Raw genomic sequence first — 135,431 nt, forward strand, 5'->3', positions numbered from 1 at the left:
CCCACAAGAACCAGCGAGGCGATATAACCTCGCTCGACCTAATTCACTGACAATAATTCCCCAGGGCACATAATTCCCCAGGGCACTCCGAGTGCGTGAGGCTGCGGGAGGGAGGGAGAGAGAGATGAGGGAGTGAGTCCGGGGGAGGGAGTGAGTCCGGGGGAGGGAGTGAGTCCGGGGGAGGGAGTGAGTCCGGGGGAGGGAGTGAGTCCGGGGGAGGGAGTGAGTCCGGGGGAGGGAGTGAGTCCGGGGGAGGGAGTGAGTCCGGGGGAGGGAGTGAGTCCGGGGGAGGGAGTGAGTCCGGGGGAGGGAGTGAGTCCGGGGGAGGGAGTGAGTCCGGGGGAGGGAGTGAGTCCGGGGGAGGGAGTGAGTCCGGGGGAGGGAGTGAGTCCGGGGGAGGGAGTGAGTCCGGGGGAGGAGTGAGTCCGGGGGAGGGAGTGAGTCCGGGGGAGGGAGTGAGTCCGGGGGAGGGAGTGAGTCCGGGGGAGGGAGTGAGTCCGGGGGAGGGAGTGAGTCCGGGGGAGGGAATGAGGGTGTCTGGGGGAGGGGGAGAGCAGGTGCCTGGGGAGGAAGGGAGTGAGGGTGTCTGGGGGAATGAGGGGGTGAGTCTGGGGGAGGGAGAGAGAGAGGGGGAGGCAGTGAGTCTGTTACTGTGTTTGGAGTGTGGCTTTGCCATCAGACAGGGGGAACGAGGGGAGAGGGTGAGCAGCGGAGGGAGTAGGAAGGGGGAGAACCAGGGGAGGAGGAGCTGGGAGGAGGATGGTGTGGATGGATGGGTGAGGGGGAGGGAGACAGGCGGAGGATGTGTGTGGGGGGGGGAGGAGAGTGGAGGGAGGCAGTGGGGCAAGAGGGGGGCAAGGGGAGAAAGGGGAGGATGAGGAGGTATCTATAGAGGGGGGAGGATGGGGGCCGGGGGAGGGGAAAGGGGGAGATGGTGGAGGCGGGGAGGGAGGGGAGAAGGATGGGCCCAGTGCTGAGGTTCTTGCCTCGGGCAATTTGATCTGGACAGACACTGGGCAGACGCGGTGCAGACGCTGGGCAGACGTGGTGCAGACGCTGGGCAGACATTGCTCGGACACTGTGCAGACGCTGTGCAGACGCTGGGCAGACGCACTGACTGCGTTGTGTTTAATTTCAGCCAGAAGAAGTCACAGTCCTGGGATGAGATGAATATAATCGCCACGTACAAACCACCCGGAAAGAACTATGGACAGATGGCTATCAATGAACCAAAAACTCCTTACAGGTAATCCACTCCAAGACAGGTGATCCATTACAGGACAGGTAATCCACTCCAAGACAGGTGATCCATTACAGGACAGGTAATCCACTCCAAGACAGGTGATCCATTACAGGACTGGTGATCCACTCCAAGACAGGTGATCCATTACAGGACAGGTAATCCACTTCAAGACAGGTGATCCATTACAGGACAGGTGATCCATTACAGGACAGGTGATCCATTACAGGACAGGTGATCCACTCCAAGACAGGTGATCCATTACAGGACTGATCCCATTACAGGACAGGTGATCCATTACAGGACAGGTGATCCATGATAGGGCAGATGATCCACCGCAGGGCGGGTGATCCACCGCAGGGCGGGTGATCCACCGCAGGGCGGGTGATCCACCGCAGGGCGGGTGATCCACCGCAGGGCGGGTGATCCACCGCAGGGCGGGTGATCCACCGCAGGGCAGGTGATCCACCGCAGGGCAGGTGATCCACTACAGGACAGGTGATCCACTACCAGACAGGTGATCCACTACAGGACAGGTGATTCCATCACAGGAACTGTAAATCCACTACAGAACTGTAAATCCACTACAGAACTGTAAATCAAGTACAGGACAGGTAATCCACTATATGACAGGCGATCCACTACGGGACAGGTGATCCACTACAGGACAGGTGATCCATCACAGGACTGTAAATCCACTACAGGACTGTAAATCAAGTACAGGACAGGTAATCCACTACATGACAGGCGATCCACTACAGGACAGGCGATCCCACTCCAGGACAGGCGATCCACTCCAGGACAGGCGATCCACTCCAGGACAGGCGATCCTCTACAGGACAGGCGATCCTCTACAGGACAGGCGATCCACTACAGGGCAGGCGATATTCTCGCTTGGATAGTTAGTCCAAACCTGGGGCTGTCAGATAATCACACGGTGGCACAGTGGGTTATCGCTGCTGCCTCACAGCATCGGGGACCTGGGTTCGACTCCCGGCCTCGGGTCACTGTCTGTGCGGAGTCTGCACGTTCTCCCCGTGTCTGCGTGGGTTTCCTCTGGGTGCTCCGGTTTCCTCCCACAGTCCGAAAGACGTGCGGGTTAGGGTGCATTGGGCCGTGCTAAATTCTCCCTCAGTGTTACCCGAACAGGCGCCGGAGTGTGGAGACTAGGGGGATTTTCACAGTAACTTCATTGCGGTGTTAATGTTGGTGTCAAGCTTCTTGAGTGCTGTTGGAGCCGCACTTATCCAGGCAAGTGGGGAGCATTCCGTCTCAGCTCCTGTTGATGGATCTTCAGGAGTTACGATGCTTCCCTAGTCTTTGTGATTAGCTTCCAACCCCCCGGCTCCGGACATTGGGAATCAGGACTGCCTGACTCCTTATTATTCCAGTGAGTGAGTTTTCCAGATCGGAGCTGCTGGATATATTTCTGAAATACGCTTTTCCTGGGCCGGTAGAGAGGGCAGTTACATTCACCCACAGGTGTGGCACTTAATGCTCTTTAAGATCCCATGTCGGGGTAGGATTCCCATTTTAACTTCACACCAGAACCTGTTGCGTCATAGAAACATAGAAGATAGAAGCAGGAGGAGGCCATTCGGCCCTCCGAGCCTGCTCCGCCATTCATCATGACCATAGCTGATCATCCAACTCAATCCTGCTTTCTCCTCATAACCTTTGATTCAGCTATGAATTCTTGGTCTGTCGTGTGTTAATGGATCACTGTGCAGGGTGGCACAGTGGGTTAGCACTGCCGCTTCACAGCTCCAGGGACCCAGGTTCGATTCCCGGCTCGGGTCACTGTCTGTTTGGAGTCTGCACGTTCTCCCCGTGTCTGCGTGGGTTTCCTCCGGGTGCTCCGGTTTCCTCCCACAGTCCAAAGATGTGCGGGTTAGGTGGATTGGCCATGCTAAATTGCCCCTTGTCAGGGAGACTAGCTAGGGTAAATGCATGGGGTTCTGGGGATAGGGTCTGGGTGGGATTGTTGTCAGTGCAGACTCGATGGGCTGAATAGCCTCCTTCTGCACTGGAGGGATTTTATGAACCTATCTTTGAACACTAAGGGGCAATTTAGCATGGCCAATCCACCTAACCTGCACATCTTTGGACACTAAGGGGCAATTTAGCATGGCCAATCCACCTAACCTGCACATCCTTGGACACTAAGGGACAATTTAGCATGGCCAATCCACCTAACCTGCACATCTTTGGACACTAAGGGGCAATTTAGCATGGCCAATCCACCTAACCTGTATATGTTTTGACACTAAGGGGCAATTTAGCATGGCCAATCCACCTAACCTGCACATCCTTGGACACTAAGGGCAATTTAGCATGGCCAATCCACCTAACCTGCACATCCTTGGACACTAAGGGGCAATTTAGCATGGCCAATCCACCTAACCTGTATATCTTTTGACACTAAGGGGCAATTTAGCATGGCCAATCCACCTAACCTGCACATCCTTGGACACTAAGGGGCAATTTAGCATGGCCAATCCATCTAACCTGCACATCTTTGGACACTAAGGGGCAATTTAGCATGGCCAATCCACCTAACCTGCACATCCTTGGACATTAAGGGGCAATTTAGCATGGCCAATCCACCTAACCTGCACATCCTTGGACACTAAGGGGCAATTTAGCATGGCCAATCCACCTAACCTGTATATGTTTTGACACTAAGGGGCAATTTAGCATGGCCAATCCACCTAACCTGCACATCTTTGGACACTAAGGGGCAATTTAGCATGACCAATCCACCTAACCTGTATATCTTTGGACACTAAGGGGCAATTTAGCATGACCAATCCACCTAACCTGTATATCTTTGGACACTAAGGGGCAATTTAGCATGACCAATCCACCTAACCTGTATATCTTTGAACACTAAGGGGCAATTTAGCATGGCCAATCCCCCTAACCTACACATCTTTGGACACTAAGGGGCAATTTAGCATGGCCAATCCCCCTAACCTACACATCTTTGGACACTAAGGGACAATTTAGCATGGCCAATCCACCTAACCTACACATCTTTGGACACTAAGGGGCAATTTAGCATGGCCAATCCACCTAACCTACACATCTTTGGACACTAAGGGGCAATTTAGCATGGCCAATCCATCTAACCTACACATCTTTGGAGTGTGGGAGGAAACCAACCCAGACACGGAGCAGGGAGAATGTCCAAACTCCGCATAGACAAGCTGGGAATCAAACCCGGGTCCCTGGCTCTGTGAGACAGCGGTGCTAACCCGCTGTGCCACCGTGCTGCCGGGAATCGAACCCGGGTCCCTGGCTCTGTGAGGCAGCGGTGCTAACCCGCTGTGCCACCGTGCTGCCGGGAATCGAACCCGGGTCCCTGGCTCTGTGAGGCAGCGGTGCTAACCCGCTGTGCCACCGTGCTGCTCCCTATTATTGTCTACTGGAAATCAAACTTCACCACCTGCCGTGGTGGGATTCGAAGCCGGGATGCCAGAGCATTACCTGGGCTGCCTGGATTACTAGCCCAGCGACGATGGGCTGCCTTGAGACGCCCAGGAATAACCGCCAAAAGCTAACGGCCATTTTCCTTTCCCTCAGCTACAGTATCGAGGAACAGCCGGGAAGCAGCACGAATCACAGGGTGTCCATGGAAGACCTGTCATCAAGGTGCAGTACCAACACTTAGCCACTCACCCCATTCCCTGCTCACAGAGGGAGGCAATGGCCGAGTCGTATTGTCACTCGGCTATTAATCCAAAAACTCAGCTGGGGGACCCGGTTCGAATCCCGCAGGTGGTGGAATTTGAATTCAATTTAAAGTACCTAGAATTAAGAATCTCCTGATGACCCATTGTCGGAAAAACCCATCTGGTTCCTTTAGGGAAGGAAATCTGCCGTCCTTACCCGGTCTGGCCTACATGTGACTCCAGAGCCACAGCCAATGTGGTTGACTCTCAACAGCCCTCCAAGGGGCAACTAGGGATGGGCAATAATTGGAGAGAGAGACCTTGAGTATATTTAAGTCTGAGATAGATTGTTGATCTGTATGGGAGTGAAAGGTGATGGGACAAGGGCAGGAAAGTGGTCGTGACGACTGTCGGATCAGCCATGATCCTATTGAATGGTGGGACAGGCTTGACGGGCTGAAAGGCCTCCTCATGTTCCTATTTCTAATGGCCTGATAGAAGATGTTCTCCCGAGCCTCACTAACATGAATAGTCTAAATATCGGCGAGTTAAGTTGAGGGTTTGGGGTCTATCAGCGTGTGTGGAGTTGGGGGCCTGCGGGAGAGGGTATTTTTTATTCATTCCTGGGACACGGGCGTCGCTGGCTGGGCCCAGCATTTATTGCCCATCCCTAGTTGCCCTTTGGAGGGCGGTTGAGAGTCAACCACATTGGCTGTGGCTCTGGAGTCACATGTAGGCCAGACCGGGGTAAGGACGGCAGATTTCCTTCCCTAAAGGGAACCAGATGGGTTTTTCCAACAATGGGTCATCAGTAGATTCTTAATTCCAGATATTTTTTATTGAATTCAGATTCCACCATCTGCCGTGGCGGGATTCGAACCTCTCGATCTTTCTCAGCTCCAGGTACACGCACTGGAGCCAGCAGCAAAGGAGGGACAACATTACCAATGGCATACATTTCCCCCTCTGAGCGGAACTGTCCCGTGGCCACAACACTGCCTCCTGAGAGAGGGACTGAGAGACGCAGGGAGCGAGAGAGACGCAGGGAGCGAGAGAGAGGCAGAGAGCGAGAGAGAGGCAGAGAGCGAGAGAGAGGCAGAGAGCGAGAGAGAGGCAGAGAGCGAGAGAGAGGCAGAGAGCGAGAGAGAGGCAGAGAGCGAGAGAGAGGCAGAGAGCGAGAGAGAGGCAGAGAGCGAGAAGAGGCAGAGAGCGAGAGAGAGGCAGAGAGCGAGAGAGAGCAGAGAGCGAGAGAGAGGCAGAGAGCGAGAGAGAGGCAGAGAGCGAGAGAGAGGCAGAGAGCGAGAGAGAGGCAGAGAGCGAGAGAGAGGCAGAGAGCGAGAGAGAGGCAGAGAGCGAGAGAGAGGCAGAGAGCGAGAGAGAGGCAGAGAGCGAGAGAGAGGCAGAGAGCGAGAGAGAGAGCAGAGAGCGAGAGAGAGGCAGAGAGCGAGAGAGAGGCAGAGAGCGAGAGAGAGGCAGAGAGCGAGAGAGAGGCAGAGAGCGAGAGAGAGGCAGAGAGCGAGAGAGAGGCAGAGAGCGAGAGAGAGGCAGAGAGCGAGAGAGAGGCAGAGAGCGAGAGAGAGGCAGAGAGCGAGAGAGAGGCAGAGAGCGAGAGAGAGGCAGAGAGCGAGAGAGAGGCAGAGAGCGAGAGAGAGGCAGAGAGCGAGAGAGGGGCAGAGAGCGAGAGAGGGGCAGAGAGCGAGAGAGGGGCAGAGAGCGAGAGAGGGGCAGAGAGCGAGAGAGGGGCAGAGAGCGAGAGAGAGGCAGAGAGCGAGAGAGGGGCAGAGAGCGAGAGAGGAGGCAGAGAGCGAGAGAGGGGCAGAGAGCGAGAGAGGGCAGAGAGCGAGAGAGGGGCAGAGAGCGAGAGAGGGGCAGAGAGCGAGAGAGGGGCAGAGAGCGAGAGAGGGGCAGAGAGCGAGAGAGGGGCAGAGAGCGAGAGAGGGCAGAGAGCGAGAGAGGGGCAGAGAGCGAGAGAGGGCAGAGAGCGAGAGAGGCAGAGAGCGAGAGAGGGGCAGAGAGCGAGAGAGGGGCAGAGAGCGAGAGAGGGGCAGAGAGCGAGAGAGGGGCAGAGAGCGAGAGAGGGGCAGAGAGCGAGAGAGGGGCAGAGAGCGAGAGAGGGGCAGAGAGCGAGAGAGGGGCAGAGAGCGAGAGAGGGGCAGAGAGCGAGAGAGGGGCAGAGAGCGAGAGAGGGGCAGAGAGCGAGAGAGGGGCAGAGAGCGAGAGAGGGGCAGAGAGCGAGAGAGGGGCAGAGACTAAGGCGCGCAGAGAGAGGGGCAGAGAGCCGCAGAGAGAGGGGCAGAGAGCCGAGAGAGGGGCAGAGAGCCGCAGAGAGAGGGGCAGAGAGCCGCAGAGAGAGGGGCAGAGAGCCGCAGAGAGAGGGGCAGAGAGCCGCAGAGAGAGGGGCAGAGAGCGCAGAGAGAGGGGCAGAGAGCCCAGAGAGAGGGGCAGAGAGCCGCAGAGAGGGGCAGAGAGCCGCAGAGAGAGGGCAGAGAGCCGCAGAGAGAGGGGCAGAGAGCGGCAGAGAGAGGGGCAGAGAGCGCAGAGAGAGGGCAGAGAGCCGCAGAGAGGGGCAGAGAGCCGCAGAGAGAGGGGCAGAGAGCCGCAGAGAAGGGCAGAGAGCCGCAGAGAGAGGGGCAGAGAGCCGCAGAGAGAGGGGCAGAGAGCCGCAGAGAGAGGGGCAGAGAGCCGCAGAGAGAGGGGCAGAGAGCCGCAGAGAGAGGGGCAGAGAGCCGCAGAGAGAGGGGCAGAGAGCCGCAGAGAGAGGGGCAGAGAGCCGCAGAGAGAGGGGCAGAGAGCCGCAGAGAGAGGGGCAGAGAGCCGCAGAGAGAGGGGCAGAGAGCCGCAGAGAGAGGGGCAGAGAGCCGCAGAGAGAGGGGCAGAGAGCCGCAGAGAGAGGGGCAGAGAGCCGCAGAGAGAGGGGCAGAGAGCCGCAGAGAGAGGGCAGAGAGCCGCAGAGAGAGGGGCAGAGAGCCGCAGAGAGAGGGGCAGAGAGCCGCAGAGAGAGGGGCAGAGAGCCGCAGAGAGAGGGGCAGAGAGCCGCAGAGAGAGGGGCAGAGAGCCGCAGAGAGAGGGGCAGAGAGCCGCAGAGAGAGGGGCAGAGAGCCGCAGAGAGAGGGGCAGAGAGCCGCAGAGAGAGGGGCAGAGAGCCGCAGAGAGAGGGGCAGAGAGACGCAGAGAGAGGGGCAGAGAGACGCAGAGAGAGGGGCAGAGAGACGCAGAGAGAGGGGCAGAGACGCAGAGAGAGGGGCAGAGAGACGCAGAGAGAGGGGCAGAGAGACGCAGAGAGAGGGGCAGAGAGACGCAGAGAGAGGGGCAGAGAGACGCAGAGAGAGGGGCAGAGAGACGCAGAGAGGGGCAGAGAGACGCAGAGAGAGGGGCAGAGAGACGCAGAGAGAGGGGCAGAGAGACGCAGAGAGAGGGGCAGAGAGACGCAGAGAGAGGGGCAGAGAGACGCAGAGAGAGGGGCAGAGAGACGCAGAGAGAGGGGCAGAGAGACGCAGAGAGAGGGGCAGAGAGACGCAGAGAGAGGGGCAGAGAGACGCAGAGAGAGGGGCAGAGAGACGCAGAGAGAGGGGCAGAGAGACGCAGAGAGAGTGGGGCAGAGAGACGCAGAGAGAGTGGGGCAGAGAGACGCAGAGAGAGTGGGGCAGAGAGACGCAGAGAGAGTGGGGCAGAGAGACGCAGAGAGAGGGGCAGAGAGACGCAGAGAGAGTGGGGCAGAGAGACGCAGAGAGAGTGGGGCAGAGAGACGCAGAGAGAGTGGGGCAGAGAGACGCAGAGAGAGTGGGGCAGAGAGACGCAGAGAGAGTGGGGCAGAGAGACGCAGAGAGAGTGGGGCAGAGAGACGCAGAGAGAGTGGGGCAGAGAGACGCAGAGAGAGTGGGGCAGAGAGACGCAGAGAGAGTGGGGCAGAGAGACGCAGAGAGAGTGGGGCAGAGAGACGCAGAGAGAGTGGGGCAGAGAGACGCAGAGAGAGTGGGGCAGAGAGACGCAGAGAGAGTGGGGCAGAGAGACGCAGAGAGAGTGGGGCAGAGAGACGCAGAGAGAGAGGGGCAGAGAGACGCAGAGAGAGAGGGGCAGAGAGACGCAGAGAGAGAGGGGCAGAGAGACGCAGAGAGAGAGGGGCAGAGAGGGCAGAGAGAGAGGGGCAGAGAGACGCAGAGAGAGTGGGGCAGAGAGACGCAGAGAGAGAGGGGCAGAGAGACGCAGAGAGAGAGGGGCAGAGAGACGCAGAGAGAGAGGGGCAGAGAGACGCAGAGAGAGAGGGGCAGAGAGACGCAGAGAGAGAGGGCAGAGAGACGCAGAGAGAGAGGGGGCAGAGAGACGCAGAGAGAGAGGGGCAGAGAGACGCAGAGAGAGAGGGGCAGAAGAGAGGGAGAGAGACGCAGAGAGAGAGGGGCAGAGAGACGCAGAGAGAGAGGGGCAGAGAGACGCAGAGAGAGAGGGGCAGAGAGACGCAGAGAGAGAGGGGCAGAGAGACGCAGAGAGAGAGGGGCAGAGAGACGCAGAGAGAGAGGGGCAGAGAGACGCAGAGAGAGAGGGGCAGAGAGACGCAGAGAGAGAGGGGCAGAGAGACGCAGAGAGAGAGGGGCAGAGAGACGCAGAGAGAGAGGGGCAGAGAGACGCAGAGAGAGAGGGGCAGAGAGACGCAGAGAGAGAGGGGCAGAGAGACGCAGAGAGAGAGGGGCAGAGAGACGCAGAGAGAGAGGGGCAGAGAGACGCAGAGAGAGAGGGGCAGAGAGACGCAGAGAGAGAGGGGCAGAGAGACGCAGAGAGAGAGGGGCAGAGAGACGCAGAGAGAGAGGGGCAGAGAGACGCAGAGAGAGAGGGGCAGAGAGACGCAGAGAGAGAGGGGCAGAGAGACGCAGAGAGAGAGGGGCAGAGAGACGCAGAGAGAGAGGGGCAGAGAGACGCAGAGAGAGAGGGGCAGAGAGACGCAGAGAGAGAGGGGCAGAGAGACGCAGAGAGAGAGGGGCAGAGAGACGCAGAGAGAGAGGGGCAGAGAGACGCAGAGAGAGAGGGGCAGAGAGACGCAGAGAGAGAGGGGCAGAGAGACGCAGAGAGAGAGGGGCAGAGAGACGCAGAGAGAGAGGGGCAGAGAGACGCAGAGAGAGAGGGGCAGAGAGACGCAGAGAGAGAGGGGCAGAGAGACGCAGAGAGAGAGGGGCAGAGAGACGCAGAGAGAGAGGGGCAGAGAGACGCAGAGAGAGAGGGGCAGAGAGACGCAGAGAGAGAGGGGCAGAGAGACGCAGAGAGAGAGGGGCAGAGAGACGCAGAGAGAGAGGGGCAGAGAGACGCAGAGAGAGAGGGGCAGAGAGACGCAGAGAGAGAGGGGCAGAGAGACGCAGAGAGAGAGGGGCAGAGAGACGCAGAGAGAGAGGGGCAGAGAGACGCAGAGAGAGAGGGGCAGAGAGACGCAGAGAGAGAGGGGCAGAGAGACGCAGAGAGAGAGGGGCAGAGAGACGCAGAGAGAGAGGGGCAGAGAGACGCAGAGAGAGAGGGGCAGAGAGACGCAGAGAGAGAGGGGCAGAGAGACGCAGAGAGAGAGGGGCAGAGAGACGCAGAGAGAGAGGGGCAGAGAGACGCAGAGAGAGAGGGGCAGAGAGACGCAGAGAGAGAGGGGCAGAGAGGGAGAGGGCAGAGAGAGAGGGGCAGAGAGAGAGGGGCAGAGAGAAGGCAGAGAGAGAGGGGCAGAGAGAGCGCAGAGAGAGAGGGGCAGAGAGACGCAGAGAGAGAGGGGCAGAGAGACGCAGAGAGAGAGGGGCAGAGAGACGCAGAGAGAGAGGGGCAGAGAGACGCAGAGAGAGAGGGGCAGAGAGACGCAGAGAGAGAGGGGCAGAGAGACGCAGAGAGAGAGGGGCAGAGAGACGCAGAGAGAGAGGGGCAGAGAGACGCAGAGAGAGAGGGGCAGAGAGACGCAGAGAGAGAGGGGCAGAGAGACGCAGAGAGAGAGGGGCAGAGAGACGCAGAGAGAGAGGGGCAGAGAGACGCAGAGAGAGAGGGGCAGAGAGACGCAGAGAGAGAGGGGCAGAGAGACGCAGAGAGAGAGGGGCAGAGAGACGCAGAGAGAGAGGGGCAGAGAGACGCAGAGAGAGAGGGGCAGAGAGACGCAGAGAGAGAGGGGCAGAGAGACGCAGAGAGAGAGGGGCAGAGAGACGCAGAGAGAGAGGGGCAGAGAGACGCAGAGAGAGAGGGGCAGAGAGACGCAGAGAGAGAGGGGCAGAGAGACGCAGAGAGAGAGGGAGGGAGACGCAGAGAGACGCAGAGAGGGGCAGAGAGAGCGCAGAGAGAGAGGGGCAGAGAGACGCAGAGAGAGAGGGGCAGAGAGACGCAGAGAGAGAGGGGCAGAGAGACGCAGAGAGAGAGGGGCAGAGAGACGCAGAGAGAGAGGGGCAGAGAGACGCAGAGAGAGAGGGGCAGAGAGACGCAGAGAGAGAGGGGCAGAGAGACGCAGAGAGAGAGGGGCAGAGAGACGCAGAGAGAGAGGGGCAGAGAGACGCAGAGAGAGAGGGGCAGAGAGACGCAGAGAGAGAGGGGCAGAGAGACGCAGAGAGAGAGGGGCAGAGAGACGCAGAGAGAGAGGGGCAGAGAGACGCAGAGAGAGAGGGGCAGAGAGACGCAGAGAGAGAGGGGCAGAGAGACGCAGAGAGAGAGGGGCAGAGAGACGCAGAGAGAGAGGGGCAGAGAGACGCAGAGAGAGAGGGGCAGAGAGACGCAGAGAGAGAGGGGCAGAGAGACGCAGAGAGAGAGGGGCAGAGAGACGCAGAGAGAGAGGGGCAGAGAGACGCAGAGAGAGAGGGGCAGAGAGACGCAGAGAGAGAGGGGCAGAGAGACGCAGAGAGAGAGGGGCAGAGAGACGCAGAGAGAGAGGGGCAGAGAGACGCAGAGAGAGAGGGGCAGAGAGACGCAGAGAGAGAGGGGCAGAGAGACGCAGAGAGAGAGGGGCAGAGAGACGCAGAGAGAGAGGGGCAGAGAGACGCAGAGAGAGAGGGGCAGAGAGACGCAGAGAGAGAGGGGCAGAGAGACGCAGAGAGAGAGGGGCAGAGAGACGCAGAGAGAGAGGGGCAGAGAGACGCAGAGAGAGAGGGGCAGAGAGACGCAGAGAGAGAGGGGCAGAGAGACGCAGAGAGAGAGGGGCAGAGAGACGCAGAGAGAGAGGGGCAGAGAGACGCAGAGAGAGAGGGGCAGAGAGACGCAGAGAGAGAGGGGCAGAGAGACGCAGAGAGAGAGGGGCAGAGAGACGCAGAGAGAGAGAGAGAGGGGCAGAGAGACGCAGAGAGAGAGGGGCAGAGAGACGCAGAGAGAGAGGGGCAGAGAGACGCAGAGAGAGAGGGGCAGAGAGACGCAGAGAGAGAGGGGCAGAGAGACGCAGAGAGAGAGGGGCAGAGAGACGCAGAGAGAGAGGGGCAGAGAGACGCAGAGAGAGAGGGGCAGAGAGACGCAGAGAGAGAGGGGCAGAGAGACGCAGAGAGAGAGGGGCAGAGAGACGCAGAGAGAGAGGGGCAGAGAGACGCAGAGAGAGAGGGGCAGAGAGACGCAGAGAGAGAGGGGCAGAGAGACGCAGAGAGAGAGGGGCAGAGAGACGCAGAGAGAGAGGGGCAGAGAGACGCAGAGAGAGAGGGGCAGAGAGACGCAGAGAGAGAGGGGCAGAGAGACGCAGAGAGAGAGGGGCAGAGAGACGCAGAGAGAGAGGGGCAGAGAGACGCAGAGAGAGAGGGGCAGAGAGACGCAGAGAGAGAGGGGCAGAGAGACGCAGAGAGAGAGGGGCAGAGAGACGCAGAGAGAGAGGGGCAGAGAGACGCAGAGAGAGGGGCAGAGAGACGCAGAGAGAGGGGCAGAGAGACGGCAGAGAGAGGGGCAGAGAGAGGGGCAGAGAGAGGGGCAGAGAGAGGGGCAGAGAGAGGGGCAGAGAGAGGGGCAGAGAGACGCAGAGAGAGAGGGGCAGAGAGACGCAGAGAGAGTGGGGCAGAGAGACGCAGAGAGAGAGAGGGGCAGAGAGACGCAGAGAGAGGGGCAGAGAGAGGCAGAGAGAGTGGGGCAGAGAGACGCAGAGAGAGTGGGGCAGAGAGACGCAGAGAGAGTGGGGCAGAGAGACGCAGAGAGAGTGGGGCAGAGAGACGCAGAGAGAGTGGGGCAGAGAGACGCAGAGAGAGTGGGGCAGAGAGACGCAGAGAGAGTGGGGCAGAGAGACGCAGAGAGAGTGGGGCAGAGAGACGCAGAGAGAGTGGGGCAGAGAGACGCAGAGAGAGTGGGGCAGAGAGACGCAGAGAGAGTGGGGCAGAGAGACGCAGAGAGAGTGGGGCAGAGAGACGCAGAGAGAGTGGGGCAGAGAGACGCAGAGAGAGTGGGGCAGAGAGACGCAGAGAGAGTGGGGCAGAGAGACGCAGAGAGAGTGGGGCAGAGAGACGCAGAGAGAGTGGGGCAGAGAGACGCAGAGAGAGTGGGGCAGAGAGACGCAGAGAGAGTGGGGCAGAGAGACGCAGAGAGAGAGGGGCAGAGAGACGCAGAGAGAGAGGGGCAGAGAGACGCAGAGAGAGAGGGGCAGAGAGACGCAGAGAGAGAGGGGCAGAGAGACGCAGAGAGAGAGGGGCAGAGAGACGCAGAGAGAGAGGGGCAGAGAGACGCAGAGAGAGAGGGGCAGAGAGACGCAGAGAGAGAGGGGCAGAGAGACGCAGAGAGAGAGGGGCAGAGAGACGCAGAGAGAGAGGGGCAGAGAGACGCAGAGAGAGAGGGGCAGAGAGACGCAGAGAGAGAGGGGCAGAGAGACGCAGAGAGAGAGGGGCAGAGAGACGCAGAGAGAGAGGGGCAGAGAGACGCAGAGAGAGAGGGGCAGAGAGACGCAGAGAGAGAGGGGCAGAGAGACGCAGAGAGAGAGGGGCAGAGAGACGCAGAGAGAGAGGGGCAGAGAGACGCAGAGAGAGAGGGGCAGAGAGACGCAGAGAGAGAGGGGCAGAGAGACGCAGAGAGAGAGGGGCAGAGAGACGCAGAGAGAGAGGGGCAGAGAGACGCAGAGAGAGAGGGGCAGAGAGACGCAGAGAGAGAGGGGCAGAGAGACGCAGAGAGAGAGGGGCAGAGAGACGCAGAGAGAGAGGGGCAGAGAGACGCAGAGAGAGAGGGGCAGAGAGACGCAGAGAGAGAGGGGCAGAGAGACGCAGAGAGAGAGGGGCAGAGAGACGCAGAGAGAGAGGGGCAGAGAGACGCAGAGAGAGAGGGGCAGAGAGACGCAGAGAGAGAGGGGCAGAGAGACGCAGAGAGAGAGGGGCAGAGAGACGCAGAGAGAGAGGGGCAGAGAGACGCAGAGAGAGAGGGGCAGAGAGACGCAGAGAGAGAGGGGCAGAGGGGGACAGAGAGAGAGGGGCAGAGGGGGACAGAGAGAGAGGGGCAGAGGGGGACAGAGAGAGAGGGGCAGAGGGGGACAGAGAGAGAGGGGCAGAGGGGGACAGAGAGAGAGGGGCAGAGGGGGACAGAGAGAGAGGGGCAGAGGGGGACAGAAAGAGAGGGGGACAGTGAGGGAGAGCGACAGACAGAGAGAGGCAGTGATAGACGGACAGACAGAGAGAGGCAGTGATAGACGGACAGATAGACAGAGAGCGACAGACAGAAAGTGACAGACTGACAGAGAGAGAGAGATGGAGAGAAAGAGAGAGATGAACAAAGACAGAGAGAGAGAGAAAGAGGGAGGAAAATCCCCATGAACCCTTGGTGAGCAGGCCCAGTTGGGGAATGGTGGGACTCCGGGTCCAGGGCCTTTGGGATGGGAGCCAGTGACTGACCCCGGAGTGACCCTGCCCTCATTCCCATGGTTCCTGGGGAGGGGGTTGGGGCGCGAGGAGGGTGGTGGGTCTGGCGCAGCGTGGGGAGGGTGCGGGTGTGGCGGGCGGGTGCGGGGGAGCGGGGAGTAGCAGGCAGGATGGTGTTGCTTGGATATAACTGTGTGTTCACCCTTTAGGATGAGCAACCTGAATCAAGCAAGAAAAGGCAAAGTAAAGAAACCAAAGATTAAGAAGCAGGAATCTGATGAGGAAGATATTCCAATTGTTGATCGTGGTGAGTGCAACGCTGTCCCTGCACGAGGGAGAGGCCATTCAGCCCCTCCAGGCTGGCCCACCATTCATGGCTGCTCTGTATCTGAGCTCCATGGGGAGGCGACGGCCTGGTGGTATTATCGCTGGACTATTTATTAATCCAGAAACTCAGCTAACGTTCTGGGGGACCCGGGTTCGAATCCCGCCACGGCAGATGGTGGAATTTGAATTCACTAAAAAATATCTGGGATTAAGAATCTACTGATGACCCATTGTCGGAAAAACCCATCTGGTTCCTTTAGGGGAGGAAATCTGCCGTCCTTACCGGGAATCGAACCCGGGTCCCTGGCGCTGTGAGGCAGCAGTGCTAACCACTGTGTCACCGCGCCACCTCTAGTGCACTGGAGGGAGTGCAGAGGAGATTCACCAGGATGCTGCCTGGGATGATGGAACGTTTAAGTTATGAAGAGAGGTTGGGTAGACTTGGGTTGTTTTCTCTGGAGCAGAGAAGACTGAGGGGCGACCTGATCGAGGTGTTCAAGATTATGAGGGACACGGACAGAGTGGATAAGGAGCAGCTGTTCCCCTTAGTTGGAGGGTCAGTCATGAGGGGACACAGGTTCAAGGTGAGGGGTGAGAGGTTTAGGGGAGATGTGAGGAAAATCCTTTTTACCCAGAGGGTGGTGAGGGTCTGGAATGCGCTGCCTGGGAGGGTGGTGGAGGCGGGATGCCTCACATCCTTTAAAAAGTACCTGGATGAACACTTGGCACATCATAACATTCCAGGCTCTGGGCCAAGTGATGGCAAGATGGGATTAGGCGGGAGTTCAGGTGTTTCTAATGTCTTAGTGTGGCCTCAATGGGCTAAAGGGCCTCTACTGCACTGTGTGATTCTATAATTCTATCATTCTATGAGGTTAGGGGGATTGGCCATGCGAAATTGCTCCTTAGTGTCCAAAGATGTGTAGTTAAGTGGATTGGCCATGCTAAATTGTCCCTTAGTGTCCAAAGATGTGCAGGTTAGGTGGATTGGCCATGGTAAATTGTCCCTTAGTGTCCAAAGATGTGCTGGTTAGGTGGATTGGACATGCTAAATTGTTCTTTAGTGTCCAAAGTCGTGTAGGTTAGATGGATTGGCCATGCTAAATTGCCCCTTAGTGTCCAAAGACGTGTAGGTTAGATGGATTGGCCATGCTAAATTGCCCCTTAGTGTCCAAAGATGTGCAGGTTCGATGGATTGGCCATGCTAAATTGTCCCTTAGTGTCCAAAGATGTGTAGGTTAGGTGGATTGGCCATGCTAAATTGCCCCTTAGTGTCCAAAGATGTGCAGGTTAGGTGAATTGGCCATGCTAAATTGCCCCTTAGTGTCCAAAGATGTGCAGGTTGGGTGGATTGGCCATGCTAAATTGCTCCTTAGTGTCAGGGGGATTAGTGGGGTAAATATGTGGGGTTCCGGGGACATGGCCTGTGTGGGATTGTTGTCAGTGCAGGCTCGATGGGCTGAAGAGCCTCCTCTGCGCTGTATGATTCAGGTGCTTTCTCTCGAGATATTGTGATTGTATTCATTTCCTCTCTGATTTTTGCCCCTTGATTATTTAGTATTTTTGGAATATTAGTGACTTCCAGCGTGAAGAGTGATGCAAAGAGTTTCCTTCACTCCTCTGCCATTTCCTGGTTCCCCATTATTATTTCCCCAGTCTCATCCTCGAAGGGTCCGATGTTCACATTGGCCCCTCTCTTCTGTAACGACGTTAACCAGACCCACGAAGCGGAACTCTTTGAATACGAGCTCCCTGATTAAGGTTGTAATGGCTGATCCAACCAGGGAGCTCTACCTGTCCACATCATGTGGTGTTTTGATTTTTTGATTCGATCTGATTTGATTTATTATTGTCACATGTATTGGGATACAGTGAAAAGTATTGTTTCTTGCGCACTATACAAAGCATACCGTTCATAGAGTACATAGGGGAGAAGGATTTTATTTATTATTGTCACATGTATTGGGATAGAGTGAAAAGTATTGTTTCTTGCGCGCTATACAGACAAAGCATACCGTTCATAGAGTACATAGGGGAGAAGGATTTGATTTATTATTGTCACATGTATTGGGAGACAGTGAAAAGTATTGTTTCTTGCGCGCTATACAGACAAAGCATATCTTTAGGATAGTGATGGAAAAGGATGAGTGGTGTCCCAAGGGTCAGGTGTTGGATTGGGGGAAGGCTAACTTTATTGGGATCAGGCAGAAATTGGCAGCTCTTGATTGGGAGAGGCTGTTTGAGGGTAAATCCACATCTGGTATGTGGCAGTCTTTTAAGGAACGGTTGTTAGGGCTACAGGACAAGCATGTGCCTGTAAAAAAGAAGGATAGGAAGGGTAGGATTAGAGAACCGTGGATAACCAGGGAAATTGAGGGACTGGTCAAAAGGAAAAGAGAGGCGTATGTTAGGTCCAAGCAGCTAAAAACGGAGGGAGCTCTGGAGGAGTATAATGAAAGTAGGAAAATACTCAAACGGGGAATTAGAAGAGCAAAAAGGGGTCACGAAATGTTCTTGGCAGACAGGATTAAGGAGAATCCCAAGGCATTTTATTCATACGTTAGGAACAAAAGGGTTGTAAGGGAAAAAATCGGACCTCTCAGGGACAAAAGTGGGGACTTATGCTTGGAGCCCAAAGAGGTAGGGGAGATCCTAAATGAATACTTTGCGTCGGTATTCACTAAGGAGAGGGATGTGTTGACTGGGAGTGTCTCGGAGGGGAGTGTTGAACCGTTGGAGAAAATCTCCATTACAAAGGAGGAAGTGTTAGGTTTGTTAGAGAATATAAAGACTGACAAATCCCCAGGGCCTGATGGAATCTATCCAAGGCTGCTCAGGGAGACGAGAGGTGAAATCGTTGGGCCTCTGACGCAAATCTTTGTCTCGTCACTGGACACAGGTGAGGTCCCAGAGGATTGGAGGATAGCCAATGTGGTCCCGTTATTTAAGAAGGGTAGGAAGGATAACCCGGGTAATTATAGGCCGGTGAGCTTGACGTCCGTGGTGGGGAAGTTGTTGGAGAAGATTCTTAAAGATAGGATGTATGCGCATTTAGAAAGGAATAAACTCATTAACGATAGTCAACATGGTTTTGTGAGAGGGAGGTCATGCCTCACGAACCTGGTGGTGTTTTTTGAAGAAGTGACCAAAATGGTTGACGAAGGAAGGGCCGTGGATGTTGTCTATATGGACTTTAGTAAAGCGTTTGACAAAGTCCCTCATGGTAGGCTAGTGAAAAAGGTTGGATCCCATGGGATAAAGGGGGAGGTGGCTAGATGGGTGGAGAACTGGCTTGGTCATAGAAGACAGAGGGTGGTAGTGGAAGGGTCTTTTTCCGGCTGGAGGCCTGTGACTAGTGGTGTACCGCAGGGCTCTGTATTGGGACCTCTGCTGTTTGTGATTTATATAAATGATCTGGAAGAAGGAGTAACTGGGGTGATCAGTAAGTTTGCGGACGACACAAAACTGGCAGGACTTGCAGATAGTGAGGAACATTGTCAGAGGCTACAGAAGGATATAGATAGGCTGGAAATTTGGGCAAGGAAATGGCAGATGGAGTTCAATCCTGATAAATGCGAAGTGATGCATTTTGGTGGGAATAATGTAGGGAGGAGCTACACGATAAATGGAAGAACCATAAAGGGTGTAGAGACGCAGAGGGACCTGGGTGTGCAAGTCCACAGATCTTTGAAGGTGACGTCACAGGTGGAGAAGGTGGTGAAGAAGGCATATGGCATGCTTGCCTTTATAGGACGGGGCATAGAGTATAAAAGTTGGGGTCTGATGTTGCAGATGTATAGAACGTTGGTTCGGCCGCATTTGGAATACTGCGTCCAGTTCTGGTCGCCACACTACCAGAAGGACGTGGAGGCTTTGGAGAGAGTACAGAGGAGGTTTACCAGGATGTTGCCTGGTATGGAGAGGCTTGGTTATGAGGAGAGATTGGGGAAACTGGGGTTGTTCTCCTTGGAAAGACGGAGGATGAGGGGAGACTTAATAGAGGTGTATAAAATTATGAAAGGCATAGATAGGGTGAACGGTGGGAAGCTTTTCCCCGGGTCGGTGGTGACGTTCACGAGGGGTCATAGGTTCAAGGTGAAGGGGGGGAGGTTTAACACAGATATCAGAAGGACATATTTCACACAGAGGGTCGTGGGGGCCTGGAATGTGTTGCCGGGCAAGGTGGTGGAGGCGGACACACTGGGAACGTTTAAGACTTATCTAGACAGCTATATGAACGGAGTGGGAATGGAGGGATACAAAAGAGTGATCTAGTTTGGACCAGGGAGCGGCGCGGGCTAATTGTTCCTGGTTTCTCGTTTCAAGGCTTCATTCTACGATCATCTTACTGGTGCCAGTACAGAGTGAGACTGCGGATAGTTGGGAACCTGTCTCGGGGGCAGGGGATTCATATGGTGTTCGTGGAAGTGGAAATGACTAGGGTTGGGAAGCATTTTCCGATCGGGGCCATTGTGATCTCCAGGACTCGTTTCGATCGCCTCAGGGGGTCGGAGAGGAATTTCCCAGATTTTTTTTTCCCCATATTGGCCCTGGGGTTTTTCACTCTGGGTTTTCGCCTCTCCCTGGAGATCACATGGTCTGGAATGGGGGGGTGGGGGTAAGTTAATAGGTTGTAATGAACAAAGCATCGTAGCTGTGAGGGACAGCTCGGTGGATAGGATATTGGTATGTAGATAGGCTGGAAAATTGGGCGGGGATCCTGGATTCAGGATTCAATCCTGGACCGGGGAGCGGCGCGGGCTTGGAGGGCCGAAGGGCCGGTTCCTGTGCTGTATTGTTCTTTGTTCTTTGTTCTTTGTTCATAGAGAAGGAAAGGAGAGAGTGCAGAATGTGGTGTTACAGTCATAGCTAGGGTGTAGAGAAAGATCAACTTAATGCAAGGTAGGTCCATTCAAAAGTCTGACAGCAGCAGGGAAGAAGCTGTTTCTGAGTTGGTTGGTGGATCTTTTTCCCGACGGAAGAAGGTGGAAGAGAGAATGTCGGGGGTGCATGGGGGGGGTCCTTCATTATGCTGGTTGCTTTTCCCCGAGGCAGCGGGAAGTGTAGACAGAGTCAATGGATGGGAGGCTGGGTTTGCGTGATGGATTGGGCTACATTCACGACCCTTTTGTAGTTCCTTGTGGTCTTGGGCAGAGCAGGAGCCCCAGACCAAGCTGTGATACAACCAGAAAGAATGCTTTCTATGGAGCATCTGTAAAAGTTGGTGAGAGTCGTAGCAGACATGCCAAATTTCCTTAGTCTTCTGAGAAAGTAGAGGCGTTGGTGGGGCTTTCTTAACTATAGTGTCGGCGCGATGTGTCAGGGTTACTGGCACTCGGGGTTAAAACTGTCGAGGGAGCTTCACTCTGCATCTAACACCGTGCTGTACCTGTCCTGGGAGTGTTTGATGGGGGACAGTGTAGAGGGAGCTTTACTCTGTATCTAACCCCGTGCTGTACCTGTCCTGGGAGTGTTTGATGGGGACAGTGTAGAGGGAGCTTTACTCTGTATCTAACCCTGTGCTGTACCTGTCCTGGGAGTGTTTGTTGGGGGATAGTGTAGAGGGAGCTTTACTCTGTATCTAACCCCGTGCTGTACCTGTCCTGGGAGTGTTTGATGGGGACAGTGTAGAGGGAGCATTATTCTGTATCTATCCCCATGCTGTACCTATCCTGGGAATGTTTGAAGGGGGATAGTGTAGAGGGAGCTTTACTCTGTCTCTAACCCCGTGCTGTACCTGTCCTGGGAGTGTTTGATTGGGGGATGGTATAGAGGGAGCTTTACTCTGTATCTAACCCCGTGCTGTATCTGTCCTGGGAGTGTTTGATGGGGACAGTGTAGAGGGAGCTTTACTATGTATCTAACCCCGGGCTGTACCTGTCCTGGGAGTGTTTGATGGGGACAGTGTAGAGGGAGCTTTACTGTGTATCTAACCCCGGGCTGTATCTGTCCTGGGAGTGTTTGATGGGAACAGTGTAGAGGGAGCTTTACTCTGTATCTAACCCCGGGCTGTATCTGTCCTGGGAGTGTTTGATGGGGGACAGTGTAGAGGGAGCTTTACTCTGTATCTAACCCCGGGCTGTATCTGTCCTGGGAGTGTGTGATGGGGAGATTAAGAGTATGACTGCTCCCTGGACAGTGTGATGCTGAAAATTGATTGTATTGTTACCTGGGTGGTTAAGTGTTCACAGTAAGAAGTCTCACAACACCAGGTTAAAGTCCAACAGGTTTATTTGGTAGCAAAAGCCACTAACTTTCAGAGCGCCGCTCCTTACTCAGGTAAGTGGGAGTTCTGTTCACAAACAGGGCATATAGAGACACAAACTCAATTTAGAAAATAATGGTTGGAATGCGAGTCTTTACAGGTAATCAAGTCTTAAAGGTACAGACAATGTGAGTGGAGAGAGGGTTAAGCACAGGTTAAAGAGATGTGTATTGTCTCCAGACAGGACAGTTCGTGAGATTTTGCAAGCCCAGGCAAGTCGTGGGGGGTTACAGATAGTGTGACATGAACCCAAGATCCCGGTTGAGGCCGTCCTCATGTGTGCGGAACTTGGCTATCAGTCTCTGCTCAGCGACTCTGCGTTATCGTGTGTCGTGAAGGCCGCCTTGGAGAACGCTTACCCGAAGATCAGAGGCCGAATGCCCGTGACTGATGAAGTGTTCCCCAACAGGAAGAGAACAGTCTTGCCTGGTGATTGTCGAGTGGTGTTCATTCATCCGTTGTCGTAGCGTCTGCATGGTTTCCCCAATGTACCATGCCTCGGGACATCCTTTCCTGCAGCGTATCAGGTAGACAACGTTGGCCGAGTTGCAAGAGTATGTACCGTGTACCTGGTAGATGGTGTTCCCACGCGAGATGATGGCATCCGTGTCGATGATCCGGCACGTCTTGCAGAGGTTGCTGTGGCAGGGTTGTGTGGTGTCGTGATCACTGTTCTCCTGAAGGCTGGGTAGTTTGCTGCGGACAATGGTCTGTTTGAGTTTGCGCGGTTGTTTGAAGGCAAGAAGTGGGGGTGTGGGGATGGCCTTGGCGAGATGTTCGTCTTCATCAATGACATGTTGAAAGGCTCCGGAGGAGATGCCGTAGCTTCTCCGCTCCGGGGAAGTACTGGACGACGAAGGGTACTCTGTCCGCCGTGTCCCGTGTTTGTCTTCTGAGGAGGTCGGTGCGGTTTTTCGCCGTGGCGCGTCGGAACTGTCGATCGAAGAGTCGAGCGCCATATCCTGTTCTTATGAGGACATCTTTCAGCGTCTGGAGGTGTCTGTTGCGATCCTCCTCATCCGAGCAGATCCTGTGTATTCGGAGGGCTTGTCCGTAGGGGATGGCTTCTTTAACGTGTTTAGGGTGGAAGCTGGAGAAGTGGAGCATCGTGAGGTTATCCGTGGGCTTGCGGTACAGTGAGGTGCTGAGGTGACCGTCCTTGATGGCGATGCGTGTGTCCAAGAATGCAACCGATTCCGGAGTTAGCCTGGTGTTGTGAGACTTCTTACTGTGTTTACCCCAGTCCAACGCCGGCATCTCCACATCATGGTTAAGTGGTTCCACAGATTGTAGTTGCTGTGTGCCCTGGTTTTCCCCTCAGGGATTCATGTACAATTTTTCCTCTCTTCTCCAAAGAAAAAAGAAGGCAGTTTGAGCTGAGGAGAAAACAGATTTACAATGAAGGGAAGAATATCCAACACGCCCGCGATCTGATGGCTCACGAAGATATGGATGACCATGACGATTCAGATTGTGAGTTACCCCAACCTCATTAGCAAGGCGGGGGAGGGGGGGAGGCGCTGGCCTAGTGGTATTATCGCCAGACTGTTAATCCAGGGGACCCGGGTTCGAATCCCCGCCACGGCAGATGGTGGAATTTGAATTCCATCAAAATAATATCTGGGATTAAGAATCCACTGATGACCCATTGTCGGAAAAACCCATCTGGTTCCTTTAGGGAAGGAAATCTGCCGCCCTTACCCCGGTCTGGCCTACATGTGACTCCAGAGCCACAGCCAATGTGGTTGACTCTCAACTGCCCTCCAAGGGGCAACTAGGGATGGGCAATAAATGCTGGGCCCAGCCGGCGACGCCCGTGTCCCACGAATGATTAAAGATAAAGTCACAGTCCAAACTTTCACGAGATCTTCTCTCCCAGTCAAGAAGGTTCCAGTGCCAGGATAGGAATGAGGGCCGGTGAGAGACATTGCAGGATTCCCAATTAAAACAGAACATCTCTGGGAGATTGATAATCAGTTGAGATAATACACTCCGAGAGAGAGGGGACAGAGAGATACCAGTCAGTGTACAGATATCTCCCTGAGAGAGAGGGGACTGAGAGACACCAGTCAGTGTACAGATATCTCCCTGAGAGAGAGAGGAGACGGAGAGACACCAGTCAGTGTACAGATATCTCCCTGAGAGAGAGAGAGGGGACTGAGAGACACCAGTCAGTGTACAGATATCTCCCTGAGAGAGAGAGAGGGGACTGAGAGACACAAGTCAGTAGACAGATATCTCCCTGAGAGAGAGAGAGGGGACTGAGAGACACAAGTCAGTAGACAGATATCTCCCTGAGAGAGAGAGAGAGGGAACTGAGAGTCACCAGTCAGTGTACAGATATCTCCCTGAGAGAGAGAGAGGGAACTGAGAGACACCAGTCAGTGTACAGATATCTCCCTGAGAGAGAGAGAGGGGACTGAGAGACACCCGTCAGTGTACAGATATCTCCCTGAGAGAGAGAGAGGGGACTGAGAGACACCAGTCAGTGTACAGATATCTCTTTGAGAGAGAGAGGGCACTGAGAGACACCAGTCAGTGTACATATATCCCCCTGAGAGAGAGAGAGGGGACTGAGAGACACAAGTCAGTAGACAGATATCTCCCTGAGAGAGAGAGAGGGAACTGAGAGTCACCAGTCAGTGTACAGATATCTCCCTGAGAGAGAGAGAGGGAACTGAGAGACACCAGTCAGTGTACAGATATCTCCCTGAGAGAGAGGGGGGGGGACTGAGAGACACCAGTCAGTGTACAGATATCTCCCTGAGAGAGAGAGAGGAGACGGAGAGACACCAGTCAGTCTACAGATATCTCCCTGAGAGAGAGGGAGGGGACTGAGAGACACCAGTCAGTGTACAGATATCTCACTGAGAGAGAGAGGGGGGACAGAGAGACACCAATCAGTGCACAGATATCTCCCTGAGAGAGAGAGGGGTCTGAGAGACACCAGTCAGTGTACAGATATCTCCCTGAGAGAGAGAGGGGTCTGAGAGACACCAGTCAGTGTACAGATATCTCCCTGAGGGAGAGAGAGGGGACAGAGAGACACCAGTCAGTGTACAGATATCTCCCTGAGAGAGAGGAGACTGAGAGACACCAGTCAGTGTACAGATATCTCCCTGAGAGAGAGAGAGAGAGAGAGGACTGAGAGACACCAGTCAGTGTACAGATATCTCCCTGAGAGAGAGGGAGGGGACTGAGAGACAGCAGTCAGTGTACAGATATCTCCCTGAGAGAGAGAGAGGGGACTGAGAGACAGCAGTCAGTGTAGATATCTCCCTGAGAGAGAGGAGACTGAGAGACACCAGTCAGTGTACAGATATCTCCCTGAGAGAGAGGGGACTGAGAGACACCAGTCAGTGTACAGATATCTCCCTGAGAGAGAGAGAGGGGACTGAGAGACACCAGTCAGTGTACAGATATCTCCCTGAGAGAGAGAGGTGGGACTGAGAGACACCAGTCAGTGTACAGATATCTCCCTGAGAGAGAGAGGGGACTGAGAGACACCAGTCAGTATACAGATATCTCCCTGAGAGGGAGAGGGGACTGGGAGACACCAGTCAGTGTACAGATATCTCCCCGAGAGAGAGAGTGGGGACTGAGAGACACCAGTCAGTGTACAGATATCTCCCTGAGAGAGAGAGAGGGGACTGAGAGACACCAGTCAGTGTACAGATATCTCCCTGAGAGAGAGAGAGGGGACTGAGAGACACCAGTCAGTGTACAGATATCTCCCTCCGAGAGAGAGAGGGGACTGAGAGGCACCAGTCAGTGTACAGATATCTCCCTGAGAGAGAGGCGGGACTGGGAGACACCAGTCAGTGTACAGATATCTCCCTGAGGGAGAGAGAGGGGACTGAGAGACACCAGTCAGTGTACAGATATCTCCCTGAGAGAGAGAGGGGACTGCGAGACACCAGTCAGTGTACAGATATCTCCCTGAGAGAGAGAGGACTGAGAGGCACCAGTCAGTGTACAGATATCTCCCTGAGAGAGAGAGGGGACTGAGAGACACCAGTCAGTGTACAGATATCTCCCTGAGAGAGAGAGGGGACTGCGAGACACCAGTCAGTGTACAGATATCTCCCTGAGAGAGAGAGGGGACTGAGAGACACCAGTCAGTGTACAGATATCTCCCTGAGAGAGAGAGGGGGGACTGAGAGACACCAGTCAGTGTACAGATATCTCCCTGAGAGAGAGAGGGGACTGCGAGACACCAGTCAGTGTACAGATATTTCCCTGAGAGAGAGAGAGGTGACTGAGAGACTCCAGTCAGTGTACAGATTTCTCCCTGAGAGAGAGGGGACTGAGAGACACCAGTCAGTGTACAGATATCTCCCTGAGAGAGAGGACGGGACTGAGACACCAGTCAGTGTACAGATATCTCCCTGAGAGAGAGGACTGAGAGACACCAGTCAGTGTACAGATATCTCCCTGAGAGATAGAGGACTGAGAGGCACCAGTCAGTGTACAGATATCTGCATGAGAGAGAGAGGGGACCGAGAGATACCAGCCAGTGTAGAAATCTCCCTGTGAGAGAGGGGACTGAGAGACACCAGTCAGTGTGCAAATATCTCCCTGAGAGAGAGGGGGGCGGGACTGAGAGGCAGTAGTCAGTGTACAGATATCTCCCTGATAGAGAGAGGGGACTGAGAGACACCAGTCAGTGCACAGATATCTCCCTGAGAGAGAGAGAGGGGACTGAGAGACACCAGTCAGTGTACAGATATCTACCTGAGAGAGAGGCGGGACTGAGAGGCACCAGTCAGTGCACAGATATCTCCCTGAGAGAGAGAGGACTGAGAGACACCAGTCAGTGTAGATATCTCCCTGAGAGAGAGGGGGGACTGAGAGACAGCAGCCAGTGTAGATATCTCCCTGTGAGAGAGGGGACTGAGAGTCACCAGTCAGTGTACAGACATCTCCCTGAGAGAGAGAGAGGGTACTGAGAGACACCAGTTAGTGTACAGATATCTCCCAGAGAGAGAGAGAGGGGACTGAGAGACACCAGTCAGTGTACAGATATCTCCTTGAGAGGGAGAGGGGACTGAGAGACACCAGTCAGTGTACAGATATCTCCCTGAGAGAGAGAGAGAAAGGGGATTGAGAGACACCAGTCAGTGTATAGATATCTCCCTGAGAGAGAGAGAGGGGACTGAGAGACACTAGTCAGAGCACAGATATCTCGCTGTGAGAGGGAGGGGACTGAGAAACACCAGTCAGTGTACAGACATCTCCCTGAGAGAGAGAGAGGGTACTGAGAGACACCAGTTAGTGTACAGATATCTCCCTGAGAGAGAGAGGGGACTGAGAGACACCAGTCAGTGTACAGATATCTCCCTGAGAGAGAGAGAGAGGACTGAGAGACACCAGTCGTGGTACAGATATCTCCCTGAGAGAGAGAGAGAGGGGACTGAGAGACACCAGTCAGTGTACAGATATCTCCCTGAGAGAGAGAGGTGGGACTGAGAGACACCAGTCAGTGTACAGATATCTCCCTGAGAGAGAGAGGTGGGACTGAGAGACACCAGTCAGTGTACAGATATCACCCTGAGAGAGAGAGGGGGGACTGAGAGACACCAGTCAGTGTACAGATATCTCCCTGAGAGAGAGAGAGAGGACTGAGAGACACCAGTCAGCGTACAGATATCTCCCTGAGAGAGAGAGAGGGGACTGAGAGACACTAGTCAGCGTACAGTTATCTCCCTGAGAGAGAGAGAGGGGACTGAGAGACGCCAGTCAGTGTACAGATATCTCCCTGAGAGAGAGAGAGAGAGAGAGGACTGAGAGACACCAGTCAGTGTACAGATATCTCCCTGAGAGAGAGAGAGGGGACTGAGAGACACCAGTCAGTGTACAGATATTTCCCTGAGAGAGAGGGAGGGGACTGAGAGACACAAGTCAGTGTACAGATATCTCCCTGAGAGAGAGAGAGAGGACTGAGAGACACCAGTCAGTGTCCAGATATCTCCCTGAGAGAGAGAGGACTGAGAGACACCAGTCAGTGTACAGATATCTCCCTGAGAGAGAGAGAGAGAGAGGGGACTGAGAGACACCAGTCAGTGTACAGATATCTCCTTGAGAGGGAGAGGGGACTGAGAGACACCAGTCAGTGTACAGATATCTCCCTGAGAGAGAGAGGGGACTGCGAGACACCAGTCAGTGTACAGATATCTCCCTGAGAGAGAGAGGACTGAGAGGCACCAGTCAGTGTACAGATATCTCCCTGAGAGAGAGAGGGGACTGAGAGACACCAGTCAGTGTACAGATATCTCCCTGAGAGAGAGAGGGGACTGCGAGACACCAGTCAGTGTACAGATATCTCCCTGAGAGAGAGGGGGGACTGAGAGACACCAGTCAGTGTACAGATATCTCCCTGAGAGAGAGAGGGGGGACTGAGAGACACCAGTCAGTGTACAGATATCTCCCTGAGAGAGAGAGGGGACTGCAAGACACCAGTCAGTGTACAGATATTTCCCTGAGAGAGAGAGAGAGGTGACTGAGAGACTCCAGTCAGTGTACAGATTTCTCCCTGAGAGAGAGGGGACTGAGAGACACCAGTCAGTGTACAGATATCTCCCTGAGAGAGAGGGAGGGGACTGAGACACCAGTCAGTGTACAGATATCTCCCTGAGAGAGAGGACTGAGAGACACCAGTCAGTGTACAGATATCTCCCTGAGAGAGAGAGGGGACTGAGAGACACCAGTCAGTGTACAGATATCTCCCTGAGAGAGAGAGGACTGAGAGGCACCAGTCAGTGTACAGATATCTGCATGAGCGAGAGAGGGGACCGAGAGATACCAGCCAGTGTAGAAATCTCCCTGTGAGAGAGGGGACTGAGAGACACCAGTCAGTGTACAGATATCTCCCTGAGAGAGAGAGAGAGGACTGAGAGACACCAGTCAGTGTGCAAATATCTCCCTGAGAGAGAGAGAGAGGACTGAGAGACACCAGTCAGTGTACAGATATCTACCTGAGAGATAGGCGGGACTGAGAGGCACCAGTCAGTGCACAGATATCTCCCTGAGAGAGAGAGGACTGAGAGACACCAGTCAGTGTGCAGATATCTCCCTGTGAGAGAGGGGACTGAGAGTCACCAGTCAGTGTACAGACATCTCCCTGAGAGAGAGAGAGGGTACTGAGAGACACCAGTTAGTGTACAGATATCTCCCTGAGAGAGAGAGGGGACTGAGAGACACCAGTCAGTGTACAGATATCTCCCTGAGAGAGAGAGGGGGGACTGAGAGACACCAGTCAGTGTACAGATATCTCCCTGAGAGAGAGAGGGGACTGAGAGACACTAGCCAGTGTTCAGATATCTCCCTGAGAGAGAGAGAGGTGACTGAGAGACACCAGCCAGTGTACAGATATCTCCCTGAGAGAGAGGGGACTGAGAGACACCAGTCAGTGTACAGATATCTCCCTGAGAGAGAGAGGGGACTGAGAGACACCAGTCAGTGTACAGATATCTCCCTGAGAGAGGGAGAGGGTACTGAGAGACACCAGTCAGTGTACAGATATCTCCCTGAGAGAGAGAGAGAAAGGGGATTGAGAGACACCAGTCAGTGTATAGATATCTCCCTGAGAGAGAGAGAGGGGACTGAGAGACACTAGTCAGAGCACAGATATCTCGCTGTGAGAGGGAGGGGACTGAGAAACACCAGTCAGTGTACAGACATCTCCCTGAGAGAGAGAGAGGGTACTGAGGGATACCAGTTAGTGTACAGATATCTCCCTGAGAGAGAGAGGGGACTGAGAGACACCAGTCAGTGTACAGATATCTCCCTGAGAGAGAGAGAGAGGACTGAGAGACACCAGTCGTGGTACAGATATCTCCCTGAGAGAGAGAGAGAGAGGGGACTGAGAGACACCAGTCAGTGTACAGATATCTCCCTGAGAGAGAGGTGGGACTGAGAGACACCAGTCAGTGTACAGTTATCTCCCTGAGAGAGAGAGAGGGGACTGAGAGACACCAGTCAGTGTACAGATATCTCCCTGAGAGAGAGAGGGGACTGAGAGACACCAGTCAGTGTACAGATATCTCCCTGAGAGAGAGAGAAAGGGGATTGAGAGACACCAGTCAGTGTACAGATATCTCCCTGAGAGAGAGAGGGGACTGAGAGACACCAGTCAGTGTATAGATATCTCCCTGAGAGAGAGAGGGGACTGAGAGACACCAGTCAGTGTACAGATATCTCCCTGAGAGAGAGAGGGGACTGAGAGACACCAGTCAGTGTATAGATATCTCCCTGAGAGAGAGAGGGGACTGAGAGACACCAGTCAGTGTACAGATATCTCCCTGAGAGAGAGAGGGGGGACTGAGAGACACTAGTCAGAGCACAGATATCTCGCTGAGAGAGAGAGGGGACTGAGAGACACCAGTCAGTGCACAGATATCTCCCTGGGAGAGAGAGGACTGAGAGACACCAGTCAGTGTACAGATACCTCCCTGAGAGAGAGAGAGAGGACTGAGAGACACCAGTCAGTGTACAGATATGTCCCTGAGAGAGAGAGGGGACTGAGAGACACCAGTCAGTGTACAGATATCTCCCTGAGAGAGACGCGGGATTGAGAGACACCAGCCAGTGTAGATATCTCCCTGTGAGAGAGAGAGAGGACTGAGAGACACCAGTCGGTGTACAGATATCTCCCTGAGAGAGAGAGAGAGGACTGAGAGACACCAGTCAGTGTACAGATATCTCCCTGAGAGAGAGGGGACTGAGTGACACCAGTCAGTGTACAGATATCTCCCTGAGAGAGAGAGGACTGAGAGACACCAGTCAGTCTACAGATATCTCCCTGAGAGAGAGAGAGAGGACTGAGAGACACCAGTCAGTGTACAGATATCTCCCTGAGAGAGAGGGGACTGAGAGACACCAGTCAGTCTACAGATATCTCCCTGAGAGAGAGAGGACTGAGAGACACCAGTCAGTCTACAGATATCTCCCTGAGAGAGAGAGAGAGAGAGGACTGAGAGACACCAGTCAGTGTACAGATATCTCCCTGAGAGAGAGGGGACTGAGTGACACCAGTCAGTGTACAGATATCTCCCTGAGAGAGAGAGGACTGAGAGACACCAGTCGGTGTACAGATATCTCCCTGAGAGAGAGAGAGAGGACTGAGAGACACCAGTCAGTGTACAGATATCTCCCTGAGAGAGAGAGGGGACTGAGAGACACCAGTCAGTGTACAGATATCTCCCTGAGAGAGAGAGAGAGGACTGAGAGACACCAGTCAGTCTACAGATATCTCCCTGAGAGAGAGAGAGGACTGAGAGACACCAGTCAGTGTACAGATATCTCCCTGAGAGAGAGGGGACTGAGTGACACCAGTCAGTGTACAGATATCTCCCTGAGAGAGAGAGGACTGAGAGACACCAGTCGGTGTACAGATATCTCCCTGAGAGAGAGAGAGAGGACTGAGAGACACCAGTCAGTGTACAGATATCTCCCTGAGAGAGAGGGGACTGAGAGACACCAGTCAGTCTACAGATATCTCCCTGAGAGAGAGAGGACTGAGAGACACCAGTCAGTCTACAGATATCTCCCTGAGAGAGAGAGAGAGAGAGGACTGAGAGACACCAGTCAGTGTACAGATATCTCCCTGAGAGAGAGAGAGGGGACTGAGAGACACCAGTCAGTGTACAGATATTTCCCTGAGAGAGAGGGAGGGGACTGAGAGACACAAGTCAGTGTACAGATATCTCCCTGAGAGAGAGAGAGAGGACTGAGAGACACCAGTCAGTGTCCAGATATCTCCCTGAGAGAGAGAGGACTGAGAGACACCAGTCAGTGTACAGATATCTCCCTGAGAGAGAGAGAGAGAGAGGGGACTGAGAGACACCAGTCAGTGTACAGATATCTCCTTGAGAGGGAGAGGGGACTGAGAGACACCAGTCAGTGTACAGATATCTCCCTGAGAGAGAGAGGGGACTGCGAGACACCAGTCAGTGTACAGATATCTCCCTGAGAGAGAGAGGACTGAGAGGCACCAGTCAGTGTACAGATATCTCCCTGAGAGAGAGAGGGGACTGAGAGACACCAGTCAGTGTACAGATATCTCCCTGAGAGAGAGAGGGGACTGCGAGACACCAGTCAGTGTACAGATATCTCCCTGAGAGAGAGGGGGGACTGAGAGACACCAGTCAGTGTACAGATATCTCCCTGAGAGAGAGAGGGGGGACTGAGAGACACCAGTCAGTGTACAGATATCTCCCTGAGAGAGAGAGGGGACTGCAAGACACCAGTCAGTGTACAGATATTTCCCTGAGAGAGAGAGAGAGGTGACTGAGAGACTCCAGTCAGTGTACAGATTTCTCCCTGAGAGAGAGGGGACTGAGAGACACCAGTCAGTGTACAGATATCTCCCTGAGAGAGAGGGAGGGGACTGAGACACCAGTCAGTGTACAGATATCTCCCTGAGAGAGAGGACTGAGAGACACCAGTCAGTGTACAGATATCTCCCTGAGAGAGAGAGGGGACTGAGAGACCCCAGTCAGTGTACAGATATCTCCCTGAGAGAGAGAGGACTGAGAGGCACCAGTCAGTGTACAGATATCTGCATGAGCGAGAGAGGGGACCGAGAGATACCAGCCAGTGTAGAAATCTCCCTGTGAGAGAGGGGACTGAGAGACACCAGTCAGTGTACAGATATCTCCCTGAGAGAGAGAGAGAGGACTGAGAGACACCAGTCAGTGTGCAAATATCTCCCTGAGAGAGAGAGAGAGGACTGAGAGACACCAGTCAGTGTACAGATATCTACCTGAGAGATAGGCGGGACTGAGAGGCACCAGTCAGTGCACAGATATCTCCCTGAGAGAGAGAGGACTGAGAGACACCAGTCAGTGTGCAGATATCTCCCTGTGACAGAGGGGACTGAGAGTCACCAGTCAGTGTACAGACATCTCCCTGAGAGAGAGAGAGGGTACTGAGAGACACCAGTTAGTGTACAGATATCTCCCTGAGAGAGAGAGGGGACTGAGAGACACCAGTCAGTGTACAGATATCTCCCTGAGAGAGAGAGGGGGGACTGAGAGACACCAGTCAGTGTACAGATATCTCCCTGAGAGAGAGAGGGGACTGAGAGACACTAGCCAGTGTTCAGATATCTCCCTGAGAGAGAGAGAGGTGACTGAGAGACACCAGCCAGTGTACAGATATCTCCCTGAGAGAGAGGGGACTGAGAGACACCAGTCAGTGTACAGATATCTCCCTGAGAGAGAGAGGGGACTGAGAGACACCAGTCAGTGTACAGATATCTCCCTGAGAGAGGGAGAGGGTACTGAGAGACACCAGTCAGTGTACAGATATCTCCCTGAGAGAGAGAGAGAAAGGGGATTGAGAGACACCAGTCAGTGTATAGATATCTCCCTGAGAGAGAGAGAGGGGACTGAGAGACACTAGTCAGAGCACAGATATCTCGCTGTGAGAGGGAGGGGACTGAGAAACACCAGTCAGTGTACAGACATCTCTCTGAGAGAGAGAGAGGGTACTGAGGGATACCAGTTAGTGTACAGATATCTCCCTGAGAGAGAGAGGGGACTGAGAGACACCAGTCAGTGTACAGATATCTCCCTGAGAGAGAGAGAGAGGACTGAGAGACACCAGTCGTGGTACAGATATCTCCCTGAGAGAGAGAGAGAGAGGGGACTGAGAGACACCAGTCAGTGTACAGATATCTCCCTGAGAGAGAGGTGGGACTGAGAGACACCAGTCAGTGTACAGTTATCTCCCTGAGAGAGAGAGAGGGGACTGAGAGACACCAGTCAGTGTACAGATATCTCCCTGAGAGAGAGAGGGGACTGAGAGACACCAGTCAGTGTACAGATATCTCCCTGAGAGAGAGAGAAAGGGGATTGAGAGACACCAGTCAGTGTACAGATATCTCCCTGAGAGAGAGAGGGGACTGAGAGACACCAGTCAGTGTATAGATATCTCCCTGAGAGAGAGAGGGGACTGAGAGACACCAGTCAGTGTACAGATATCTCCCTGAGAGAGAGAGGGGACTGAGAGACACCAGTCAGTGTATAGATATCTCCCTGAGAGAGAGAGGGGACTGAGAGACACCAGTCAGTGTACAGATATCTCCCTGAGAGAGAGAGGGGGGACTGAGAGACACTAGTCAGAGCACAGATATCTCGCTGAGAGAGAGAGGGGACTGAGAGACACCAGTCAGTGCACAGATATCTCCCTGGGAGAGAGAGGACTGAGAGACACCAGTCAGTGTACAGATACCTCCCTGAGAGAGAGAGAGAGGACTGAGAGACACCAGTCAGTGTACAGATATGTCCCTGAGAGAGAGAGGGGACTGAGAGACACCAGTCAGTGTACAGATATCTCCCTGAGAGAGACGCGGGATTGAGAGACACCAGCCAGTGTAGATATCTCCCTGTGAGAGAGAGAGAGGACTGAGAGACACCAGTCGGTGTACAGATATCTCCCTGAGAGAGAGAGAGAGGACTGAGAGACACCAGTCAGTGTACAGATATCTCCCTGAGAGAGAGGGGACTGAGTGACACCAGTCAGTGTACAGATATCTCCCTGAGAGAGAGAGGACTGAGAGACACCAGTCAGTCTACAGATATCTCCCTGAGAGAGAGAGAGAGGACTGAGAGACACCAGTCAGTGTACAGATATCTCCCTGAGAGAGAGGGGACTGAGAGACACCAGTCAGTCTACAGATATCTCCCTGAGAGAGAGAGGACTGAGAGACACCAGTCAGTCTACAGATATCTCCCTGAGAGAGAGAGAGAGAGAGGACTGAGAGACACCAGTCAGTGTACAGATATCTCCCTGAGAGAGAGGGGACTGAGTGACACCAGTCAGTGTACAGATATCTCCCTGAGAGAGAGAGGACTGAGAGACACCAGTCGGTGTACAGATATCTCCCTGAGAGAGAGAGAGAGGACTGAGAGACACCAGTCAGTGTACAGATATCTCCCTGAGAGAGAGAGGGGACTGAGAGACACCAGTCAGTGTACAGATATCTCCCTGAGAGAGAGAGAGAGGACTGAGAGACACCAGTCAGTCTACAGATATCTCCCTGAGAGAGAGAGAGGACTGAGAGACACCAGTCAGTGTACAGATATCTCCCTGAGAGAGAGGGGACTGAGTGACACCAGTCAGTGTACAGATATCTCCCTGAGAGAGAGAGGACTGAGAGACACCAGTCGGTGTACAGATATCTCCCTGAGAGAGAGAGAGAGGACTGAGAGACACCAGTCAGTGTACAGATATCTCCCTGAGAGAGAGGGGACTGAGAGACACCAGTCAGTCTACAGATATCTCCCTGAGAGAGAGAGGACTGAGAGACACCAGTCAGTCTACAGATATCTCCCTGAGAGAGAGAGAGAGAGAGGACTGAGAGACACCAGTCAGTGTACAGATATCTCCCTGAGAGAGAGGGGACTGAGTGACACCAGTCAGTGTACAGATATCTCCCTGAGAGAGAGAGGACTGAGAGACACCAGTCGGTGTACAGATATCTCCCTGAGAGAGAGAGAGAGGACTGAGAGACACCAGTCAGTGTACAGATATCTCCCTGAGAGAGAGAGGGGACTGAGAGACACCAGTCGGTGTACAGATATCTCCCTGAGAGAGAGGGGACTGAGAGACACCAGTCAGTGTACAGATATCTCCCTGAGAGAGAGAGGGGACTGAGAGACACCAGTCAGTGTACAGAGATCTCCCTGAGAGAGAGAGGGGACTGAGAGACACCAGTCAGTGTACAGAGATCTCCCTGAGAGAGAGAGTGGGTGAGTGTTAGATAACAATCAATAAGATATGATAGAGAAGCCCCCGATCTTGTTGAAGGACTCAGTAATTTATTCTATTGGGGGGTTGTCTGAGTGAGTGGGAATGTAATCTGCTGAGACTGTGTATATGAATATCCCTGGTGTGGAGTAAGGTGCTGATGTTGTGTGTGAATGCTCGAAGCTGGCAATTAGATCCTTAGTATCTCTGGAATCTTGGATCATTCTTCCCGGTGTTGGACGCATGGGTCCATGGGTCACACACTGCCCCAGTGTGTGCCCTGCATGCCAGTATTGCGTTAGGGTATGCCAAGCTCCTACCAGCTCCTGCCACCCTCCCCCCCCCCCCCCCCCCCCGGCCCCCGAATCCTTTACAGAACCTCACGCGTCGGTGAACCTTGGCCTGGGATGTCGCCAGAATTCCCGCTTTGGCGTTTCCTTTTCCCCCTCCGCTCCGGAGCTCCCTTCCAATCGAGAGTCACCAGGTCAGGAGGGAAACAAAGGAAATGAAGGTGGGGCGAGTGCCAGTGGGGGGGCACAGCCGTTCTGGGCCAGGTGGGAGTGCCAAGGGGGCGGGCACACACGCCAAAGCAATTGCGCGCCCGTCTGTAATTGGGTGTGTCCAGAGCTGGCCTGGCAGACGGTGCCCGATACCACCGACTGTCCGGCACGGAGTGGGGGTCGGGGGTGGGGGGGGGCATTGTAATTTAATCCAAACACATCGGACTGGAGTCACAGAGTGACCAGGACTGCGGAAGGCGCTCTCTCTCTCCCCACCGCAGGTCTTGTTTTTCGCCTTGGTCAAACAGTCATCAGGGAGGGAGGCGATGGCCTAGTGGTATCATCGCTAGACTATGAATCCAGAAACTCAGCCAATGTTCTGGGGGAACCCCGGTTCGAATCCCCGCCACGGCAGACGGCGGAATTTGAATTCAATAATAAAAATACCTGGAATTAAGAATCTACTGATGACCCAATTGTCAGGAAATCCCATCTGGTTCGCGAATGTCCCCTTTTTCGGGAAGGAAATCTGCCGTCCTTACCCCGGTCTGGCCTACATGTGACTCCAGAGCCACAGCCAATGTGGTTGACTCTCAACTGCCCTCCAAGGGGCAACTAGGGATGGGCAATAAATGCTGGGCCCAGCCAGCGACGCCCGTGTCCCACGAATGAATGAAAGCAAAACTTCCTGGATTTCAGCTCCAATCCCCCCCAACAGCTGTTACAGAGTTCCAATTCACACCCTGGGACACACTGCTGGGACTTTTACTCCCGACCCCCCAGGGGGAAACCAGAACAAAGACATTCTGTTGCCCCCACCCCCCCGCAACACCCCAGCACCCAATCGCACAGGCCTGGTGAAAGAAATTGGCAGGTGTATTCACTCTGAAAGTACGAAGCCTCAGATGTTCCTCAGACAATACAACACAGACCCCAGTTTAGTTTCAGATACATTGCCCAGTGGTTAGAGTGAGTCACCTTGTTCAGAATTCATCCCAGCCGGATACAGAGCGTGTGAAATTTTATTTCTAATTTGTGCCTTTGGTATCATCCCTTTCTCCAGCTTCTCACGATGAGGGTAATAAACACTTGGGCCAACAAGAGCAGCAGAGAAATTCAGGTCAGGTACAGCACGGGGTTAGATACAGAGTAAAGCTCCCTCTACACTGTCCCCCATCAAACACTCCCAGGACAGGTACAGCACGGGGTTAGATACAGAGTAAAGCTCCCTCTACACTGTCTCCCATCAAACACTCCCAGGACAGGTACAGCACGGGGTTAGATACAGAGTAAAGCTCCCTCTACACTGTCCCCCATCAAACACTCCCAGGACAGGTACAGCACGGGGTTAGATACAGAGTAAAGCTCCCTCTACACTGTCCCCCATCAAACACTCACAGGACAGGTACAGCACGGGGTTAGAAACAGAGTAAAGCTCCCTCTACACTGTCCCCCATCAAACACTCCCAGGACAGGTACAGCACGGGGTTAGATACAGAGTAAAGCTCCCTCTACACTGTCCCCATCAAACACTCCCAGGACAGGTACAGCACGGGGTTAGATACAGAGTAAAGCTCCCTCTACACTGTCCCCATCAAACACTCCCAGGACAGGTACAGCACGGGGTTAGATACAGAGTAAAGCTCCCTCTACACTGTCCCCCATCAAACACTCCCAGGACAGATACAGCACGGGGTTAGATACAGAGTAAAGCTCCCTCTACACTGTCCCCCATCAAACACTCCCAGGACAGGTACAGCACGGGGTTAGATACAGAGTAAAGCTCCCTCTACACTGTCCCCCATCAAACACTCCCAGGACAGGTACAGCACGGGGTTAGATACAGAGTAAAGCTCCCTCTACACTGTCCCCATCAAACACTCCCAGGACAGGTACAGCACGGGGTTAGATACAGAGTAAAGCTCCCTCTACACTGTCCCCATCAAACACTCCCAGGACAGGTACAGCACGGGGTTAGATACAGAGTAAAGCTCCCTCTACACTGTCCCCATCAAACATTCCCAGGACAGGTACAGCACGGGGTTAGATACAGAATAAAGCTCCCTCTACACTGTCCCCCATCAAACACTCCCAGGACAGGTACAGCACGGGGTTAGATACAGAGTAAAGCTCCCTCTACACTGTCCCCATCAAACACTCCCAGGACAGGTACAGCACGGGGTTAGATACAGAGTAAAGCTCCCTCTACACTGTCCCCATCAAACACTCCCAGGACAGGTACAGCACGGGGTTAGATACAGAGTAAAGCTCCCTCTGCACTGTCCCCCATCAAACACTCCCAGGACAGGTACAGCACGGGGTTAGATACAGAGTAAAGCTCCCTCTACACTGTCCCCATCAAACACTCCCAGGACAGGTACAGCACGGGGTTAGATACAGAGTAAAGCTCCCTCTACACTGTCCCCATCAAACACTCCCGGGACAGGTACAGCACGGGGTTAGATACAGAGTAAAGCTCCCTCAACACTGTCCCCCATCAAACACTCCCGGGACAGGTACAGCACGGGGTTAGATACAGAGTAAAGCTCCCTCTACACTGTCCCCATCAAACACTCCCGGGACAGGTACAGCACGGGGTTAGATACAGAGTAAAGCTCCCTCTACACTGTCCCCATCAAACACTCCCAGGACAGGTACAGCACGGGGTTAGATACAGAGTAAAGCTCCCTCTACACTGTCCCCATCAAACACTCCCAGGACAGGTACAGCACGGGGTTAGATACAGAGTAAAGCTCCCTCTACACTGTCCCCATCAAACACTCCCAGGACAGGTACAGCACGGGGTTAGATACAGAGTAAAGCTCCCTCTACACTGTCCCCCATCAAACACTCACAGGACAGGTACAGCACGGGGTTAGATACAGAGTAAAGCTCCCTCTACACTGTCCCCCATCAAACACTCCCAGGACAGGTGCAGCACGGGGTTAGATACAGAGTAAAGCTCCCTCTACACTGTCCCCCATCAAACACTCACAGGACAGGTACAGCACGGGGTTAGATACAGAGTAAAGCTCCCTCTACACTGTCCCCCATCAAACACACCCAGGACAGGTGCAGCACGGGGTTAGATACAGAGTAAAGCTCCCTCTACACTGTCCCCATCAAACACTCCCAGGACAGGTACAGCACGGGGTTAGATACAGAGTAAAGCTCCCTCTACACTGTCCCCATCAAACACTCCCAGGACAGGTACAGCACGGGGTTAGATACAGAGTAAAGCTCCCTCTACACTGTCCCCCATCAAACACTCACAGGACAGGTACAGCACGGGGTTAGATACAGAGTAAAGCTCCCTCTACACTGTCCCCCATCAAACACACCCAGGACAGGTGCAGCACGGGGTTAGATACAGAGTAAAGCTCCCTCTACACTGTCCCCCATCAAACACTCCCAGGACAGGTACAGCACGGGGTTAGATACAGAGTAAAGCTCCCTCTACACTGTCCCCCATCAAACACTCCCAGGACAGGTACAGCACAGGGTTAGATACAGAGTAAAGCTCCCTCTACACTGTCCCCCATCAAACACTCCCAGGACAGGTACAGCACGGGGTTAGATACAGAGTAAAGCTCCCTCTACACTGTCCCCCATCAAACACTCCCAGGACAGGTACAGCACGGGGTTAGATACAGAGTAAAGCTCCCTCTACACTGTCCCCCCATCAAACACACCCAGGACAGGTACAGCACGGGGTTAGATACAGAGTAAAGCTCCCTCTACACTGTCCCCATCAAACACTCCCAGGACAGATACAGCACGGGGTTAGATACAGAGTAAAGCTCCCTCTACACTGTCCCCCATCAAACACTCCCAGGACAGGTACAGCACGGGGTTAGATACAGAGTAAAGCTCCCTCTACACTGTCCCCCATCAAACACTCCCAGGACAGGTACAGCACGGGGTTAGATACAGAGTAAAGCTCCCTCTACACTGTCCCCCATCAAACACCCCCAGGACAGGTACAGCACGGGGTTAGATACAGAGTAAAGCTCCCTCTATACTGTCCCCCATCAAACACTCCCAGGACAGGTACAGCACGGGGTTAGATACAGAGTAAAGCTCCCTCTACACTGTCCCCATCAAACACTCCCAGGACAGGTACAGCACGGGGTTAGATACAGAGTAAAGCTCCCTCTACACTGTCCCCCATCAAACACTCCCAGGACAGGTCCAGCACGGGGTTAGATACAGAGTAAAGCTCCCTCTACACTGTCCCCATCAAACACTCCCAGGACAGGTACAGCACGGGGTTAGATACAGAGTAACGCTCCCTCTCCACTGTCCCCCATCAAACACTCCCAGGACAGGTACAGCACGGTGTTAGATACAGAGTAAAGCTCCCTCTACACTGTCCCCATCAAACACTCCCAGGACAGGTACAGCACGGGGTTAGATACAGAGTAAAGCTCCCTCTACACTGTCCCCATCAAACACTCCCAGGACAGGTACAGCACGGGGTTAGATACAGAGTAAAGCTCCCTCTACACTGTCCCCATCAAACACTCCCAGGACAGGTACAGCACAGGGTTAGATACAGAGTAAAGCTCCCTCTACACTGTCCCCCATCAAACACTCCCAGGACAGGTACAGCACGGGGTTAGATACAGAGTAAAGCTCCCTCTACACTATCCCCATCAAACACTCCCAGGACAGGTACAGCACAGGGTTAGATACAGAATAAAGCTCCCTCTACACTGTCCTCCATCAAACACTCCCAGGACAGGTACAGCACGGGGTTAGATACAGAGTAAAGCTCCCTCTACACTGTCCCCCATCAAACACTCCCAGGACAGGCACAGCACGGGGTTAGATACAGAGTAAAGCTCCCTCTACACTGTCCCCCATCAAACACTCCCAGGACAGGCACAGCACGGGGTTAGATACAGAGTAAAGCTCCCTCTACACTGTCCCCCATCAAACACTCCCAGGACAGGTACAGCACGGGGTTAGATACAGAGTAAAGCTCCCTCTACACTGTCCCCCATCAAACACTCCCATGATAGGTACAGCACAGGGTTAGATACTGAATAAAGCTCCCTCTACACTGTCCCCATCAAACACTCCCAGGACAGGTACAGTATGGGGTTAGATAAAGAATAAAGCTACCTCGACACTGTCCCCAACACTCCCAGGACAGGTACAGCACGGGGTTAGATACAGAGTAAAGCTCCCTCTACACTGTATCCCATCAAACACTCCCAGGACAGGTCCAGCACGGGGTTAGATACAGAGTAAAGTTCCCTCTACGCTGACCCCCATCAAACACTCCCAGGACAGGTACAGCACGGGATTAGATACAGAGTAAAGCTCCCTCTACACTGTCCCCATCAAACACTCCCAGGACAGGTACAGCACGGGGTTAGATACAGAGTAAAGCTCCCTCGACACTGTCCCATCAAACACTCCCAGGACAGGTACAGCACGGGGTTAGATACATAGTAAAGCTCCCTCTACACTGTCCCCCAGCAAACACTCCCAGGACAGGTACAGCACAGGGTTAGATACAGAGTAAAGCTCCCTCTACACTGTCCCCATCAAACACTCCCAGGACAGGGACAGCACGGGGTTAGATACAGAGTAAAGCTCCCTCGACACTGTCCCATCAAACACTCCCAGGACAGGTACAGCACGTGGTTAGATACAGAGTAAAGCTCCCTCTACACTATCCCCATCAAACACTCCCAGGACAGGTACAGCACAGGGTTAGATACAGAATAAAGCTCCCTCTACACTGTCCCCCATCAAACACTCCCAGGACAGGTACAGCATGGGGTTAGATACAGAGTAAAGCTCCCTCTACACTGTCCCCCATCAAACACTCCCAGGACAGGCACAGCACGGGGTTAGATACAGAGTAAAGCTCCCTCTGCACTGTCCCCCATCAAACACTCCCAGGACAGGCACAGCACGGGGTTAGATACAGAGTAAAGCTCCCTCTACACTGTCCCCCATCAAACAGTCCCAGGACAGGTACAGCACGGGGTTAGATACAGAGTAAAGCTCCCTCTACACTGTCCCCCATCAAACACTCCCAGGATAGGTACAGCACAGGGTTAGATATTGAATAAAGCTCCCTCTACACTGTCCCCATCAAACACTCCCAGGACAGGTACAGTATGGGGTTAGATAAAGAATAAAGCTACCTCGACACTGTCCCCAACACTCCCAGGACAGGTACAGCACGGGGTTAGATACAGAGTAAAGCTCCCTCTACACTGTATCCCATCAAACACTCCCAGGACAGGTCCAGCACGGGGTTAGATACAGAGTAAAGTTCCCTCTACACTGACCCCCATCAAACACTCCCAGGACAGGTACAGCACGGAATTAGATACAGAGTAAAGCTCCCTCTACACTGTCCCCATCAAACACTCCCAGGACAGGTACAGCACGGGCTTAGATACAGAGTAAAGCTCCCTCGACACTGCCCCCATCAAACACTCCCAGGACAGGTACAGCACGGGCTTAGATACAGAGTAAACCTCCCTCTACACTGTCCCCATCAAACACTCCAAGGACAGCTACTGCACGGGGATAGATACAGAGTAAAGCTCCCTCTACACTGTCCCCCATCAAACACACCCAGGACAGGTACAGCACGGAGTTAGATATAGAGTAAAGCCTCCTCTACACTGTATCCCATCAAACACTCCCAGGACAGGTACAGCACGGGGTTAGGTACAGAGTAAAGCTCCCTCTCCACTGTCCCCATCAAACACTCCCAGGACAGGTACAGCATGCGGTTCGATACAGAGTAAAGCTCCCTCTACACTATCCCAATCAAACACTCCCAGGACAGCTACAGCACAGGGTTAGATACAGAGTAAAGCTCCCTCCACACTGTCCCCCATCAAACACACCCAGGACAGGTACAGCACGGGGTTAGATACAGAGTAAAGCTCCCTCTACACTGTCTCCCATCAAACACTCCCAGGACAGGTACAGCACGGGGTTAGATACAGAGTAAAGCTCCCTCTACACTGTCCCCATCAAACACTCCCAGGACAGGTACAGCACGGGGTTAGATACAGAGTAAAGCCTCCTCTGCACTGTTCCCATCAAACACTCCCATGACATGTCCAGCACGGGGTTAGATACAGAGTAAAGCTCCCTCTACACTGGCCCCCATCAAACACTCCCAGGACAGGTACAGCACGGGGTTGGATACAGAGTAAATCTCACTCTGCACTGTCCCCCATCAAACACTCCCAGGACAGGTACAGCACGGGGTTTGATACAGAGTAAAGCTCCCTTTACACTGTCCCCCACCAAATACTCCCAGGACAGGTACAGCACGGGGTTAGATACAGAGTAAAGCTCCCTCTACACTGTATCCCATCAAACACTCCCAGGACAGGTACAGCACGGGGTTAGATACAGAGTAAAGCTCCCTCTACACTGTCCCCCATCAAACACTCCCAGGACAGGCACAGCACGGGGTTAGATACAGAGTAAAGCTCCCTCTACACTGTCCCCCATCAAACACTCCCAGGACAGGCACAGCACGGGGTTAGATACAGAGTAAAGCTCCCTCTACACTGTCCCCCATCAAACACTCCCAGGACAGGTACAGCACGGGGTTAGATACAGAGTAAAGCTCCCTCTACACTGTCCCCCATCAAACACTCCCAGGATAGGTACAGCACAGGGTTAGATACTGAATAAAGCTCCCTCTACACTGTCCCCATCAAACACTCCCAGGACAGGTACAGTATGGGGTTAGATAAAGAATAAAGCTACCTCGACACTGTCCCCAACACTCCCAGGACAGGTACAGCACGGGGTTAGATACAGAGTAAAGCTCCCTCTACACTGTATCCCATCAAACACTCCCAGGACAGGTCCAGCACGGGGTTAGATACAGAGTAAAGTTCCCTCTACGCTGACCCCCATCAAACACTCCCAGGACAGGTACAGCACGGGATTAGATACAGAGTAAAGCTCCCTCTACACTGTCCCCATCAAACAGTCCCAGGACAGGTACAGCACGGGGTTTGATACAGAGTAAAGCTCCCTCTACACTGTCCCATCAAACACTCCCAGGACAGGTACAGCACGGGGTTAGATACATAGTAAAGCTCCCTCTACACTGTCCCCCAGCAAACACTCCCAGGACAGGTACAGCACAGGGTTAGATACAGAGTAAAGCTCCCTCTACACTGTCCCCATCAAACACTCCCAGGACAGGGACAGCACGGGGTTAGATACAGAGTAAAGCTCCCTCGACACTGTCCCATCAAACACTCCCAGGACAGGTACAGCACGGGGTTAGATACAGAGTAAAGCTCCCTCTACACTATCCCCATCAAACACTCCCAGGACAGGTACAGCACAGGGTTAGATACAGAATAAAGCTCCCTCTACACTGTCCCCCATCAAACACTCCCAGGACAGGTACAGCATGGGGTTAGATACAGAGTAAAGCTCCCTCTACACTGTATCCCATCAAACACTCCCAGGACAGGTACAGCACGGGGTTAGATACAGAGTAAAGCTCCCTCTACACTGTCCCCCATCAAACACTCCCAGGACAGGCACAGCACGGGGTTAGATACAGAGTAAAGCTCCCTCTACACTGTCCCCCATCAAACACTCCCAGGACAGGCACAGCACGGGGTTAGATACAGAGTAAAGCTCCCTCTACACTGTCCCCCATCAAACACTCCCAGGACAGGTACAGCACGGGGTTAGATACAGAGTAAAGCTCCCTCTACACTGTCCCCCATCAAACACTCCCAGGATAGGTACAGCACAGGGTTAGATACTGAATAAAGCTCCCTCTACACTGTCCCCATCAAACACTCCCAGGACAGGTACAGTATGGGGTTAGATAAAGAATAAAGCTACCTCGACACTGTCCCCAACACTCCCAGGACAGGTACAGCACGGGGTTAGATACAGAGTAAAGCTCCCTCTACACTGTATCCCATCAAACACTCCCAGGACAGGTCCAGCACGGGGTTAGATACAGAGTAAAGTTCCCTCTACGCTGACCCCCATCAAACACTCCCAGGACAGGTACAGCACGGGATTAGATACAGAGTAAAGCTCCCTCTACACTGTCCCCATCAAACAGTCCCAGGACAGGTACAGCACGGGGTTTGATACAGAGTAAAGCTCCCTCGACACTGTCCCATCAAACACTCCCAGGACAGGTACAGCACGGGGTTAGATACATAGTAAAGCTCCCTCTACACTGTCCCCCAGCAAACACTCCCAGGACAGGTACAGCACAGGGTTAGATACAGAGTAAAGCTCCCTCTACACTGTCCCCATCAAACACTCCCAGGACAGGGACAGCACGGGGTTAGATACAGAGTAAAGCTCCCTCGACACTGTCCCATCAAACACTCCCAGGACAGGTACAGCACGGGGTTAGATACAGAGTAAAGCTCCCTCTACACTATCCCCATCAAACACTCCCAGGACAGGTACAGCACAGGGTTAGATACAGAATAAAGCTCCCTCTACACTGTCCCCCATCAAACACTCCCAGGACAGGTACAGCATGGGGTTAGATACAGAGTAAAGCTCCCTCTACACTGTCCCCCATCAAACACTCCCAGGACAGGCACAGCACGGGGTTAGATACAGAGTAAAGCTCCCTCTGCACTGTCCCCCATCAAACACTCCCAGGACAGGCACAGCACGGGGTTAGATACAGAGTAAAGCTCCCTCTACACTGTCCCCCATCAAACAGTCCCAGGACAGGTACAGCACGGGGTTAGATACAGAGTAAAGCTCCCTCTACACTGTCCCCCATCAAACACTCCCAGGATAGGTACAGCACAGGGTTAGATACTGAATAAAGCTCCCTCTACACTGTCCCCATCAAACACTCCCAGGACAGGTACAGTATGGGGTTAGATAAAGAATAAAGCTACCTCGACACTGTCCCCAACACTCCCAGGACAGGTACAGCACGGGGTTAGATACAGAGTAAAGCTCCCTCTACACTGTATCCCATCAAACACTCCCAGGACAGGTCCAGCACGGGGTTAGATACAGAGTAAAGTTCCCTCTACACTGACCCCCATCAAACACTCCCAGGACAGGTACAGCACGGAATTAGATACAGAGTAAAGCTCCCTCTACACTGTCCCCATCAAACACTCCCAGGACAGGTACAGCACGGGCTTCGATACAGAGTAAAGCTCCCTCGACACTGCCCCCATCAAACACTCCCAGGACAGGTACAGCACGGGCTTAGATACAGAGTAAACCTCCCTCTACACTGTCCCCATCAAACACTCCAAGGACAGCTACTGCACGGGGATAGATACAGAGTAAAGCTCCCTCTACACTGTCCCCCATCAAACACACCCAGGACAGGTACAGCACGGAGTTAGATATAGAGTAAAGCCTCCTCTACACTGTATCCCATCAAACACTCCCAGGACAGGTACAGCACGGGGTTAGGTACAGAGTAAAGCTCCCTCTCCACTGTCCCCATCAAACACTCCCAGGACAGGTACAGCATGCGGTTCGATACAGAGTAAAGCTCCCTCTACACTATCCCAATCAAACACTCCCAGGACAGCTACAGCACAGGGTTAGATACAGAGTAAAGCTCCCTCCACACTGTCCCCCATCAAACACACCCAGGACAGGTACAGCACGGGGTTAGATACAGAGTAAAGCTCCCTCTACACTGTCTCCCATCAAACACTCCCAGGACAGGTACAGCACGGGGTTAGATACAGAGTAAAGCTCCCTCTACACTGTCCCCATCAAACACTCCCAGGACAGGTACAGCACGGGGTTAGATACAGAGTAAAGCCTCCTCTGCACTGTTCCCATCAAACACTCCCATGACATGTCCAGCACGGGGTTAGATACAGAGTAAAGCTCCCTCTACACTGGCCCCCATCAAACACTCCCAGGACAGGTACAGCACGGGGTTGGATACAGAGTAAATCTCACTCTGCACTGTCCCCCATCAAACACTCCCAGGACAGGTACAGCACGGGGTTTGATACAGAGTAAAGCTCCCTTTACACTGTCCCCCACCAAATACTCCCAGGACAGGTACAGCACGGGGTTAGATACAGAGTAAAGCTCCCTCTACACTGTATCCCATCAAACACTCCCAGGACAGGTACAGCACGGGGTTAGATACAGAGTAAAGCTCCCTCTACACTGTCCCCCATCAAACACTCCCAGGACAGGCACAGCACGGGGTTAGATACAGAGTAAAGCTCCCTCTACACTGTCCCCCATCAAACACTCCCAGGACAGGCACAGCACGGGGTTAGATACAGAGTAAAGCTCCCTCTACACTGTCCCCCATCAAACACTCCCAGGACAGGTACAGCACGGGGTTAGATACAGAGTAAAGCTCCCTCTACACTGTCCCCCATCAAACACTCCCAGGATAGGTACAGCACAGGGTTAGATACTGAATAAAGCTCCCTCTACACTGTCCCCATCAAACACTCCCAGGACAGGTACAGTATGGGGTTAGATAAAGAATAAAGCTACCTCGACACTGTCCCCAACACTCCCAGGACAGGTACAGCACGGGGTTAGATACAGAGTAAAGCTCCCTCTACACTGTATCCCATCAAACACTCCCAGGACAGGTCCAGCACGGGGTTAGATACAGAGTAAAGTTCCCTCTACGCTGACCCCCATCAAACACTCCCAGGACAGGTACAGCACGGGATTAGATACAGAGTAAAGCTCCCTCTACACTGTCCCCATCAAACAGTCCCAGGACAGGTACAGCACGGGGTTTGATACAGAGTAAAGCTCCCTCGACACTGTCCCATCAAACACTCCCAGGACAGGTACAGCACGGGGTTAGATACATAGTAAAGCTCCCTCTACACTGTCCCCCAGCAAACACTCCCAGGACAGGTACAGCACAGGGTTAGATACAGAGTAAAGCTCCCTCTACACTGTCCCCATCAAACACTCCCAGGACAGGGACAGCACGGGGTTAGATACAGAGTAAAGCTCCCTCGACACTGTCCCATCAAACACTCCCAGGACAGGTACAGCACGGGGTTAGATACAGAGTAAAGCTCCCTCTACACTATCCCCATCAAACACTCCCAGGACAGGTACAGCACAGGGTTAGATACAGAATAAAGCTCCCTCTACACTGTCCCCCATCAAACACTCCCAGGACAGGTACAGCATGGGGTTAGATACAGAGTAAAGCTCCCTCTACACTGTCCCCCATCAAACACTCCCAGGACAGGCACAGCACGGGGTTAGATACAGAGTAAAGCTCCCTCTGCACTGTCCCCCATCAAACACTCCCAGGACAGGCACAGCACGGGGTTAGATACAGAGTAAAGCTCCCTCTACACTGTCCCCCATCAAACAGTCCCAGGACAGGTACAGCACGGGGTTAGATACAGAGTAAAGCTCCCTCTACACTGTCCCCCATCAAGCACTCCCAGGATAGGTACAGCACAGGGTTAGATACTGAATAAAGCTCCCTCTACACTGTCCCCATCAAACACTCCCAGGACAGGTACAGTATGGGGTTAGATAAAGAATAAAGCTACCTCGACACTGTCCCCAACACTCCCAGGACAGGTACAGCACGGGGTTAGATACAGAGTAAAGCTCCCTCTACACTGTATCCCATCAAACACTCCCAGGACAGGTCCAGCACGGGGTTAGATACAGAGTAAAGTTCCCTCTACACTGACCCCCATCAAACACTCCCAGGACAGGTACAGCACGGAATTAGATACAGAGTAAAGCTCCCTCTACACTGTCCCCATCAAACACTCCCAGGACAGGTACAGCACGGGCTTAGATACAGAGTAAAGCTCCCTCGACACTGCCCCCATCAAACACTCCCAGGACAGGTACAGCACGGGCTTAGATACAGAGTAAACCTCCCTCTACACTGTCCCCATCAAACACTCCAAGGACAGCTACTGCACGGGGATAGATACAGAGTAAAGCTCCCTCTACACTGTCCCCCATCAAACACACCCAGGACAGGTACAGCACGGAGTTAGATATAGAGTAAAGCCTCCTCTACACTGTATCCCATCAAACACTCCCAGGACAGGTACAGCACGGGGTTAGGTACAGAGTAAAGCTCCCTCTCCACTGTCCCCATCAAACACTCCCAGGACAGGTACAGCATGCGGTTCGATACAGAGTAAAGCTCCCTCTACACTATCCCAATCAAACACTCCCAGGACAGCTACAGCACAGGGTTAGATACAGAGTAAAGCTCCCTCCACACTGTCCCCCATCAAACACACCCAGGACAGGTACAGCACGGGGTTAGATACAGAGTAAAGCTCCCTCTACACTGTCTCCCATCAAACACTCCCAGGACAGGTACAGCACGGGGTTAGATACAGAGTAAAGCTCCCTCTACACTGTCCCCATCAAACACTCCCAGGACAGGTACAGCACGGGGTTAGATACAGAGTAAAGCTCCCTCTACACTGTATCCCATCAAACACTCCCAGGACAGGTACAGCACGGGGTTAGATACAGAGTAAAGCTCCCTCTACACTGTCCCCCATCAAACACTCCCAGGACAGGCACAGCACGGGGTTAGATACAGAGTAAAGCTCCCTCTACACTGTCCCCCATCAAACACTCCCAGGACAGGCACAGCACGGGGTTAGATACAGAGTAAAGCTCCCTCTACACTGTCCCCCATCAAACACTCCCAGGACAGGTACAGCACGGGGTTAGATACAGAGTAAAGCTCCCTCTACACTGTCCCCCATCAAACACTCCCAGGATAGGTACAGCACAGGGTTAGATACTGAATAAAGCTCCCTCTACACTGTCCCCATCAAACACTCCCAGGACAGGTACAGTATGGGGTTAGATAAAGAATAAAGCTACCTCGACACTGTCCCCAACACTCCCAGGACAGGTACAGCACGGGGTTAGATACAGAGTAAAGCTCCCTCTACACTGTATCCCATCAAACACTCCCAGGACAGGTCCAGCACGGGGTTAGATACAGAGTAAAGTTCCCTCTACGCTGACCCCCATCAAACACTCCCAGGACAGGTACAGCACGGGATTAGATACAGAGTAAAGCTCCCTCTACACTGTCCCCATCAAACAGTCCCAGGACAGGTACAGCACGGGGTTTGATACAGAGTAAAGCTCCCTCGACACTGTCCCATCAAACACTCCCAGGACAGGTACAGCACGGGGTTAGATACATAGTAAAGCTCCCTCTACACTGTCCCCCAGCAAACACTCCCAGGACAGGTACAGCACAGGGTTAGATACAGAGTAAAGCTCCCTCTACACTGTCCCCATCAAACACTCCCAGGACAGGGACAGCACGGGGTTAGATACAGAGTAAAGCTCCCTCGACACTGTCCCATCAAACACTCCCAGGACAGGTACAGCACGGGGTTAGATACAGAGTAAAGCTCCCTCTACACTATCCCCATCAAACACTCCCAGGACAGGTACAGCACAGGGTTAGATACAGAATAAAGCTCCCTCTACACTGTCCCCCATCAAACACTCCCAGGACAGGTACAGCATGGGGTTAGATACAGAGTAAAGCTCCCTCTACACTGTCCCCCATCAAACACTCCCAGGACAGGCACAGCACGGGGTTAGATACAGAGTAAAGCTCCCTCTGCACTGTCCCCCATCAAACACTCCCAGGACAGGCACAGCACGGGGTTAGATACAGAGTAAAGCTCCCTCTACACTGTCCCCCATCAAACAGTCCCAGGACAGGTACAGCACGGGGTTAGATACAGAGTAAAGCTCCCTCTACACTGTCCCCCATCAAACACTCCCAGGATAGGTACAGCACAGGGTTAGATACTGAATAAAGCTCCCTCTACACTGTCCCCATCAAACACTCCCAGGACAGGTACAGTATGGGGTTAGATAAAGAATAAAGCTACCTCGACACTGTCCCCAACACTCCCAGGACAGGTACAGCACGGGGTTAGATACAGAGTAAAGCTCCCTCTACACTGTATCCCATCAAACACTCCCAGGACAGGTCCAGCACGGGGTTAGATACAGAGTAAAGTTCCCTCTACACTGACCCCCATCAAACACTCCCAGGACAGGTACAGCACGGAATTAGATACAGAGTAAAGCTCCCTCTACACTGTCCCCATCAAACACTCCCAGGACAGGTACAGCACGGGCTTCGATACAGAGTAAAGCTCCCTCGACACTGCCCCCATCAAACACTCCCAGGACAGGTACAGCACGGGCTTAGATACAGAGTAAACCTCCCTCTACACTGTCCCCATCAAACACTCCAAGGACAGCTACTGCACGGGGATAGATACAGAGTAAAGCTCCCTCTACACTGTCCCCCATCAAACACACCCAGGACAGGTACAGCACGGAGTTAGATATAGAGTAAAGCCTCCTCTACACTGTATCCCATCAAACACTCCCAGGACAGGTACAGCACGGGGTTAGGTACAGAGTAAAGCTCCCTCTCCACTGTCCCCATCAAACACTCCCAGGACAGGTACAGCATGCGGTTCGATACAGAGTAAAGCTCCCTCTACACTATCCCAATCAAACACTCCCAGGACAGCTACAGCACAGGGTTAGATACAGAGTAAAGCTCCCTCCACACTGTCCCCCATCAAACACACCCAGGACAGGTACAGCACGGGGTTAGATACAGAGTAAAGCTCCCTCTACACTGTCTCCCATCAAACACTCCCAGGACAGGTACAGCACGGGGTTAGATACAGAGTAAAGCTCCCTCTACACTGTCCCCATCAAACACTCCCAGGACAGGTACAGCACGGGGTTAGATACAGAGTAAAGCCTCCTCTGCACTGTTCCCATCAAACACTCCCATGACATGTCCAGCACGGGGTTAGATACAGAGTAAAGCTCCCTCTACACTGGCCCCCATCAAACACTCCCAGGACAGGTACAGCACGGGGTTGGATACAGAGTAAACCTCACTCTGCACTGTCCCCCATCAAACACTCCCAGGACAGGTACAGCACGGGGTTTGATACAGAGTAAAGCTCCCTTTACACTGTCCCCCACCAAATACTCCCAGGACAGGTACAGCACGGGGTTAGATACAGAGTAAAGCTCCCTCTACACTGTATCCCATCAAACACTCCCAGGACAGGTACAGCACGGGGTTAGATACAGAGTAAAGCTCCCTCTACACTGTCCCCCCTCAGACACTCCCAGGACAGGTACAGCACGGGGTTAGAAACAGAGTAAAGCTCCCTCTACACTGTATCCCATCAAACACTCCCAGGGCAGGTACAGCACGGGGTTAGATACAGAGTAAAGCTCCCTCTACACTGTCCCCCATCAAACACTCCCAGGACAGGTACAGCACGGGGTTAGATAGAGAATGATATTTTTCTCTGAACAGGTTTGGAAATTACTCAGCCAGTTTTAGTCCGTGGCAACTCACACCCTGTTAAATTTGCAATGAAAATGGAAAGTGCTGGAAAAACGCAGCTGTTCTGGGGGTGTCTGTGCTGAGGGAAACAGCGGTATGAATCTTTTTCAGAACAGATTTGAAATGCTAACTCTGTTCCTCTCCACCGATGCTGCCAGACCGGCTGGGTTTTTCTAGAATATTCTGTTTTTATTCCAGATTTCCAGCATCCACAGTATTGTATTCCTGTCTAATTCGTTCCTTCTCTGTCCCGGAATCCCTATTTCTCCATCGTTGTGGAGACTGACAGTTCGAAACTTCATCCTTTTTACAGCAACACATTGGGCCTGAACCTGTCTATCCCCATGTCTATCGATTGATCAGCCTGAATTGTCTATCCCAATCTCTATCGATTGTTTCGCCTGAATTGTCTATCCCCATCTCTATCGATTGATCAGCCTGAATTGTCTATCCCCATCTCTATCGATTGTTTCGCCTGAATTGTCTATCCTCATCTCTATCGATTGATCAGCCTGAATTGTCTATCCCCACCTCTATCGATTGTTTCTCCTGAATTGTCTATCCCTATCTCTATCAATTGTTTCACCTGAATTGTCTATCCCCATCTCTATTGATTGGTTCGCCTGAACGTGCCTATCCCCATCTCTATCGATTGATCAGCCTGAATTGTCTGTCCCCATCTCTATCGATTGATTCGCCTGAATTGTCTATCCCCATCTATTGATTGGTTCGCCTGAACGTGCCTATCCCCATCTCTATCGATTGATCAGCCTGAATTGTCTGTCCCCATCTCTATCGATTGATTAGCCTGAATTGTCTATCCCCATCTCTATTGATTGGTTCGCCTGAACGTGCCTATCCCCATCTCTATTGATTAGTTCGCCTGAGCCTGCATATCCCCATCACTATCGATTGATTAGCCTGAATTGTCTATCACTATCTCTATCGATTGGTTCACCTGAACCTGCCTATCCCCATCTCTATCGATTGATCAGCCTGAATTGTCTATCCCCATCCCTATCGATTAATTAGCCTGAACCTGCCTATCCCCATCTCTATCGATTGATCAGCCTGAATTGTCTATCCCCATCTCTATCGATTATTCAGCCTGAATTGTCTATCCCCATCTCTATCGATTATTCAGCCTGAATTGTCTATCCCCATCTCTATCGATTATTCAGCCTGAATTGACTATCCCCATCTCTATCGATTATTCAGCCTGAATTGTCTATCCCCATCTCTATCGATTATTCAGCCTGAATTGTCTATCCCCATCGCTATCGATTATTCAGCCTGAATTGTCTATCCCCATCTCTATCGATTATTCAGCCTGAATTGTCTATCCCCATCTCTATCAATTGATCAGCCTGAATTGTCAATCCCAATCTCTATCGATCGGTATTCGGGAGCAGTCGTACCGTTGACCTCTCCAATTCCACAACTCTCGCTTATCCAGCACTCTGGAAAACAAAATTCCGGACCCTTTCGCCTGACCCACCTCAACCTGCCCTCGTCTACCCGTTACCGTGGTTACCCGGCCCACTTTTAGCCCCGCTCATCGCTATTCCGATAAAGCCCAGAGAGTGCGGACCAATATTCCCCGAAGCATCGATGGATGAATGTTCTCCGCTCCTTCCCACGATTCTTCGTTGCTGCCTTACGCTTGGTTTCCCGAAGTTTCCTGCTGACCCCCACTCCCCTCCCCCCCTTCCCCACCCCCCCCCCCCCCCCGAGAGCCCAGGAGTTTGCGGTAGATGGGTGGGGGGTGGTGGGCAATGTGGAACCACCCTCCCAAATGGCCATCCAGCCCTGAACTCTGCCCCGACCACTGAGGTTCAGAGTTACTTCTTCAATGGCCCAGTTCCCTGCCCAGCATTAATTCCAGGACTCGGGGCAGTCAGGTGAATGTTGGGGTGGGGGAGTGGGGGAGGGGACGGATTTGGAGGAAGGAACTGAAGGCGCTGTTGCTAAGTTTGCAGATGATACAAAGATATGTAGAGGGACAGGTAGTATTGAGGAAGCGGGGGGCTGCAGAAGGACTTGGACAGGTTCGGAGAGTGGGCAAAGAAGTGGCAGATGGAATACAATGTGGGAAAGTGTGAGGTTCTGCATTTTGGACGGAGGAATGGAGGCAGGGACTATTTTCCAACTGGGGAAATGCTTCGGAAATCAGAAATACAAAGGGACTTGGGATTCAAGATTCTCCTAAGGTTAACGTGCAGGTTCAGTTGGCAGTTAGGAAGGCAAATGCAATGTTAGCGTTCATGTCGAGAGGGCTAGAATACAAGGAGAGGGCTAGAATACAAGAGCAGGGATGTACTTCTGAGGCTGTATAAGGCTTTGGTCAGACCCCATTTGGAGTATTGTGAGCAGTTTTGGGCCCCATATCTAAGGAAGGATGTGCTGGTCTTGGAAAGGGTCCAGAGGAGGTTCACAAGAATGATCCCTGGAATGAAGAGCTTGTCGTATGAGGAACGGTTGAGGACTCTGGGTCTGTACTCGTTGGAGTTTAGAAGGTTGAGGGGGGATCTTATTGAAACTTACAGGATACTGCGAGGCCTGGATAGAGTGGACGTGGAGAGGATGTTTCCACTAGTAGGAAAAACTAGAACCAGAGGGCACAACCTCAGGCTAAAGGGACGATCCTTTAAAACAGAGATGAGGAGGAATTTCTTCAGCCAGAGAGTGGTGAATCTGTGGAACTCTTTGCCGCAGAAGGCTGTGGAGGCCGGGTCATTGAGTGTCTTTAAGACAGAGATAAATCGGTTCTTGATTAATAAGGGGATCAGGGGTTAGAGGGAAAAGGCAGGAGAATGGGGGTGAGAAAAATATCAGCCATGATCGAATGGCGGAGCAGACTCGATGGGCCGAGTGGCCTCATTCTGCTCCTATGTCTTATGGTGTTATGGAGGCAGTGAGGAGGGGGGACCGGGGGCAGTGGGGGGCAGTGGGAGGGGAGGGGGGCGATGGGGGGGGTGGGCAGTGGGGGGAGAGAGGGGGGGCAGTGCGGGAGGGGGGGCAGTGGGGGGGGGGGGAGGAGGGTGGCAGTGGGGGAGGGAGGCAGTGGGGGAAGGAGGTATTAGGGGGGCAGTCGGGGGGAAGGAGGGCAGTGGGGGGGAGCGGGGCATTGGGGGGAGGGGGGCATTGGGGGATGAGGGGGGCAGTGGGGGTGAGGTGATTCCACCACTTGGCCCCTTCTCCCCCACCCCCCCCCAGATTAATGCCACCCTCAACTAATGGCCCCTTCCCCCCCCCCCGATCATTGCTTTATTTTCCGCCCTCCCACAATTGGCCCCTTGTGGCCAATTGGCCCCTTCCCGACAATTAATGCTGCCCCCCCCTCCCCCCGTTTAGTGCCCCCCCAACTCATGGCCCCTTCACCCTGATTATTGGCTTATTCCTCCCTCCCAATCCTCGGCCCCTTCCCCCGATTAATGCCGTCTACCCCCCGCTCAATGACAACCCCTTCCCCCCTGATCATTAGCCCCTCCCCTGACCATTAGCCCCTCCCCTGATCATTAGCCCCTCCCCTGACCATTAGCCCCTCCCCTGACCATTAGCCCCTCCCCTGACCATTAGCCCCTCCCCTGACCATTGGCCCCTCCCCTGACCATTAGCCCCTCCCCTGACCATTAGCCCCTCCCCTGACCATTAGCCCCTCCCCTGACCATTGGCCCCTCCCCTGACCATTAGCCCCTCCCCTGACCATTGGCCCCTCCCCTGACCATTGGCCCCTCCCCTGACCATTGGCCCCTCCCCTGACCATTGGCCCCTCCCCTGACCATTGGCCCCTCCCCTGACCATTGGCCCCGCCCCTGTCCATTGGCCCCGCCCCTGTCCATTGGCCCCGCCCCTGTCCATTGGCCCCGCCCCTGTCCATTGGCCCCGCCCCTGTCCATTGGCCCCGCCCCTGTCCATTGGCCCCGCCCCTGTCCATTGGCCCCGCCCCTGTCCATTGGCCCCGCCCCTGACCATTGGCCCCGCCCCTGACCATTGGCCCCGCCCCTGACCATTGGCCCCGCCCCTGACCATTGGCCCCGCCCCTGACCATTGGCCCCGCCCCTGACCATTGGCCCCGCCCCTGACCATTGGCCCCGCCCCTGACCATTGGCCCCGCCCCTGACCATTGGCCCCGCCCCTGACCATTGGCCCCGCCCCTGACCATTGGCCCCGCCCCTGACCATTGGCCCCGCCCCTGACCATTGGCCCCGCCCCTGACCATTGGCCCCGCCCCTGACCATTGGCCCCGCCCCTGACCATTGGCCCCGCCCCTGACCATTGGCCCCGCCCCTGACCATTGGCCCCGCCCCTGACCATTGGCCCCGCCCCTGACCATTGGCCCCGCCCCTGACCATTGGCCCCGCCCCTGACCATTGGCCCCGCCCCTGACCATTGGCCCCGCCCCTGACCATTGGCCCCGCCCCTGACCATTGGCCCCGCCCCTGACCATTGGCCCCGCCCCTGACCATTGGCCCCGCCCCTGACCATTGGCCCCGCCCCTGACCATTGGCCCCGCCCCTGACCATTGGCCCCGCCCCTGACCATTGGCCCCGCCCCTGACCATTGGCCCCGCCCCTGACCATTGGCCCCGCCCCTGACCATTGGCCCCGCCCCTGACCATTGGCCCCGCCCCTGACCATTGGCCCCGCCCCTGACCATTGGCCCCGCCCCTGACCATTGGCCCCGCCCCTGACCATTGGCCCCGCCCCTGACCATTGGCCCCGCCCCTGACCATTGGCCCCGCCCCTGACCATTGGCCCCGCCCCTGACCATTGGCCCCGCCCCTGACCATTGGCCCCGCCCCTGACCATTGGCCCCGCCCCTGACCATTGGCCCCGCCCCTGACCATTGGCCCCGCCCCTGACCATTGGCCCCGCCCCTGACCATTGGCCCCGCCCCTGACCATTGGCCCCGCCCCTGACCATTGGCCCCGCCCCTGACCATTGGCCCCGCCCCTGACCATTGGCCCCGCCCCTGACCATTGGCCCCGCCCCTGACCATTGGCCCCGCCCCTGACCATTGGCCCCGCCCCTGACCATTGGCCCCGCCCCTGACCATTGGCCCCGCCCCTGACCATTGGCCCCGCCCCTGACCATTGGCCCCGCCCCTGACCATTGGCCCCGCCCCTGACCATTGGCCCCGCCCCTGACCATTGGCCCCGCCCCTGACCATTGGCCCCGCCCCTGACCATTGGCCCCGCCCCTGACCATTGGCCCCGCCCCTGACCATTGGCCCCGCCCCTGACCATTGGCCCCGCCCCTGACCATTGGCCCCGCCCCTGACCATTGGCCCCGCCCCTGACCATTGGCCCCGCCCCTGACCATTGGCCCCGCCCCTGACCATTGGCCCCGCCCCTGACCATTGGCCCCGCCCCTGACCATTGGCCCCGCCCCTGACCATTGGCCCCGCCCCTGACCATTGGCCCCGCCCCTGACCATTGGCCCCGCCCCTGACCATTGGCCCCGCCCCTGACCATTGGCCCCGCCCCTGACCATTGGCCCCGCCCCTGACCATTGGCCCCGCCCCTGACCATTGGCCCCGCCCCTGACCATTGGCCCCGCCCCTGACCATTGGCCCCGCCCCTGACCATTGGCCCCGCCCCTGACCATTGGCCCCGCCCCTGACCATTGGCCCCGCCCCTGACCATTGGCCCCGCCCCTGACCATTGGCCCCGCCCCTGACCATTGGCCCCGCCCCTGACCATTGGCCCCGCCCCTGACCATTGGCCCCGCCCCTGACCATTGGCCCCGCCCCTGACCATTGGCCCCGCCCCTGACCATTGGCCCCGCCCCTGACCATTGGCCCCGCCCCTGACCATTGGCCCCGCCCCTGACCATTGGCCCCGCCCCTGACCATTGGCCCCGCCCCTGACCATTGGCCCCGCCCCTGACCATTGGCCCCGCCCCTGACCATTGGCCCCGCCCCTGACCATTGGCCCCGCCCCTGACCATTGGCCCCGCCCCTGACCATTGGCCCCGCCCCTGACCATTGGCCCCGCCCCTGACCATTGGCCCCGCCCCTGACCATTGGCCCCGCCCCTGACCATTGGCCCCGCCCCTGACCATTGGCCCCGCCCCTGACCATTGGCCCCGCCCCTGACCATTGGCCCCGCCCCTGACCATTGGCCCCGCCCCTGACCATTGGCCCCGCCCCTGACCATTGGCCCCGCCCCTGACCATTGGCCCCGCCCCTGACCATTGGCCCCGCCCCTGACCATTGGCCCCGCCCCTGACCATTGGCCCCGCCCCTGACCATTGGCCCCGCCCCTGACCATTGGCCCCGCCCCTGACCATTGGCCCCGCCCCTGACCATTGGCCCCGCCCCTGACCATTGGCCCCGCCCCTGACCATTGGCCCCGCCCCTGACCATTGGCCCCGCCCCTGACCATTGGCCCCGCCCCTGGACCATTGGCCCCGCCCCTGACCATTGGCCCCGCCCCTGACCATTGGCCCCGCCCCTGACCATTGGCCCCGCCCCTGACCATTGGCCCCGCCCCTGACCATTGGCCCCGCCCCTGACCATTGGCCCCGCCCCTGACCATTGGCCCCGCCCCTGACCATTGGCCCCGCCCCTGACCATTGGCCCCGCCCCTGACCATTGGCCCCGCCCCTGACCATTGGCCCCGCCCCTGACCATTGGCCCCGCCCCTGACCATTGGCCCCGCCCCTGACCATTGGCCCCGCCCCTGACCATTGGCCCCGCCCCTGACCATTGGCCCCGCCCCTGACCATTGGCCCCGCCCCTGACCATTGGCCCCCCCCCTGACCATTGGCCCCGCCCCTGACCATTGGCCCCGCCCCTGACCATTGGCCCCGCCCCTGACCATTGGCCCCTCCCCTGACCATTGGCCCCTCCCCTGACCATTGGCCCCTCCCCTGACCATTGGCCCCTCCCCTGACCATTGGCCCCTCCCCTGACCATTGGCCCCTCCCCTGACCATTGGCCCCTCCCCTGACCATTGGCCCCTCCCCTGACCATTGGCCCCTCCCCTGACCATTGGCCCCTCCCCTGACCATTGGCCCCTCCCCTGACCATTGGCCCCTCCCCTGACCATTGGCCCCTCCCCTGACCATTGGCCCCTCCCCTGACCATTGGCCCCTCCCCTGACCATCGGCCCCTCCCCTGACCATCGGCCCCTCCCCTGACCATCGGCCCCTCCCCGATTAATGCCCCCTCGAACTAACAGCCCCTTCCCCCGATCATTGGCCCCCCCTTCCCCGATTAAAGCCCCACTCCCCCCTCAATTATCAGTCCTTACCCCACCCCTCCCACTGCCTGATTAATGGCTCCTACTTCCCCTTACCCCCCCACCCACCACCCCCCCCCCCCCCAACCGATCATTAGCCCCTTCCAATGGATCTACTATTTCCAGGGCCATGTCCTTCAGTCCTCTGGGATGAAGATTATCAGGACCTGGAGATTTATCCACCTTTAATCCCATCAACTTTCCCAAAACCATTTCTCCCCTAACGCTGATTCCCTCCAGCCCCTCACTAAGACTTGTTTCCCTCAGCACCTCTGACACATTATTCATCTCGTCCTTTGTGAAGGCTGAAGCAACGTACAAATTCAATTCCTCGGCCATTTCTTGATTCCCCGTTTCTGACTCTAAGGGGCCTACGTTTATTTTGTCAATCCCTTTCTCTTTACATACCGATCGAAACTTTTACAGCCAGTTTTTATGTTCCCCGCTAGGTTACTTTCATACTCTCCTTTCCCCTCCTTAATCAATCCCTTGGCCCTCCTTTGCTGAATTTTATCTGCTCCCAATCCTCAGGCCTATTGCTTTTTCTGCCAAAACCCTCCCGCAATCCTCTCCACTCACAATTAACTACCTTGTCTCTTCCCTCGCCTGCCCCGAAGCCATCTTCCTGGAGTGCTTTGACAGATTTTCCCATATTGTGGGGAACAGGAGGAGGCCATTCAGCCCCTCGAGCCTGTTACACAGGAACAGGAGGAGGCCATTCAGCCCCTCAAGCCTGTTACACAGGAACAGGAGGAGGCCATTCAGCCCCTCGAGCCTGTTACACAGGAACAGGAGGAGGCCATTCAGCCCCTCGAGCCTGTTACACAGGAACAGGAGGAGGCCATTCAGCCCCTCGAGCCTGTTGCACAGGAACAGGAGGCCATTCAGCCCCTCAAGCCTGTTACACAGGAACAGGAGGCCATTCAGCCCCTCGAGTTTGTTACACAGGTATAGGAGGAGGCCATTCCGCCCCTCTCGAGCCCGTTACACAGGAACAGGAGGCCATTCAGCCCCTCGAGTCTATTACACAGGAACTCCTCCTGTTACACAGGTCTCCTCCTGTTCCTGTGTAACAGGCTCGAGGGGCTGAATGGCCTCCTCCTGTTCCTGTGTAACAGGCTGGAGGGGCTGAATGGCCTCCTCCTGTTCCTGTGTAACAGGCTCGAGGGGCTGAATGGCCTCCTCCTGTTCCTGTGTAACTAACTTGAGGGGCTGAATGGCCTCCTCCTGTTCCTGTGTAACAGGCTCGAGGGGCTGAATGGCCTCCTCCTGTTTCTGTGTAACAGGCTCGAGGGGCTGAATGGCCTCCTCCTGTTCCTGTGTAACAGGCACTAGAGGGGCTGAATGGCCTCCTCCAATTCCCAGGACGGAATCTTTCAGTTTGTGCGTGCAGTTGCCTCGTTCCGTTCTCCCCCCCCCTCGGCCGCTGTCCGTTCTGGGTGCCCGGTGCTGGGGGCGGGGGGGTGGTATGCCGGAGCAACCAGGCTGGAGCTGAGGCTCTGCCAGGGGGCTATTCGACTGCAGAAGGCGGCACAGCTCTTTTTTCTGGCTGGCTGCAGGTTTGGGTGGGGGGTTTGGTTGGCGTTATACAACCTCCGCTTACACTCCCAAGCCTGTGGCAATTGACGGAGGGGAGGTGTTGGCCTAGTGGTATTATCGCTAGTCTATTAATCCAGAAACTCAGCTAATGTTCTGGGGGAGCTGGGGTTCGAATCCCACCCACGGCAGATGGTGGAATCTGAATCCAATATTAAAAAAATCTGGGATTAAGAGTCTACTGATGACCCATTGTTGGAAAAACCCATCTGGTTCCCTTTAGGGAAGGAAATCTGCCGTCCTTACCCCGGTCTGGCCTACATGTGACTCCAGAGCCACAGCCAATGTGGTTGACTCTCAACTGTCCCTCCAAGGGGCGACGAGGGACGGGGAATAAATGCTGGGCCCGGCCGGCGACGCCCGTGTCCCAGAAATGAATGGGGAAAAAAAGATCCCCCGGCTGAGGGCAGATTGTCCTCAGCACCCCGGGGTGAAAGGTGAGCCAGCCGGAGAGGATATCTTGTAGTTGGCGGGAGGGGCCATCTTAGGCCGGAGCGGCGCTGGGGCCTAAGCCACGGTGCTCCCTAATCTGACTGCCCCGTAATTTCCAAGAAAATGCCTGGTTCTGATGGTGTCACTACCCCTCTGTCACTACCGCAGACCCTGGTACCCAAGCGTCGGAAGGCCTCAGGAGCTGGCTGCATTCCTTGATCGGGAGGATGGTAAAATGCTGCTGTTCGCATTAACCTGAGGTGAAAAAGCCTACAGAGAGAGAGAGAGAGAGACAGAGGCAGAGAGACACACACAGAGTGGAAGGCCCACTCAGCTCTAACAGGGCAGCCAAAGTAAGGAAGGCAAGACGGGGCATTAAAAGGCTATTTCGGATGTCCAGAAGAGTGTGCATTGCAATGATTGGGGATTGGGGGTTGAGGGAGACCCAAAATGGGCCAATAATTTACCACCAGCCAGTGTTCAAGTCACAAGTAAGGCTTACCATAAGACATAGGAGCAGAGTTAGGCCACTCGGCCCATCGAGTCTGCTCCGCCATTCAATCATGGCTGATATTTTTCCCATCCCCATTCTCCTGTCTTTTCCCCTGACCCCCTTATTAATCAAGAACCTATCTATCCCCGTCTTAAAGACACTCAATGACCCGGCCTCCACAGCCTTCTGCGGCAAAGAGTTCCGCGCATTCACCACTCTCTGGCTGAAGGAATTCCTCCTCATCTCAGTTATAAAGGAGCGTCCCTTCAGCCCGGAGTTGTACATTAACACTGCAATGAAGTTGCTGTGAAAATCCCCCGAGTGGCCACACTCCGGCGCCTGTTGGGGTAACACTGAGGGAGGATTTAGCACGGTCCAATGCACCCCTAACCAGCACGTCTTTCGGACTGTGGGAGGAAACCAGATCGCCAGTGGGGTGGCACAGTGGGTTAGCACTGCTGCCTCACAGCGCCAGGGACCCCAGTTCGATTCCCGGCTTGGGTCACTGTCTGTGTGGAGTCTGCATCTTCTCCCCCGTGTCTGCGTGGGTTTCCTCCGGGTGCTCCGGTTTCCTCCCACAGTCCAAAGATGTGCGGGTTAGGTGGATTGGCCATGCTAAAAAAAAAATTGCCCCTTAGTGTCCTGAGATGCGTAGGTTAGAGGGATTAGCGGGTAAATATGTAGGGATATGGGGGTAGGGCCTGGATGGGGTTGTGGTTGGTGCAGACTCGATGGGCCGAATGGCCTCCTTCTGTACAGTAGGGTTTCTATGATTCTATGATATTTACCCTGTTAATCCCTCTGACACTAAGGGGCAATTTAGCGTGGCCAACCCACCTAAACTGCACATCTTTGGACTGTGGGAGGAAACCGGGGCACCCGGAGGAAACCCACGCAGACACGGGGAGAGTGTACAAACTCCACATGGACAGTGACCCGAGGCTGGAATTGAACCTGGGTCCCTGGCGCTGTGAGGCAGCAGTGCTAACCCACTGTGCCATCTGAACATCGGGAACATTTTTTCTGAATCTATTTATCTCCGATAAAAGAATTTACAAATGTGTCAATGCTCATTACCAAAATAGCAAACCTTTATTGCCTCTTGTTCCAGCAGCACTATCTCCACCAGGCCTTGCAGGTTGGCAACTTGAAGATTCAATAGAATACTCAGACTCACTCAAAGATATGCAGGTTAGGTGGATTGGCCATGCTAAATTGTCCCTTAGTGTCCAAAGATGTGCAGGTTAGGTGGATTGGCCATGCTAAATTGCCCCTTAGTGTCCAAAGATATGCAGGTTAGGTGGATTGGCCATGCTAAATTGTCCCTTAGTGTCCAAAGATGTGCAGGTTAGGTGGACTGGCCATGCTAAATTGCCCCTTAGTGTCCAAAGATATGCAGGTTAGGTGGATTGGCCATGCTAAGTTGCCCCTTAGTGTCCAAAGATATGCAGGTTAGGTGGATTGGCCATGCTAAATTGCCCCTTAGTGTCCAAAGATGTGCAGGTTAGGTGGACTGGCCATGCTAAATTGCCCCTTAGTGTCCAAAGATATGCAGGTTAGGTGGATTGGCCATGCTAAATTGCCCCTTAGTGTCCAAAGATATGCAGGTTAGGTGGATTGGCCATGCTAAATTGCCCCTTAGTGTCCAAAGATGTGCAGGTTAGGTGGACTGGCCATGCTAAATTGCCCCTTAGTGTCCAAAGATATGCAGGTTAGGTGGATTGGCCATGCTAAATTGCCCCTTAGTGTTCAAAGATGTGCAGGTTAGGTGGATTGGCCATGCTAAATTGCCCCTTAGTATCCAAAGATGTGTAGGTTAGGTGGATTGGCCATGCTAAATTGCTCCTTAGTATCCAAAGATGTGTAGGTTAGGTGGACTGGCCATGCTAAATTGCCCCTTAGTATCCAAAGATGTGTAGGTTAGGTGGATTGGCCGTGCTAAATTGCCCCTTAGAGTTCAAAGATGTGTAGGTTAGGTGGATTGGACATGCTAAATTGTCCCTTAGTGTCCAAAGATGTGTAGGTTAGGTGGCTTGGCCATGCTAAATTGTCCCTTAGTGTCCAAAGATGTGTGGGTTAGGTGGATTGGCCATGCTAAATTGTCCCTTAGTGTCCAAAGATGTGTGGGTTAGGTGGATTGGCCATGCTAAATTGTCCCTTAGTGTCCAAAGATGTGTGGGTTAGGTGGATTGGCCATGCTAAATTGTCCCTTAGTGTCCAAAGTTGTGCGGGTTAGGTGGATTGGCCATGCTAAATTGTCCCTTAGTGTCCAAAGATGTGTAGGTTAGGTGGACTGGCCATGCTAAATTGCCCCTTAGTGTCCAAAGATGTGCAGGTTAGGTGGATTGGCCATGCTAAATTGCTCCTTAGTATCCAAAGATGTGTAGGTTAGGTGGACTGGCCATGCTAAATTGCCCCTTAGTATCCAAAGATGTGTAGGTTAGGGGGATTGGCCGTGCTAAATTGCCCCTTAGTATCCAAAGATGTGTAGGTTAGGGGGATTGGCCATGCTAAATTGCCCCTTAGTATCCAAAGATGTGCAGGTTAGGTGGATTGGCCATGCTAAATTGTCCCTTAGTGTCCAAAGATGTGTAGGTTAGGTGGATTGGCCGTGCTAAATTGCCCCTTAGTGTCAGGTCAAGATGGCGCCCGGGGAGAGGTGATTTCTTGCAAGCTGTACCCAACATACCTTCCAATTCTATCTTTTACTCTCGCTCTATGCTTCTAAAACTTTATTCTAACTCTTTTAAACTCTCTAACACTGTTTTAATGCAATTTCCTACACCCTAGCAACACTACATTCTGCACTCTCTTATTTCCTTCTCTATGAACGGTATGCTTTGTCTGTATAGCGCGCAAGAAACAATACTTTTCACTGTATCCCAATACATGTGACAATAATAAATCAAATCAAAGGGAGATTAGCAGGGTAAATATGTGGGGTTACGGGGATAGCACCTGGGTGGGATTGCTGTTGGTGCAGACTCGATGGGCCAAATGGCCTCCTTCTGCACTGTAGGAATTCTATGATTCACCCAGAGGAAACCCACGCAGACACGGGGAGAACGTGCAGACTCTGCAGAGACAGTGACCCGAGCTGGGAATCGAACCCGGGTCCCTGGCGCTGTGAGGCAGCAGCGCTAACCCACAGTGCCGCCCCATATTCAACAATCAACTTACTTGACAGGCGACCGCCCCCACCCCTCCTTCTCTGGCTATCATTCATAGAATCCCTCCAGTGCAGAAGGAGGCCATTTGGCCCATCGAGTCTCTGTCAGAGCATCTCATCCAGGCCCTCCCTACTAGCACCTTACTCGACCGAAGACAGTCGTAAGTAATTTTGCCTCCAGCCCCTCACGCAGGCGTGCAGCTCACCCCGACTCCCACCATCGGCCCCTCTGCAGCAGGCAAGGCGATGGCCTAGTGGTATCATCGCTAGACTATTCATCCAGAAACTCAGCTCACGTTCTGGGGGACGCGGGGTTCGAATCCCCGCCACGGCAGATGTTGGACTTTGAATTCAATACAAAAAAAATATCTGGAATTAAGAATCTACTGATGACCCATTGTCGGAAAAACCCATCTGGTTCCTTTAGGGAAGGAAATCTGCCGTCCTTACCCCGGTCTGGCCTACATGTGACTCCAGAGCCACAGCAATGTGGTTGACTCTCAACTGCCCTCCAAGGGCAACTAGGGATGGGCAATAAATGCTGGGCCCAGCCGGCGACGCCCATGTCCCATGAATATGAGTAAAAGAGACACGCCTGTTCACATACCTCCTTGACAGCGTGGGCCGCTTGTTTGTGGCCAGTCAGTCTGTGAATCGAATCTATCTGCAAGTATGTGTAAGAATGTGTCTGCTGTGAATCGGAATCATAGAACCCCTACAGTACAGAAAGAGGCCATTCGGCCCATCGAGTCTGCACCGACCACAATCCCACCCAGGCCCTACCCCCATATCCCTACATATTTTACCCACTAATCCCTCTACGCATCCCAGGACACTAAGGGGCAAGTTTAGCACGGCCAATCAACCTAACCCGCACATCTTTGGACTGTGGGAGGAAACCGGAGCACCCGGAGGAAACCCACAAAATAATGAGGAGTAGCTCGGTGCGTTAGAGGGGGAAAGCAGGAGGCGGAAGAACTCCACGGCTCGAAGGCAAAATGCTGGAAAACCTCAGCAGGCCTGACAGCGTCTGCGGAGCGGGAATTCGAGCCAATGCTTTGGGTCTGGACGACCCTTCGTCAGAGCTAAAGAGAAGGAAAATCGGACAAGATTTATCCGAGGTAAGTAGTCTCACAGCACCAGGTTAAAGTCTAAACAGGGTTTATTTGGTAGCACGAGCTTTCGGAGCGCTGCTCCTTCATCAGGTGATGAAGGGGCAGCGCTCCGAAAGCTCGTGCTACCAAGTAAACCTGTTGGACTTTAACCTGGTGCTGTGAGACTACTTACTGTGCCCACCCCAGTCCAACGCCGGCAACTCCACATCAAGGTTTATACTAGTGAGGCTGTAACTGATCGGACTGGCATTGATAAAGGGAATATAAATGGTAAAGGCTAGAAGTGGTGCTAATAGCGTCCACTAAGAGATCGGAAGGTGCAGAATGTCCACTCCTCCTGACACCTCGCCCTCCTGGCAGATGGAGTACAATGTTGGTAAATGTGAGGTCATCCATTCTGGTCGGAGTAACAGCAAAATGGACTATTATTTAAATGGTAAAAAATTGCAGCATGCTGCTGTGCAGAGGGACCTGGGTGTCCTTGTGCAGGAATCTCAAGGAGTTGGCTTGCAGGTGCAGCAGGTAATTAAGGCGGCAAATGGAATTTTGTCCTTCATTGCTAGAGGGATGGAGTTTAAAAACAGCGAGGCTATGTTGCAGCTGTATAAGGTGCTGGTGAGGCCACACCTGGAGTACTGTGTGCAGTTTTGGTCTCCTTACTTGAGAAAGGATATACTGGCACTGGAGGGGGTGCAGAGGAGATTCACGAGGTTGATTCCGGAGTTGAGAGGGTTGGCTTATGAGGAGAGACTGAGTAGACTGGGGTTATACTCATTGGAATTCAGAAGAATGAGGGGAGATCTTATAGAAACATAGAAGATTATGAAGGGAATAGATAAGATAGAAGCAGGGAGGTTGTTTCCACTGGCGGGTGAAACTAGAACTAGGGGGCATAGCCTCAAAATAAGGGGGAGCAGATTTAGGACCGAGTTGAGGAGGACCTTCTTCATACAAAGGGTTGTGAATCTGTGGAATTCCCTGCCCAGTGAGGCTCCCTCATTGAATGTTTTTGAGGCAAGGATAGATAGATTTTTGAACAGTAAAGGAATGAAGGGTTATGGTGAGCGGGCGGGTAAGTGGAGCTGAGTCCACGAGAAGATCAGCCATGATCTTATTGAAGGTTGGAGGGGCCAGATGTCCCACTCCTGCTCCTAGTTCTTATGTCCTCCTGCCCACTGCACCTTCCCACGCAATCGTAGAAGGTGCAACACCTTGCCTCCTCCCTGCTCACCGTCCCAGGGCCCAAACACCCTTCTCAGGTGAAGCAGCGCTTCACAGATACACCCTTCTCCGATCTGGTGCATTGCATTCACTGCTCCCACTGCTCTACGTCAGAGAGGCCAAACGCAGATTGGGGTTGACCCCTTTGCCGAACACCTTCGGTCCGTCCGTAAGCCGGACTCTGGCCTTCCTGTCGCTTGCCATTTCAATCCACCACCCGGCTCCCTTGTCCGCCTATCCGTTTTTTGACCTTTGTTCCAGCGAACCCCAACGCAAACTGGAGGGGAACAGCATCTCATCCTCCGAGTGGGCACTTCACAACCTTCCGGACTGAACACTGAGTTCAACAACTTCAGAGCGCGAACTCTCTCCTCCACCTTCGCCCCATTCCCATTTATTTTATTTGTTTCTCTTCTTATTCATCGATTTTTATCACTTTACGTGCTCATTTTTATTTTTCCCACTTCTAAAATCTCGCTTTCCATCTTGTCCCCCCCCACACCCACCAACCTTGCTGGGGCCCATTCCTGCACCCGACATCTTTGTTCGGCCTTTCACACATTCCGATCACTCAGCGGACGCTATCAGCACCATTCCTAGCCTTTATCTATTTCTCTAAGCCAGTCCTACCAATTACAGCCGCCCCCCCCTCGCCCTCGCTAGTATAAATCTTGTCCGATTTTCCTTCTCTGACGAAGGGTCATCCAGACTCGAAACATTGGCTCGATTCTCTCTCTCCACAGAGGCCGTCAGACCTGCTGAGATTTTTCGAGCATCTGCTTCATAATCCAGAGTTTCCCCTGATTAGATTTGATCTATTATTGTCACATGTATTGGGATACAGTGAAAAGTATTGTTTCTTGCGCACTATACAGACAAAGCATACCATTCATAGAGTACATAGGGGAGAAGGATTTGATTTATTATTGTCACATGTATTGGGATACAGTGAAAAGTATTGTTTCTTGCGCACTATACAGACAAAGCATACCGTTCATAGAGTACATAGGGGAGAAGGATTTGATTTATTATTGTCACATGTATTGGGATACAGTGAAAAGTATTGTTTCTTGCGCGCTATACAGACAAAGCATACCATTCATAGAGTACATAGGGGAGAAGGATTTGATTTATTATTGTCACATGTATTGGGATAGAGTGAAAAGTATTGTTTCTTGCGCGCTATACAGACAAAGCATACCGTTCATAGAGTACATAGGGGAGAAGGATTTGATTTATTATTGTCACATGTATTGGGATACAGTATTGTTTCTTGCATGCTATACAGACAAAGCATACCGTTCATAGAGAAGGAAAGGAGAGAGTGCAGGATGTAGTGTTACAGTCATAACTCGGGTGTAGAGAAAGATCAACTTAATGCGAGGTCGGTCCATTCAAAAGTCTGACGGCAGCAGGGAAGAAGCTGTTCTTGAGTCGGTTGGTGCGTGGCCTCAGACTTTTGTATCTTTTTCCCGACAGAAGAAGGTGGAAGAGAGAATGTCCGGGGTGCGTGGGGTCCTTGATTATGCAGGCTGCTTTTCCCCGAGGCAGCGGGTAGTGGAGACAGAGCGACAAAGGAGATAAAGGGGCGGCACGGTAGCACAGTGGTTAGCACTGCTGCTTCACAGCTCCAGGGTCCTGGGTTCGATTCCCGGCTCGGGTCACTGTCTGTGTGGAGTATGCACATTCTCCTCGTGTCTGCGTGGGTTTCCTCCGGGTGCTCCGGTTTCCTCCCACAGTCCAAAGATGTGCGGGTTAGGTTGATTGGCCAGGTTAAAAAAAAAAAATTGCCCCTTAGAGTCCTGGGATGTGTAGGTTAGAGGGATTAGCAGGTAAAATATGTGGGGATAGGGCCTGGGTGGGATAGTGGTCGGTGCAGACTCGATGGGCCGAATGGCCTCCTTCTGCACTGTAGGGTTTCTATGATTCTATGAGACAGACGGTGGGGGAATTTACGACCTCTGTCATCCCGAAACTGTAAAAACCCGCCCGAGGTCGACAGACCTTTCCATGAGCCACCCCCTCCCGCCCCCCCCCCCCCCCCCTCGCCCGCTCCGATTCCCGTAGCTGGGAGGAAAATGGGAAAATTTCAGCCAGAGTTGAAGATGCCACCCAAAGATAGGCTTCAAGCTGAGAGTGCAAGTGAGAGCCAGGCTGGCCATGGAGGGAAAGTGAGGAAAGGAAATTCAAGAGGCAAAGTGAGAGTGTCAGGAGAGACTGGCAGCGAACATAAAGGGAGGGGGGGGAGGGGTCCAAAAGCCTTCCATAGGTGGAATAATAGTAAAAGGTGGAATGGTGCTCATAATGGACCAAAAAAAGGGACATGGTTGGGGTAAAAGAAATGAAGACTTTGGAGTTGTCTTCACTAAGGAAGAGGCTTTGGCGAGAGATGATATACTGGATGGGTGAAGCATTGAGAAAGTGGATGTACTCAAAAGGTTGGCATTGTTAAGTCACAAGGAGTAGATGGGAAATCTTCACGGATGTTGAGGGGAGTAAGTGTGGAAATTACCAAGGTCCTGGCAATATTCTTCTCATCCTTCTTAAACCCTGAGGTCTGTGGAATGGCAAATGTTGCCCCCTTATGGAATCAGAGAATCCTACAGTGCAGAAGGAGGCCATTTGGCCCATCGAGCATCTACTGACCACAATCCCACCCAGCTCTTATTTCCCGTAGCCCCACGTATTTACCCTGCTAGTCCCCCTGACATGAAGGGGCAATTTAGCATGGCCAATTCACCTAGCCTACACATCTTTGGACACTAAGGGGCAATTTAGCATGGCCAATCCACTCAACCTGCACATCTTTGGACACTAAGGGGCAACTTAGCATGGCCAATTCACCTAGCCTACACATCTTTGGTCACTAAGGGGCAATTTAGCATGGCCAATCCACCTAAACTACACATTTGTGGACACTAAGGGGCAATTTAGCACGGCCAATCCACCTAACCTGCGCATCTTTGGACACTAAGGGGCAATTTAGCATGGCCAATCCACCTAACCTGCACATCTTTGGACACTAAGGGGCAATTTAGCATGGCCAATCCACCTAACCTGCACATCTTTGGACACTAAGGGGCAATTTAGCATGGCCAATCCACCTAACCTGCACATCTTTGGACACTAAGGGGCAATTTAGCATGGCCAATCCCCCTAACCTGCACATCTTTGGGGCACTAAGGGAGAATTTAGCATGGCCAATCCACCTAACCCGCACATCTTTGGGCACTAAGCGGCAATTTAGCATGGCCAATCCCCCTAACTTACAAATCTTTGGACACTAAGGGGCAATTTAGCATGGCCAATCCCCCAACCCTCACATCTTTGGAGTGTGGGAGGAAACCGGAGCACCCGGAGGAAACCCACGCTGTCATGGGGGGGAGAACGTGCAGACTCCGCACAGACAGTGACCCGAGAACGGAATCGAACCCGGGTCCCTGCCGCTGTGAGGCAGCAGTGCTAACCACTGTGCCACCGTGCCATCCTCAAAACCCGCTGATGGTAGTGTGCCTCCCCCTCTTCTGTCCCAGTTTGTGCTGGCGCAGTGTGCCAGGGGACGCCCCCATTTCTCTGCACACCCACGGGGGGCACACAGGGCCTGGCTTTAACGTCTCACCCAGAAGGTGGCAGTGCCGCACTCCCTCAGGACCGCACGATCTGAGGTGTGTCGGCCCGAATGTTGCGCTTGGGGCCTCTGGAGTTGGACTCCGAAGCCACAGCCTCAGTGGCGAGTGGGTCAGTCTTTGGAAACGGCACCGATACTCTGTGAGATCTTAGATCACGGTTACGTTCGAGTCTTGGATTCTGCTGAAGAGTTGAAAGTGTATCAGATCTGTGATGTGATTTCTTGTTTGAAACTCTGTGCGTAAAATGGTTAACCACTTCAATCCTTTCAATAAAAATGTGGCTTCGTTCATTTCCAAACTGCAAGTGACATTAACAGTTGGGATTGATTTTGCAACCGTCGCCCCCCCACAGAGCCCCAATATCCCCTCCTCACTGCCCGCCCCACCCTCAGATAGATCTATCATGTTTCCCCCATGAGTCAAAGGTACATAGCGGGGAAAAAAATACTTGATTCCCCCTTGCCCACCAAGCCCTCTACGTAGCAACCAAGCTCACAACGTGTTTGAAGGTTTAATCTATTCTTGTTTTATTCATCCGTGGGACACGGGCGTTGCTGGCTGGGTCCAGCATTTATTGCCCATCCCTAGTTTCCCCTTGAGAAGGTGGTGGTGAGCCACCATCTTGAATCACTGCAGTCTGCCTGTGACCCACAATGCCGAGAGGGAGGGAATTCCAGCATTTTGACCCCAGCGAAGGAACGGCCGATTATATTTCCAAGTCGGGATGGTGGAGTGGCTCGGAGGGGAACCTCCAGGTGGGGGTGTTCCCCAGGTATCTGCTGCCTTTGTCCTTCTAGATGGAAGAGGTAGTGGGATTGGAAGGCGCTGTCTAAGGAGCCTTGGTGAGCCGCTGCAGTGCATCTTGTAGATGGTACACACGGCTGCTACTGAGCGTCGGTGGTGGAGGGAGTGGGTGTTTGTGGATGGGGGGCCAATCAAGCGGGGGCTGCTTTGTCCTGGATGGTGTCGAGCTTCTTGAGTGTTGTTGGAGCCGCTCCATCCAGGCAAGTGGGGAGTATTCCATCACACACTTCCTTAATGTCACAAGTAGGTCACATTAATGTCACAAGTCGGCTCACATCAACATAGAGAGGGTGGGACAAAAATCTTAAGTTCTATTCATTAGAGTCACAAGAAAGCTTACATTAACACTGCAATGAAGTTACTGTGAAAATCCCCCTAGTCGCCACACTCCGGCGCCTGTCCGGGTAACACTGAGGGAGAATTTAGTACCTAACCATAGAAATCATAGAAACCCTACAGTACAGAAAGAGGCCATTCGGCCCATCGAGTCTGCACCGACCACAATCCCACCCAGGCCCTACACCCATATCCCTCCATATTTTACCCACTAATCCCTCTAATCTACGCATCCCAGGACACTAAAGGGCAATTTTAGCATGGCCAATCAACCTAACCCGCACATCTTTGGACTGTGGGAGGAAACCGGAGTACCCGGAGGAAACCCACGCAGACACGAGGAGAATGTGCAAACTCCACACAGACAGTGACCCGAGCCGGGAATCGAACCCAGGACCCTGGAGCTGTGAAGCAGCAGTGCTAACCCACTGTGCTACCGTGCTGCCCACAGCTTCGTGCCTTTCTTTGAATTTCTTGGGAACTTTGAGGGGGTTGGGGTTGGGGTTGGGGGGGGGGGGGCTGGAATTCCCCACCGCTTTATCCATGGCAACCAGCCAATCAGAGTGAACTTGCCTTTGTTCCTTGGCACGTGAATTGTTTGAAATTTGGTATTCTGGCAATTGTCCTGATGAGTGCCAGGTAAAAAACTTCCACAACCTGTCTCATTTTGTAGCTCATTATTTAACTCATTTAACGTGGGGAGGCCTAGTGGTATTATCGCTCGACTATTAATCCAGAAACTCAGCTAATGTTCTGGGGGACCCGGGTTCGAATCCCCGCCACGGCAGATGGTGGAATTTGAATTCAATAAAAAATATCTGGGATTAAGAATCTACTGATGACCCATTGTCGGAAAAACCCATCTGGTTCCCTTTCGGGAAGGAAATCTGCCGTCCTTGCCCCGGTCTGGCCTACATGTGACTCCAGAGCCACAGCCAATGTGGTTGACTCTCAACTGTCCCTCCAAGGGGCAACTAGGGATGGGCAATAAATGCTGGGCCCAGCCAGGGACGCCCCGTGTCCCAATAAAAAGAGTAACCGCACACAACCTGAATCTTTCCGAGGCTTGACTGACACCCCTTATCGAAGGAGGCATTTCTCACCTCCCCTTGGCCCCAGGGAGGAATGCAATGTTCTGCATTTATGTAGCGCCTATTGCTGTCCCGAGGTGTTTCCCGGAGTGACAAACCAACCTTTGCCACCGAGGCACACGTGGAGATACGGAGACGAGCGAACCATTGCTTGAACGAATGGGGGTGTGCTTTAAGGAGCGTCTTAAAGGAGCAGAGAGGTTTAAGGAGAGAATTCCAGAGTTTAGGCTCCCCCCCCTCCCCCCCCCCACCCCTCCCCCACCCCTCCCCAAGGCAGTTGAAGGCACGGTCGCCAGTGGCGGAGCGATGGGAATTGGGGGGATGCTCAAGAGGCTGGAATCGGAGGAGCGCAGAGATCTCGGAGGGTTGTGGGGGCTGGAGAAGGTTACAGAGATAGGGAGGGTTGTAGGGGCTGGTGGAGGTGACAGAGATAGGGAGAGGTGTGGGGGGCTGGAGGAGATAGGGAGGGAGTGTAGGGGCTGGAGGAGGTTACAGAGATAGAGAGGGGGTGTTGGGGCTGGAGGAGGTTACAAAGATAAGGAGGGGGTGTAGGGGCTGGTGGAGGTGACAGAGATAGGGAGGGGTGTAGGGGCTGGTGGAGGTGACAGAGATAGGGAAGGGTGTAGGGGCTGGAGGAGATTACAGAGATAGGGAGGGTTGTGGAGGCTGGAGGAGGTGACGGAGATAGGGAGGGGTGTGGGGGGCTGGAGGAGGTTACAGAGATAGGGAGGGGTGTAGGGGGCTGGAGGAGGTTCCAGAGATAGGGAGGGGTGTGGGGGGCTGGAGGAGGTTACAGAGATAGGGAGGGGGTGTAGGGGGCTGGAGGAGGTTACAGAGATAGGGAGGGGTGTGGGGGGCTGGAGGAGGTTACAGAGATAGGGAGAGGTGTAGGGGCTGGAGGAGGTGACGGAGATAGGGAGGGGTGTAGGGAGCTGGAGGAGGTTACAGAGATAGGGAGGGGTGTAGGGGCTGGAGGAGGTGACGGAGATAGGGAGGGGTGTGGGGGGCTGGAGGAGGTTACAGAGATAGGGAGAGGTGTAGGGGCTGGAGGAGGTTACAGAGATAGGGAGGGGTGTAGGGGCTGGTGGAGGTGACAGAGATAGGGAGGGGTGTGGGGGGCTGGAGGAGATAGGGAGGGAGTGTAGGGGCTTGAGGAGGTTACAGAGATAGGGAGGGATGTAGGGGGCTGGAGGAGGTTACAGAGATAGGGAGGGGTGTAGGGAGCTGGAGGAGGTTACAGAGATAGGGAGGGGTGTGGGGGGCTGGAGGAGGTGACGGAGATAGGGAGGGGTGTGGGGGCTGGAGGTGGTTACAGAGATAGGGAGAGGTGTAGGGGACAGGTGGAGGTTACAGAGATAGGGAGGGGTGTAGGGGGCTGGAGGAGGTTACAGAGATAGGGAGGGGTGTAGGGGACTGGAGGAGGTTACAGAGATAGGGAGGGGGTGAAGGGGCTGGAGGAGGTTACAGAGATAGGGAGGGTTGTAGGGGCTGGAGGAGGTTACAGAGATAGGGAGGGGTGTGGGGGGCTGGAGGAGGTGACGGAGATAGGGAGGGGTGTGGGAGCTGGAGGAGGTTATAGAGATAGGTAGGGGTGTGGGGGGCTGGAGGAGGTGACGGAGATAGGGAGGGGTGTGGGGGGCTGGAGGAGGTTACAGAGATAGGGAGGGGTGTAGGGAGCTGGAGAAGGTTACAGAGATAGGGAGGGATGTGGGGGGCTGGAGGAGGTGACGGAGATAGGGAGGGGTGTGGGGGCTGGAGGAGGTTATAGAGATAGGTAGGGTTGTGGGGGCTGGAGGGGGTTACAGAGATAGGGAGAGGTGTGGGGGGCTGGAGGAGGTTATAGTGATAGGGAGGGGTGTGGGGGCTGGAGGAGGTTATAGAGATAGGGAGGGGTGTGGGGGGCTGGAGGAGGTGACGGAGATAGGGAGGGGTGTGGGGGGCTGGAGGAGGTGACGGAGATAGGGAGGGGTGTGGGGGCTGGAGGGGGTTATAGAGATAGGGAGGGGTGTGGGGGCTGGAGGGGGTTATAGAGATAGGGAGGGGTGTGGGGGACTGGAGGAGGTTACAGAGATAGGGAGGGGGTGAAGGGGCTGGAGGAGGTTACAGAGATAGGGAGGGGGTGTAGGGGGCTGGAGGAGGTTACAGAGATAGGGAGGGGTGTGGGGGGCTGGAGGAGGTGACGGAGATAGGGAGGGGTTTCAGGGCTGGAGGAGGCGATGGAGATAGGGAGGGGTGTGGGGCCTGGAGGAGGTTATAGAGATAGGGAGGGGTGTGGGGGGCTGGAGGAGGTGACGGAGATAGGGAGGGGTTTCAGGGCTGGAGGAGGCGATGGAGATAGGGAGGGGTGTGGGGGCTGGAGGAGGTTACAGAGATAGGGAGGGGGTGAAGGGGCTGGAGAAGGTTACAGAGATAGGGAGGGTTGTAGGGGCTGGAGGAGGTTACAGAGATAGGGAGGGAGTGCAGTGGCTCGAGGAGGTTACAGAGATAGGGAGGGGTGTGGGGGCTGGAGGAGGTTATAGAGATAGGTAGGGTTGTGGGGGCTGGAGGAGGTGACGGAGATAGGAGGTGACTGAGGTGGCAGAGAGATCAGAAAACCATAACAATAGGAGAAGCTTGTTTGAGAGATAATCCTCTTGGATATCCCGCCATTTCTCTCACTCTTGGGGCCACCTGCTGGGAATATTTATCTCAAATCCATCTGAAACTCTGAGCACAGTCTCTTGGGGAGGGACCTTTACCTGTGTTTATTAACTTGGCACCATGTCTTCAATCTCCACTCTCGATCCCCTCCCTCTCACAACCTGAGCTCGGAATTCACCTCCCCGCTGACCTTCCTCCGAATTCTCGCTCAGTCTCAGGCTGCTAGGCCCAGGCTTTTCTGTTGCTCTTTGGAAAAAACCTCAGGCTTGCTTAAGAATTCCTGCCGCCTGTTTTACTCTGGGAGATGGCGAGCCTTTCTGCGTTGAAATTACTCGTTCCCGCTTCATTCCAAAGACGGAGCTTGAAGGGAAACAAGTGACAACATCTCGACAACAACCAGTGCATCAAAGTTCAGCCTGTCCACCTCCGAACCTGTCCTTACCTCGCAACAGGACCTACATGTCCCGTTAGCAAGCTTTACTTAATCGTAGAATCCCCACAGTGCAGGAGGAGGCCATTCGGCCCATCGAATCTGCACCGACCACAGTCCCACCAAGGCCCTATCCCCATAACCCCATGCATTTATCCTAGCTAGTCCCCCCTGACACGAAGGGGCAATTGAGCACGGCCAATCCACCTAACCCGCACATCTTTGGACAATTTAGCATGGCCAATCCACCTAACCCGCACATCTTTGGACACTAAGGGGCAATTTAGCATGGCCAATCCACCTAACCCGCACATCTTTGGACACTAAGGGGCAATTTAGCATGGCCAATCCACCTAACCCGCACATCTTTGGACACTAAGGGGCAATTTAGCATGGCCAATCCACCTAACCTGCACATCTTTGGACACTAAGGGGCAATTTAGCATGGCCAATCCACCTAACCTGCACATCTTTGGACACTAAGGGGCAATTTGGCATGGCCAATCCACCTAACCTGCACATCTTTGGACACTAAGGGGCAATTTGGCATGGCTAATCCACCTAACCTGCACATCTTTGGACACTAAGGGGCAATTTAGCATGGCCAATCCACCTAACCTACACATCTTTGGACACTAAGGGGCAATTTAGCATGGCCAATCCACCTAACCTGCACATCTTTGGACACTAAGGGGCAATTTAGCATGGCCAATCCACTTAACCTGCACATCTTTGGACACTAAGGGGCAATTTGGCATGGCCAATCCACCTAACCTGCACATCTTTGGACACTAAGGGGCAATTTGGCATGGCTAATCCACCTAACCTGCACATCTTTGGACACTAAGGGGCAATTTAGCATGGCCAATCCACCTAACCTGCACATCTTTGGACACTAAGGGGCAATTTAGCATGGCCAATCCACCTAACCTGCACATCTTTGGACACTAAGGGGCAATTTAGCATGGCCAATCCACCTAACCTGCACATCTTTGGACACTAAGGGGCAATTTGGCATGGCTAATCCACCTAACCTGCACATCTTTGGACACTAAGGGGCAATTTGGCATGGCTAATCCACCTAACCTGCACATCTTTGGACACTAAGGGGCAATTTGGCATGGCTAATCCACCTAACCTGCACATCTTTGGACACTAAGGGGCAATTTAGCATGGCCAATCCACCTAACCTACACATCTTTGGACACTAAGGGGCAATTTAGCATGGCCAATCCACCTAACCTGCACATCTTTGGACACTAAGGGGCAATTTAGCATAGCCAATCCACCTAACCCGCACATCTTTGGACACGAAGGGGCAATTTAGCATGGCCAATCCACCTAACCTGCACATCTTTGGACATGAAGGGACAATTTAGCATGGCCAATCCACCTAACCCGCACATCTTTGGACACGAAGGGACAATTTAGCATGGCCAATCCACCTAACCTGCACATCTTTGGACACTAAGGGGCAATTTCCAGAGGGCGTGTATTGGAACAGGGGATGAATCGATGGGGATAGGCGAGTGGGAGAAGCTGAGAATGTGAGGCTAAATTAGAACCAGCAACAATGCATTAATCCACACCACCCCCTCCCCCCGCCAATCCTGTAAATCATAGAAGAATCATAGAACACTGACAGTGCAGAAAGGAGGCCATTCGGCCCATCGAGTCTGCACTGACAACAGTCCCACCCGGTCCCTAGCCCCTTAACTCCACATATTTACCCTGCCAGCCTTCTCTAAGTGACAATTTAACACGGCCAATCCACCTAATCTCCACATCTTTGGACACCAAGGGGCAATTTAGCACGGCCAATCCACCTAACCTGCACATCTTTGGACACTAAGGGGCAATTTAGCATGGCCAATCCACCTAACCTGCACATCTTTGGACACTAAGGGGCAATTTAGCATGGCCAATCCACCTAATCTCCACATCTTTGGACACCAAGGGGCAATTTAGCATGGCCAATCCACGTAACCCGCACATCTTTGGACACTAAGGGGCAATTTAGCATGGCCAATCCACCTAACCTGTACATCTTTGGACACTAATGGGCAATTTAGCATGGCCAATCCACCTAACCTGCACATCTTTGGACACTAAGGGGCAATTTAGCATGGCCAATCCACCTAACCTGTACATCTTTGGACACTAATGGGCAATTTAGCATGGCCAATCCACCTAACCTGCACATCTTTGGACTGTGGGTGGAAACTAGAGCACCCGGAGGAAACCCACGCAGACACGGGGAGAATGTGCAAACTCCACACAGACAGTGACCCGCAGCTGGAATTGAACCCAGCTCCCTGCCGAATGCCCACCACCCCCGGGGGAGAGGTATTTGCCCTCTGGGGATCACCCATGCGAAAGGACCTGCCGTCTTGGCGTCCTTGCCGACAAGACGTAGGGTCCACGCTTTGCCACGTCCTCACGCAGTCTGTCGGAATCAACCAACTGTGCGGAAGTCACTTTGCTTTGCAATGAATTTGCCCTGAATGGGGCAATCTGGCTACCTGTGCCCCAAGGGGCCGTGGGTAAAGGAATGGTTTATGTACACGGCTCCACTTAATCACAGATCTGATTTGCTTTCTCTCTTCCGCAGAATGCTCCCAAGATCCCAGCCAGCGGACGGGAGGCTGCAGTTGCTAGCCTGGTCAGCCTGGCAGCCCAAAGGGGACTTGCAACTACACAGAGTAACCTGTTGCCTGGACTGTTTGATTTCTGTTGAGACACTGCCTCCCATAGTCCCTTGCGTGGTCTCCCATTGGCTGCTTGAGCGGATTGACATTTATACACTTATTTTTGAATGTTGTAAATACTGCGAGTTTCTGGCATGCGGCGATTTGTCCATGATCATTGCAGCTTAATAAATTTCAGTAACATAGTCGAGAGGGCCACGCCTGAAGCCTCCTTCGTAGGCCCAAGATTAATCGGAGTAGACTCAGGCTGACATTTAGCTTGACTGGAGCTAACGGGTACCTCACAGATCACGAATAGGTCACTAATGGATCACTAATAGAGACACATGATCACTAATAGAGACACATGACCACGAATAGAGTCACATGATCACTAACCGAGACACATGATCACTAACCGAGACACATGATCACTAATAGAGATACATGATCACCAATAGAGATATATGATCCCTAATAGAGACACGTGATCACGAATAGAGACACACGATCACTAATAGAGACACATGATCACTAATAGAGACACATGATCACTAATAGAGATACGTGATCACTAATCGAGACACATAATCACTAATAGAGACACGTGATCACTAATAGAGACACATGATCACTAATAGAGATACATGATCACTAATAGAGACACATGATCACTAATAGAGATACATGATCACTAATCGAGACACATGATCACTAATAGAGTCACATGATCACTGATAGAGACACATGATCACTAATAGAGTCACATGATCACTGATAGAGACACATGATCACTAATAGAGTTACATGTTCCCTAATAGAGACACATGATCACTAATAGAGACACATGATCACTAATAGAGTCACATGATCACTGATAGAGACACATGATCACTAATAGAGTCACATGATCACTGATAGAGACACATGATCACTAATAGAGTTACATGTTCCCTAATAGAGACACATGATCACTAATAGAGTCACATGATCACTAATAGAGATACATGATAACTAATAGAGACACATGATCACTTATAGAGACACACAATCACTAATAGAGACACATGATCACTAATAGAGACACATGATCACTAATAGAGACACATGATCACTGATAGAGACACATGATCACTAATAGAGTTACATGATCACTAATAGAGTCACATGTTCCCTAATAGAGACACATGATCAGTAATAGAGTCACATGATCACTGATAGAGACACATGATCACTAATAGAGTTACATGTTCCCTAATAGAGACACATGATCACTAATAGAGTCACATGATCACTAATAGAGACACATGATCACTAATAGAGTCACATGATCACTGATAGAGACACATGATCACTAATAGAGTCACATGATCACTGATAGAGACACATGATCACTAATAGAGTTACATGTTCCCTAATAGAGTCACATGATCACTAATAGAGTCACATGATCACTGATAGAGACACATGATCACTAATAGACTCACATGATCACTAATAGAGACACATGATCACTAATAGAGACACATGATCACTGATAGAGACACATGATCACTAATAGAGACACATGATCACTAATAGAGACACATGATCACTGATAGAGACACATGATCACTAATAGAGACACATGATCACTAATAGAGACACATGATCACCAATAGAGACACATGGTCACTAATAGAGACATATGATCACTAATAGAGACACATGATCACTAATAGAGACACATGATCACTGATAGAGACACATGATCACTAATAGAGACACATGATCACTAATAGAGACACATGATCACTAATAGAGTCACATGATCACTAATAGAGACACATGATCACTAATAGAGTCACATGATCACTAATAGAGACACATGATCACTAATAGAGACACATGATCACAAATAGAGACACATGATCACTAATAGAGACACATGATCACTAATAGAGACACATGATCACTAATACAGACACATGATCACTAATACAGACACATGATAACTAATAGAGACACATGATCACTGATAGAGACACATGATCACTAATAGAGGTACATGATCACTAATAGAGACACATGATCACTAATAGAGTCACATGATCACTGATAGAGACACATGATCACTAATAGAGACACATGATCACAAATAGAGACACATGATCACTAATAGAGACACATGATCACTAATAGAGACACATGATCACTAATAGAGACACATGATCACTGATAGAGACACATGATCACTAATACAGACACATGATCACTAATAGAGTTACATGATCACTAATAGAGACACATGATCACTAATAGAGACACATGATCACTAATAGAGGTACATGATCACTAATAGAGACACATGATCACTAATAGAGTCACATGATCACTAATAGAGATACATGATCACTAATAGAGACACATGATCACTAATAGAGACACATGATCACTAATAGAGATACATGACCACTAATAGAGACACATGATCACTGATAGAGATACATGATCACTAATAGAGACACATGATCACTGATAGAGACACATGATCACTAATAGAGATACATGATCACTAATAGAGACACATGATCACTAATACAGACACATGATCACTAATAGAGACACATGATCACTAATAGAGATACATGATCACTAATAGAGACACATGATCACTAATACAGACACATGATCACTAATAGAGACACATGATCACTAATAGAGACACATGATCACTAATAGAGTCACATGATCACTAATAGAGATACATGATCACTAATAGAGACACATGATCAGTAATACAGACACATGATCACTGATAGAGTCACATGATCACTAATAGAGACACATGATCACTAATAGAGACACGATCACTAATAGAGACACATGGTCACTAATAGAGACATATGATCACTAATCGAGGTACATGATCACTAATAGAGTCACATGATCACTAATAGAGTTACATGATCACTAATAGAGACACATGATCACTGATAGAGTCACATGATCACTAATAGAGACGCATGATCACTAATAGAGTCACATGATCACTAATAGAGACACGATCACTAATAGAGACACATAATCACTAATAGAGACACATGATCACTAATAGAGACACATGATCACTAATAGAGACACATGATCACTAATAGAGTCACATGATCACTAATAGAGTTACATGATCACTAATAGAGACACATGATCACTGATAGAGTCACATGATCACTAATAGAGACACATGATCACTAATACAGACACATGATCACTAATAGAGACACATGATCACTAATAGAGATACATGATCACTAATAGAGACACATGATCACTAAACAGACACATGATCACTAATAGAGACACATGATCACTAATAGAGACACATGATCACTAATAGAGTCACATGATCACTAATAGAGATACATGATCACTAATAGAGACACATGATCAGTAATACAGACACATGATCACTGATAGAGTCACATGATCACTAATAGAGACACATGATCACTAATATAGACACGATCACTAATAGAGACACATGGTCACTAATAGAGACATATGATCACTAATCGAGGTACATGATCACTAATAGAGTCACATGATCACTAATAGAGTTACATGATCACTAATAGAGACACATGATCACTGATAGAGTCACATGATCACTAATAGAGACGCATGATCACTAATAGAGTCACATGATCACTAATAGAGACACGATCACTAATAGAGACACATAATCACTAATAGAGACACATGATCACTAATAGAGACACATGATCACTAATAGAGACACATGATCACTAATAGAGTCACATGATCACTAATAGAGTTACATGATCACTAATAGAGACACATGATCACTAATAGAGTCACATGATCACTAATAGAGACACGATCACTAATAGAGACACATAATCACTAATGGAGACACATGATCACTAATACAGACACATGATCACGAATAGAGACACATGATCACTAATAGAGTCACATGATCACTAATAGAGACACATGATCACTAATAGAGATACATGATCACTAATCGAGACACATGATCACTAATAGAGTCACATGATCACTGATAGAGACACATGATCACTAATAGAGTCACATGATCACTGATAGAGACACATGATCACTAATAGAGTTACATGATCACTAATAGAGACACATGATCACTGATAGAGTCACATGATCACTAATAGAGACACATGATCACTAATAGAGTCACATGATCACTAATAGAGACACTATCACTAATAGAGACACATAATCACTAATAGAGACACATGATCACTAATACAGACACATGATCACGAATAGAGACACATGATCACTAATAGAGTCACATGATCACTAATAGAGACACATGATCACTAATAGAGATACATGATCACTAATCGAGACACATGATCACTAATAGATACACATGATCACTGATAGAGACACATGATCACTAATACAGACACATGATCACTAATAGAGACACGGTCACTAATAGAGACACATGATCACTAATAGAGACACATGATCACTAATACAGACACATGATCACTAATAGAGACACGATCACTAATAGAGACACATGATCACTAATAGAGACACATGATCACTAATACAGACACATGATCACTAATAGAGACACGATCACTAATAGAGTCACATGATCACTTATAGAGACACATGATCACTAATACAGACACATGATCACTAATAGAGACACATGATCACTAATAGAGACACGATCACTAATAGAGACACATAATCACTAATAGAGACACATGATCACTAATAGAGTCACATGATCACTAATAGAGACACATGATCACTAATAGAGACACATGATCACTAATAGAGACACGATCACTAATAGAGACACATGATCACTAATAGAGACACATGATCACTAATAGAGACACGATCACTAATAGAGTCACATGATCACTGATAGAGACACATGATCACTAATAGAGTCACATGATCACTGATAGAGACACATGATCACTAATAGAGTTACATGATCACTAATAGAGACACATGATCACTGATAGAGTCACATGATCACTAATAGAGACACATGATCACTAATAGAGTCACATGATCACTAATAGAGACACTATCACTAATAGAGACACATAATCACTAATAGAGACACATGATCACTAATAGACTCACATGATCACTAATAGAGACACATGATCACTAATAGACTCACATGATCACTAATAGAGATACATGATCACTAATAGAGATACATGATCACTAATAGACTCACATGATCACTAATAGAGACACATGATCACTAATAGACTCACATGATCACTAATAGAGACACATGATCACTAATAGAGTTACATGATCACTAATAGAGATACATGATCACTAATAGACTCACATGATCACTAATAGAGACACATGATCACTAATAGACTCACATGATCACTAATAGAGATACATGATCACTAATAGAGTTACATGATCACCAATAGAGACACATGATCACTAATAGAGATACATGATCACTAATAGAGTTACATGATCACTAATAGAGACACATGATCACTAATAGAGACACATGATCACTGATAGAGACACATGATCACTAATAGAGACACATGACCATGAAGAGAGTCACATGATCACTAATAGAGATACATGATCACAAATAGAGACACATGACCATGAATAGAGTCACATGGTCACTAATAGAGACACATGATCACTGATAGAGACACATGATCACTAATAGAGACACATGATCACTAATAGAGACACATGACCATGAATAGAGTCACATGATCACTAATAGAGATACATGATCACAAATAGAGACACATGACCATGAATAGAGTCACATGGTCACTAATAGAGACACATGATCACCAATAGAGATATATGACCATGAATAGAGTCACATGATCACTAATAGAGACACATGATCACAAATAGAGACACATGACCATGAATAGAGTCACATGATCACTAATAGAGACACATGATCACTAATAGAGACACATGATCACTAATAGAGATACATGATCACGAATAGAGACACATGACCATGAATAGAGTCACATGATCACTAATAGACTCACATGATCACCAATAGAGACACATGATCACTAATAGAGACACATGATCACTAATATCTTTGCCTCCCTCTGTGAAGACGGAAGCAAAGCATGTGTTTAGGTGCTCTGCCATTCTCTGGTGCTTGTGTGTACATTCTTCCATTTCGTACAACAAGGGACCCGCATTGGTCTTCACTCATCTTTTTCTCTTTGCAAACTTGTAGAAGTGTTTACCGTCCGTTTTTATGTTAGTGCAGGCTTATTCTTGTACTCTATTTTCCCCTCTTACTCAATAAGTTTACCCTCCTTTGGAGAATTCTAAACTATTCCCAATCCTCACCTTGATACTTTTTCTTGTAACATTACATAACTCCTCTTCGTAATGAATCTGTGCTTAATTTTGTTTCTCAGCTGTGGTGGGGCTTCTTGTTTTGTGTTTTTCTGCCCGACAAGATTGTATAAATCTTACAATGGAAGAATTCATTCCTTAACTGTTAGCCGTTGCTTATCCACCATCATGCTTCTTAATAAAGTTATCCAATTTATCTCTGGACCGCCTCCCGCCTCATACGTTTGAATTTTAATTTGTTTAGATTTGGGACCCAAGTTTCAGACTGGATTGAAGAACATCGAACAGTACAGCAATGGAACAGGCCCTTCAGCCCATCATGTTGTACCCAACATGAGGCCAAATTGAACTAGCCCCTTCTGCCTTGCTCCAGATCCCTTTATTCCTCGCATATTTATGTGCTGATCTAAAGGCCCCTTAAACACCCCTATCGTATCTGCCTGATCACCACACCTGGCAGTGCCTTCCAGACACTTACCACTCTCTGTGTAAAAAAACCTTGATGTGGAGATGCCGGCGTTGGACTGGGGTAAACACAGTAAGAAGTCTCACAACACCAGGTTAAAGTCCAACAGGTTTATTTGGTAGCAAATACCATAAGCTTTCGGAGCGCTGCTCCTTCGTCAGATGGAGTGGTCTCTGTTCTCCAACAGTACACAGACACAGAAATCAAGTTACAGAATACTAATTAGAATGCAAATCTCTACAGCCAGCCAGGTCATAAAAGGTACAGATAATGTGGTTGGAGGGAACATTAAACACAGGTTAAAGAGATGTGTATTGTCTCCAGACAGAACAGCTCGTGAGATTATGCAAGACCAGGGGCAAGCTGTGGGGGTTACTGATAATGTGACATAAATCCAACATCCCGGTTTAGGCCGTCCTCATGTGTGCGGAACTTGGCTATCAGTTTCTGCTCAGCGACTCTGCGCTGTCGTGTGTTGTGAAGGCCGCCTTGGAGAACGCTTACCTGAAGATCCAAGGCTGAATGCCCGTGACTGTTGAAGTGCTCCCCCTTAGGGAGAGAACAGTCTTGCGTGGTGATTGTCGAGCGGTGTTCATTCATCCGTTGTCGTAGCGTCTGCATGGTTTCCCCAATGTACCATGCCTCGGGACATCCTTTCCTGCAGCCTATCAGGTAGACAATGTTGGCCGAGTTGCAAGAGTATGTACCGTGTACCTGGTGGATGGTGTTCTCACGTGAGATGATGGCATCCGTGTCGATGATCCGGCACGTCTTGCAGAGGTTGCTGTGGCAGGGTTGTGTGGTGTCGTGGTCACTGTTCTCCTGAAGGCTGGGTAGTTTGCTGCGGACAATGGTCTGTTTGAGGTTGTGCGGTTGTTTGAAGGCAAGAAGTGGGGGTGTGGGGATGGCCTTGGCGAGATGTTCGTCTTCATCAATAACATGTTGAAGGCTCCGGAGGAGATGCCGTAGCTTCTCCGCTCCGGGGAAGTACTGGACGACGAAGGGTACTCTGTCCACCGTGTCCCGTGTTTGTCTTCTGAGGAGGTCGGTGCGGTTTTTCGCCGTGGCGCGTCGGAACTGTTGATCGATGAGTCGAGCGCCATATCCTGTTCTTATGAGGGCATCTTTCAGCGTCTGGAGGTGTCTGTTGCGATCCTCCTCATCCGAGCAGATCCTGTGTATTCGGAGGGCTTGTCCGTAGCGGATGGCTTCTTTTACGTGTTTAGGGTGGAAGCTGGAGAAGTGGAGCATCGTGAGGTTATCCGTGGGCTTGCGGTACAGTGAGGTGCTGAGGCAACTGTCCTTGATAGAGATGCATGTGTCCAAGAATGCAACCAATTCCGGAGAGTAGTCCATGGTGAGTCTGATGGTGGGATGGAACTTGTTGATGTCATCATATCGTTGTTTCAGTGATTGCTCACCATGACTCCAAAGGAAGAAAATATCATCGATGTATCTAGTGTATAGCATCGGTTGAAGGTCCTGTGCGGTGAAGAAGTCTTGTTCGAACCTGTGCATGAAGATGTTGGCATATTGAGGTGCGAATTTTGTCCCCATGGCTGTTCCGTGTGTCTGGATGAAGAACTGGTTGTTGAACCTTTTAAGACCTGGCTGGCTGTAGAGATTTGCATTCTAATTAGTATTCTGTAATTTGATTTCTGTGTCTGCGCACTGTTGGAGAACAGATATCCACTCCATCTGACGAAGGAGCAGCACGCTCCGAAAGCTTATGGTATTTGCTACCAAATAAACCTGTTGGACTTTAACCTGGTGTTGTGAGACTTCTTACTGTAAAAAAACCTTGCCCTTCACATCCCCTTTGAACTTCCCCCCTCTCACCTTCAGTGTGTGTCCCCTAGTATTAGACATTTCAACTCTGGGGAAGAAAGATTCTGACTGTCAACCCTATCTGTGCCTCTCATCATTTTATAGACTTCTATCAGGTCTCCCCTCAGCCTCCGCCGTTCCAGAGAAAACAACCCTAGTTTGTCCAGCCTCTCCTTGTAGCTCAAACCCTCTAATCCAGGCAGCATCCTGGTAAACCTCTTCTGCGCCCCCTCCAAAGCCTCCACATCCTTCCTGTAATGTGGCGACCAGAATTGAACACAATATTCTGAAGTGCGGCCTAACCAAAGTTTTATAAAGCTGCAACTTGCCATCCTGACTCTTGTACTCAGTGTCCCGACCAATAAAGGCAAGCGTGCCATACGCATTCTTTACCACCCTATCTACTTGTGGGGCCACTTTCAGGGAGCTATGGACTTGAACCCCAAGATCCCTCTTCCTCACTTTCCACCCCACTGAAGAATTCCATCATGTTATGATCACTCTTCCCCTAACAGACCCGACGGGGCAAGATTATTAATTAAACTCTTTTCATGCACAAATACCAAATCTAGGATAGCAAGTTCCCGAGTTGGTTTCTTGACATGCTGGTGTAAAAAGAAACCATCTCGCACACGCTCCAGGAATTCATTCGACACATTATTATTGCTGGAAGGGAACATGCAAATAGTGGTATTAAAGTTTTAAGTTTATTTATCAGTGTCACAAGTCGCCACACTCCGACCCTGTTTGGCTACACTGAGGGAGAATTTAGCATGGCCAATCCACCTAACCTGCACATCTTTGAACACTAAGGGGCAATTTAGCATGGCCATTTTCCCTAAACTGCACATCTTTGGACACTAAGGGGCAATTTAGCATGGCCAATCGCCCTAACCAGCACATCTTTGGGCACGAAGGGGTAATTTAACATGGCCAATCCACCTAACCCGCACATCTTTGAACACTAAGGGGCAATTTAGCATGGCCAGTCCACCTAACCTGCACATCTTTGGACACTAAGGGGCGATTTAGCATGGCCATTTTCCCTAAACTGCACATCTTTGGAAACTAAGGGGCAATTTAACATGGCTAATGCACCTAGCCTTCACATCTTTGGACGCTAAGGCGCAATTTAGCATGGCCAATCCACCTACCCAACACATCTTTGGACACTAAGGGGCAATTTAGCATGGCCAATCCACCTAACCTGCACATCTTTGGACACTAAGGGACAATTTAGCATGGCCAATCCACCTAACCCGCACATCTTTGGACACTAAGGGGCAATTTAGCACGGCCAATTGCCCTAACCAGCACATCTTTGGACACTAAGGGGCAATTTAGCACGGCCAATCGCCCTAACCAGCACATCTTTGGACACTAAGGGGCAATTTAGCATGGCCAATCGCCCTAACCAGCACATCTTTGGACACTAAGGGACAATTTAGCATGGCCAATCCACCTAACCTGCACATCTTTGGACACTAAGGGACAATTTAGCATGGCCAATCCACCTCACCCGCGCATCTTTGGACACTAAGGGGCAATTTAGCATGGCCAATGCACCTAACCTGCACATCTTTGGACACTAAGGGACAATTTAGCATGGCCAATCCACCTAACCTACACATCTTTGGACACTAAGGGGCGATTTAGCATGGCCATTTTCCCTAAACTGCACATCTTTGGAAACTAAGGGCAATTTAACATGGCTAATCCACCCAGCCTTCACATCTTTGGACACTAAGGCGCAATTTAGCATGGCCAATCCACCCAGCCTTCACATCTTTGGATACTAAGGGGCAATTTAGCATGGCCAATCCACCTAACCTACACATCTTTTGACATGAAGGGATAATTTAGCATGGTCAATCCATCTAACCTACACATCTTTGGACACTCAGGGGCAATTTAGCATGGCCAATCCACCTAACCTGCACATCTTTGGACACTCAGGGGCAATTTAGCATGGCCAATCCACCTAACCAGCACATCTTTGGACACTAAGGGGCAATTTAGCATGGCCAACCCACCTAACCTACACATCTTTGGACACTCAGGGGCAATTTAGCATGGCCAATCCACCTAACCAGCACATCTTTGGACGCTAAGGGGCAATTTAGCATGGCCAATCCACCTAACCTGCACATCTTTGGACATTCAGGGGCAATTTAACATGGCCAATCCACCTAACCAGCATGTCCTTTGGACTGTGGGAGGAAACTGGAGCACCCGGAGGAAACCCACGCAGACACGGGGAGAACGTGCAAACTCCACACAGACAGTGACCCAAACCCGGAATCGAACCCGGGTCCCTGGCGCTGTGAGGCAGCAGTACTAAGCGCGGTGCCACTGTAACGCTCCGCGGTACCCACTCAAGGATGATCAGATCTTTGCCATAGTGCGGGGGGGGCGGGGGGCACTCTTGACGAATGGGAACACGGATTGGAGTTTGCGGGACTGGTTAAGGAATGAACTGGTTGAGCAAAGCGCTTGTGGAAAAACGACTGTCAGACGGAGTAACAGAATCTTCCTCATTACAGGTGATAGGCGGTATAAAGTGGCGAAGATCCTTGGCTTCACACTGTTGGTTGGTGTTTTGCTTTACGCTGCTGTAGCTGGAGTGTTGCGATATCGAGGAGCGGCAGAAACCACATGATTTGAATACATCAATAAAGTGAATAATGGAAACACAACATCTCTCGACACTTCCTCCGCAGTCGGTTCAGGAAAACCACCGTGTACCTGGGTGGAAAGTGTTCGAGCCACACTCCGCACACCTCCACGCCACATCGAGACCGACACACTGGCACAGCCAGTACTGAGGGAGTGCCGCACTGTCAGAGGGTCAGTACTGAGGGAGTGCCGCACTGTCAGAGGGTCAGTGCTGAGGGAGTGCCGCACTGTCAGAGGGTCAGTGCTGAGGGAGTGCCGCACTGTCAGAGGGTCAGTGCTGAGGGAGTGCCGCACTGTCAGAGGGTCAGTGCTGAGGGAGTGCCGCACTGTCAGAGGGTCAGTGCTGAGGGAGTGCCGCACTGTCAGAGGGTCAGTGCTGAGGGAGTGCCGCACTGTCAGAGGGTCAGTACTGAGGGAGTGCCGCACTGTCAGAGGGTCAGTACTGAGGGAGTGCCGCACTGTCAGAGAGTCAGTGCTGAGGGAGTGCCGCACTGTCAGAGGGTCAGTACTGAGGGAGTGCCGCACTGTCAGAGGGTCAGTACTGAGGGAGTGCCGCACTGTCAGAGGGTCAGTGCTGAGGGAGTGCCGCACTGTCAGAGGGTCATTACTGAGGGAGTGCTGCACTGTCAGAGGGTCAGTACTGAGGGAGTGCTGCACTGTCAGAGGGTCAGTGGTGAGGGAGTGCCGCACTGTCAGAGGGGCAGTGCTGAGGGAGTGCTGCACTGTCAGAGGGTCATTACTGAGGGAGTGCTGCACTGTCAGAGGGTCAGTACTGAGGGAGTGCCGCACTGTCAGAGGGTCAGTGCTGAGGGAGTGCCGCACTGTCAGAGGGTCAGTGCTGAGGGAGTGCCGCACTGTCAGAGGGTCAGTGCTGAGGGAGTGCCGCACTGTCAGAGGGTCAGTACTGAGGGACTGCTGCACTGTCAGAGGGTCAGTGCTGAGGGAGTGCTGCACTGTCAGAGGGTCAGTACTGAGGGACTGCTGCACTGTCAGAGGGTCATTACTGAGGGAGTGCTGCACTGTCAGAGGGTCATTACTGAGGGAGTGCCGCACTGTCAGAGGGTCAGTGCTGAGGGAGTGCTGCACTGTCAGAGGGTCAGTACTGAGGGAGTGCCGCACTGTCAGAGGGTCAGTGCTGAGGGAGTGCCGCACTGTCAGAGGGTCAGTGCTGAGGGAGTGCCGCACTGTCAGAGGGTCAGTACTGAGGGAGTGCCGCACTGTCAGAGGGTCAGTGCTGAGGGAGTGCTGCACTATCAGAGGGTCAGTACTGAAGGAGAAAAGCTCCCTCAACACTGTCCCCATCAAACATTCCCAGGACATGTACGAAAAGGGGTAAATCTCGACTAATGCTCCCTCTACACTATCTGCAAACACTCCCAGGACAGGCACAGCACAGTGTTAGATACAGAGTAAAGCTCCCTCTACACTGTCCCCATCAAACACTCCCAGGACAGGTACAGCACGGGGTTAGATACAGAGTTAAGCCCCCTCTACACTGTCCCCATCAAACACTCGCAGGACAGGTACAGCACGGGGTTAGATACAGAATAAAGCCCCCTCTACACTGTCCCCATCAAACACTCCCAGGACAGGTACAGCACGGGGTTAGATACAGAGTAAAGCTCCCTCAACACTGTCCCCATCAAACACTCCCAGGACAGGTACAGCACGGGGTTAGATACAGAGTAAAGCTCCCTCAACACTGTCCCCATCAAACACTCCCAGGACAGGTACAGCACGGGGTTAGATACAGAGTAAAGCTCCCTCTACACTGTCCCCATCAAACACTCCCAGGACAGCTACAGCACGGGGTTAGATACAGAGTAAAGCTCCCTCTACACTGTCCCCATCAAACACTCCCAGGACAGGTACAGCACGGGGTTAGATACAGAGTAAAGCTCCCTCTACACTGTCCCCCATCAAACACTCCCAGGACAGGTAGAGCACGGGGTTAGATACAGAGTAAAGCTCCCTCTACACTGTCCCCATCAAACACTCCCAGGACAGGTACAGCACGGGGTTAGATACAGAGTAAAGCTCCCTCTCACTGTCCCCATCAAACACTCCCAGGACAGGTACAGCACGGGGTTAGATACAGAGTAAAGCTCCCTCTACACTGTCCCCCATCAAACACTCCCAGGACAGGTACAGCACGGGGTTAGATACAGAGTAAAGCTCCCTCTACACTGTCTCCCATCAAACACTCCCAGGACAGGTACAGCACGGGGTTAGATACAGAGTAAAGCCCCCTCTACACTGTCCCCCATCAAACACTCCCAGGACAGGTACAGCACGGGGTTAGATACAGAGTAAAGCTCCCTCTACACTGTCCCCCATCAAACACTCCCAGGACAGGTACAGCACGGGGTTAGATACAGAGTAAAGCTCCCTCTACACTGTCCCCATCAAACACTCCCAGGACAGGTACAGCACGGGGTTAGATACAGAGTAAAGCTCCCTCTACACTGTCCCCCATCAAACACTCCCAGGACAGGGACAGCACGGGGTTAGATACAGAGTAAAGCTCCCTCTACACTGTCCCCCATCAAACACTCCCAGGACAGGGACAGCACGGGGTTAGATACAGAGTAAAGCTCCCTCTACACTGTCCCCCATCAAACACTCCCAGGACAGGTACAGCACGGGGTTAGATACAGAGTAAAGCTCCCTCTACACTGTCTCCCATCAAACACTCCCAGGACAGGTACAGCACGGGGTTAGATACAGAGTAAAGCCCCCTCTACACTGTCCCCCATCAAACACTCCCAGGACAGGTACAGCACGGGGTTAGATACAGAGTAAAGCTCCCTCTACACTGTCCCCCATCAAACACTCCCAGGACAGGTACAGCACGGGGTTAGATACAGAGTAAAGCTCCCTCTACACTGTCCCCATCAAACACTCCCAGGACAGGTACAGCACGGGGTTAGATACAGAGTAAAGCTCCCTCTACACTGTCCCCCATCAAACACTCCCAGGACAGGGACAGCACGGGGTTAGATACAGAGTAAAGCTCCCTCTACACTGTCCCCCATCAAACACTCCCAGGACAGGGACAGCACGTGTGGGACTGGCTCCCAAGGGGAATGGAGTGAATGTAGGATTCACTGCCGCAGGGAGTGGGGCGAATGCGGGACTCCTTCCCATGGGGAGTGGGGGAGAATGTGGGGCTCGTTCCCATGGGGAGTGGGGGAGAATGTGGGACTCGCTCCCACGGGGAGTGGGGGAAAATGTGGGACTCGCTCCCATGGGGAGTGGGGGAGAATGTGGGACTCACTCCCACGGGGAGTGGGGAGAATGTGGGACTCGCTCCCACGGGGAGTGGGGGAGAATGTGGGACTCGCTCCCACGAGGAGTGGGGGAGAATGTGGGACTCGTTCCCATGGGGAGTGGGGAGAATGTGTGACTCACTCCCACGGGGAGTGGGGAGAATGTGGGACTCGTTCCCATGGGGAGTGGGGAGAATGTGGGACTCGCTCTCATGGGGAGTGGGGGAGAATGTGGGACTCGTTCCCATGGGGAGTGGGGAGAATGTGGGACTCACTCCCACGGGGAGTGGGGAGAATGTGGGACTCACTCCCACGGGGAGTGGGGAGAATGTGGGACTCACTCCCACGGGGAATGGGGAGAATGTGGGACTCACTCCCACGGGGAGTGGGGAGAATGTGGGACTCACTCCCACGGGGAGTGGGGGAGAAGGTGGGACTCGCTCCCACAGGGGAGTGATTGAAATGAATGGAATAATGTTATTACCCAGTTGGGGACCAGTAAGTGTTGCTGTCGAGAGAATTGGAATTCCAAAATATTTAATTCTATCTGAGCGTAAAGGTAAACCTTTCCCCAGATACTTTCCCCGTGTGTGTGAGGGACAAATCAATGGATAGAAAGTTGACTCAAATTTAAAACAAAACTTTTCTATTCATCCGTGGGACACGGGCGTCGCTGGCTGGCCAGCATTTATTGCCCATCCCTAGTTGCCCCTTGAGAAGGTGGTGGTGAGCCGCCATCTTGAATCGCCGCAGTCCACGTGCTGTGGGTTGACCCACAATGCCGTGAGGGAGGGAATTCCAGGATTTTGACCCAGCGACTGTGAAGGAACGGCCGATATATTTCCAAGTCGGGATGGTGAGTGGCTCGGAGGGGAACCTCCGGGTGGGGGTGTTCCCAGGTGTCTTTATTCAATACTTCAGATACCAATACTCAACATAACCTCACATTAGCTACAACGCATTTATTTATTTATTAGTGTCACAAGTCGGCTTACATTAACACTGCGATGAAGTTACTGTGAAAATCCCCCAGTGGCCACACTCCGGCGCCTGTTCGGGTAACACTGAGGGAGAGTTGAGCACGGTTAGAGCACACGATTACTGTATTGTGGAAGAATATAATTATTATGGACGCAGTGTGAATACTGCAAGGCTCAGACTCACGCTTCCCCAGGTTCCCAATCTCACCACACTCCATCTTGTCAGATGATCACAGGAGTTTCTGAGCATTTAATTCCCTCAGATTGATGAGTGTGAAATTAAAAACACTGCCATTCGACCCAATCTGCCCAAACTCCCACCTTCCGGCTCCCGACCTGTTTGAGGATTTGCGGAATAGATGGAGACCGCCCCCTCTTTCCAAATCTCAGGTGCGTGCTCATAGAACCATAGAATCCCCACAGTGCAGAAGGAGGCCATTCGGCCCATCGAGTCTGCACCGACCACAATCCCACCCAGGCCCTATCCCTGTAACCCCATGCATTCACCCTCGCAAGTCCCCCTGACACTAAGGGGCAATTTAGCATGGCCAACCCACCGAACCCGCACATCTTTGGACACTAAGGGGGCAATTTAGCATGGCCAATCCACCGAACCTACACATCTTTGGAACACTAAGGGGCAATTTAGCATGGCCAATCCACCGAACCCGCACATCTTTGGACACTAAGGGGCAATTTAGCATGGCCAATCCACCTAACCCGCAGATCTTTGGACACTAAGGGGCAATTTAGCATGGCCAATCCACCGAACCTACACACCTTTGGACACTAAGGGGCAATTTAGCATGGCCAATCCACCTAACCTGCACATCTTTGGACACTAAGGGGCAATTTAGCATGGCCAATCCACCTAACCTACACCTCTTTGGAACACTAAGGGGCAATTTAGCATGGCCAACCCACCGAACCTACACATCTTTGGACACTAAGGGGCAATTTAGCATGGCCAATCCACCTAACCTACACATCTTTGGAACACTAAGGGGCAATTTAGCATGGCCAATCCACCTAACCTGCACATCTTTGGACACTAAGGGACAATTTAGCATAGCCAATCCACCTAACCTACACATCTTTGGACGCCAAGGGGCAATTTAGCATGGTCAATCCACCCAACCCGCACATCTTTGGACTGTGGGAGGAAACCGGAGCATGCGGAGGAAACCCACGCAGACACGGGGAGAATGTGCAAACCCCGCACAGACAGTGGCCCAAACCGGGAATCGAACCCGGGTCCCTGGGGCTGTGAGGCAGCAGTGATAACACACTGTGCCACCGTGCCAGGCATTCACCACCTTCCGTGAAAAACTTGCCCCTTGCATCTCTTTTAAACTTTCCCCCTCTCACTCTCAAAAGTAAAGTTTATTTATTAGTCACAAGTAAGGCTTACGTTAACACTGCAATGAAGTTACTGTGAAATTCCCCTAGTCGCCACACTCCGGTGCCTGTTTGGGTCAATGCACCCCTCACCAGCACGTCTTTCAGACTGTGGGAGGAAACCGGAGCACCCGGAGGAAACCCACGCAGACACGGGGAGAACGTGCAGACTCCGCACAGACAGTGACCCAAGCCGGGAATCGAACCCGGGTCCCTGGTGCTGTGAGGCAGCAGTGATAACCCACTGTGCCACCGTGCCGCCCCAACCTATGCCCCTGAATAACTGACCCTTCGACCCTGGGAAAAAGACTCTGACTATTCGCTCTATCCCAAGCCTGTCACAATCTTGTCAACCTCTGTAAGTTCACCCCCCACTGCATGCGCCCCCCCCCTCCCCCCACCCCCCCATCATCCTCTGACGCTCCAATGAAAACAATCGAAGTTTGGTCAACCTTTCTTCATAATAGTCCATATCCTTTGACCAAACCGCATTGACCTGAAAGGTTTCGCTGGGTTCCTGTCAATTTGTACCTTTTTGCCTGGTTAATTCCCAGCCTCCCTGTGTCTCTATCCCATCCTTCAGTTGGGAATTTCACTCTGAATCTGGATGGGGTTGGTCGGGGGGAGGTTTGTTTTTGAAAGGGTAGATCCACGCTCAATCCCTTTCCCAGGAATCAGAATACATGGGTACCTGGATTCAATGACCTCAAACTGGTCTCTACACTACTCGGGCGGCACGGTGGCACAGTGGTTAGCACTGCTGCTTCACAGCTCCAGGGTCCCGGGTTCGATTCCCGGCTCGGGTCACTGTCTGTGTGGAGTTTGCACATTCTCCTCGTGTCCGCGTGGGTTTCCTCCGGGTGCTCCGGTTTCCTCCCACAGTCCAAAGATGTGCGGGTTAGGTTGATTGGCCAGGTTGAAAATTGTCCCTTAGAGTCCTGGGATGTGTAGGTTAGAAGGATTAGCGGGTAGATATGTGGGGGTAGGGCCTGGGTGGGATTGTGGTCGGTGCAGACTCGATGGGCCGAATGGCCTCCTTCTGCACTGTAGGGTTTCTATGATTACTCCTAACCGCCGTCAATTTCTCTCTCTCCCTTTCAGTGTGGACTGAAGTATCTTCTTATTGAGTCACCGGTCTTTCTGTTGGGATGACTTTCCCTCTGTGACGGTCTCTCTGTCTCCTTGTATTAACTACCCAGGGTTTCCCAATCCCAACTCCACACCATGGTGAGGGGTCAGGGTAAGAGCCACACAGCCCGTTGACCCCGCTCCACCATTCAATATATCCCGGGTGAACTGGCGCGGTGACAATAATCTCTCCCTCAATGTCAACAAAACAAAGGAGATTGTCATCGGCTTCAGGAAGCGTAAAGGAGAACATGGCCCTGTCTACATCAACGGGGACGAGGTAGAAAGGGGCAAGAGCTTCAGGTTTTTAGGCGTCCAGATCACCAACAACCTGTCCTGGTCCCCCCCACGCCGACACTATAGTTAAGAAAGCCTCACCAACGCCTCTACTTTCTCAGAAGACTAAGGAAATTTGGCACGTCCGCTACGACTCTCACCAACTTTTACAGATGCCCCATAGAAAGCGTTCTTTCTGGTTGTATCACAGCTTGGTCTGGGCTCCTGCTCTGCCCAAGACCGCAAGGAACTACAAAAGGTCGTGAAGCCCAATCCATCACTCAAACCAGCCTCCCATCCATTGACTCCGTCTACACTTCCCACTGCCTCGGGAAAAGCAGCCAGGATAATCAAGGACCCCACGCACCCCAGACATTCTCTCTTCCACCTTCTTCCGTCGGGAAAAAGATACAAAAGTCTGAGGTCACGTACCAACCGACTCAAGAGCAGCTTCTTCCCTGCTGCCGTCAGACTTTTGAATGGACCTACCTCGCATTAAGTTGATCTTTCTCTACACCCTAGCTATGACTGTAACACTACATCCTGCACCCTCTCCTTTCCTTCTTTATGAACGGTATGCTTTGTCTGTATAGTGCGCAAGAAACAATACTTTTCACTGCATCCCAATACATGTGACAATAATAAATCAAATCCTTCTCCCCTATGTACTCTATGAACGGTATGCTTTGTCTGTATAGTGCGCAAGAAACAATACTTTTCACTGTATCCCAATACATGTGACAATAATAAATCAAATCAAATCAAACCCATTCCTTTTCCTTGTTCTATCCCCTGTATCCCACAATTCCTCACTGCCCCAATATCTCTTCCCGTTTTGGATGTAGTCAGCGAGTGTTCCCAGCTCCGAGGGAGAGAACTCCAAAGATTTCCAATCCAGGGGTCGCAGTCTAAGAGTAAGGGGTAAGCCATTTGGGACTGAGATGAGGAAGAACCTCTTCACTCGGAGAGTTGTGAACCCGGGGGATTCTCTACCACAGGAAGCTGTTGGGGGCCAGTTCGTTAGGTATGTTCAAGAGGGAGCTGGACGTGGCCCTTGCGGCAAAAGGGATCCAGAGGTATGGAGAGAAAGCGGGAATAGGATACTGGAAGTGCGTGATCAACCGTGATCATATGGAATGGTGGGGCAGGCTCGAAGGGCCGAATGGCCTCCTCCTGCACCTATTTTCTGCTTGTGTCTGTCTCTCTCTATCTTTGGGGTTTGTGTGTGGGAGGGGAGCGGGGTCTTGGGGAAGCGTCTGAAACCTGTCCTGTTTCAGGGGGTGCTTTTGATTCTTGGTGTTGACCCTGCCGGGACCTGAAACAATTCTAATGGGATTTCCCCCGCCCCCCCACCATTCTCTATTACTAAGCAGAGTGTTCATAGAATCCCTACAGTACAGAAGGAGGCCATTTGGCCCATCGAGTCTGCATCGACCACAATCCCACACAAACCCTATCCCCATATCCCCATGCATTTACCCTAGCTAGTCCTCCTGTGGGGCAATTTTAGCGTGACTAATTCGCCTAACCCGCACATCTTTGGACTGTGGGAGGAAACCGGAGCACCCGGAGGAAACCCACGCAGACACGGGGAGAATGTGCAAACTCCACACAGACGGTGACCCAAGCCGGGAATCGAACCCGGGTCCCCTGCCGCTGTGAGGTAGCAGTGCTAACCACCGTGCCGCCCCCATCTTTGCTGAGCTACAGAACCCACCTGGAGCGCAGGCCAGAGTCTCCTGGGGTTGTCACTGTGAGAACCAAAGGATGCTATCCTTCCCACGGACTGTCACGATTTGAGGTGAGAATCTTTGACTCGATTGGCAATAAGATCTGGCGACCTCTGAACCCCGTCCTAAAATGGCTCCCCGCCCCACCTCCCATCTTTCCAGGAAGGGCAATATAAGCAGTGACCCCCGCACCCCCTCCCATTGCGCCCGCCTGGATCCCATTCACCCCCACCCAAGTCCGGGGAGGGGCATCCGTCATTCTCGCTCCGCCTAATGAATGGTGTATGATGGGGAGGCGACGGCCTAGTGGTATTATCGTTGGGCTATTAATCCAGAAACTCAGCCAATGTTCTGGGGGGACCCGGGGTTCGAATCCCCGCCACGGCAGATGGTGGAATTTGAATTCAATAAAAAAAATCTGGGATTAAGAATCTACTGATGACCCATTGTCGGAAAAACCCATCTGGTTCCTTTAGGGAAGGAAATCTGCCGTCCTGACCCGGTCTGGCCTACACGTGACTCCAGAGCCACAGCCAATGTGGGTGACTCTCAACTGCCCTCCAAGGGGCAACTAGGGATGGGCAATAAATGCTGACCCAGCCAGCGATACCTGTGTCCCACGAATCCATAAAAGAAAAAGGGTGGATGGTGAGAGATTTGCTGTCCTGACATGCTGGGAGTTACAGCCACCTGTCCCCATCCCTTGCCATCTTGGCATGGGGTGGCACAGTGGCACAGTGGTTAGCACTGCTGTCTCACAACGCCGAGGACCCGGGTTCGATTTCCAGCCTCGGGTCACTGTCTGTGTTGAGTTTACACGTTATCCCCACGTGTCTGCGTGGGTTTCCTCCGGGTGCTCCGGTTTCCTCCCACAGTCCGAAAGACGTGCTGGTTAGGTGGGTTGGCCATGGTAAATTGCCCCTTACTGTCCAAAGATGTGCGGGTTAGGTGGATTGGCCATGCTAAATTGCCCCTTAGTGTCCAAAGATGTGCGGGTTAGGTGAATTGGCCATGCTAAATTGCCCCTTAGTGTCCAAAGATGTGCAGGTTAGGTGGATTGGCCATGCTAAATTGCCCCTTAGTGTCCAAAGATGTGCAGGTCAGGTGGATTGGCCATGCTAAATTGCCCCTTAGTGTCCAAAGATGTGCAGGTTAGGTGGATTGGCCACGCTAAATTGCCCCTTAGTGTCCAAAGATGTGCTGGCTAGGTGGATTGGCCGTGCTAAATTGCCCCTTAGTGTCCAAAGATGTGCTGGCTAGGTGGATTGGCCGTGCTAAATTGCCCCTTGGTGTCCAAAGATGTGCAGGTTAGGTGGACTGGCCATGCTAAATTGTCCCTTACTGTCCAAAGATGTGCGGGTTATGTGGATTGGCCATGCTAAATTGCCCCTTAGTGTCCAAAGATGTGCGGGTTAGGTGGATTGGCCATGTTAAAGTGTCCCTTAGTGTCCAAAGATGTGTAGGTTAGGTGGATTGGCCATGCTAAATTGTCCCTTAGTGTCCAAAGATGTGTAGGTTAGGTGGATTGGCCATGCTAAATTGTCCCTTAGTGTCCAAAGATGTGTAGGTTAGGTGGATTGGCCATGCTAAATTGTCCCTTAGTGTCCAAAGATGTGCAGGTTAGGTGGATTGGCCACGCTAAATTGCCCTTTAGTGTCCAAAGATGTGCTGGCTAGGTGGATTGGCCGTGCTAAATTGCCCCTTGGTGTCCAAAGATGTGCAGGTTATGTGGATTGGCCATGCTAAATTGCCCCTTAGTGTCCAAAGATGTGCGGGTTAGGTGGATTGGCCATGTTAAAGTGTCCCTTAGTGTCCAAAGATGTGTAGGTTAGGTGGATTGGCCATGCTAAATTGTCCCTTAGTGTCCAAAGATGTGTAGGTTAGGTGGATTGGCCGTGCTAAATTGTCCCTTAGTGTCCAAAGATGTGCGGGTTAGGTGGATTGGCCATGCTAAATTGCCCCTTTGTGTCCAAAGATGTGCGGGTTATGTGGATTGGCCATGCTAAATTGATAGTTAGTGTCAAAAGATGTGCAGGTTAGGTGGATTGACCATGCTAAATTGCCCCTTAGTGTCCAAAGATGTGCGGGTTAGGTGGATTGGCCATGTTAAAGTGTCCCTTAGTGTCCAAAGATGTGTAGGTTAGGTGGATTGGCCATGCTAAATTGCCCCTTAGTGTCCAAAGATGTGCAGGTTAGGTGGATTGGCCATGCTAAATTGTCCCTTAGTGTCCAAAGATGGGCGGGTTAGGTGGATTGGCCATGCTAAATTGCCCCTTAGTGTCCAAAGATGTGCGGGTTAGGTGGATTGGCCATGCTAAATTGCCCATTAGTGTCCAAAGATGTGCAGGTTAGGTGGATTGGCCATGTTAAATTGCCCCTTAGTGTCCAAAGATATGCAGGTTAGGTGGATTGGCCATGCTAAATTGTCCCTTAGTGTCCAAAGGTGTGTGGGTTAGGTGGATTGGCCGTGCTAAATTGCCCCTTAGTGTCTAGCAAGGGGTTATGCGGATAGGGTCTGGGTGGGATTGTGGTCGGTGCAGACTCGATGGGCGAATGGCCTCCTCCTGCACTGTAGGGATTCTATTCTATGATCGTACTTCAGGTGACCGGCCGACAGGGTGCATTTCGACTGCCTACCACCTGGGGGAGCTCCTTGACATTGTGGCCTAAACCCTCCGAATACACAGGATCTGCTCGGATGAGGAGGATCGCAACAGACACCTCCAGACGCTGAAAGATGCCCTCATAAGAACAGGATATGGCGCTCGACTCATCGATCAACAGTTCCGACGCGCCACGGCGAAAAACCGCACCGACCTCCTCAGAAGACAAACACGGGACACAGTGGACAGAGTACCCTTCGTCGTCCAGTACTTCCCCGGGCGGAGAAGCTACGGCATCTCCTCCGGAGTCTTCAACATGTCATTGATGAAGACGAACATCTCGCCAAGGCCATCTCTACACCCCCACTTCTTGCCTTCAAACAACCGCACAACCTCAAACGGACCATTGTCCGCAGCAAACTACCCAGCCTTCAGGAGAACAGTGACCACGACACCACACAACCCTGCCACAGCAACCTCTGCAAGACGTGCCGGATCATCGACACAGATGCCATCATCTCACGTGAGAACACCATCCACCAGGTACACGGTACCTACTCTTGCAACTCGGCCAACGTTGTCTACCTGATCCGCTGCAGGAAAGGATGTCCCGAGGCATGGTACATTGGGGAAACCATGCAGACGCTACGACAACGGATGAATGAACACCGCTCGACAATCACCAGGCAAGAGTCATAGAAAGAAATAATAGAAATCATAGAAACCCTACAGCACAGAAAGAGGCCATTCGGCCCATCGAGTCTGCACCGACCACAATCCCACCCAGGCCCTACTCCCACATATTTACCCACTAATCCCTCTAACCTACGCATCTCAGGACACTAAGGGCAATTTTAGCATGGCCAATCAACCTAACCCGCACATCTTTGGACTGTGGGAGGAAACCGGAGCACCCGGAGAAAACCCACGCAGAGACGAGGAGAATGTGCAAACTCCACACAGACGGTGACCCAAGCCGGGAATCGAACCCGGGTCCCTGGCGCTGTGAAGCAGCAGCGCTAACCACTGTGCTACCGTGTTCTCTTCCTGTTGGGGAACACTTCAGCGGTCACGGGCATTCGGCCTCTGACCTTCGGGTAAGCGTTCTCCAAGGCGGCCTTCGCGACACACGACAGCGCAGAGTCGCTGAGCAGAGACTGATAGCCAAGTTCCGCACACATGAGGACGGCCTCAACCGGGATCTTGGGTTCATGTCACACTATCTGTAACCCCCACGACTTGCCTGGGCTTGCAAAATCTCACTAACTGTCCTGTCTGGAGACAATACACATCTCTTTAACCTGTGCTTCACCCTCTCTCCACTCACATTGTCTGTACCTTTAAGACTTGATTACCTGTGAAGCCTCGCATTCCAACCATTATCTTGTAAATTGAGTTTGTGTCTATGTATGCCCTGTTTGTGAACACAAGTCCCACTCACCTGAAGAAGGAGTGGCACTCCGAAAGCTCGTGATACAAAATAAACCTGTTGGACTTTAACCTGGTGTTGTGAGACTTCTTACTGTGTTTACCCCAGTCCAACGCCAGCATCTCCACATCAATGAGGAAGCACATGGCCCCTGAAGGTCTACATTGACCCCTGTGTAGCTGCACTGTTGTGGAGATGCCGGCGTTGGACTGGGGTAAACACAGTAAGAAGTTTTAACCAGGTTAAACATAAACCTGTTGGACTTTAACCTGGTGTTGTTGAGGTGCACTGAGGCCAGACGAGGACTCCACCCCCCGAGAGGCAGCACCATTCACTACACTGGGTAAAGGAGCTCCAATGCATTCCTCCAGCTGCTCCCATCTCAATGGCTTCTCTCGATTCGCTTCGAAGTAAAAAGTTAAAGTTTATTTATTAGCGTCGCAAGTCGGCATACATTAACACTGCAATGAAGTTACTGTGGAAAATCCCCCGAGTCGCCACACTCCGGCGCCTGTTCGGGTAACACTGAGGGAGAATTTAGCACGGCCCAATGCGCCCTAACCAGCACGTCTTTCAGACTGTGGGAGGAAACCGGAGGAAACCCACGCAGGGGAGAACGTGCAGACTCCGCACAGACAGTGACCCGGGGCCGGGAATGGAACCCGGGGTCCCTGGCGCTGTGAGGCAGCTGTGCCAACCACTGTGCCAACCGTGCCGCACTTTCCCCCCTTTCTATTTTCGTTCGTCTTTCCTCAGTTGTCCCTCTGAACAGGGAAGCTGAGGACTCCTATTCCACCTTTGTGTTCCTGAAGCCCTGTAAATTGGGTTAGGGTTAGGTTGTGTGTGCTGTTCCTGGGGACACTGGGTGGGGGTTGATAACCTGGGGTACAGGTTGTGGACCGTGGTTTAGGTCCGGTGCTGTGGGGTGAGGGTTGGGGCTTCCTTGTGACTCAAAGACGCCTTCCAGGGTGACATGGTATAGGTGAAAATTTTGCTGGGAGCCGAATGCCTTCATTTGGTTCACATGATACCACCCGGCTTTCTTGTGGTCTACCATGACCTTGTATACCGAGGGGCTGGCCTTCTTGGTCTTCCACGTATATCCCACATCCTGTCCTCCTGTTTCCCTCTTCCACCATTGATGACCCATCTACAAACATTTCTAAACTGTCCTGATCCTGGGTTTGGCTGATTCCCCTGGCTCCTCTCCCCTTTTGGTTTGGCCTACCTATCCTATTAAGTCCCATGTACTCATCCAGGAGTCTCTTAAAAGACCCTATTGTGTTTGCCTCCACCACCACTGATGGTAGCTGATTCCACTCGCCCACCACCCTCTGTGTGAAAAACTTCCCCCTAACATTTCCCCTGTACCTACCTCCCAGCACCTTAAACCTGTGTCCTCTCGTAGCAGCCATTTCCACCCTGGGAAAAAGCCTCTGAGAGTCCACCCGATCTATGCCTCTCAACATCTTATACACCTCTATTAGGTCTCCTCTCATCCTACGTCTCTCCAAGGAGAAAAGACCGAGCTCCCTCAGCCTCTTCTCATAAGGCATGCCACTCAATCCAGGCAACATCCTTGTAAATCTCCTCTGCACCCTTTCAATCTTTTCCACGTCCTTCCTGTAATGAGGCAACCAGAACTGAGCACAGTACTCCAAGTGGGGTCTGACGAGGGTCTTATATAGCTGCATCATTATCCCCGGACTCCTAAACTCAATTCCTCGATTGATAAAGGCCAGCACACCATACGCCTTCTTAACCACCACCTCCACCTGCGGGGCCGATTTTAGAGTCCTATGGACCCGGACCCCATGGTCCTTCTGATCCTCTACAGTACTAAGAGTCTTTCCCTTTATATTGTACTCCTTCATCCCATTTGACCTGCCAAAATTGAGCACTACGCATTAATCTGGGTTGAAGTCCATCTGCCACTTCTCCGCCCAGTCTTGCATCTTACCTATGTCCCTCTGTAACTTCTGACATCCCTCCAGACTATCATGTGACAGCATGCGGACCCATGGGTGGATTTGGACATTTGAACCCCAATCCCAGAGGTCCTCCCATTCAGCATGACTGGCCATAATTATTTCCTTTTAGGATTCGTCACTTGAGTATAGGTAAGGGATCGGGGTAGGGGTCCGGTTTTCACTAAATTCCCTCCCGTAGATTTTACCCAAATTCCCTTGCCTATCCTAGTTCTAACCACACAGTTTGTTCACCTCGTGTTACAGACACCGGGTTTATGGCCCAATTTACTGGTCCAATCTGTATTAGTCCTTCACTCACTCAAGACTGGCCGTCACGTGGGGCAACCTGCCCTCTTAATTCAGGCTCAGACGGAGTGTTGGAGAATACCGGGTCGAAGGTTCGGCTTCGGAGCAACGTATCACTTCTTATCGAAGTCCCGTCTGGGGCGCCAAATGTTGTGCCTGTTAATTCTCAGATACTTCCGACCAGTTTGCTTACTCCAAGGTTTTACCCTGGTGCCCTTATTTGCAAGATGCACAAAGGACAAACACAAGTAAAGGTTCAAAAGTTTATTAATAATAACACTACTAACCCTTAAATAACCCACATAAAACAAGAGGATACCCCAGCAGATTCCAGTATACTACCCGCAAAGATGGTTTGGTTGAACTGCAGGCCCGATTCTCTGAGTCCCTCTGGTCTGTCATCACGAAGGTGAGTCTCGATGGCAGCTTCTTCCTCCCTTCCTTCTCTGGTCAGTCTTCCGAATGGTCACGGCCGTCTCCCCTGTCGAGTCTTCGCCGCTGTGTGACTCGAAGTGTGTCCCTTTATCCCCCAGCCTGCTTGCCTTTCCAGAACATTCTCTGACTTCCGGCCAATGAGGTCCCAGGAGGGGGTTCCAAAACCCAGTGGGTTTCTTGATGTCTGCCTGACAGGACACCAGGGTCCGCCCCCCAGGTGTCCATCTCCATGTTGTTGAACTTGTTATCGGATAAGGTTTCTACAGGATCTCTTGGTGACGGAAAGTCTGGCTCGATCTGGGCTTCTGACGATAGGCCGGTGCATTTCAATGAGGTGCCATGATCTCCTGCTAAGTCTCAAGTAGAGTGTAACGACCTTTGATGGGTGGTTGATGGGTCAGGCACAGACACATTTGTGTATTTGTACAATTGGCCTGCCCGAGGTTTGACTGTGTTTGATTTCAATCTGCCCAATTCTTTAATTTAGGCTGTCCAATTTTATCAGCCTTAAAACTAGGCTCTATTTATATCACCACAACCTTTTGTAGTTCCTTGTGGTCTTGGGCAGAGCAGGAGCCCAGACCAAGCTGTGATACAACCAGAAAGAATGCTTTCTATGGTGTATCTGAAAGAGTTGGTGAGAGTCGTAGCGGACATGCCAAATTTCCTTAGTCTTCTGAGAAAGTAGAGGCGTTGGTGGGCTTTCTTAACTATAGTGTCGGCACGAGGGGACCAGGACAGGTTGTTGGTGATCTGGACACCTAAAAGCTCTCGACCCTTTCTACTTCGTCCCCGTTGATGTAGACAGGGGCATGTTCTCCTTTATGCTTCCTGAAGTCGAAGACGATCTCCTTCGTTTTGTCGACATTGTGGGAGAGATTATTGTCACTGCACCAGTTCACCAGATTCTCTATCTCATTCCTGTACTCTGTCTCGTCACTGTTTGAGATTACTGGGACTATCTTAATGGTTAAAAACGGAGCAGCATGGGCCAGTTGGGCCGAAGGACCTGTTTCCATGCTGTAAACCTCTATGACTCTACGTGGGGGTGGGGGGGGGGGGGGGGGGGGGTGGTGTCGCTGACCAGAGTAGATTGAAACAGATGTAAACACATTGGAATTCACATTTGAAGGTCTGGAATGTGCTCTCCCAGAGGGTGGGGAAGGGTAGATTCAGTTTGTAAAGTGAACAAGACCATGACTGATAAAGCAAGAATGGACTTGTAAGATTACAGAAAGGAAATTTTTCAGAGCTGGTAGCTGACATGATGGGCCGAATGGCCTCTGTCCTGTAACAATGTGATTGCAGACCATAAGACCATAAGACATAGGAGCAGAATTAGGCCACTCGGCCCATCGAGTCTGCTCCGCCATTCAATCATGGCTGATATCTCTGCGAGGGTCCCCTAGCCGAGATATTTGAATCATTGATAGTCACGGGTGAGCTGCCTGAAGATTGGAGAGTGGCAAATGTTGTGCCTTTGTTTAAAAAGGGCTGCAGGGAAAAGCCTGGGAACTACAGGCCAGTGAGCCTCACATCTGTGGTGGGTAAGTTGTTGGAAGGTATTTTGAGAGACAGGATCTACAGGCATTTAGAGACCGCAAGGACTGATTAGGGACAGTCAGCATGGCTTAGAGTCTTAGATTCCTCCAATCAGAGGAGAGCAGATCAATGCGCTAGTCACCACACTCCTGTTCGGGTAACACTGAGGGAGAATTTAGCACGGCCAATGCACCCTAACCAGCACGTCTTTCAGACTGTGGGAGGAAACTGGAGCCCCCGGAGGAAACCCACGCTGACACGGGGAGAATGTGCATGGCCAATCCTCCTAACCCGCACACCTTTGGACACTAAGGGACAATTTAGCACGGCCAATCCACCTAATCTCTGTCCCTCTCTCTCTCTGCCTCTCGCTCTCTGCCTCTCTCTCTCTCTGCCCCTCTCTCTCCCTCTATCTCTCTCTGCCCCTCTCTCTCTCTCTGCCTCTCTCTCTCCCTCTATCTCTCTCTCCCTGCCCCTCTCTCTCTCTCTGCCTCTCGTTCTCTGCCTCTCTCTCTCTCTGCCTGTGCGTGTGTGTGTGTGTCTCTCTCTCTCTGCCCCTCTCTCTCTCTCTGCCTCTCTCTCACTCTCTGCCTATCTCTCTCTCTGCCTCTCTCTCTCTCTCTCGCTTTCTCTCTCTCTCTGCCTCTCTCTCTCTCTCTGCGTCTCTCTCTCTCTGCCTCTCTCTCTCTCACTTTCATAGAATCATAGAATCCCTACAGTGCAGAAGGAGGCCATTCGGCCCATCGAGTCTGCACCGACCACAATCCCACCCAGGCCCAACCCCCACATATTTTACCCGCTAATCCCTCTAACCTACGCATTTCAGGAGTCTAAGGGGCAATTTTTAACCTGGCCAATCAACCTAACCCGCACATCTTTGGACTGTGGGAGGAAACCGGAGCACCCGGAGGAAACCCACGCAGACACGAGGAGAATGTGCAAACTCCACACAGACAGTGACCCGAGCCGGGAATCGAACCCGGGACCCTGGAGCTATGAAGCAGCAGTGCTAACCCACTGTGCTACTGTGCCGCCCCTTGCTACTGTGCCGCTTTCTCTCTCTCTCTCTCTTATCTCTCTCTCTGCCTCGCTCTGTCTGTCTCTCTCTGTCTCTCTCTTTCTCTGCCTGTCTGTGTGTGTGTCTCTCTCTCTCTCTCTGTCTGTCCTCTCTCTCTCTGTCTCTCTCTATCTCTGCCTGTCTGTGTGTGTGTGTGTGTGTGTCTCTCTCTCTCTGTCTGTCTCTCTCTCTCTGTCTCTCTCTATCTCTGCCTGTCTGTGTCTCTCTCCCTCTCTCTCTGTCTGTCTCTCTCTCTCTGTCTCTCTCTTTCTCTGCCTGTCTGTGTGTGTGTGTGTCTCTCTCTCTCTCTCTCTGTCTGTCTCTCTCTCTCTGTCTCTCTCTTTCTCTGCCTGTCTGTGTGTGTGTGTGTCTCTCTCTCTCTCTCTCTGTCTGTCTCTCTCTCTCTGTCTCTCTCTTTCTCTGCCTGTCGGTGTGTGTGTGTGTTTCTCTCTCTCTCTCTGTCTGTCTCTCTCTCTCTGTCTCTCTCTATCTCTGCCTGTCTGTGTGTCTCTCTCCCTCTCTCTCTCTCATACTAATTATTTAATTGTTTTCTGTGGTAACCCTCATTGAAGTTCAGACAGAAATCCTACGCCCGTAACCATGTCAACCAGAATGGAGGAAACCTTCAGCTTCTGTGGACTATAATTCTGGCCTTGTCTGAGTGTAAATCTAAACCACAGCGGCAGTCACGGGGTCAGGAGGACATGAGGCCTGGGGCCCAGGCTGTGCGATCGCACACCCACTCCAGCAGGTAGCAGCTGGAAAACTGAGTCAGCAACTTCAGGAGGCCATTCGGCCGCTCAGGCCTCTGCTAGTCAGTGGTCCGGATTGATTTTAACCCGATTTGCCCCCAATGTGGATTCTCCCCCCCCCACGTTGGACAAGACGGTGGGGAGGGGGTTTTCCCCTTGCATCACTTCCAGCGTTAACCCCACACAACAGACATTGCTGGAAAATGTAGTTTATTCGGTCACTTGTGGCTGTGCGGCCTTTGGGACGTTTACCACAGGCCCTTGGTTAGCCGGGGTGCATTGTGGGACCTCATGGGGCAGCGAAAGGCGCCATCAAAAATCCTCTCAGGGTGAAGGGAACAGAATCATCGAGGTTTACAGCATGGAAACAGGCCCTTCGGCCCAACTTGTCCATGCCGCCCCTTTTATTAAATCCCCGAAGCCAGTCCCGATTGCCTGCATTTGGCCCCCTATCCCTCTCTACCCATCTGACCCCTGGCACTGTCCAAACGCTTTTTAAAAGACAAAACTGTACCCGCCCCACTCCACCCCCGCTCCCTCCACCCCCGCTCCCTCCACCCTCGCTCCCTCCACCCCCGCTCCCTCCACCCCCGCTCCCTCCACCCCCGCTCCCTCCACCCCCGCTCCCTCCATCCTCGCTCCCTCCACCCCCGCTCCCTCCACCCCCGCTCCCTCCACCCCCGCTCCCTCCACCCCCGCTCCCTCCACCCCCGCTCCCTCCACCCCCGCTCCCTCCACCCCCGCTCCCTCCACCCCCGCTCCCTCCACCCCCGCTCCCTCCACCCCCGCTCCCTCCACCCCCGCTCCCTCCACCCTCGCTCCCTCCACCCCCACTCCCCTCACCTCCACTCCCCTCACCCCCACTCCCCTCACCTCCACTCCCCTCACCCCCGCTCCCCCCACCCCCGCTCCCTCCACCCCCGCTCCCTCCACCCCCGCTCCCTCCACCCTCGCTCCCTCCACCCCCGCTCCCTCCACCCCCGCTCCCTCCACCCCCGCTCCCTCCACCCCCGCTCCCTCCACCCCCGCTCCCTCCACCCCCGCTCCCTCCACCCCCGCTCCCTCCACCCCCGCTCCCTCCACCCCCGCTCCCTCCACCCCCGCTCCCTCCACCCCCGCTCCCTCCACCCCCGCACCCTCCACCCTCGCTCCCTCCACCCTCGCTCCCTCCACCCCCGCTCCCTCCACCCCCGCCCCACTCCACCCCCGCTCCCTCCACCCCCGCTCCCTCCACCCCAGCTCCCTCCACCCCCGCTCCCTCCACCCCCGCTCCCTCCACCCCCGCTCCCTCCACCCCCGCTCCCTCCACCCCCGCTCCCTCCACCCCCGCTCCCTCCACCCCCGCTCCCTCCAACCCCCACTCCCTCCACCCACACTCCCCTCACCCCCACTCCCCTCACCCCCACTCCCCTCACCCCCACTCCCCTCACCGCCACTCCCCTCACCCCCGCTCCCTCCACCCCCGCCCCACTCCACCCCCGCTCCCTCCACCCCCGCTCCCTCCACCCCCGCTCCCTCCACCCCCGCTCCCTCCACCCCCGCTCCCTCCACCCCCGCTCCCTCCACCCTCGCTCCCTCCACCCCCGCTCCCTCCACCCTCGCTCCCTCCACCCTCGCTCCCTCCACCCTCGCTCCCTCCACCCTCGCTCCCTCCACCCCCGCTCCCTCCACCCTCGCTCCCTCCACCCTCGCTCCCTCCACCCTCGCTCCCTCCACCCCCGCTCCCTCCACCCCCGCTCCCTCCACCCCTGCTCCCTCCACCCCCGCTCCCTCCACCCCCGCTCCCCCCACCCCCGCTCCCTCCACCCCCGCTCCCTCCAACCCCGCTCCCTCCATCCTCGCTCCCTCCACCCTCGCTCCCTCCACCCCCGCTCCCTCCACCCTCGCTCCCTCCACCCCCGCTCCCTCCACCCCCGCTCCCTCCACCCCCGCTCCCTCCACCCGCGCTCCCTCCACCCCCGCTCCCTCCACCCCCGCTCCCTCCACCCCCGCTCCCTCCACCCCCGCTCCCTCCACCCCCGCTCCCTCCACCCCCGCTCCCTCCACCCCCGCTCCCTCCACCCCCGCTCCCTCCACCCCCGCTCCCTCCACCCCCGCTCCCTCCACCCCCGCTCCCTCCACCCCAGCTCCCTCCACCCCCGCTCCCTCCACCCCCGCTCCCTCCACCCCCGCTCCCTCCACCCCCGCTCCCTCCACCCCCGCTCCCTCCACCCCCGCTCCCTCCAACCCCCACTCCCTCCACCCACACTCCCCTCACCCCCACTCCCCTCACCCCCACTCCCCTCACCCCCACTCCCCTCACCTCCACTCCCCTCACCCCCGCTCCCTCCACCCCCGCCCCACTCCACCCCCGCTCCCTCCACCCCCGCTCCCTCCACCCCCGCTCCCTCCACCCCCGCTCCCTCCACCCTCGCTCCCTCCACCCCCGCTCCCTCCACCCTCGCTCCCTCCACCCCCGCTCCACTCCACCCTCGCTCCCTCCACCCCCGCTCCACTCCACCCTCGCTCCCTCCACCCCCGCTCCCTCCACCCCCGCTCCCTCCACCCCCGCTCCCTCCACCCCCGCTCCCTCCACCCCCGCTCCCTCCACCCCCGCTCCCTCCACCCCCGCTCCCTCCACCCCCGCTCCCTCCACCCCCGCTCCCTCCACCCCCGCTCCCTCCACCCCCGCTCCCTCCACCCCCGCTCCCTCCACCCCCGCTCCCTCCACCCCCGCTCCCTCCACCCTCGCTCCCTCCATCCTCGCTCCCTCCATCCTCGCTCCCTCCACCCTCGCTCCCTCCACCCCCGCTCCCTCCACCCTCGCTCCCTCCACCCTCGCTCCCTCCACCCTCGCTCCCTCCACCCTCGCTCCCTCCACCCCCGCTCCCTCCACCCTCGCTCCCTCCACCCCTGCTCCCTCCACCCCCGCTCCCTCCACCCTCGCTCCCTCCACCCCCGCTCCCCCCACCCCCGCTCCCTCCACCCCCGCTCCCTCCACCCTCGCTCCCTCCACCCCCGCTCCCTCCACCCCCGCTCCCTCCACCCCCGCTCCCTCCACCCTCGCTCCCTCCACCCCCGCACCCTCCACCCTCGCTCCCTCCACCCCCGCACCCTCCACCCTCGCTCCCTCCACCCCCGCTCCCTCCACCCTCGCTCCTTCCACCCCCGCTCCCTCCACCCCCGCTCCCTCCACCCCCACTCCCTCCACCCTCGCTCCCTCCATCCTCGCTCCCTCCACCCTCGCTCCCTCCACCCCCACTCCCTCCACCCTCGCTCCCTCCACCCCCGCTCCCTCCACCCTCGCTCCCTCCACCCCCGCTCCCTCCACCCCCGCTCCCTCCACCCCCGCTCCCTCCACCCCTGCTCCCTCCACCCCCGCTCCCTCCACCCTCGCTCCCTCCAACACCCACTCCCCTCACCCCCACTCCCCTCACCCCCACTCCCCTCACCCCCACTCCCCTCACCTCCACTCCCCTCACCCCCGCTCCCTCCACCCTCGCTCCCTCCACCCCCACTCCCTCCACCCTCGCTCCCTCCATCCTCGCTCCCTCCACTCTCGCTCCCTCCACCCTCGCTCCCTCCACCCTCGCTCCCTCCACCCTCGCTCCCTCCACCCTCGCTCCCTCCACCCTCGCTCCCTCCAACCCCAAATCCCTCCACCCTCGCTCCCTCCAACACCCACTCCCCTCACCCCCACTCCCCTCACCCCCACTCCCCTCACCCCCACTCCCCTCACCCCCACTCCCCTCACCCCCGCTCCCTCCACCCTCGCTCCCTCCACCCTCGCTCCCTCCACCCCCGCTCCCTCCACCCTCGCTCCCTCCACCCCCACTCCCTCCACCCCCAGTCCCCCCACCCCCGCTCCCCCCCACCCCCGCTCCCCCCCACCCCCACTCACCCCACCCCCGCTCCCTCCACCATCGCTCCCTCCACCCCCGCTCCCTCCACCCTCGCTCCCTCCACCCCCACTCCCTCCACCCCCACTCCCCTCACCCCCACTCCCTCCACCCTCGCTCCCTCCACCCCCGCTCCCTCCACCCCCGCTCCCTACATCCCCACTCCCTCCACCCCCGCTCCCTCCAACCCCCACTCCCTCCACCCCCACTCCCCTCACCCCCACTCCCTCCACCCCCACTCCCTCCACCCTCGCTCCCTCCACCCCCACTCCCTCCACCCCCACTCCCTCCACCCCCACTCCCTCCACCCCCGCTCCCTCCACCCCGCTCCCTCCACCCCCGCTCCCTCCAACCCCCACTCCCTCCACCCCCACTCCCTACATCCCCACTCCCTCCACCCCCGCTCCCTCCACCCCCGCTCCCTCCAACCCCGCTCCCTCCAACCCCCGCTCCCTCCACCCCCGCTCCTTCCACCCCCGCTCCCTCCAACCCCCACTCCCTCCACCCCCGCTCCTTCCACCCCCGCTCCCTCCACCCCCTTCTTCCCCACTCCCTCCACCCCCGCTCCCTCCAACCCCCACTCCCTCCACCCCCACTCCCTACACCCCACTCCCTCCACCCCCACTCCCTCCACCCCCACTCCCTCCACCCTCGCTCCCTCCACCCCCTTCTTCCCCACTCCCTCCACCCCCACTCCCTCCACCCCCACTCCCTCCACCCCCACTCCCTACATCCCCACTCCCTCCACCCCCGCTCCCTCCACCCCCGCTCCCTCCAACCCCCACTCCCTCCACCCCCACTCCCTACATCCCCACTCCCTCCATCCCCGCACCCTCCACCCCCGCTCCTTCCACCCCCGCTCCCTCCACCCCCTTCTTCCCCACTCCCTCCACCCCCGCTCCCTCCAACCCCCACTCCCTCCACCCCCACTCCCTACATCCCCACTCCCTCCACCCCCACTCCCTCCACCCTCGCTCCCTCCACCCCCTTCTTCCCCACTCCCTCCACCCCCACTCCCTCCACCCCCACTCCCTCCACCGCCACTCCCTCCACCCTCACTCCCTCCACCCTCACTCCCTCCACCCTCGCTCCCTCCACCCCCTCCATCCCCACTCCCTCCACCCCCGCTCCCTCCACCCCCGCTCCCTCCACCCCCGCTGCCTCCACCCCGCTCCCTCCATCCTCGCTCCCTCCACCCCCGCTCCCTCCATCCTCGCTCCCTCCACCCTCGCTCCCTCCACCCTCGCTCCCTCCACTCCCTCCATCCCCACTCCCTCCATCCCCACTCCCTCCATCCCCACTCCCTCCATCCCCACTCCCTCCATTCCCACTCCCTCTACCCCCACTCCCTCCACCCCCTCCATTCCCACTCCCTCCACCCTCGCTCCCTCCACCCTCGCTCCCTCCACTCCCTCCACCCCCTCTCCCTCCACCCCCACTCCCTCCACCCCCACTCCCCCCACCCCCGCTCCCCCCACCCCCGCTCCCCCCACCCCCGCTCCCTCCACCCTCGCTCACTCCACCCCCGCTCCCTCCACCCCCGCTCCCTCCACCCCCGCTCCCTCCACCCCCGCTCGCTCCACCCTCGCTCGCTCCACCCCCGCTCCCTCCACCCTCGCTCCCTCCACCCCCACTCCCTCCACCCCCACTCCCTCCACCCCCACTCCCTCCACCCCCACTCCCTCCACCCCCGCTCCCTCCAACCCCCACTCCCTCCACCCCCACTCCCTACATCCCCACTCCCTCCACCCCCGCTCCCTCCAACCCCCACTCCCTCCACCCCCACTCCCTCCACCCCCACTCCCTCCACCCCCACTCCCTCCACCCTCACTCCCTCCACCCTCACTCCCTCCATCCTCACTCCCTCAACTCTCACTCCTTTGGCCCTCACTCCCTCGGCTCTCACTCACTCTACCCGCACTCCCTCCGCCCCCTGTCACTCCACCCTCACTCGACCCTCCCTCACTCAATCTAAACTCACTCGATCCTCACTCTCTCCATTATCATTCTCTTAGAATAGAATACCTACAGTGCAAAAGGCGGCCATTCAGCCCATCGAGTCTGCACCGACCACAACCCCACCCTATCCCCGTAACCAGTTTACCCTGTTAATCCCCCTGACACTAAGGGGCAGTTTAGCTTGGCCAATGTGCCTAACCTGCACATCTTTGGACTGCGGGAGGAAACCGGAGCACCTGGAGGAAACCCACGCAGACATGGGGAGAACGTGCAGACTCCGCACAGGCAGTGACCCAAGCCGGGAATTGAACCCGGATCCCTGGCGCTGTGAGGCAGCAGCGCCAACCCACTGTGCCACTCTTCAATTTGCACTCACTGGATTTTTATTCCTCCTTGGCCACAGGTAAGATACAAGGGTACAGAAGGGCACGGTGGCACAGTGGTTAGAACTGCTGTCTCACAGCGCCAGGGACCCGGGTTCGATTCCCGGCTTGGGTCACTGTCTGTGTGGAGTCTACACATTCTCCCCGTGTCTGCGTGGGTTTCCTCCGGGTGCTCCTGTTTCCTCCCACAGTCCGAAAGATGAGCAGGTTAGGTTGATTAGCCATGCTAAATTGCCCCTTAGTGTCAGGGGGACTGGCTGGGGTAAATGCATGGGGTTATGGGGATAGGGCCTGGGTGGGATTGTTGTCAGTGCAGACTCGATGGGCTAAATGACCTCTTTTTGCCCTGTAGAATTCTATCAACCTACACATCTTTGGACACTAAGGGGCAATTTAACATGATCAATCCACCTAACCCGCACATCTTTGGACACTAAGGGGCAATTTAGAACATAGAACATAGAACAGTACAGCACAGAACAGGCCCTTCGGCCCACAATGTTGTGCCGAGCTTTATCTGAAACCAAGATCAAGCTATCCCACTCCCTATCATCCTGGTGTGCTCCATGTGCCTATCCAATAACCCCTTAAATGTTCCTCAAGTGTCTGACTCCACTATCACTGCAGGCAGTCCATTCCACACCCCAACCACTCTCTGCGTAAAGAACCTACCTCTGATATCCTTCCTATATCTCCCACCACGAACCCTATAGTTATGCCCCCTTGTAATAGCTCCATCCACCCGAGGAAATAGTCTTTGAACGTTCACTCGATCTATCCCCTTCATCATTTTATAAACCTCTATTAAGTCTCCCCTCAGCCTCCTCCGCTCTGTCCACCTGTGTCTCCACTTTCAAGGACCTATGAACCGGTACCCCGAGATCTCTTTGTTCTGTAACTCTCCCCAACGCCCTACCATTAACTGAGTAAGTCCTGCCAATCCATGGCCAATCCACCTAACCCGCACATCTTTGGACACTAAGGGACAATTTAGCATGGCCAATCCACCTAACCCGCACATCTTTGGACACTAAGGGACAATTTAGCATGGCCAATCCACCTAACCTGCACATCTTTGGACACCAAGGGGCAATTTAGCATGGCCAATCCACCTAACCCGCACATCTTTGGACACTAAGGGACAATTTAGCATGGCCAATCCACCTAACCCGCACATCTTTGGACACTAAGGGACAATTTAGCATGGCCAATCCACCTAACCTGCACATCTTTGGACACCAAGGGGCAATTTAGCATGGCCAATCCACCTAACCCGCACATCTTTGGACACTAAGGGACAATTTAGCATGGCCAATCCACCTAACCCGCACATCTTTGGACACTAAGGGACAATTTAGCACGGCCAATCCACCTAACCTGCACATCTTTGGACACTAAGAGGCAATTTACCATGGCCGCCCTATTTCTCCTTCTTGACTCCTTAATTATTAGTGCGAAACCCTCTCTCTCCCTTTTTACCCCATCCTCGGTCTCGCCTGAAGATCCTATACTCTGGAATGTTGAGTTGCCAGCGTAGCACTATTAATGGGGAAGGAAGCGAGTCTCATGTTCAATGTGGCAGGAGGGGGAGCATTTTAACAATAGCAATCTCAATGCGAGGTGATGCATTTTGGTAGATTGAACCAGGGCAGGACTTACTCAGTTAATGGTAGGGTATTGGGGAGAGTTACAGAACGAAGAGATCTAGGGGTACAGGTCCATAGCTCCTTGAAAGTGGAGACACAGGTGGACAGAGTGGTGAAGAAGGCATTCGGCATGCTTGGTTTCATCGGTCAGAACATTGAATACAGGAGTTGGGACGTCTTGTTGAAGTTGTACAAGACATTGGTAAGGCCACACTTGGAATACTGTGTGCAATTCTGGTCACCCTATTATAGAAAGGACATTATTAAACTAGAAAGAGTGCAGAAAAGATTTACTAGGATGCTACTGAGACTTGATAGTTTGAGTTATAAGGAGAGGCTGGATAGACTGGGACTTTTTTCTCTGGAGTGTAGGAGACTGAGGGGTGATCTTATAGAGGTCTATAAAATAATGAGGGGCATAGATCAGCTAGATAGTCAATATCTTTTCCCAAAGGTAGGGGAGTCTAAAACTAGAGGGCATAGGTTTAAGGTGAGAAGGGAGAGATACAAAAGTGTCCAGAGGGGCAATTATTTCACACAGAGGGTGGTGAGTATCTGGAACGAGCTGCCAGAGGTAGTAGTAGAGGCGGATACAATTTTGTCTTTTAAAAAGCGTTTAGACAGTTACATGGGTACGATGGGTATAGAGGGATATGGGCCAAACGCAGGCAATTGGGACTAGCTTAGTGATTTTTAAAAAAGGGCAGCATGGACAAGTTGGGCCGAAGGGCCTGTTTCCATGCTGTAAACCTCTATGACTCTATGATTCTATGACAACACAGTGCGGTTCAAATTGGTTCTGGACAAAGTGAAAGATAGCCTGCAGGAGACGTCTTTGGGTTGGAGTCAGGCAGATTTCGTTAAAATAAGACAGGACCTAATCAAAGTTGAGTGGGAACAGCTCCTTACAGGAAAGTCTACACCGGAACAGTGGGGTGGGGGTCGGGGGGGAGGGGCATTCAAAAAGGAACTGGGGAGAATACAGGGCCAACATATTCCCTATGGGGGGAACTGGAGGACCAATAATTCAGGGAACCCTGGATGCCTAGAAAAACTGTAAGAAGTTTAACAACACCAGGTTAAAGTCCAACAGGGTTTATTTGGTATCAAAAGCCACACAAGCTTTCGGAGCCCCAAGCCCCTTCTTCAGGTGAGTGGGCTTAAGAAGGGGCTTAAAGCTCCGAAAGCTTGTGTGGCTTTTGCTACCAAATAAACCTGTTGGACTTTAACCTGGTGTTGTTAAACTTCTTACTGTGTTCACCCCAGTCCAACGCCGGCATCTCCACATCATGCCTAGAAAAATTCAGGATTGATTTGATTTGATTTATTATTGTCACATGTATTGGGATACAGTGAAAAGTATTGTTTCTTGCGCGCTATGCAGATAAAGCATACCGTTCATAGAGTACATAGGGGAGAAGGATTTGATTTATTATTGTCACATGTATTGGGATACAGTGAAAAGTATTGTTTCTTGCGCGCTATGCAGATAAAGCATACCGTTCATAGAGTACATAGGGGAGAAGGATTTGATTTATTATTGTCACATGTATTGGGATACAGTGAAAAGTATTGTTTCTTACGCGCTATACAGAGCATACTGTTCATAGAGAAGGAAAGGAGAGAGTGCAGAATGTAGTGTTACAGTCATAGCTAGGGTGTAGAGAAAGATCAACTTAGTGCGAGGTAGGTCCATTCAAAAGTCTGACAGCAGCAGGGAAGAAGCTGTTCTTGAGTCGGTTGGTACGTGACCTCAGACTTTTGTATCTTTTTCCCAACGGAAGGAGGTGGAAGAGAGAATGTCCGGGGTGCGTGGGGTCCTTGATTATGCATAGAACAAGAGTAAAAGATAGAATTTGAAGGTATGCTGGCCACAGCTTGCAAGGCGTCATCTCACTCCGCGCCATCTTGGAATGCGTTGGGTGACTGGGTGAGGATGAAAAGGAGTATTTTAGCAAGTCTTAAGGGAGCAGTTCAGCTGTGGCCCTAGAGGAATATAGGAATATTTGAAATTTACAGGATTCTGCAAGGCCTCCATACTCCGAGGTCAGATCCCATTTGGAGTCTTGTGAGCAGTTTTGGGCCCCGTATCTAAGGAAGGATGTGTTTGTTGGCCTTGGAAAGGGTCCAGAGGAGGTTCACAAGAATGATCCCTGGAATGAAGAGCTTGTCGTATGAGGAACGGTTGAGGACTCTGGGTCTGTACCCATTGGAGTTTAGAAGGATGAGGAGGGGATCTTATTGAAACTTACAGGATACTGCGAGGCCTGGATAGAGTGGACGTGGAAAGGATGTTTCCACTAGTAGGAAAAACTAGAACCAGAGGGCACAACCTCGGGCTAAAGGGACGATCCTTTAAAACAGAGATGAGGAGGAATTTCTTCAGCCAGAGAGTGGTGAATCTGTGGAACTCTTTGCCGCAGAAGGCTGTGGAGGCCGGGTCAGTGAGTGTCTTTAAGACCGAGATAGATAGGTTCTTGATTAATAAGGGGATCAGGGGTTATGGGGAAAAGGCAGGAGAATGGGGATGAGAAAAATATCAGCCATGATTGAATGGCGGAGCAGACTCGATGGGCCGAGTGGCCTAATTCTGCTCCTATGTCTTATGGTTTTATGGTCTAAGAGGGAACTTGAGAAAGTAATTAGAAGAGCAAAAAGGGGGCATGAAAAAGGATTGCGAACAGGATTAGGGAGAATCCTAAAATAGTTTATACATACGTTGAGGGGAAGAGATTAACCGGGGAAGGAATAGGGCCCATTCGAGACCAGGGGGCAATCTGTGTGAAGTCACAGGATATTGGAAAAGGTGTTCAAAGCATACTTCCCGTTAGTCTTCACTCAGGAAAAGGAGAACGTCGGAATGGAATTCAGGAAAAGGAACTGTGAGGAACTTGCCCAGTTTGACATAGCAAATGGGGAGGCGTTGAAGGCTCCAATGGGCTTGAAAAGGGTCAAATACCCAGACCCGGAATAGGGCGGCACAGTGGGTTAGCACTGCTGCCTCACAGCGTCGGGTACCAGGGTTCGATTCCCGGCTCGGGTCACTGTCTGTACAGAGTTTGCACGTTCTCTGTGTGGGTTCCCTCCGGGTGCCCCGGTTTCCTCCCACAGTCCGAAAGATGATTATGTTGATTGGCCGTGCTAAATTGCCCCTTAGTGTCAGGGGGACTAGAACCATAGAACCACAGAAAATTACAGCTCAGAAACAGGCCTTTTGGCCCTTCTTGTCTGTGCCGAACCATTTTATGCCTAGTCCCACTGACCTGCACTTGGACCCTATCCCTCCACACCCCTCTCATCCATGAACCCGTCCAAGTTTTTCTTAAATGTTAAAAGTGTCCCCGCATTTACCACTTTATCTGGCAGCTCATTCCACACTCCCACCACTCTCTGCGTGAAGAAGCCCCCCCTAATATTCCCTTTAAACTTTTCTCCTTTCACCCTTAACCCATGCTCTCTGGTTTTTTTCTCCCCTAGCCTCAGTGGAAAAAGCCTGCTTGCATTCACTCTATCTATACCCAACAAAATCTTATACACCTCTATCAAATCTCCCCTCAATCTTCTATGCTCCAGGGAATAAAGTCCCAACCTATTCAATCTCTCTCTGTAACTCAGCTTCTCAAGTCCCGGCAACATCCTTGTGAACCTTCTCTGCACTCTTTCAACCTTATTTACATCCTTCCTGTAACTAGGTGACCAAGACTGTACACAATACTCTAAATTCGGCCTCACCAATGCCTTACATAACCTTGTAAGAAGTTTAACAACACCAGGTTAAAGTCCAACAGGTTTATTTGGTAGCAAAAGCCACACAAGCTTTCGGAGCTCTAAGCCCCTTCTTCAGGTGAGTGGGAATTCTGTTCACAAACAGAGCATATAAAGACACAAACTCAATTTACATGAATAATGGTTGGAATGCGAATACTTACAACTAATCAAGTCTTTAAGAAACAAAATGTGAGTGGAGAGAGCATCAAGACAGGTTAAAGAGATGTGTATTGTCTCCAGACAAGACAGCCAGTGAAACTCTGCAGGTCCAGGCAACTGTGGGGGTTACAAATAGTGTGACATGAACCCAATATCCTGGTTGAGGCCGTCCTCGTGTGTGCGGAACTTGGCTATCAGTTTCTGCTCAGCGACTCTGCGCTGTCGTGTGTCGCGAAGGCCGCCTTGGAGAACGCTTACCCGAATATCAGAGGCCGAATGCCCGTGACCGCTGAAGTGCTCCCCAACAGGAAGAGAACAGTCTTGCCTGGTGATTGTCGAGCGGTGTTCATTCATCCGTTGTCGCAGCGTCTGCATAGTTTCCCCAATGTACCATGCCTCGGGACATCCTTTCTTGCAGCGTTCGACAATCACCAGACAAGACTGTTCTCTTCCTGTTGGGGAACACTTCAGCGGTCACGGGCATTCGGCCTCTAATATTCGGGTAAGCGTTCTCCAAGGCGGCCTTCACGACACACGACAGCGCAGAGTCGCTGAGCAGAAACTGATAGCCAAGTTCCGCACACACGAGGACGGCCTCAACCGGGATATTGGGTTCATGTCACACTATTTGTAACCCTCACAGTTGCCTAGACCTGCAGAGTTTCACTGGCTGTCTTGTCTGGAGACAATACACATCTTTTTAGCCTGTCTTGATGCTCTCTCCACTCACATTGTTTTATTTCTTAAAGACTTGATTAGTTGTAAGTATTCCCATTCCAACCATTATTCATGTAAATTGAGTTTGTGTCTTTATAAGCTCTGTTTGTGAACAGAATTCCCACTCACCTGAAGAAGGGGATTAGAGCTCCGAAAGCTTGTGTGGCTTTTGCTACCAAATAAACCTGTTGGACTTTAACCTGGTGTTGTTAAACTTCTTACTGTGTTTACCCCAGTCCACGCCGGCATCTCCACATCATTACATAACCTTACCAGAACACTCCAACTTTTATACTCGATACTCCAATTTATAAAGGCCAATGTACCAAAGGCACTCATTTCGACCCTATCCACCTGTGACGTCACTTTTAGGGAATTCTGTACCTGTATTCCCAGATCCCTCTGTTCAACTGCACTCTTCAGAGTCCTACCATTTACCCTGTATGTTCTACTTTGGGTAACTAGGGTAAATGTGTGGGGTTATGGGGATAGGGTCTGGGTGGGATTGTGGTCGGTGCAGACTCGATGGGCCAAATGGCCTCCTTCTGCGCTGTAGGGGTTCGATGAAATTCTATATTGGAGTAAATTCTATCTCCACTTGGAGAGGCAAGGTTTGATCAGGGATAGTCGGCATGGCTTCGTCAGAGGGACGTCATGCCTCACAAATTCGTTCGAATCTTGAGAATGTGATCGAGTGTGAGGATGAGGGAGGTGCAGTTGATGTATTTTATCTGGATTTTAGCAAAGCTTTTGACAAGGTCCCACATGGGAGACTTAATGAAGGAGGTTAAAGCATGTGGAATTCTGGGAAAGTTGACAAGATGGATCCGAAACTGGCTCAGTGACAGGGCACCAAGAGTGGTGGTAGAAGGCTGTTTGAGTGACTGGAATCCAGTGTCCAGCGGTGTACCACAAGTTGCAACATGACTTGCCAACTTTTATACTCTATGCCCGAACTGATGAAGGCAAGAATGCCATACGCCTTATCGACCACCTTATCTACTTGTGTTACCAATTTCGGGGGACTGTGGATCTGTAACGCCCAGATCCCTCTGCAAGTCAATACTCCTCAGGGTTCTGCCATACTTCCCTCCTGCATTGGACCTCCCCCCCCCCCCCCCACCTCACACTTGTCCAGATTAAATTCCATCTGCCATTTCTCCGCCCAAGTCTCCAGCCTATCTATATCCCCTGGCAATCTTCATCACTCTCCGCAACTCACCCAATCTTTGTGTCGTCCGCAAACTTACTCATAAGACCACCTACGTTCTCCTCCAAGTCATTTATATACATTACAAAGAGCAGAGGTCCCAACACTGATCCCTGTGGAACACCACTAGTAAGAAGTCTCACAACACCAGGTTAAAGTCCAACAGGTTTATTTGGTAGCAAATACCATAAGCTTTCGGAGAGCTGCTCCTTCGTCAGATGGAGTGGAGATGTGCTCTCAAACAGTGCAAACAGACACTAGTTACAGAGCTCCAATCAGAAGAACGCTCAATGTAGCGCTACCGTCTGTCTTCTACGGCCAAGACAGTTCTGTATCCATCTTACCAGCTCACCATGGGCCTCATGTGACCACACCTTCTGTACCAGCCTGCCATATGGGACCTTTTGATTTGATTTGATTTGATCTGATTTATTATTGTCACATGTATTAACATACAGTGAAAAGTATGTTTCTTACACACGATATAGACAAAGCATACCATTCATAGAGAAGGAAATGAGAGAGTGCAGAATGTAGTGTTACAGTCACAGCTAGGGTGTAGAGAAAGATCAACTTAATGCAAGGTAAGTCCGTTCAAAAGTCTGACGGCAGCAGGGAAGAAGCTGTTCTTGAGTCGGTTGGTACGTGGCCTCAGACTTTTGTATCTTTTTCCCGATGGAAGAAGGTGGAAGAGAGAATGTCTGGGGTGCGTGGGGTCCTTAATTATGCTGGCTGCTTTTCCCCGAGGCAGCGGGAAGTGTAGACAGAGTCAATGGATGGGAGGCTGGGTTTGCGTGATGGATTGGGCTACATTCACGACCCTGTGTAGTTTCTTGCGGTCTTGGGCAGAGCAGGAACCATACCAAGCTGTGGGGTGGCACGGTAGCACAGTGGGTTAGCACTGCTGCTTCACAGCTCCAGGGACCTGGGTTCGATTCCCGGCTTGGGTCACTGTCTGTGTGGAGTTTGCACATTCTCCTCGTGTCTGCGTGGGTTTCCTCCGGGTGCTCTGGTTTCCTCCCACAGTCCAAAGATGTGCGGGTTAGGTTGATTGGCCATGCCAAAATTGCCCCTTAGGGTCCTGGGATGCGTAAATTAGAGGGATTAGTGGGTAAAATGTGTAGCGATATGGGGGTAGGGCCTGGGTGGGTTTGTGGTCGGTGCAGACTCGATGGGCCGAATGGTCTCTTTCTGTACTGTAGGGTTTCTATGATTTCTATGATTGAGAAAGAAGGCTCTCTACGGGGCATCTGTAAAAATTGGTGAGAGTTGTAGCTGACATGCCAAATTTCCTTAGTCTTCTGAGAAAGTAGAGGCGTTGGTGGGGCTTTCTTAACTATAGTGTCGGCATGGGGGGGACCAGGACAGGTTGTTGGTGATCTGGACACCTAAAAACTTGAAGCTCTCGACCCTTTCTACTTCATCCCCGTTGATGTAGACAGGGGCATGTTCTCCTTTACGCTTCCTGAAGTCGATGACAATCTCCTTCGTTTTGTTGACATTGAGGGAGAGATTATTGTTGCTGCACCAGTTCACCAGATTCTCAATCTCTGTACTCTGTCAAAGGCCTTGCTAAAGTCCATGTAGACAACATCCACTGCCCTACCCTCATCAATCATCTTCGTCACTTCCTCAAAGGCCTCAATCAAGTTTGGGAGACACGCCCTCCCCCGCACAGAGCCGTGCTGCCATAGGCCCATATTTTTCCAAGCAGGAGTCAATCCTGTATATAAATGGATTATTGATGCATGTAAGATTATGAGGGGAGTGGACAGGGTGAGTAAGGAGATGAGGGGTGTAGCTTATGAGGAGAGATTAAACAGATTGGGTCTGTACTCGTTGGAGTTTAGAAGGATGAGGGGTGATCTTATAGAGACATATAAGATAATGAAGGGGCTGGATAGGGTAGAGGTGGAGAGATTCTTTCCACTTAGAAGGGAAACCAGAACTAGAGGGCACGGCCTCAAAATAAGTGGGGGCGGGTTCAGAACAGAGTTGAGGAGGAACTCCTTCTCTGAGGGTAGTGAATCTCTGGAATTCTCTGCCTATTGAAGTGGTGGAGGCTTCCTCGTTGAATATGTTTAAATCACGGGTAGATAGTTTTCTGATTGATAAGGGAATTAGGGGATATGGGGAGCAGGCGGGTAAGTGGAACTGATTCGCTTCAGATCAGCCATGATCTTGTTGAATGGCGGGGCAGGCTCGAAGGGCCAGATGGCCTACTCCTGCTCCTATTTCTTATGTTCTTAAGAAGCAGCCGTTCCCCTGGGGGTGACGGGTCAGTCACGAGAGGGGCACGGTTTGAGGGCGAGGGGCAGGAGATTCGGAGGGGATTTGAGGAAACATTGTTTCACTCAGAGGGGGGGGTGGGAATCTGGAATGCGCTGCCTGGGAAGGGAGCGGAGACCGGAAACCTCACAACCTTAACAAAATGTCTGGATGAGCACTTGAAATATCTGAACATTCAAGGATAGGGGACAAGGACAGGAAAATGGGGTTCGCACGACTTTAGTGGTAGTTACTGTCGGTGCTGACTCGATGGGCCGAAGGGCCTTTTCTGCATTGTACAACTCTCTGCCTTATCTTTATTAGCTGAGGCATAGAATATAAGGGTAAAGTCTTCTCGGCCTTTTGGCTAAGATCAAAGAACAAAGAACAGTACAGCACAGGAAACAGGCCCTTCGGCCCTCCAAGCCTGTGCCGCTCCTTGGTCCAACTAGACCAATCGTTTGTATCCCTCCATTCCCAGGCTGCTCATGTGACTATCCAGGTAAGTCTTAAACGATGTCAGCGTGCCTACCTCCACAACCCTACTTGGCAGCGCATTCCAGGCCCCCACCACCCTCTGTGTAAAAAACGTCCCTCTGATATCTGAGTTATACTTCGCCCCTCTCACCTTGAGCCCGTGACCCCTCGTGATCGTCACCTCCGACCTGGGAAAAAGCTTCCCACTGTTCACCCTATCTATACCCTTCATAATCTTGTACACCTCTATTAGATCTCCCCTCATTCTCCGTCTTTCCAAGGAGAACAACCCCAGTCTACCCAATCTCTCCTCATAGCTAAGACCCTCCATACCAGGCAACATCCTGGTAAACCTTCTCTGCACTCTCTCCAATGCCTCCACGTCCTTCTGGTAGTGCGGCGACCAGAACTGGACGCAGTACTCCAAATGTGGCCTAACCAGCGTTCTATACAGCTGCATCATCAGACTCCAGCTTTTATACTCTATACCCCGTCCTATAAAGGCAAGCATACCATATGCCTTCTTCACCACCTTCTCCACCTGTGTTGCCACCTTCAAGGATTTGTGGACTTGCACACCTAGGTCCCTCTGTGTTTCTATACTCCTGATGACTCTGCCATTTATTGTATAACTCCTCCCTACATTATTTCTTCCAAAATGCATCACTTCGCATTTATCCGGATTAAACTCCATCTGCCACCTCTCCGCCCAATTTTCCAGCCTATCTATATCCTGCTGTATTGCCCGACAATGCTCTTCGCTATCCGCAATTCCAGCCATCTTCGTGTCATCCGCAAACTTGCTGATTACACCAGTTACACCTTCAAGTGTGGTATGGATTGGATGCTGTGCTTGGTTGAGGTCATTAGGTTGCATTTAAGCTTCATTTGAAGCAATTTTTAAACGCGGCATCTTGGCCTTTTGGCTAAGATGCAAATGAGGTCAAGCCTTGGAGGAGGAAGACTTGCCACCTACTCCAATCAGCTTGGCTCATGTAGATCAAGCCCAGGACAGGAGTGGAGGCCCTGTCTTGTCAGCTTGGATTGGAAATATCTCAACTTGAACTTGATTTGATTGAATTGGAATTAAAGAAATAGAATATAAGGGTAAAGTAAAGTAAAAGTTTACTTAATAGTCACAAGCAAGGCTTACATTAACACTGCAATGAAGTTACTGTGAAGCTCCCCCTAGTGGCCACACTCCGGCGCCTGTTGGGGTAACACTGAGGGAGAATTTAGCACGGCCAATGCACCCCTAACCAGCACGTCTTTCAGACTGTGGGAGGAAACCGGAGCACCCGGAGGAAACCCACGCAGACACGGGGAGAACGTGCAGACTCCACACAGACCCGAGGCCGGGAATCGAACCCGGGGTCCGTGGCTGCTGTGAGGCAGCGGCGCTAACCCACCGTGAGCAGGGAGGTGATGGTGGAGCTGTATAAAGCGCTGCTGGTGGGGCCGCAGCTGGGGTACTGTGTGCCGTTCTGGTCGCCTCGCTACAGGAAGGACGCGATTGCACTGGAGAGGGCGCGGAGGAGACTCGCCACCAGGGATGCTGCCTGGGGTGGAGTGTTCCAGCTGGGAAGAGAGGCTGGTTGGGCTTGGGTCGTTTTCCCTGGAGCAGAGAAAGCTGAGGGGGAGGGGGGGAGGGGAGGGGAGGGGGTGGGGGGGGGGGGACCTGACTGAGGTGCACAACATTGAGGGACATGGATGGTGTAGATAGGAAAGAAATTTTCCCCTTAGCAGAGGGGTCAGTAACCGGGGGCATGAATTTAAGGTGAGGGGCAGGAGATTTGAGGAGAAACTTTTTCACCCAGAGGGTGGTGGGAATCTGGGAGTCGCTGCCTGAAAGGGGTGGGAGAGGCAGGAACCCTCACAACATAGAAGAAGTAGTTAGATGAGCATTTGGAACGCCGCGGCCTAAAAGGCCAGGGAGCAAGTGCTGGAAATGGGATGAGAGTAGGTGGGTGACTGATGGCCAGCTCAGTCACGATGGGCTGAAGGGCCTCTTCCAGGCCTGTAAAACTCGATGACTCTGGCAATCCAAAGGACAAGGCCTCGAGCCTCAAAAAGAACCTGGGCTGACAAGTGGCAACTACCATTCGCACCACACAACTGCCAGGCAATGACCATCTCCAACCAGAGAGACTCCAACCATTGCCCCCTGGCATTCAATGGAATCACTATCACTGAATCCCCCACTATTAACATCCTGGGAGTTACCATCACTGAATCCCCCCACTATTAACATACTGGGGGTTACCATCACTGAATCCCCCACTATTAACATCCTGGGGGTTACCATCACTGAATCCCCCACTATTAACATCCTGGGGGTTACCATCACTGAATCCCCCCACTATTAACATCCTGGGGGTTACCATCACTGAATCCCCCACTATTAACATCCTGGGGGTTACCATCACTGAATCCCCCCACTATTAACATCCTGGGGGTTACCATCACTGAATCCCCCACTATTAACATCCTGGGGGTTACCATCACTGAATCTCCCACTATTAACATCCTGGGGGTTACCATCACTGAATCCCCACTATTAACATCCTGGGGGTTACCATCACTGAATCCCCCCACTATTAACATCCTGGGGGTTACCATCACTGAATCCCCCACTATTAACACCCTGGGGGTTACCATCACTGAATCCCCCACTATTAACATCCTGGGGGTCACCATCACTGAATCCCCCCACTATTAACATCCTGGGGGTTACCATCACTGAATCCCCCCACTATTAACATCCTGGGGGTCACCATCACTGAATCCCCACTATTAACATCCTGGGGGTTACCATCACTGAATCCCCCACTATTAACATCCTGGGAGTTACCATCACTGAATCCCCCCACTATTAACACCCTGGGGGTTACCATCACTGAATCCCCCACTATTAACACCCTGGGGGTTACCATCACTGAATCCCCCCACTATTAACATCCTGGGGGTTACCATCACTGAATCCCCACTATTAACATCCTGGGGGTCACCATCACTGAATCCCCACTATTAACATCCTGGGGGTTACCATCACTGAATCCCCCACTATTAACATCCTGGGAGTTACCATCACTGAATCCCCCCACTATTAACACCCTGGGGGTTACCATCACTGAATCCCCCCACTATTAACATCCTGGGGGTTACCATCACTGAATCCCCCCACTATTAACATCCTGGGGGTTACCATCACTGAATCCCCCCACTATTAACACCCTGGGGGGTCACCATCACTGAATCCCCCCACTATTAACATCCTGGGGGTTACCATCACTGAATCCCCCCACTATTAACATCCTGGGGGTTACCATCACTGAATCCCCCCACTATTAACATCCTGGGGGTTACCATCACTGAATCCCCCCACTATTAACACCCTGGGGGTTACCATCACTGAATCCCCCACTATTAACATCCTGGGGGTTACGATCACTGAATCCCCCACTATTAACATCCTGGGGGTTACCATCACTGAATCCCCCACTATTAACATCCTGGGGGTCACCATCACTGAATCCCCCACTATTAACATCCTGGGGGTTCCCATCACTGAACCCCCCACTATTAACATCCTGGGGGTCACCATCACTGAATCCCCCCACTATTAACATCCTGGGGGTTACCATCACTGAATCCCCCCCCACTATTAACATCCTGGGGGTTACCATCACTGAATCCCCCCACTATTAACATCCTGGGGGTTACCATCACTGAATCCCCCCACTATTAACATCCTGGGGGTTACCATCACTGAATCCCCCCACTATTAACACCCTGGGGGTTACCATCACTGAATCCCCCACTATTAACATCCTGGGGGTTACGATCACTGAATCCCCCACTATTAACATCCTGGGGGTTACCATCACTGAATCCCCCACTATTAACATCCTGGGGGTTACCATCACTGAATCCCCCCACTATTAACATCCTGGGGGTTACCATCACTGAATCCCCCACTATTAACATCCTGGGGGTTCCCATCACTGAACCCCCCACTATTAACATCCTGGGGGTCACCATCACTGAATCCCCCCACTATTAACATCCTGGGGGTTACCATCACTGAATCCCCCACTATTAACATCCTGGGGGTTACCATCACTGAATCCCCCCACTATCAACATCCTGGGGGTCACCATCACTGAATCCCCCCACGATTAACATCCTGGGGGTCACCATCACTGAATCCCCCCACTATTAACATCCTGGGGGTTCCCATCACTGAATCCCCCCACTATTAACATCCTGGGGGTCACCATCACTGAATCCCCCCACTATTAACATCCTGGGGGTTCCCATCACTGAATCCCCCCACTATTAACATCCTGGGGATCACCATCACTGAATCCCCCACTATTAACATCCTGGGGGTTCCCATCACTGAATCCCCCCACTATTAACATCCTGGGGGTTACCATCACTGAATCCCCCACTATTAACATCCTGGGGGGTTCCCATCACTGAATCCCCCCACTATTAACATCCCGGGGGTTACCATCACTGAATCCCCCACTATTAACATCCTGGGGAGTTACCATCACTGAATCCCCCCACTATTAACATCCTGGGGGTTACCATCACTGAATCCCCCACTATTAACATCCTGGGGAGTTACCATCACTGAATCCCCCACTATTAACATCCTGGGGGTTCCCATCACTGAATCCCCCCACTATTAACATCCTGGGGGTCACCATCACTGAATCCCCCACTATTAACATCCTGGGGGTTACCATCACTGAATCCCCCACTATTAACATCCTGGGGAGTTACCATCACTGAATCCCCCCACTACTAACATCCTGGGGGTTCCCATCACTGAATCCCCCCACTATTAACATCCTGGGGGTTACCATCACTGAATCCCCCACTATTAACATCCTGGGGGTTCCCATCACTGAATCCCCCCACTATTAACATCCTGGGGGTTCCCATCACTGAATCCCCCCACTATTAACATCCTGGGGGTCACCATCACTGAATCCCCCACTATTAACATCCTGGGGGTTCCCATCACTGAATCCCCCCACTATTAACATCCTGGGGGTCACCATCACTGAATCCCCACTATTAACATCCTGGGGGTTACCATCACTGAATCCCCCACTATTAACATCCTGGGGGTTACCATCACTGAATCCCCCACTATTAACATCCTGGGGGTTACCATCACTGAATCCCCCACTATTAACATCCTGGGGGTTACCATCACTGAACCCCCCCACTATTAACATCCTGGGGGTCACCATCACTGAATCCCCCCACTATTAACATCCTGGGGGTCACCATCACTGAATCCCCCCACGATTAACATCCTGGGGGTTACCATCACTGAACCCCCACTATCAACATCCTGGGGGTTACCATCACTGAATCCTCCACTATTAACATCCTGGGGGTTCCCATCACTGAACCCCCACTATTAACATCCTGGGGGTTACCATCACTGAATCCCCCCACTATTAACATCCTGGGGGTTACCATCACTGAACCCCCACTATTAACATCCTGGGGGTTACCATCACTGAATCCCCCACTATTAACATCCTGGGGGTTACCATCACTGAATCCCCCACTATTAACATCCTGGGGGTTACCATCACTGAACCCCCCACTATTAACATCCTGGGGGTTCCCATCACTGAATCCCCCCACTATTAACATCCTGGGGGTCACCATCACTGAATCCCCCACTATTAACATCCTGGGGGTTCCCATCACTGAATCCCCCCACTATTACCATCCTGGGCGTTACCATCAATGAATCCCCCCACTATTAACATCCTGGGGGTTCCCATCACTGAATCCCCCCACTATTACCATCCTGGGGGTTACCATCAATGAACCCCCGCACTATTAACATCCTGGGGGTTACCATCACTGAATCCCCCCCACTATTAACATCCTTGGAGTTACCATCACTGAATACCCCCCACTATTACCATCCTGGGGGTCACCATCACTGAATCCCCCCCACTATTAACATCCTGGGGGTCACCATCACTGAATCCCCCCCACTATTAACATCCTGGGGGTCACCATCACTGAACCCCCACTATTAACATCCTGGGGGTCACCTTCACTGAACCCCCACTATTAACATCCTGGGGGTTACCATCACTGAATCCCCCACTATCAACATCCTGGGGGTCACCATTACTGAATCCCCCCACTATTAACATCCTGGGGGTCACCATCACTGAACCCCCCACTATTAACATCCTGGGGGTTACCATCACTGAATCCCCCCACTATTAACATCCTGGGGGTTACCATCACTGAATCCCCCCACTATTAACATCCTGGGGGTTACTATCACTGAATCCCCCACTATTAACATCCTGGGGGTTACCATCACTGAATCCCCCCACTATTAACATCCTGGGGGTCACCATCACTGAACCCCCCACTATTAACATCCTGGGGGTTACCATCACTGAATCCCCCCACTATTAACATCCTGGGGGTTACCATCACTGAATCCCCCCCCACTATTAACATCCTGGGGGTTACCATCACTGAATCCCCCACTATTAACATCCTGGGGGTTACCATCACTGAATCCCCCCACTATTAACATCCTGGGGGTTACCATCACTGAATCCCCCCACTATTAACATCCTGGGGGTCACCATCACTGAATCCCCCACTATTAACATCCTGGGGGTCACCACTGACCAGAACCTGAACTGGACCCAGCCATATAAACACTGTGGCATGGTGGTTAACACTGTTGCCCCACAGCAAGAAGTTTAACAACACCAGGTTAAAGTCCAACAGGTTTATTTGGTAGCAAAAGCCACACAAGCTTTCGAAGCTCTAAGCCCCTTCTTCAGGTGAGTGGGAATTCTGTTCACAAACAGAGCATATAAAGACACAGACTCAATTTACATGAATAATGGTTGGAATGCGAATACTTACAACTAATCAAGTCTTTAAGAAACAAAACAATGTGAGTGGAGAGAGCATCAAGACAGGCTAAAAAGATGTGTATTGTCTCCAGACAAGACAGCCAGTGAAACTCTGCAGGTCCACGCAACTGTGGGAGTTACAAATAGTGTGACATAAACCCAATATCCCGGTTGAGGCCATCCTCGTGTGTGCGGAACTTGGCTATCAGTTTCTGCTCAGCGACTCTGCGCTGTCGTGTGTCGCGAAGGCTGCCTTGGAGAACGCTTACCCGAATATCAGAGACCGAATGCCCCACAGCGCCAGGGACCTGGGTTCGATTCCCGGTTTGGGTCACTGTCTGTGTGGGGTCTGCACGTTCTCCCCATGTCTGCGCGGGTTTTCTCCGGGTGCTCCGGTTTCCTCCCACAGTCCGAAAATGTGCGGGTTAGGTGGATTGGCCATGGTAAATTGACCCTAGTGTCAGGGGAATTAGCAGGGTAAATATGTGGGGTTACGGGAATAGGGTCTGGGTGAGATTGTGGTCGGTGCAGATTTGATGGGCCAAATGGCCACCTTCTGCACTGTCAGGATTCTCTGATTGTATGATACATTAATACTGTGGCTACCAGATCAGGTCAGAGGCTGGGAATCCTGTGGAGAGTAACTCACCTCCTGACGCCCCAAAGCCTGTCCACCATCCACAAGGACACAAGTCAGGAGTGTGATGGAATACTCCCCACTCGCCTGGATGGTGCGGCTCCAACAACACTCAAGAAGCTCGACACCATCCAGGACAAAGCAGCCCCGCTTGATTGGCCCCCCATCCACAAACACCCACTCCCTCCACCACCGACGCTCAGTAGCAGCCGTGTGTACCATCTACAAGATGCAGCGACTCACCAAGGCTCCTTCGACAGCACCTTCCAAACCCATGAGCTCCACCGTCTAGAAGGACGAGGGCAGCAGATACCTGGGGAACACCTCCACCTGGAGGTTCCCCTCCGAGCCACTCACCATCCCGACTTGGAAATATATCGGCCGCTCCTCCACTGTTTCTCAGAACCCCTACAGTGCAGAAGGAGGCCATTCAGCCCATCAAGTCTGCAAGGACAACAATCCCATCCCAGCCCTAGCCCCATCATCCCACATATTTACCCTGCTAATCCCCCTGACACTAAGAGGCCCCTGAATTAAAACATTACCACCTGCCATGAATGATTTGAACCCAGCTCCCCGAAACATTCCTCCCTGAATTGCGAGTCCAACAACAATGCCACATCATCGCTGCCTCCTGACCCGTTTTATTCTGCCACGCAATGTGATGTCGCTGGCTACGCCCAGCATTTATTGCCCATCCCTTGAGAAGGTGGTGGGTGAGCCGCCATTTTGAACCCACTGCAGTCCCTGAGGTGTAGGTACACCCACAGTGCTGTTGGAGAAAGAGTTCCAGGATTTTGTCCCAGAGATGGCCTGCACAGTGACACAGCGGGTTAGCGCTGCTGCCTCACAGCGCCAGGGACCCGGGTTCGATTCCCGGCTTGGGGTCACTGTCTGTGTGGAGTCTGCACGTTCTCCCCGTGTCTGCGTGGGTTTCCTCCGGGTGCTCCAGTTTCCTCCCACAGTCCAAAGATGCCCGTTAGTGTCCAAAGATGCATTAGTTAGGTGGATTGGCCATGCTAAATTGCCCCTTAGTGTCCAAAGATGTATGGATTAGGTGGATTGGCCATGCTAAATTGCCCTTTAGTGTCCAAAGATGTGCAGGTTAGGTGGATTGGCCATGCTAAATTGCCCTTTAGTGTCCAAAGACGTGTAGGTTAGGTGGATTGGCCATGCTAAATTGCCCCTTAATGTCCAAAGATGTACGGATTAGGTGGATTGGCCATGCTAAATTGCCCCTTAGTGTCCAAAGATGTGCAGGTTAGGTGGATTGGCCATGCTAAATTGTCCCTTAGTGTCCAAAGATGTGCGGGTTAGATGGATTGGCCATGCTAAATTGCCCCTTAGTGTCCAAAGATGTGCGGGTTAGGTGGATTGGCCGTGCTAAATTGCCCCTTAGTGTCCAAAGACGTGTAGGTTAGGTGGATTGGCCGTGCTAAATTGCCCCTTTGTGTGCGGGGGAGGGGGTTATATACATGGGGTCATGGGAATAGGGCCTGGGTGGGATTGTTGAGAATGCAGGCTTGACGGGCCGAATGGCCTCCTCCTGCACTGTAGGGATTCTGTAACAGAAATTCTAAAACAAAAATTGTTGGATAGGGGATAGGACGGGGAGACAGGAAGATGGGTCGAATGGCCTGGCTGAAGTGAGGTGTTGCTGTCTGGAGCCCTTCCTGACACCTTCCACACATTTGTGGGGGGGGGGGGAACTGTCAAACCTCACCCCAGCCTCTCAGCAAAACAGTTTAGAATTACAACCCACACACAAACACTTCCAAGTGAAATGAGTGGTGGTTATTATTTGCAACTGGTTGGGGATTACAGATACGTTTCTGTGTTGTATTTTTTTTTGTGGGGGGGGGGGGGAAGAGAGAAGGCAAATAATTCAAGTACCCAGGGGCCAGTGTCGCTTTAAATCTCATTGCAAAGCTTGTTGCTGAGATTCTGCAGTGTCGGGAGGCTGGACGGACGGAGGAGGGGCTGCCTTTCTCACACACACACACACACCGAGGGAGGGAGGTGACTGAGAGTCTGAAACTGCGCAATTGGAATCTGCTAAAGTTTTTGAGAAATGCTGGAGCCTTTTCGGAGCTGGGCTTGGGGGGCCAGACCTCTCAACCTGTCTCCCAAGGACTTGTTGCTTTTGCCTAGGGGAGTGGGGTAGAGAGAGAGAGAGAGAGAGGGGTTACAAATCTTGCAGGGGATGCTGCTTCGAAGGGAGCATGGCTGGATTTTATTTGGGTTGGGTGGAAGAGAAGTAGGATTTTTTTTTTGGGGGGGGGGGGGTTGCAACACTTCTTCTCAGATGTCCATGGAAGTGCCAGAGATGTCAACAGGACAGGTAAGGCAACCTGATCAATTTCCAATGTAA

The 135,431-nt window shown here is 52.8% G+C and overlaps 1 protein-coding gene across 1 annotated transcript; it reads left to right on the forward strand.

Annotated features, from left to right (window-relative positions):
• Positions 1-1,142: 1,142 nt before the first annotated feature.
• Positions 1,143-78,872, forward strand: LOC144487775 (protein phosphatase inhibitor 2-like). Its single transcript, XM_078205847.1, has 5 exons — positions 1,143-1,246; positions 4,826-4,894; positions 14,861-14,958; positions 22,600-22,716; positions 78,702-78,872. Coding segments are annotated over exons 1-5 (366 nt in total). The 5' UTR covers positions 1,143-1,166; the 3' UTR covers positions 78,704-78,872.
• Positions 78,873-135,431: the final 56,559 nt, after the last annotated feature.

Source organism: Mustelus asterias, unplaced genomic scaffold (assembly GCF_964213995.1).
Source record: "Mustelus asterias unplaced genomic scaffold, sMusAst1.hap1.1 HAP1_SCAFFOLD_1029, whole genome shotgun sequence".
NCBI classification, from domain to species: Eukaryota; Metazoa; Chordata; class Chondrichthyes; order Carcharhiniformes; family Triakidae; genus Mustelus; species Mustelus asterias.

Bases quoted from the DNA above. Each gene is read 5' to 3' on its own strand.
- LOC144487775 (XM_078205847.1), top strand. From the start codon at position 1,167: ATGAATATAATCGCCACGTACAAACCACCCGGAAAGAACTATGGACAG. The intron at 1,247-4,825 runs GTAATCCACTCC...CCTTTCCCTCAG, and splicing joins GAACCAAAAACTCCTTACAG to CTACAGTATCGAGGAACAGC. The intron at 14,959-22,599 runs GTGAGTGCAACG...TCTTCTCCAAAG, and splicing joins TATTCCAATTGTTGATCGTG to AAAAAAGAAGGCAGTTTGAG.